The 144179-nt window shown below is 42.2% G+C and overlaps 2 protein-coding genes across 9 annotated transcripts; both read left to right on the top strand.

Moving 5' to 3' along the window:
• Positions 1–8178: 8178 nt before the first annotated feature.
• LEMD3 (LEM domain containing 3) lies at positions 8179–30394 on the top strand. 2 transcript variants are annotated; one of them, XM_077338708.1, is made up of 13 exons: positions 8183–9813; positions 14549–14577; positions 15998–16052; positions 18073–18140; positions 18635–18714; positions 19448–19596; positions 20462–20563; positions 21754–21856; positions 22028–22206; positions 25961–26042; positions 27868–27973; positions 28057–28135; positions 28310–30394. In XM_077338708.1, the coding sequence occupies exons 1-13, from the start codon at positions 8295–8297 to the stop codon at positions 28471–28473; spliced, it is 2715 nt and encodes a 904-aa protein (XP_077194823.1). In that variant the 5' UTR covers positions 8183–8294; the 3' UTR covers positions 28474–30394. The 2 variants fall into 2 exon arrangements, with proteins under 2 accessions (XP_077194824.1, XP_077194823.1); XM_077338709.1 differs by lacking the exons at positions 25961–26042; positions 27868–27973; positions 28057–28135; positions 28310–30394 and adding an exon at positions 22446–25950 and having other exon boundaries at positions 8179–9813.
• A 1270-nt stretch (positions 30395–31664) lies between these two features.
• Positions 31665–112173, top strand: MSRB3 (methionine sulfoxide reductase B3). Of its 7 annotated transcripts, none has more exons than XM_077338710.1 (7): positions 31695–31835; positions 43769–43912; positions 59822–59930; positions 61596–61673; positions 68578–68606; positions 102037–102134; positions 109037–112173. In XM_077338710.1, the coding sequence occupies exons 2-7, from the start codon at positions 43801–43803 to the stop codon at positions 109199–109201; spliced, it is 591 nt and encodes a 196-aa protein (XP_077194825.1). In that variant the 5' UTR covers positions 31695–31835; positions 43769–43800; the 3' UTR covers positions 109202–112173. The 7 variants fall into 7 exon arrangements, with proteins under 7 accessions (XP_077194832.1, XP_077194828.1, XP_077194825.1 ...); XM_077338712.1 differs by lacking the exon at positions 43769–43912 and adding an exon at positions 46151–46271 and having other exon boundaries at positions 31702–31835; XM_077338711.1 differs by lacking the exon at positions 31695–31835 and adding an exon at positions 46151–46271 and having other exon boundaries at positions 43773–43912.
• The last annotated feature ends 32006 nt before the right edge of the window (positions 112174–144179 follow it).

Below are 144179 nucleotides of genomic sequence, written 5' to 3' on the forward strand. Positions count from 1 at the left end.
TTATAGGTTCTAATCAGGCTGAATGTCTGAAGGATGGGAAGCTGGGGCAATGGGCACAAGTCCTGTTTGCCAGGTCCCATGCTCGGTGAGCATCTGAATAACCTAGAGGTGCTATTTTCTGTTGTATGCTTTGATCATATGGTGGAGAACTAAGTCAGTGCCTTAGATGGTGAGGCATGTCACATGTTAGATTAGTCTTGCAGAACTTCTATAGTGCAGTTTCCTGCAGCTTCATGAAAAAGTGGTCAGTGCGTCTTGAGGTGGAAAATATCTGCAAAAAAAGCCAAACTTTTGTTCTAAAGCGAGAGTAAAATTTTTAGGAAATAAACCTCCCAATCCTATAGAGGGAGAAAAAAATGAAAACAAGACAGCCACCAAGTGTTCAGACTATCTGCCCTATCAAGAGCAAGACAAGCCCATTTCTCTCAAGTGGCAGAATGGTCTCACACAGAGGCTGCATTTGCAGCCCATGACTGGGGATGAGCAGAGGAAGGTTTTTGAGAGTCCGTAGGGGCAAGTCCCTAGCCATCCTCCTTGGGCTGGACTGGCAGCTTGGAAATGGAGTATTTAGCCCAGCTACCATGAACATATTGCTCCCAGTTGGAGAGGAGGAGGTGGTGTGGAGGATGTTGGCTGGCTGTCACCATCAGGTGGCAAGGGAACCACACCATGGCTGGTACCTACCTGGATCCTGAAGTTTGACACTCCATGGTTTCACCCACCCCAAGCAGGCGGGCTGGGGAGACGGGATATTGGGTGGCAAGTGGGTTGCCAGATGTATAATCTGTCCCCGTGTTGTGCCAGTGCTTCTGTGGCTGCATACAATAAAAGTTAGGGCTAGAATTTCCCCAAAAGTCCCATGGTACTTCCTTTTGCGCCCTTGTTCCTTTCCTTGTGCCTAGACTAAGGTGACCAGATTGCCCCACTTTTGGAGGGACATCTGGGGGTAACTGGCAAATTGTACTTATGTTGAAATATATATATATATATATATATATATATATATATATATATATATATATATATATATATATATATATGTGTGTGTGTGTGTGTGTGTGTGTGTGTGTGTGTGTGTGTATTACAATACTATTTTTGCATTATATGCATTCTATGAAACTTTTTTTTGCTCCATATAGACCACATTTTTAATCAAGAACCCCCCCCCCCCCGGTCAATGGTGTCCCGTTTTATCAATGTTAAAATCTGGTCACCTTATCCTAGACCCACAAGCAGTGGCCAAGACTTACCCCGAGGCCATGTTAGCAGCCCAGGGCTAGGAACATGTAGAGGAAGGCCTTTCAATGGCTCTCCTTTGGGAGTGTGGTCCCAGTGGCAACTGTAGGCATACCAATCACATTTTCCTTGGGCCAGCCTGGGAGGGTCCACCCCACCCATGTTTAGGTGGGCTGTCATTGGGACTTCACCCCCAGTTAATTCCTGCTTTCCCTCCCACCTTCCCTGTGTTTTTTTATTGTTATGGGATGTGTTTGCAGTTTATAGTGTTACTTTGCTTCCACAAAGTTTAGATGGATGGTTTGGGCATTGGGATACATCATCACTACCTCAGTTTTGGGGACTTTAAGGAAGAGCCTTGGAGGGTGGAGCCATACAGACTTAGAATCATAGAATAATATAGTTGGAAGGGACCACCTGGGTCATCTAATCCAACCCCCTGCACTTTGCAGGACACACAACCCTATTGCTCATCCACTGTAACCTGCCACCCCATTGAATCAGCCTCTCCGTCAGATGGCTATCCAGCCTCTGTTTAAAAATGTCCAAAGATGGAGAACCCACCACCTCCCACTGAGAAACTGCTCTAATGGTCAGGAACTTCTTCCGGATGTGTAGATGGAATTCCTTTTGAATTAATTTCATCCTATTGGTTCTGGTTCATTTCTCTGGTGCAAGAGAGAACAACTCTGCTCCACAACCTTCTTACCCTCATTCCCTTCCTTGCCTCTGTGCCTGCTCTTTGTAAAAACTGTTTTCATTTTAATAGGATGTTTGCTATGATGTTGTTGATGATACAACCTGTTTTGGGTTTTAGGTGAGGACTCACAGCAATGCATCTCCATTCCACCCACTTCCTCACCCTAGGGTGCCTGCTGGAGATACTGTTTCATCAAAAGCTAATCAAAATTGCAAATTTATTTCACTGGTAAATAAATCCAAGACTGAAGCAAGTTTAAAAAGAAGTGATCTTGGAATGCATACTGCTGTCAATTAGCCTTATGAAACATAGTGCTTGCATTAAATTACACCATATTCTAACCAGTCATAGAACTAGTGTGAAGGGAGAATGAACTGGTGCCAAGGATGAATGTGCATGAATGCTTTCATTCTTTTACTGATTTAAGCCCTTTTAAAACGATACAAAAGTCTAGACATGCCCTAATAGCTTTGCGGATGTATAAGCATTCAGACTCTCTTTAAGGACACTGTAAAGCATTTCCCTTCATCTAGCAGATCTGTTTGTTTCATTGAATTGCAAATCGTCTGCACAGCAGAATGTCAAAACACCATCTAGGTGTTCATTTTGAAAAAAGATGGTGTTTTCCAGGTTGTGGTGGTTGTTTTTAAATAAACCACAGGGGCCGGTGGCTGGAATCAGCAGGGACAGTATTGTTAGAGTGTAAGACAATTTATACTTAAAATATGGCTTCAACTAAAAAGTCAGCACTAAGGATTGCTCCTTAGGAATTCTGAAATGAACAAGGATAGTTAATGATGGCTATATGTTCTCTGAAGACATTCAACTAGAAGTGTGCATGCACACAAAGTGTTATACACAGAATTAAGCTTTATTGGTCTTGAAGGTGCCAGGGGATTCAAACTAGATTGCATGTTGTTTGACTTTCTGTGCATTCAGAACAGAGCTTTCCCTCTCTGTCTTACTACAAATGGGCAGCGGGAGCCTTCCAGGTCACTACTCCTCTTTTAGACAGTGCCCTAAAAGACAGTCAGTTTCACAGGGAAAAGAATGCATCATGATGATTGAGTTGATTTGCGGAGGTAAGGCAGACTTCTATAAAACAGGAAGGAGGGAGACCCCTGATTATCACATGGGCCTATATGATCTCTGAATGCATGGGAGAATATCTTGCATCAGAAGACTTTCTCAGTTTTTCCAATGGCAAAAATTGGGAAATTTGGAGGAAACAAAGAAAAGCAACGTTTTTAATACTGTAGGTATCTCCAACATTTTAAAGATTTTTTTGTTTAAATGTAAATAAGTTTGGACAATTAATATGCTATACCATGTTTAATGATAAAACATTATTAGAGGTAGGTGTTTTTATGGTTATAAAATTTAGCCTAATATCTAAACATGCTCATAGTCCTATGTGTTGTGATTTAGTTTCTGCCCAAATAATACACTTTAATTTTATTTACTACAGAATCTTTCCTTTATCTTCAACTTTTATTTTCCTACTTTTCAGATAGCAAAAATTAATGACATGTCAGTAGATGTTTGCAAATGCATCTTAAAAACTGAGTAATTTGCAAATGCTACATTCTACGTTGTTACATGGGTATAAGAAATTTAAGTTTGATAGGAAAATCAGTATGTCACAAATTTGAGTTTGGGGTTTTCCCACAGAAAGAACTGGGGAAAAACATTTTTTTACCAGTTGCTATAAAATTTCACTTAATTATTCTTCTCAGTGCAAGCCCATTTTTGAATGTTAGCTTATTACATGCAGGGGACTTTCAGACAAACAATTCCAGATGTGCACTCTGAAATGGTACTGGGCTACAAGAGGTGTATGTAGGCATTTCTGACAGGATTTCTGTTTGACAGTCCTGTTCCTGGAGTCAAGATATGCAAGGATTCTTTGCTGATTAGAAAGGTAAAAGAAGAAGAAAGCATACATTTTCACAGTCTTACTTAACCAATACTGTATTTTCAATTGGAAAATATTTGGAGATTTCCCAGAAGAAAATAAGTACATTTTATTCTCAAGTACAAAATTCTTCAAATTATTCCTGCATTTTTGTTACTTACCTTAAGATCTTACCTGTAAGGCATAGTGTATATAGAGATACAAGTTTCTGTTGATGTTGATAGTACCCCAAAATCTTTAGCATTCCAATTGTATACAGTCAGTCAAACTTTATTGCAGTTGTTCGGACCAAGTTACACATAAATAGAATCATAAGCGACTGTAGGCTCACCTACAGTCACCCCAAAATGGAGATTAAATAACCAGATGTGACATGGTATCTTAGAAGACAATTCTGAACTGCTATTTTTAAAGACATTATTTAGGAATCCTGAGGACACCTTTAAAGAGTCATATGAAGCACATACATTTCTGCTAAAAGTTGCCTCCCTTTTCAGATAATATAACTCATTCTCACCAACATTTTCAAACAATAAATGGCAAAACCCATTTAGGCCTAAAACAAATCCTAATTCAAGCCACAGTCCACAATGTGAAGAACAATATATAGATTCGTCTACAGACACAATGGCCCATAAGAATAGTTGAAACTGCTCAGTTTATTTACTAAGTGCCCTGACAAAAATAATCCAAATAGCCCTAAAATTGATTTATACACAGAGTAAGTTCTGAGCATCTTTTAAGAGGTATCTTCCCTGAGGCTTAATTATTGAAATTTAGTAGATCTTATGCCCACTTGCCTACTTGAAAATGCCTCTGTCATAAAGGAAATTCTTGGGGCCGTTCCGCATTCGTCCAAAATAGCACAACGGTTACTAATTGAAATCGCTACAGTTTTGCCATTATGCACAACGTCGTTGACAATCTGCAGCACTCCTGAAACCGATCCGCAAAAAGTGCTTCGTTGTAGCGCTTTCAGGGAAATCCCAAGAAGTGGATTCACCCTCCGGAAAGCGCTACACTCCTGCAACCAATCTGCAACACTAGCGGGAAAGTTCTGTGCATTACCATTGTTGCGGTTTCTGCAAAGTCCCTCCCCCTGGCTCTCTCCTCTGATCTTCCGGCGAAGCGATCGCCATTTTTTTTTCTCCGAGCGAGTGGAGAGCAACGCACCAGCGAGCCTTCGTTTACCCAGCGAGGCTGCAGTCCCTCTGTTTAAAGTCACCAAGCACAAGCAACACAGAGGCCCGTTTGCTGGTTTATTTTCCCTTTATTTTTCACACTGTTTTCGGCAGAAAATCGCGCCCGTGAGGGGGGGATTTTTTTTTTTCACTCGGGGGGGAGCGTGGCAACGATGAAATGGCAGCTCAAACACCACCTGCTAGCTGGATGGGTCTCTCCGTTGCAACAAATCAACGCATATTCGTTGCAACGGGTGTGTTTTTTTTAAAACCTTTCCTTAAAGGGAAAGGGGCTTTTCGGGAGCATGATAACGGCCGCCCATTGGCTGCTTGACGGCCAGGGGCGGGACACAGCTCAGCAATAGCGCTTCCTGGCTAGCGATTTTTGCCGAGACCGGAACCCTGTGGGAAACGATAGAAACGCAACTGGATTCCACTACAAAGGCAGGTATGCATAATGACGAATTCCACTATTTAAAATGGCGATTTTTCGTTCCGCAAACATTTTGCAACATGGATCCCGGTGTGGAATGGCCCTAGGTGTTTCTATGCTGTGATTATTTAGAAATGAGGAGACACTCTGCACATGTTGAGATGCAGTATATTTTTATTGAGAGTCTTAACTATGAATAGTTTTCATAACAGGTTCCTGATGAGCTCACTCTCAGACAGGGCTGTGAACCTTCATGTAGGGCTAGAAGATCTCCCAAAATTATAACATGTTGAGATGCAGTATATTTTTATTGAGAGTCTTAACTATGAATAGTTTTCATAACAGGTTCCTGATGAGCTCACTCTCAGACAGGGCTGTGAACCTTCATGTAGGGCTAGAAGATCTCCCAAAATTATAACTAGACTTACCACATGCCTGCTTCCTTTACACTAACTTTACCATATGCTTAGGACTTTCCTAAATGTATGCTGAAACAAGTAACTGCTAAGTCTGAGGGTGAATAAGAGATTATGTTAAATCATTTGATATTGACTTTGTAGGGTGAATAGAAGTCACAGTAAGTCACAATCTTCCTAGTGGTAACTTACTGTAATGTGCCTTAACCAACCATGTGTGTTACCCTATCAAGTTTGTAGGGCTGCCAACTCCAGCTTGGCAAATTCCTAGAGATTTGGGGATGGAACCTGGGGCGTGAGCTCAGCAGGAATGCCATTAGCCCTCTGAATCTGCCATTTCTTTCTGAGATTAGTTGTAGATCAGTTTTCATTCTGGGAGGTAATTTCATGAGAACTTCAAGCCCCACCTGGAAAAGATCTGGAGATCAACAGTGACTTGGGGAAAATTCCAAGCCCCACCTAGGGGATGCCAACCCCACAAGTTGTTAAATTTAGCAGTGTCCTGCTTCCTTGGATTTAAACATAGAAGTGTAGTAAATTTCTCTTGACTGGATGATTTGGAAAGCACACACAGCGGTCCAAACTATTCCAGGCGAATGACATCAATCTGGCTAGCTTGGTTGTATGAAAGTGTTAAGGAGAAATTTACTACCCCTTCAGTGGCACAATGTGGTGAAAAAGTTATCTACGAGGCTCAAACAATCCATTCTCCAAGTACTTACACTGATTACTATTTCTGTGGTGCTGAAAGTTATAAAGTCATCCATACAACAAAATTACATGAAATTTAAGTAAACAACATTCCTGTTCTGGATAACTGGCCACAAATATTTGGCATCTTTATTCAGGATCCTTCAAAGAAACATTTGAGATGTTTCTGGCTGCATACAGAGTCGCATGATATAACAGTCTGTGTTCAATCTAGTCTGTTCAATCTAGTCTGTGTTCAATCTAGAACAAAAATGTTACGTTGCTAGATATCTTTCATGGTTGTTCCTGGGTAGAACACGAAGGGTGAACAGTAACATATCACCAACTAAATGCGCGTGCGCATGTGCGGAGCGGGACCCTCTAGTTTCACAGTATCTTTGATTTCTGAACTTCACAGAACTTCCTCCCTTTCTCTTCTCGTTGCAGAGCAGAGCGATGGCTTCGAGATGATCATGCAAAGTGAATGATCATTTTTTAAAGAAACGCACTACGTTCTGCTTTTGGCTAGCTCTAAGAGTTCACGCCCCTTTGCAACCCAAAGCCTCCGTCCGTGCGTCTCTCGATCTTAATGAAGCTTCCCCTCCCTCTAGCAGGCGTCGCGACGCCTCCAGGGTGACGGGCGGGTCTAGGCCACAGCCTAGTGCGCACGCGTCAGTTCAGGCCGGCGGGGTCCAAAGAGAGAAAACGCACCCAGGAGCCATCACATCACATTCCGGTTAAAAGCCTCCGCATGAGTGGCAAGATTACACAGGGGTTTTTAAAATATATATATATATATATATATATATATATATATATATATATATATATATATATATATATATATATATATATATATATATATATATATATATATATATATATATATATATATATGGACCCTGCAACGGATCATGGTAGCCCCTCTGGAGCTGAAACTTCTGCCCCTCTCTCCCATTCATCTGGTCAACGCTGGGAGCCTGTTTAGTCTTTTAAAAAGCCAAGAGGATAGCCAGATTTGGGGCGAGAATGGGAGAGGCGTACTGCAGAGCCGTTATTGAGCATATAAAACCGGTTCTCTTTACATATGAACACCGAAGGACAGTGGGAAAGCTTTAAAGCAAGAGAGTGATGCCTTTCAGGAGTGTCTAGAAAAAACAGATCCAGGTTGGGAAACTCCTTGAAATGTGGGGGTGGAGCCTGGGAAAGACAGGGACTTCAATGGGGCACAATGCCAAAGCATCCATTTCATCCAGGGGAATTGATTTTGGTAATCTGGAAATAAATTCCAGGGGATCTCCTGGTCCCACCGAGAGGGTGACACCTCTAGCGCAGGAGCCTCTCCAAACAGCTTTTCAAAAGCGTGTCCCTTTGGGGGAGCAATGCTCCTCATCTCAGAGCATTGCAGCATAAAGGAAGACCCAGTAAACTACACTTCTGGGAAGCCCAATAAGACAAAAGTCTTCCCTGGAGAAGGGAGAAATATGAACCCTGTCAATATATACACATCTGTTTGAATCCCCGTCTTGTTTCAAGCATATTTATTTGGGGATCTGACGAATGTCTATAAAACAGCTCTCTCCCTGCACATGGAAGCCGACGCCAAGTGCAATCCGGAACCGGAACTGTCGTTGGAGAGCCATTAAGCCTGCAGCCCGCGGGGCGGGGACCGGAGAGCGGCGCGTGGGTAGGAAGCGGCCGCGGCGGCTGTGGAGGCAGGAAAATGGCGGCGGCCGCCGCGCAGCTCAGCGACGAGGAGCTCTTCTCCGAGCTGAGGCGACTCGGCTTCTCCCCGGGGCCTGTCACCGAGAGCACCCGGCCCGTCTACCTGAAAAAGCTCAAGAAGCTGCGCGAGGAGGAGCGGGCAGGCGGGGCCGCCGCCACTAAGACCCGGAACAGTAACAACAATAACCCGGCGGCGGCGGCGGCAGCGGCGGGAGGAGAAAGCGGCGATTTGGGGACGAGGCTGCCCGGCACTGACCTTCCCTCTCCGGCCCGGCCGGCTGCAGGGGGGAGCGGCCGGGCCCGCGCAGCTCCCCTCGGCGGCGGCAAAGTGCTGCTGGGCTTCAGCTCGGATGAGTCGGATGTGGAGGCCAGCCCCAGGGGCCAGGCTGGCGCCGCGGCGAGCCGACGGGAGCGGGCTCCAGCCTCGCGCCGAGACTCGAGGCCTGCGGCTGCCCTCAACAACAGCGGCTTGCAGCCTGAGGCGTCGGCCCGGAGGAAGCCCCATGCCTGGTGGGGGGCGGTGGCTAGACGGCCGGCGGTGCCGCCGGGGACCTGGGAGCCAGCAGAAGGCGCCAGGGACGGCGAGGAGGAGGAGGAGGCCGCCGCCGAGCAAGAGCCGCAGCGGTGCAAGAACCGGGCCGTGAACGGGAACAGGTATTTGACCTACGGAGGCTCTGGGAAGAGGGACAAGTATTCGGACTCCGAGGAAGACGACGAGGAGGAAGACGATGAGGAAGAGGCAGCAGAGGCGAAGCAGCAGGTGTGGAAAGAGGAGTCGCTGGCCCGCCACTACCTGGCCCGGAGAAGCCTGAGCAAATCTGCTTCCCCATCTGGCGCCCGTAAAGGGGCTGCAGTCAGCGATGGTTTAGAGACCTGCCAGGAGCCAGGTACTGCCGGTGGCCTTTCACTGAGCGACAGGGCAGCGGTTGATGCTTCTGTTGCTGTGGATAGGAGGAGAAATCAGGAGGAGGAGGCGGAAGAGGAAGAGGATGGAGCAGAGGCAAGCAGAAGAGGTGACTATTCGGACTCAAGTCCGCACCTCCCCAGATACCGCTGCGGCTCTTCTAAGAAACCCCATCCACTTTTGCTGTCTCCGCTACTTGCTGACTTGGACAGTAGCAAGATGATGGATTCTTTGGGCACTAACAGGAAACCAGCCAACAATCATGTCCTCACAGGTGCAGTTGGTGGCTATGGTGTTGAACACGGGATATATTCTGCTGCCAACAGCCTATCTCAAGGTGCTACCACTTCTTCATCCTTTAGAATAAATCACTCCAACCACACAGGTTCTAATCATATGTACCTGAAAAACACTTACAAACAGAAGCTCTCAGAGCCTGAGGAGGATCTGTTTCAGCAGTTCAAGAGAGAAGAAATATCCACCACAGGAGGCTTCAGTGCTCATTATCTGTCTATGTTCCTTCTAACTGCTGCATGCTTGTTCTTTCTGATACTGGGACTCACTTACCTAAGAATGAGAGGTTCGGGAGTTACTGGCGATGTGGGAGTTGACAGTAAGTATTAGGATATGGGGCCGAGGTCTCTTACTACATACTTGGCATGACAAGTAAATGGGTGAAAACTAGGAAGTCTGACTTGCTGGTTGACTATAGTTTTCTATTTCAGCAATAAGACTAGGCATTGCAACCATTTATTTCTGTTACTTAATTATTGCCTCTGCCATGAAAACGCTAGAGGGCGTCACCCCAAAGGTCAGACATGACTCGGTACTTGCACAGGGGATACCTTTACCTTTATATGTAGACTTGCTGTGTTTACTGATATTGTTAGTTATTCCAGGAAGGCCCATGACCAGGTGGCTACTATTGTCCTGGTGCTAAAGGGCTGTGTGCTTGATTCACTTGTTACAACAATATAATTTTACCTTTTTGCTTCCCATGGAGATGCTTCCCATCTTGAGGTTAGTGACAGCTCTGGTGGGATTAAATGAGTTTCAAATAAATCTAGAGTGTTAGCTAATTCACTTTCTTGTAGGAGCTTGCTTCACGTGTTTTCAAATGATTGACACTCGAGTTGTGTGGATTATAGCATATAAAATAGTGGCTTGGATCCCATCTAAATTTTCATGTGTGCAAAATTTTTTGCTATTTCCCTGTTCCAGTAGGAGAACTTTGATCCTGCCTCTAGCTATTGGGGATGTCCTCCACCCCCCCCCCCCCAAAGAGTATTTGAGAGGCTCCTATGGGAGAGAGGGAAACCAGCAAAATTTGTCTCTGTCCTATACTTAAGGAAATTCTAGGTGGAATCCATTGTGATCTGCATGCAATAAATTTATTCCTGCCTGAGAAAGTTATGTGTAAATTTGTGATGTTATCAGGTGTGTCCTTGATTAAGGATTTGCTGGAATAGCGTCTGGCTGTAATTGCATGTTATTTTTTGTTATTGGTGACCTAAAATTAACTTTGTTATAAGGCATCCAAGTGGCTGAAAGAGCAGAATAATGGTAACAAGAAAAAGTCTCAGTTCAGAGGAGAGGGAACAGGGCATTGAACATTAAGAAACATGGTTTCCATTAGTTAAAAGTAGTTGGGGCAGGATGCTGTTTTTGGTTCAGTACCTAGTGTGCTCTACATAAATAATTCAGGAAAATAAAGCAAATACTTCAGGGTTTTTTTTAATGCTTATTTCCTGCTTGAAAAAGAAACACTGTTTACAGGGTTTCTTTTTAGTTCAGTGAGCCTTCTGAACTGTGGATTTGAATTTTTTATCTTGATGTTTTCTTCTATGTTGATACTTTTCTGCTGAAAAAAAGATGTAACACGGTGAGATTTTTCCCCTGAGGAATAAATAGTAGTCCAATAGCTTCTGAAAATATTCTTGTTAATAGGAAAGCATGGCTAAAAGATTGTCAACCCTGTGTGTTACAGTTTTACTTGGTGACTAAATATTGACAAGCTAATACCTGAAACCTGGATCAGAATATAAAACCATCCTTCAGCCTGTGTGTCTTAATAATTTTGTTGCTATGGATAATCTTATTATCCAGGACAAACAGAAGTACCAAACTACTGGTGAACAAGATCTTGGAATTGTGCTTCTGTATGCTGGTGATTTGGCAAATGGCTATTAAACTATTTTATTTAGTTCATTTTGACTCTGCCTTCTTCCCCAATGAGGACTCAAAGCAGTTTGTCTTTGTCTTTTCTGTCATTTTTCCTCACAATATTCTTGTGAAGTAGGTTAGGCTGAGAGTGTGTGACTAACTCCCAGCAAGTTTCCATTGCAGACTGGGGATTTGAAGCAGGGTCTCCCAGCAGGTCCTAGTCTGACACTCTAATCACCACATGGCACTTAGAGAACATTGAAAGTATCTTGTTTCTTTCCTTTCTGTGCATCTAATTTTTAACTTCTACTTGTGCATAAATTTGTAAAGACTGTAATTTTATAAAGGATATGTTCTTGATTTAGAACATGCTAATATGTGTAGCTCATTAAGTGAGGTTTTACAGCACTATTTCTCAAAACGGCATCTGTGGACTCCGGGTGTTTTCCAGTCCTTTGTAAGCACAGAGAACAAACTGCCCATATGGCTAATGGGGAAAATGACAGTTTTGTAGAAATGGGGGCAGAGTCTCCTTGCCTCAGAGGAAGGAGATGGAAGCTGCTCTCCCCCCCCCCCGTGCCAAAGATGGGTGCTTGTGGAGCTGCCGTCACCTTCAGTCAGCAAGGTGCCTCCTCAGAGCAATGGCTGGGAAAAATGCTGATGGACTGATTGGTGTCACTTTTGATACCAAATGATCAGATCCAAAGTGGGATTGTCAGAGTCGGTAATCTTAGGTACTTTAGGTACAATGCTGAATTGTTCCATTCTGGTTCATAGGATTCAGGGAGGAAAGCTCTATTGCCATATGGTACTCTATTGCCATATGGTAGTTTTCAGTGGAATGCTGGACGTTCTTTTTGTGTGTGTGTAATATTGGTCATTCAAAACACTTTGAATGTTTTCCATTCCCCTTCCCCATCATCTTTCAGCAAGTTTCTGGCTGAAAGTTATTAACTCGTAACAGCTTCTTGCTATCTCTGGTGCACAGTCTCTTCTAGTCAAGGGATGTAAAAGATTAGAACTTGGGTTGTGGATTTCCAAATTGTGACCCTACAGTATCAGCCACCCTCTGAGATTTAGTCTTGTAGGATATATACAGGCAGCAAATCTTCCTGAGAAGAAAGTTTGTGATTTTTCATGGCATGCTTTTGAAGGGGCTAGAATGAAGAGGCAGGCTATGCTAAACCGCCTCTGGACTTCTTCTGGCATGAAAATCCTATGAGGAGGTTCCGTATTATGTCTGTGTCTTGATAGCACTTTACACCACAGAGAATGGAGGCCCCCACAAGGCATACATTGCTTGGCATGCACTTTAAAAAGTCGATGTCAAATAAATGGCAAGCATCAAAGAGAATGAAGGGAAAGTCTTCAAGGCAGCTTGTGAAAAATTGTAAACCAAAATGATGAACTTCATGATGCTGAATTTCAAGAACTAATTTTAGTTCATAGTCTAAATTTTTAGGGTTGTGCTTTCATAGAAGCTATATTTCCACAATTCTATTTGTGCAGTCATTTTTCATATTTTTATCAGGATTATGAGAACTGTGATAAGGAATTTAAATTCTATAAAGACACTGAGTTTGTAGAGTATATTGCAGCTAATTTCTAAACATCTGGAGTGCAATTGTAATTTCAGAGATTTTTGCTTTGTCAGATTAAACAACATAATCCTTTTGGGTGTGGTTAATTTATACTTTTCAGGGTTATCATGTAGGAGCTTAAAAGTACTGAAATTTGTATGAATCTGCTGTCTCTGCAGTTAGCATAAACATATACTAAAAATTATAGAATGCAGTTTACAAAGCTTTGGCCACGGAACTGCAGACAGTTGCTCTATGATTGCATGTTATAAAAAGTTTTAAAATTGTCACTGAAAACCATGACTTATCCACGTAATTTGTATTACTACTTACCTAGTATCCTGAGGACATTATGCACCTCTTTTCTTTTACTCTGCATTACTGAATTGTAAGAGTGGGAAAATCCTCAGCGTATGTTGGGCATGTCATTTCATAAATTATATTGTGTGCAGGGGAAGAATCTATTTTCTATAATGTATAATTTTGCCCTAAATCTTCGATGGGATTTAGTGCTTTAAATGTGAAGGGCAACTTAACACATTGCTAAATGCAGTTCCTTGACAAATTTACCTGTAAACCTGTACGATTTTAATGTGTGCATCATTTTTGTGTATGTGCATAAAACATCTCCCATGCTTTAATATCTTGAAGATATAATACCTATACAGGTTCTAAAGGGTTTTAAAAATAGATGTATGGACTAGAATCCCCAGGAGTATCATTGAGAGGGGGACTGCAGTGAGATGGGGAAACAAGGAAGATGCTGTGTGAGTAGAACTCATAAAAATGACCCATTGGATCCTGGCCCTATATTTCTGTTGAGCAGCACCTGTAATTTCCTGCAGTGTTTCACGTTCTTGTGTTTGGCAATAGTTGAGTGTACTTTACTACTCTATTTGGAGTTATGTAGTTACGTAATTTATAGTCCTTCATTCTCACTGGGACTCAAGGTGGATTACACAAAAGAAGTCAGTACAATCGATAGGGTGGGGACAATAAACAATACAATAGAATTTGTATTGTAGATATCTAGAACTAACCAGAAATCTGAAAACAAAACTGAAGCAAAGCATAAATGTCAACATGTGAATGGATTACATAGGAATGTGTTTTATAAAAGATAACATCTTGATCTTATGATTTAGCCATTTGGGGGCAAGTACATGAGCATGCTGCGCGAGGCCAGCAGTGGGCTGTTCTGTTCAACTTGCTTCTAAATGTAGAGAGAAATATACTGCAGTTCCTTGCTGGCCCAAGACTGTGCTGGTGCCAACTGCAATATGTAGTACTGAAGTCTACTGTGTTGCTGAATTTCTGAATAATATATAGTAAAGTACTTGGGGTAATTTCACATAGGAATTAATAGTAACATGCCAGCATTGTCAAAATGTATACAACTGTACTTGCCTTCCAGGGGAAAAATTAATTGCTCTTAAATGTTATGGTTGTACTGTCACATTTAGTATTAATACTACAGATTTTGCTCTTCATCATTTTTGAACGTAAACAATGGATGTTTTCGTCTTGACATGGTATTGATTGCTTTGATAAACATTTTGTTTTAAATATTGGTATTGAAATGATTTTGTTTATTTCTATTAATAGATAAAAGTATGTTCACAGAAGAATTACAAGTAAGTATATCTTTAATGTCTGCATTAAGAGGCAAAGTCTCTTGAAAAGTGTGGAGACATCGGTTTACATATTTCTTACGTAATTTTACTATTAGAAATTTGTAGCTTGATAACAATTATATAAATATTAGTATTCAAGCCTGCTGCAGTCTAAAATGCAGCAGGCACTAGCAGCATAAAGGGGGGGGCGGGAAGCAGGCCGCCAGAGGTGCGGAGAAGCCTCCTGCTCTCTTGGCCACCTCCCAGCCCTGAAGGCAGCGGTGTGGGGTCGCCTCGGCCTCGGGGCCGGCATGCATTCTGCAGGCTGCAGGTGACTGCTGTCATACCTGTTGGGCGGCGGCAGACATTCACATTGTAGCCGTTGGCGGGTGCAGGCCCTCTCAGTGCCCTCCGTGGGCGCCTCTTCCTCCTCACTGCCTGCCGCGGCCAGCTCATCGACAGTGGTGCACTGCTGCAGCTGGCTTCTCGCTGCTGTGGCCAGCATCTGTGTTCCACCACTGCCACTCAGGTGGAGTGGTGGTGCGTCACAGATGCGATGGCTCGAGCAGCCAGGCACGTCTGCAGACAGGGTGACGGAACAGTGAGCGGCCGGCCACAGAGGGTGGCAGCTGATTGGGCCAGATTTGAGTCCGGACACTCACCAGAGGCCAGACGCATTCCATCCCTCGGCCATTGTAAATATTAAGAGGGACCCATGGGTAATATTAGTTTTGTTGCAGAGTCTTGTTTGGTGTGACTCTGGAGTAATGACTTGGCTATATTTTAACATTGGGTTTGAATCCCTTATTTACCCGTTCTAAAATTGTATTGTAGAGAAGGAAATAAGTGAATTGGGAAATCCTGTTTACTTTAGACTAATTGTATTTTGAATATTTACTCAAGACACCTCTGAACATGTAACGTGAGGTTCATTCTGCTTTGCTTCTAATATAGGTCATTTTTAGTCTGGCACTTCAATCAAATCTACTCTGTTGAATCCTCACTGTCTTTGGCAGAATGGATTGCTGTAGTCCTTAGATGGAAGAGGCTTGTAAACATTACTCCTATATCCAAATATAACCTAAAGTTTCACATACTCTGATTGTGTTCTTCTTTGTACCATTCTGAATAGTGGTAGGTGATAGGTCATAAGACATACAAGGAAAACTATGGAGCTGAAAGTAATCTAGCACTGTAATCCTTAGATTTACACCCTTCTAAGTTTAATAACGTAATTAAGCTTAGAAGTAGTTATCTGCTTAGTGACATCTAACCATAGGGTATTCTTTGGTGTTCTTGCTGTTGAAATGTAATTTAACAATTGAGTGGTCTCACATGTGAGAGTGGGTTTCTCAATGTTTGTGATGCAATATTAGTTTCTATTAATAAACAGTACTTTAAATGGTTTTAGTATTTGCTAATTAGCTGCTTACATTTCTAGGCAAATCTCATGAACAGCTTATACAAACTTCATGATAAGTTGGCACAAATAGCAGGTAAGATTGGGTTTCCAAAGCATGCACCTGCATCCATAGAACAGCAAGAAGTATTTGTGGTGATAGGCAAATGTTTGTTCTTATTGCAAGTACACTATGATAATAGCTGCTTAACTTAGGTTGATTAAATTGTTGAAGTAGTTAGCAGAATGTGCTGGGGAACAAGAGTCTGATAGGAACAGGGGGAATTTATAACAGTTGCACTCATAGTTCATAGGATCCAATCCCCTCTAATTCCACAGTGGCGATACACTAGATTGAAAATATTCCTGATACTAGTTAAAAAATAACCAACTACTTCTGTAAAATTTCTGTATTATATTCAGAATTCACTACTATAAAATATAAGGGGTAGTAACAAGTACAGTATTAGACAAACTGTGGAATGGTTCTTGCAATATTATTGTTGAGTCTATAGCAGTTCTCTTGTGTTTGATTGTGCAGGAAGTTGTCCAAGTTTTTGTTTTAAACAACCACTTGTCCAAGCAGAACAAAAGGCACCTTAGGACTTTGTTTTTCCTCCCATGTGCTTTACTTTTGCATGAGGTGTGTATGGGCTTTCCCTAAACAGATAATACTGTCTGTTTGCCAGAGATCATCTTTGGATCCAGGTTTCTTCAGTTCATTTGAAACTTTAATAGCAATTTTTTTTTACAGGTGTTTGGGACATTGTGATAGCCCCACAGACTAATGGTGAGCGCTTCAGCGCGGTTTGGCCACCCTGATGGTCACTGAAGTCCCAGGCGGCCAGTGCCATGGTACAGAGAGGAGGGGCAGCAGTGGCGTGCCAGCTGGTGGCTGCACGTGGGTGGCTGAACTACGCAGAAGCGCTCACCCCTACCACAGACCTATTTTATTCAAGTATAAGTTAAATTTTTGTATAGTGACCTATCTCATCAAACTGGTAGTATTATTGAAAATGTACTTGTGTCTGGAAGCAACATTATTAGCATGGTGCTGCCTTAGTGGTACTTAGTAATGACTTCATAAGCTTCTGCCTGGTTCCTTGGCCACAATTTAAGGTTCCCCTTTGTTATAGATTGATGGGAGGTGGAATCAGGTTTGATTTTTTACATTTTTGTGTTCACATACATGTAAAATACTGCAGTGATAAATATGATAGCAGTTATTGTGTATAGCCAAAGGCTATTACAACCAATTACTATGTCATTTTGAAAGTGAAGAACTCCAAACTAGGAAAGGCAAGAACAGCCTTTTTCAACCTTCTGAAAGTAGAGGTATACTGAATTATTTTTTTAGGCTTCAAGGTACCACATAAGTGATGTCAAATATGCAAATAAACATAAAACCAGCCCCCCATCTCCTCACGCTATCACACTTTGCCTGCAATGTCCCTCATATGCAAAATAAATAAATAAAAATTGAAATATGCCTCGCCCAATCAAGATAGCCCCAATATGCAACAAAAGACTCACAGGGCCTCTTTGCCCCCAGCCACAGGGGAAGAAGCAGCACTGCTGCAGAGGTAGCTGCTGGCTTCATGTGGCCACTATCTTGGAATCCCCTATGCTGCAGTACATCTGAGGGGCTCTTGATGGACTCTGGTATGCTGGTTGGAAAACCCTGGGCTAGAATGAAATTTGTTTGCATTTTTCTTTCTATTGTGAAAAATTATATCTTCATTTAACTCTTTTTGCATTCAGTTTCGATTTCAGAATTGTTACAAATGAAATTAAATGAGCATTTGCAGAGCCCATACCCTGTGGAACAATACCAAGATCTAATTTCTTGTGTGTTAAAAGTTTTAAGTAGTACATCAGATACAAAAATTCTAAAATGTTGATTCAGATTTATTCATATTAATGACCTGAAGCTCATACTTATGATGTGCACCTGATAGTAGAGATGAACTTATATATAAACACAAACTTTATTTATGTAGTGCTACATCCTAAAATTATCTCCTTCAGTTAGTTACTTAAGAGAGTAATTTCATTTTGGCTATGTGTTCTTTAATATAAAGAAATAATAAAGAGACAAAAATATTTAATTCAACCAGGAGATCATGAGTGTGGCAACTCCGGCAACAAAGGTCTTTCCATCCAGGAGGCAGCTGACTATTTAAAAGTAAGCAAGTGTTTACCATTAAGTGGTAGCTACTTTTATGTAAACATGTTTATTGAATTTGAATGGCTTCTAGATGTACTATACTTGTAAAACTGAGTTTCAGTAGTATATATTCATATATACATAACTATGTAAAAACACGATGCTAACCAAAAGCAAAAAATGTTGTAAGTGGAAGAAAGAAACAGTTATTTTGTTTGAATGCACTGTTTTTGTTTGTGACTAAATTAGGGAACATAATCTGTAGCTTTAAAACAGTGTGTTATGACATCTAAATTCTGGTAATATTCAACAGCAGTTTCCAAGCATGCATTACTGGAGACCAGAGAGCTTTTTTATTTTTATCTTTGTACAAATGTGTGTATGCTGACTGCTATATAAACAATTATCTTGTTTTCCATTGTATATGTTACTAGATTCTCATTTTTAGATTTAAATGATTCAAAAACTAGAAGGATGGGAGTCCAAAACTATGTTTTCTTCTTTGTTTTTAGAGTTTAGGTCCAGAATATGAAAATGAGATAAATCAATCACTGCAGTGGATTCTAAAAAGTGGAGAAGATGTTGGCATAAAGTAAGTTATTTGTTTCAGTTTTGCTTATTCTAAAAAACACCATTCCATTCAGACATTATCCTTAAGTGAACAAGCTGCAGGTGTGCACATGCCCTTCTTTCCACTCTGTTTCGTGTTCAGTGATGGTCATAATTTGCAGTAATACTGAATTGATGCACTATGGTTAGTGAGTTAAATTCCAGTTGGAAATGATAGTTTTGAAGTGAGTTTCTGGTTGTGGTCTCAAGGATGTGTGTTAGTCACAGTTTACTGGCTTGGATTCGACAGTAAACTATAGGGAACTAGTACCATTTTAAAAATGGACTTTAAAAGGGGCAGGCAGGAGGGTGCCTGTGGACAGTGCACAGCACCATAGAGCATTGCCAGCAGGCCTTCCCTGCTCCAGTGGCCTGGAGGCTTCAGAACACAAGGGCTGAGCCACCAGGGCCAGCATGGCCAGCCTCCCCCGTCTTCTGCTGGCTTTTCCCTCTCCAGAGTGGCAGAGGTTGGTGGACGAGATCCATGATTGGCTTTCAGTGGGGGACTGCCCTCTCCCTATTGGGGGCATTCCCCACTGAGGGCCAATAGGGCCAATCTGGTAGTGTGTTATCCATACACAACCCAAATATTTTTGCAGCCTCAGATGCTGATGAAAAAATGCACGTTCATGATTTTCCTGAGCCTTGACTTAGGTGATCACTGGAATTGAGCCACAATTATCATGAAAATAAGGGTTTGGAATTTTTTTCCATAGGTGTGTTGGCTACAACTCTGATGAGGAATCCATAACTAATACAACTGATGTAAAGTATCTGGTATCAACCAGGCCACAGATGTCATTTACGTGTCGTTTTCGTCGTGCATTCATTACTGTAACATGTAGATCATTAATTCTGTTTTTAGGTGAGTGCCCCACATATCAAAGTTTATACTGGATATAAAGTCTTAATGGGCAAGAACAATGTTTGCAGCAAAGTGCTTAAGACAATGGGAATCTACTGTGAAGTATGATACAGTATCTGAAAGGAGGAGGAATATGCAAACCATGTTCTAAAGCAGGCTTTCTCAACCAGGGTTTCATGAAACCCTGGGGTCTCTAGACAGCTCTGGAAGGGTATTCTGGATGGGTGGGAGTGAATTAATTGTTTTTATAGCTTTTTAAAACATTTGTCAGGTGATATGACCATATTCGGTCATGTCAGCCTGCCCCACCCAGTGGCCAAAGATGGGCTTGGAAGGGATGGGAAGGGGAGGGGCCTCAGTTTGGCATGTATGCAGCTATGCTTCCAAACCATATTCTGCATGATCGTGCCACTTCTGGGGTTTCTCAAAGCCTGAAGAATATTTTAGGGGTTTCTCAATAGTAAAAAGGTTGAGAAAAGCTATCCTAAGTATTTTGTTTAGGATAGGCAGGGATGTCAGAATCCTATTATGCACTGTATACTTCCTTCATTACAAAAAGATAGCATAAACTTCATTTGGTAGCTTCAAGGGCATTATTCATTCATACCAAACAATGATTACTGTGTAGCCACTCTAATCTAATCTAAACTATGTATAAAGCAGAAGTTTGTGCATACCTTTCAAAGCAGTGAGAGAAAAGATGCGATTATCATTTCTACTATTCCCTATTTAGTCTCAGTCCACCTGAAAATATTAAACCAGTTCTAGGCTGTTGGTGAATATAAATTATTGCATTATTTGGTCAATCTATGAATCTTAATAAATGTTAGGTGATTTAACTGTCTTTTGAAATGATTTATCACAGGTATAGGAATTATTTGGGCAGTCTTGAGGTATATGAAATATCGGTGGTCTAAGGAGGAAGAGGAGACTAGACAAATGTATGATATGGTTGTAAAAATTATAGGTAAGTTTTCAAAATGTACTGCTTATTCCAGAAAATAGCTATATGTACAATGTTTTAATTTAAATCATCTTGCATAATTTTAAGCCAACATGTTGAAAAATTCAGAATTATTCACAACCAGTAAAAAAGCCCGCTGCAGTCTTGAATACAGCAGGCACTAGCAGGGTAATGGTTGGGGGGGGGGGAGGCAGTGGGCGCATGGAGCGCTAGGGCTGGGAAGGGGCGGAACGGCTTCCCCTCCCTCTCACCTTCCTCCGGTGAAGGTGGTGGGGCTGCAGCCTGGGGGCTGGCGGTCCTGGTCTGGGCTGGTGGTGGAGCAGCTCCACTCCTATGCTGCAGGCTCACTTCCGGCTTTGCTACTTCTCTGCCGCCACCTTGGCAATGCCTCTGTTGCTTCTCTGGCAGGGGTTCTGTTGTTTCTCTGGCGGCAGCTCAGCAACACCCCTGCCACTTTACCAGTGCCAGCTCACCGCCACTTCTGTGGCACTGTCTCACTGCCACCTCAGTTGGTTCTCTGGTGCTGCCTCGCCACCATCTCTGCCACAGCATTGCCGGTGATTCTCGGTGACGCCATTGCTGCCGGAGGCCTGGTGGAGCAGCGTGCTGGTCAGGGGTCGGCAGCTGATGGGGAGCGTGTGGGCGTGAGGCTGGGTGTGTGCCTCTCGGCAGGCTGTTGGGGGTGGACGTGCCACAGGCTGGCCCAATCCAGCTGTGGCCAGCTTTGCTAGTTGCACCCAGATTGGCCCCTGGAGCAGAAGTGGTGTCCGGACACCGCTCCACCCATAGTGGCTGTTTGTAATTACATAGAGCCACTATGGTAAAAATTTGAATTTTGAAATTACTTTGGCAGATCTTGATGGATTTCCATTTATCTTAAACACAAGTGGAAGAGTGTCCAAGTATGTGTATGTGTTGGTATTGTAGAGGCAGAACATTGGTGGAAGAGGCTTCTCAAAATTTTGTCCTACTAGTTAAGCCACCTCTTATTACATTGGCATTCTCCCAGTGCAGGAAGTTGCATCTGTGCAGCTGGTTGGCTCTGATCCTAGATTGTCAGCTGCCTAGAGCATTTCTTACCACACCTTTCAGGCTCATTCAAGAGGACTGTATTGGTTGCACTGTCCTTAAATACTTGTAATCACATTTACAAATATAATTGTTTTCTGCTTAATTTATTTTAACTCTTTTAGATGTCTTAAGAAGTCACAATGAAGCATGCCAGGAAAACAAAGACTTGCAGCCATATATGCCTATTCCACATGTACGAGATTCTTTGATTCCACCTCAAGACAGGTATGGGACGATTAAAGTGTACCCAGGGTAGGCCAATTTATACAAATGACTTAAACATCCATGTTTTAACTTCAGTCTGCATTATAAGAGGTATAGTGCTTCTAATAGTTACTAGAACAGAGTAGTATTGTTCTTAAAGGTACTTGATTTTCTTTTTGCTCTGTATTTAAGGAAAAAACTGAAGAGAGTGTGGAATAGAGCTGTTGATTTTCTCGCTGCAAATGAATCTAGAGTTCGTACAGAAACACGAAGAATAGGTGGTGCTGATTTCCTGGTTTGGAGATGGATACAGCCATCTACACCATGTGACAAAATGTTGGTTATACCATCTAAAGTATGGCAGGGGCAAGGTATGTAACAATGTACTTGTATTCTGTAAAATATACCAGTTATAAGTTGTCGAACTTGGCCTGTGTCAGAGAAATTTAATCCATTACACATTTCACGTTTTATTTAATAATGCTTCTTAAAGTACCTAAAAATTTTAAATACATCAACAGATCTAGTAAGTTCTGAAGACTGGGTTATTTTCAGCTTTTTACATACTGTGTGCATATCCTTTGACTTTGTGTTGTTTTTTGTGTTGTAGATGCATGTTGAGTGCCTAACTTGCACAGTGCTCTGGTGTAATTCCACAATTGTGCTGCTGCTACTACTACTATTACTACTACTACTACCACCTTGAACAGTGAATGTGCACATTTTGGGAATAACTGAGGAGAAGCTACCTCAAACATAAACTTCTGTTCAACACTGAACAGCTAGTTCCGTTCAAATGTGTCCTCTGTTAGCATATGGTTCACCTGTATCAAAGAATGGAACTAGCAAACATGTCCAGCTATTTTAGTTGCAAGTATTCAGCAAAGTTGGCAGCCACACATGGAAATCCTACAGCTACCTAGCAGTGTTTGTATTGAGATGCTGTTCATTAACTCAAAACAATTGTTCTCAAAACAATAAACTTGATCTGTGTGACCTTGAAGATAACTGCAGTGTTGCCTGAATTAAAGTTAAGTGTGACTTACCGAAATAAACAATTTCAGAATCCCAGATTGTTCAGTGAATTAAAACATCTCGGGTTCCCGTTGTGGCAAATGTATTAGCTTAAACATGAGTCTGCCTCAGTTATGTACATTCCAATTTTTAGAGCAAAAGGACACACAGAGGAAGATGACTGAACCTTCCCCCCCCCCCGCCCCAGGTATACCTCTGTTAGAGTGCAGCCAGGAATAAAGTGATGGGGTGAGGTTAACAGCCATTTGCTGTTTGCTGCATAAGATGATCTCTGCATCTTATATGTATTGCAGGCCTCATCTAGCTTGAGCCTCAGGTTTGATTCACGCATGTAGGTGAATAAAATAGTTAAACAGGACAGCACCACTTCAGACTTCTTGAGGAATGGGATTTTGCTTTCCCCATGCTTCTTTACGTAATGCCCTACAAATAGAAATCCTGCATAGCAGGCTAAGGGTGTAGAACCTGTCTCCTTGCTGTACTATGTAGTGTCTTATATGAAGGAAAATTCAGAATTGGAATATTCCATTTACAGTTGGATGTGAGGGCGATCTGGCTGCGACATCTGTCACCCCATTGATCGCCAGGATTGATTCGGCTGATCTGGATGGCTAGGCGGGTGTCCCCTACCTCCCTCACCGCTCTATGTGCGTCTCTCTTGAAGCTGCACACTCGGTGGAAGGAGTGTACTGTTCTTAGGTCAAGATAGCTGCGCGTTCCCCTGCTAGAAACATTTACAGTTTGTAGTGGTAGAGTCCATTTTCCATGGGATCCAAGCCTAGAATTTGGCCACCAAATTTAATTACATCTATGAATCAGACCAAGAACCAGAACCAAGCATGTATACCCTTTCTTGGTTGTAAATGCTAATAGGACTTCCAAGTTAACATTGGTGTTGACTGTTCCCTTTTATAGCTGCATAGCAGGCATAATCCCTTTTTTCCTAGCTTTTAAATTAAATAAATATTTATCGCCTTTGGTTTTCCACATTATACTGTAATTCAGTTTAAACTTTTGCTTCACTAAAGTAGCTATTGAGGAATGAGACTTTGCTTCTCTTTATGTCCACACAAATTTTGTTCTAAGGGGTCTTAGTGGGAGGAGGGAGTTCCCAGTTCTGTCATCAAAATGGGTCTATAAACTACAAGCCCTTGTATGTGTTTGTATTCTGAATTTGTTTTCAATCTGATTGTACTTGAATTTGAGTGAAGTGTCACTGGTACCTGATTCTTTAAACACTGCAGTATCATGTGCTAAGAAAGGATGTGTTTGGAATGGAACCTGAGGCAAATTACCATAGTAATACCTAGTATTTATATGGTGCTTTCAGTGTTCAAAGCATTTCACACCAGACTTTGTAAATGTAAACTGTAAAGTCATTTGTGTTATGGTAAATGGCAGTCATTGATAACTTTGGTTATATAATGGGGCTGCCTTGCAAACTCCTTGATTTATTTGCCAACCAAAGGATGCTAGCTATAGCTCCCCCCACCCCCCATTAGGACAGGCTTTCTCAATCAGGGTTTCATGAAACCCTGGGGTTTTTTGATGGCCCTGAAAAGGTTTTCCAAATGGGTGGAGTTAATTAACTTTAAATATATTTTTACTATTTTTAAAGCATTTATTGGGTGATATGATCATATATGGTCATTTTGACCTGTTCCCACCCATGGCCAGTGATGGGCCTGGAGGGGGTGGAAAGGGAAGGGGCCTTAGGTGAGTATGTACACAGCTATGCTTCCCAACCATATTCTGCATGATTGCACCACTTCTGGGGTTTCTCAAAGCCTGAAAAATGTGTTAGGAATTTTTCAATGGTAAAAAAGTTGAGAAAGGTTGTATTAGAATGTTGGTGTAATACAGTGGCCCTTGTCCTTAAAAGTGTAGTGGTGTTACAATAAAAGCATAAGTAAAAACTTAGCAAGGAATGTGTGCATTGTTCATATGAATTTTTAAATGTGCCAAACTTAGCTCTGAGAATACAAGTTCATATACAGTTTTCATCTTAGTTACGGGTTAAGGAAAATAGCGTACATTTAGGTTTCACAGTTGCTTGGTTTAATTAGTTCTTTTGTGCCTGGCATTAATGAGTGAAATAAATTGTTATTAGTCTGTTGTGAAGGATGTTTCCTCTATAATATTTGTGAAACTCCCTGGGGGGGTTGAGCATGTCCACCCCCCCAGAGAGCGTCTGGACTCAAAAGCTGGCTGGCCCCTCAACGCACCGTCCTCCCTCCAGCTGACGGCTGTGCACAGTGCCAGCTGGAAGCAGCGGCAAGAAGGAGGTAGCAGTGCCGGCATTGCTGCCGAGCACCCGCGCATGAGACCGCGGAGAGGAGGCCACACCACTGCTGCACAGAATGTGCCAGAGATGCCCAACTGCCGCCAGCAGCCCACCTGGCCCCCAGGCGAAGGAACGCCAGCTGGAACGCTGCTGCCTGCTCGCTGCGCCACTTGGCCTCACACACCAGTCCCATATGCTAGTGGCAGCGGCAGCGGATGTGTGCCACCCATGCTGAAGCACCAGTGTCGGTGGCACGTGGGCGGTGGTGGCAGCGTGACTCCACAGCCCAGCCCAAGGCTGCCCTTCCCCCAACCCACCTTATTATTATTATTATTATTTAGATTTATTTCCCGCCATTCCCCATAGGCTCGTGGCGGGTCACAATAGTCCTATCCCCATTAAAATACCCATCAAAAGACTTTAAAAACAATCCCAACATGGCGGAAGCTCTCATTATTCCTATCCCCTGCTATCAGAGAGGCAGGGAGGGTGGGGAGGAGATCTAACTTATTAGGTCCGGGGGGGGGGAATGCTGGCACTCATTCGCTGACCCCGGCTGGCCCCTCAACGCACCGTCCTCCCTCCAGCCGGCGGCTGTGCACAGTGCCTTCCAGGAAACAGGTGAGCGCTGCCAACAGGAGACCCATCCAGGACTCCTGGAGCAACCTCCCCCCCTGCCCGCCACCACACACCCCTGCTAGCGCCTGCTGCATTTGCACATGCAGCGAGCTTCTCAGCTAGTATTTAAATTATATTTGAACTGGTGTCCTCTTTGCTACATAAATACTACTATGTTTTCTTCATAGCATTTCATCTGGATAGAAGAAATTCACCTCCAAATAGTTTGACACCATGCCTCAAAATTCGCAATATGTTTGATCCAGTTATGTAAGTGTCTTTTTTTCCTTCACATTAAACAACCAAACAGATTTTCTGGCTAGAAGTTATAGAAGCACAAAGGAAAGCAAATATATTCACTTTTTTGGCATAGGATAATGGCACTTGGGGGGCAAGGCAAGGGGAGGAGATAATAAAATTGCCCCTTGGAATTTGCAATTGCTGCTTGTCTCTATATGCTTTCTGTTGAGAATCTTCTTCACAGATTTAAATGATTACTTCGTCTAAATGCTTCGTTTGTCAGATTAACCTTTGTCTAAAGGGTTTTTTTTGCCTACCAAAACTTTAGGATACAAGAGAAACAAATCTAGAGCCAGGCTTGTTGCCTTAAAATGGGAACATGTAGAAAGCTGACTTCTTGAGAGTCTTGTTGGCATTGCCCCAACCAAGGGCCAAAACTACTCTGCTAAAGAAAAATTTGTTACAAAATGAAAGAAGAATAATGCTTTATAAGGAAGTAGTAGAGCCAGTTTTATGATGTCCAAGAAGTCCTTCTTCATAAAAAAATAATGAAATATTTCACCATTGGAAGTGGTGTACTTCCCATGTTTCCTGTCATATCATAGCTAGTACAGAACAAACATATTTTGTTTGTCTGATCAAACTACCTATTTATTTGGAGTTAAAATATATTAGGTTAAATTTTTTGAAGTTAAAAGTCATGATTATGAAATAATTACTATTCAGAATTTTTATTTAGAAGTTTTATGTCTTGCTCCAAAGTCTGCTTGAGGTGTAGGACATCAAAATAGGATATATCTATCACCTTTCTTTATTCTTATTTTCCTCCAGAGAGCTCAGACATATGGTTTTCCCTCCTCACAACCATGAATTTGCATATAAGAAAAGCAAATTACCCCCCTCCCCCCCCCCAAAAAATTAGGTAATTTAGAAAGGAATAATAGAGTTTTGCTCAGAAATATAGTTAGATTTGAGTCTTGTAGCACGTTAGTGACCCGCAAGAATTTCAGGGTATAATTTCAGGGTATAAGTCAGAGCTTCCTTCATCATGCAGTTGAAGACAGTTTTCATTGTCAAAAGCTTATACCCCGAAATTGTTGGTTTGTGAGGTGATATTGGACTCAAATCTAATGGTTCTGCTGCAGATCATCTTGGTTATCCTCTGAAACTACACAGAAATAAGTCTTATTTAATGAGGTTTGCTCCCAGGAAAATTGTCTTTTGTATTACTTTACCCTGTGACCTGTTCACCAACTGCTGTGTAAACCATTTGTAAATGGATTAGCTATTCTTTGGAACATTAGTTATCAAGAATACTCACTATTTTTCACTATAAATGAACAAATATGGCTTTTATTTGAACCAATGAAAAGACAATTGAGTCTTAGCTTTGCTACTTGTAGGCTACTTGAGATCCATCTGGTGTCAAGCATGTGAGTCATTGTGGACTCATAAGTCCATTTTGGCAGTATGCTTGTGAGCCATTCTTCTTCTTCCTCACCACCACTTCCTCTTCTGTGGCTAGCCATAGTTTGCTTTTCATAGTAGATGTATTTCTAGCTTGGGGCAAAGTGCAAGCACATAATATTTGAGTGCAAATGTAACAAAGGTTGGCAGAGCAGACATGGTTCATTTGCATAACAGCAGATTATGGTTTGGTGTTTTGTCTGAATTGGATCCATATCTCTTAGCTGCTGGCTTGCACCCTCTGTCATCACAGCGACTCCTGTCTCACTGACAGACTATTGAAAGTGTACCCAGGGCTACTATTTTACTGCTTTCTAGTTAAGACTATTCTAACCTTTAAGAACAAAAATTGACATACTGGTTTGTGGCTTTTGTATGTGTACCTTAGGGAAATAGGTGATCATTGGCATTTGGCTATTCAAGAGGCAATCTTGGAAAAATGCAGTGATAATGAGGGAATCGTTCATATAGCCGTGGACAAAAATTCACGTGAGGTAAAGCTCATTCTTAATAGTTAATTCACAAACTAAACTTTGTTATTAGACCTTCTTAATCCAAGACCTTTGTTTCCTTTCAGGGTTGTGTATATGTCAAATGTTTGTCTCCAGAATATGCTGGAAAGGCTTTTAAGGCATTACATGGATCTTGGTTTGATGGTAAGAAGTTTAAATTTGTGAAATTCAGGAAGTTATCTTGAGTAGCAAGAGTAGTTGGCATGTAGTATAAAGATTGCAGGCCTCTTTTTTAAAATGTATAAGCTTGTGCAGTGTTGTCTTTTAAAAATCTTTTTAGAAATGTAAAGTCTTACATATTATTGTACCTTACTGCAGGGAAATTGGTAACAGTAAAATATCTACGGCTAGATCGATACCATCATCGTTTCCCCCAGGCTATTACTTGCAATGGTCCTTTGAAGCCATCAAACACACACATGAACTCGATGTCGCATCTTCGTCTCCGGACAGGCACAACTAATTCTCAGGGAAATTCCTGAGACGTTGCTACTAGAAACTGCTAACTTGCCACAGGAATACTTCCTGTCTGGCCCCGTCTTCCACTTTTAGTACTTTTTTTTGTATGTAACGTTTTCATTAATCCACGTTCCTGAAATCTCATTTTTCAGAATGTCTGCATAATGAGGCAGTAATACTGAACTAAAAGAACAATAGCTCTTTGAAGTTTATTAGAGCTAAAGCAAACAAACTCATTCTTTTGCATGACAAGTGTTGAATTTATTAAACATTCTCAGATGTGGCTGTATTTTTGCACCAACAAGTGTTTGATAACAATCTAAAAGCATGGAGATGTACGGTATTTCCATAATTTCCTGTGAAATAATCTTGTGGGTCTTTTGTAACAAAACCACCTACAGTTAATGATGACAAATGAATAGAGGTGTTTCTGTCTGGTCTTTGGTTGCTATTGCCATAAAAGCTTTTATCTGTGTCAGTCTAGGGATGGAAACAAATTCTGGTTTGATGGTTACAGAGGAAAAATCAACTTAATGCAGATGTACTGATTTTGTATATAAATGTAAATGCTGGTGGTGGCAGCAAAAGTAATTTTGTTTTGTGAGGATGTCTCCATTAAAGCAGTGAATAAGCTTCCTGTTTTATTCATAACCTAATGTTTTATATATATTTGGCTGTACCATTACATAAAGGTCAAACAGCCAAAACACCTTGAAGTATTAGATACAAGTTAAATATCTTTTATAGGTTTTATATTAAAATATCTGGTTATGATTTTATGTGAATGGTCTGATATTGTAATTGTGATGATGATGGACTCAGAATTATGTGAGCAATAAAGAAGCAATTGGCAGGTACTCAAACACTTTGTGAAAAGCTGTTATTTATTATAATAAAAGGAAGGCAGTGGCAACATACCACTGGGGGAATAGACTTTCCTATATGGTTTTGCTACCTAGACATGTAAAACTAAAAAGATGCACATATTTTGGAAAAACTTTTGGTTGTAAGAGCTTAGAAATGCAGTACATTTACATGAAGAGTTGTATATGTTTCTGTAGAAAACTTGTGCATTGTTTACACCTAAAACTAAAAACCAGTTAAACATTGGCTATAATTCCTGTTGATGCAGCATAATTTGTCAATCCAGTTGGATATTGTATAGGTAAAGAGATGAGAAACCAACCAGTTTAAGATACATTTATTAAAGCCCAGATTTATTGTAGATATGGATCTGCAGCATGAACTTGCACAAATAATGCACGTTTTCTTAGTTAAGTGAACATGATGCACACTATTCTGCAACGGAAAATCCTATTGTGCCTTACCTTTGTGCTTTTTGTGGGCAACATGTTTAATAATGGAGGGTTTCTTATCTGGAAAAAAACACCTTAGTTGGTTTTATGTCTTGGATGCTAATTATGTGTAATATAATCAGCCATGCAAAATTCTACTCGCCAAGAGCAAGTGCATATTTTTGACAAAGGGAGTAGATTTTTGTTAAGTCTGGTAGATTTTTCATTACTATATACATATACAAATGTGTATAATATACATTTATATGTATTATATGTATATAATCAGAGTTCGCTGTATTTGTGCATCATAGTGATCTATTGACTTGATCTTAGTAATCATCTTGTGATCTGTTGCAAACGTGAATGTAAAATTAGTTGTGGCAGTTTAAAAGGTTGCCTTTTGATGCAGATGCATCTTCCTTGCTTCTAAACTATTTGTAAACACTGTACATTTATTATAGTAATCTGTACTATTATGCAGCTTATTTTGCCTAAAAATGTTGACCAATATTCCTTCCTGCAAGACAGATGGGAATGTGTATAATACCTTGGACACTGAGAAAGTCAGATGTTTGTAATTTGTCATTTGTCCTGTAAAAACACAAAAACAAACCAAGACTAATTAAAGATTTACTAGGGCTTTTTATATATGTGTCAATTTTTAAATGCTTAAATCTGGTATTCATGGCAAGTCCTGTATTTGTGTGTGTATGGGGGGGGGGGTGACACACATGGAAGAAAGGGTTGTTGTGTTCAAAGCTACACTGCTGGTCTTCCGCAAAGCAGAGGTGGCTTTCTTCTTAAAGAGTCTCTGTTGCTTTCTGCTAGATGCTTTTAAAAAGAACTGCAGAATGAGGGACAGCCTTGTTCTGACAGACTCAATGCAGTTATCAAACCAGTAATAGTGCTTGGGGAGCAAAATTGTTAGGTGTTTGCAGGAAGCAGATGTCAAAACAACACTGCAAAGAGCTCCAACCTCCCTCTGAAGGACAGCAGCTTCATTTCTTTTACACAGGTCTTTGCTTTCCCTTTGTTGACTACAGGTAAGGGAAGGATGAGCATATGTACCCTAACCACCATTCTTTTAAACTGCCTTCAGCTCCCTAAGAAAGTTAGCGTGTGAAGAATGTACCTGCTACTTCCAGTCATTCAAAAGGAATAAAGTATTCCAGTGGCCACTTCATGTCATTTAACATGTCATGTCACTAACAAATGGAAGTATTGAATTTTAAGGACTTGCTGTTATAAATTACAATTAATTGCAATTAAGTAAGAGTAGTGTGAAAATTCAAAATGAGTTGCCTTAGTGAAGCAATGTAGAGATACTTTATTTCTAAAAGGTTTCACAAGAGTAATAGAGTTACTAGTTAATGCAATTTAAAAGTTGTGCTTTGAGTACACAACGCTGTTAAAATTTGTTTCTGAGGAAGTTGATAATATATATATTTTTAAAGAAAATTAGTTCTGAAAGTACCACAAAACCAAACCTTTAAAGATTATCCTTCTAACTATAGTTGAATTGTTTTACTTTTTGTTGCTAGCCTTTCATGTAGAGCATTATGTGCCACTTGCACCTTTTAAAGTGAATTCAAGGAATGCAGGAACAGAACTGTCTCCACCCTTAAAATGCTTGCCTCTTGGTGATTTTGACAAGAAAGCTGATGTACCACAGGTGCTTCCCGGGTGGTTTTGGTAGCTTCCTGGAAGCATTTGGGTCCCGGGCCTTGGTCTGGAGGACCTAAGCATGCTGAATTTGTCTGGGCAAAGGCAGAGCCAATGCAGCGCTGTCTCCTCCCCCCTCCCAACTTGGAAGCTGACCAAGCGGTCGGCTGTCAAGGGGCAGGCGTGGAGTTGGCTGGCTTGTCCGTTGCTCTCTCCATGCTCATATTTGGAGCTGCTTGGGCAGCCGGTGCCCAGGAATTTCCCGTCATGCCTCCCTGGGCGGCTGCGGGCCTGTCACTTCACTTGACCGCCGGGCGGAGGGGCTTGTGCCTCCGGAGCCTTACGCGGCTGGCTCTTTCGCCTGTCTATGCGCCGCCAGGCCTGCCTGCTGCAGCTGCTGCTCACCTGGTGCTTTCTGGCGGCAGGTAAGGGAGCGCTTGGCCCGCCGTCTGTCTCCCGCGGCGGCTGGAGTCTTCCCTCCGGCCGCGCCGCGAAGAGTTAGTTGGGAAAGGCAGGGGCGGCTGCTGAGGGCGATGGAGCCACCCCCGGGCCTCGCTCGCAGGGCTGAGGGCGGCTCCGGGACCGGGGTCGAGGGGGATGCGTGCCGTGGGGCCCGGGAACGTGTGGGGCGCCTGCTTGGGCTCGCCTCCTGACTCCCGCGCTGGCAGGCGCAGTTCGGGCGGGGGGGCGGGCGGGGAAGCTTTGCATCCCGGATTGCCTTGGGACTCTAAGGAAGCGGGGCTGGGCGAAGGAGGCCGCCTTCTTTCTTATCTGCTTCAAGGGGGGAGGGGTTGAGGGGGCGAGGGGAAACTCCGGCCAACCAAATAGGGCGCTAGTGCGCGTGTCATCCGGAGCGGGGAGAAATAAGGCCGGCGGGAGTCCGTTTGCCCGGAATATCTGGAATGTTCAGGATTCTTTCCGACGGCGCTTGGAGCCTGCGCTCTCACTCACTCGTGCTTTCTCGGATAAACGGCTAGGTATTTTTATTAGTCACTATTGAAGGTTATGAGATTTCAGTCCCACTATCTGTTAAGGTCTGGCCTATTCATCCCCCTTGGTTGTAATTCTTATTTGTGCTAATGTTGATTCCTGACACCAGAAGAGAGTGGCTCTGCATAAGATGAACAGAAAAAACTGGGGCACAACCCCCCCCCCAAAAAAAAAAAAATCTTTTTCATGGTATAGAAGCCATGGTATAGAAGCCAAGTGTAGAATGACAAGAAAATAATATGTAGATTAACATTTTCATATAAAGTTCATATTGCAAGTAGAAAAACTCCCAGTCAGCAGAGCACTTTGAAACCACTATCTTCAACTACAAGGCAGCTGATGAATCCTGCCTCTTAAATCCCTCTTTTCTCAAGCAGACATGTTTGACAGACTACAGTGGTGTTATGGAATTATTTTAAATGCCTGCTGCGTCAGGGAATTCTAGTATTCCTTTATTCCTTCCCTAGTGGTAATGTCACTGCCTAAATGCTTCCCAGTTGCACGGAGCACAGGAGGATAGATGCTTATTTTTTGAAATCATATTTGAAGGTTCTTTTCCCAGTTACTACAGCTTGAGGACTGAGATTGGTGAGCAAATCATGTTGTCCATGTTGAAATGTTTACTTGATTATCAGGCTTGGACACTGTCAGAGAACTATCTTGAATATTCCTAAAAGTAAGCTGTTTACTGAAAGGCAGGTTAGATACAGCAGCTACAGCAGCAAATGCATAAAAATATAACAGTTACAAGTGGCCATTGAAAAACTGTTTTACTGTAAAACATTTGCAGGTTAATTAAGTTATGTTCAGATGATGTAAAATATGAAATGATAGGCATTTATCTAACTAACCTGGAAGTCCCACATATTTGAGCCTATTCTCAGGTAAGTGTACAATCACCATGGGTCACAGTGAAGAGCCAGACTAAAATTCCGTCTTGGACATAAATGACATTCATAAAAGATGATAGACCCCCCCCCCCTTCTCTCACACACACAACACTGACTTTATCCTACTGCCCTAGCAGATTTGTTGAGAGGCTTAAAAAGTACTGAGAGCTCCTTGGAGAATGAGCAGAATGAAAATGCAACCAGTAAAATGGTTCAGGGTAGCTAAATCTTACCAGATCTTGGAAGCTAAGCAGTATCGGCCATGGTTAATACTTGACTGGGAGACCTCCAAAGAAGTCCAGGGTTGGCAGTGGCAAACCACTCTTGGCATGAAAACCCTGAAGAATCAGCATAAGTTGGCTGTGACTTGATGGCACTTTCTGCCACCAAAACTGATAGAAACTGTCACCCTCCTTAAAATTTTGAGATGTGCCAGTAACTTCTGTGCATGTATGAAAGCATGCACAGAAGCTACTGGCACAAACCAGAATTTTTAATGGACATTTAGTATGAGTTCCATTTTCATTGAGCCTGCTATTCATAGAAAATAAATTGATTTTTAAACATTTTTACTGGCTCCATTTTCTGCTTATCACTTGTGTGTTCAGGATTAGCCCTGGGGTCAAAACCCATTATGGGTATTGTTGTAGGTTTAGCATTGTATGGTGCACATTTTGTAATTTCAGTGATTAGCCTATGGGCTCTATCTATGTTTTTAACTTTTTGACTTTATAAGTTGTGCATTATAAATGCTCATTTAATTTATATATTCATATCTTGTGGACACCTAATCTTTAGGTCCTGATTCCCTCCAGGGAAGTAGAGCTGCAAAGTTACAGAGCATTTTGAAAGTATGCAGCAATTAGTTATCTTTATGGGTGAGGCACAGATCCAGACTCACAGCGCTTTGAGGTTTAAAGGAAAGTAATCTTTACTGGGAAAGATTATTTAGAAATACATATTATATTTATCTGCTTCAGTCACCTTATTGAAGCAGAGTACAAAAGCTTAAAGAATAGTTACAAACCAGCAGATTGCAAGCCTTTATAGCTGGGCTGCAAGCAGACTACATCCTACACATCAGCAGATAGAGAGAGCTGAGAGCCTTAATGGAAGATTCCCTCCATCCTTGCTAACAAAAAAGCTTCTATACATGAAGAGACAGGAAGTGGGCGGGAACCCAGCTTAAACAAAGAGATCTCCCAGGCACATGGAGTGGAATTTTCCAAGCACGTGGCTTCAGATTCTTGCAATTTCACCATTAAGCACTTGATGGCACTAGTGAGCACTTAGGTACTAGGGTTGGGCGCTTTGGCACCCAAAGTGGCCAGTTGCTCCCGATGCAGCCAGTGCTGTGGGTGGGAGGGGAGGTCCGGGTGTTGGAGTGCCAGCGGGTGCACACACGCAGACGTGGAACTCCCCCATGGCACAGCACTGGCTGTGTCAGGAACCAAAGCGGCTAACCCTAAATTAGGTACAGCCCACCTGCTAAACAGCTTAACAACAGGCCTTCAAGGATGACTTTCCAAATTACCTGCTGATTGCAATTTCAAAAATTTGTGTAGCTAACAGAGCCCGTTGAAGTTTGACTCTACGTTGTCATAAAATAGGAAAGAATCTGAAATTTCTGGGATGCAGTGCAACAAGTATAAGAGAACATCTGGGTTAGTTTCTCACTAATTTGCCAGTAGTTTTCATACATGATCATCAATCTTTTCCTATATGGGTTGTCACTTTGAGATGTGCTGTACTTTAGTATTTGGTGTGGTATGTTTATATCTAACTAACAAAATTCAAGTTGTTATGATAGCGACCCTTTAGGTGAAGAAGGTACAAAACATCTCTGGGTGCTGTGTGTACAGATTTACATTGTGCACACTCCCTTCTGGGATTCCTGTCAATGAGGACAAGTTACCGAGTAGCACAAAAGTAGGTCAGGTTTTTGCTCTCATCCTCAAGTACAGTGCTTTGTTCTTGCCTGCAAGAGTGAATTGAATCACTTGTTTGGGTGAAATTGAAACAGGTTCATTCAGGGACACTGCTGAAATGGGGCTAGCTCCTCTCTCTGACCTCAGCCCATGAAACTCAAGCCTACTACTGTTTTATTCGCACTGTCCCATTTTGTATTCTCTTGCAAACTTCCCTCTACTGTGTTGGAAAGGCTATCATTCCCAAAATATCTTTACTTTTCTACTTTGGTATGGTTCTCTTTCAACACAGATCGCAAATCATTGCATGATTACTTACATTGCATTAATTGTACTGGTTAAACTTAAAGAGTAGAATTAGTTTTGTGTGTGACTGCTTAAATCAGTTTTACTATAATCTTGCCTAAAATGGTAAGCAATTAATTAACTGAACCAATTAAGGTAGCGTCAAAGGAAATAATTGCTATTAACTTAAAAAAATAAAACAAAATCTTATTTAATCCCAGAAAGGTCTGGTTTAATCTAGGCTATAATCATTGCTTTAGACAATGAGTTAATCCATGACTTCAGTTATAGACACAGACTCCCAAAAAAGCAGAAGCAGATCTTGCATGGCCTTGTAGCAACTCCTGTTATTACTAGGCATGGAACAAATAGGGAGTTACCCAAATCACTGGTTTGTTGCATACAAATCAGTGCAACAATAAACTAATATCCCCAACGCATAGACTAATATCCCCAACACATTTTTGTAACTTTTTCTTCAACCCCTCCACCCCATATTTCTGCAATGAAACATATTTGCCAGATGCTGCCATACATCCTTTCAAAAGCAAGACTTCTGTATGTGATTACTTTTCTCCTAGTTGTCGATCTCCATTTGTGTTACAACACCAGCAAGTGTACTCAGTGTGGCCCTTTTATATCTTCTGGTCTTCCTAGACCCAGGGTCCTCTGTCATAAAAGAAAATGAATCTTCTAGTGCAGTCCAAAGCAGATTTATTCCAGTATAATTCTGTTGTGATTGTCTCATTGGTAGCCTGGCTTGCAACATTCTCCTCTTCTCCCTTTTATCTTCATCACAACCTGGTGAGAATGGCAGAGTATGGATTCAAACAGAGAGAAACAGACCTATCCACTGGCAATATACTAATATATTCATAAAAGAAAGAAAAGTGTCCTATTTTTGTAGTTTTTCTTGTTTCTTTATTCTGTAGGACTTCTGTCAAAACGGAATCCAGGTAATATCCATTTTCACTGAGATTCTTTCATCAGTGACAAGTCCTTATACATATTAATAGTATAATACTGGCCACAGGCTCACATAGGTATGGGGATACCGGTCTGTATTGACACAAGGAAAACTACAAAAATAGGACACTTTTCTTTCTTTTATGAATATATTTATTGCCAGTGGATAGGTCTGTTTCTCTCTGTTTGGTTTAATTATTAGACCGTCCTTCTTATACTCTTGTAGTAGTATGGATTCTAGCCTTAGTCTTCCAGATCATAGACACTGCACTACTCTGGCACCATTGAATTCAGTGAGGTTAGAATGAAGTAGCTCTGTGTAGGATTGCACAGTGTGACTCTTTGTGTCAAGTAGAAATCTGAACATTGGTGACCCATGGCCTCCACCACCATTTTAATGTCATCACCAGGACGCTACTGATGCTCAGTTATTTCTGTTAATTCATGGCCATCCGTCAACACTCCCAGATCATCTGGACAAATGCTTGGAGGCTTTGATGGACTGGCTCAAGCAGAGTTGGCTGGTGATGAATTTGGCCAAGACAGAGGTTCTCTGGCATGCATTGAGAAAGGTGATACCTCTCCCAGGACTTGATGGACCCCAACTAACCCCAGTGTCAAGAGCTTAGGTATGATACTGACTACTTCCTTTCAATGGAGGCCCAAGGAAGACAGCTGGCCTCCTATCTCTCAGCCTCAGGCCTAGCCAGGGCCACCCATGCAATGATTACCTCTAGATTAAATTTCTGCAACTTGCTTTATGCAAGGCTTCTCTTGAGACTGCTCCAGAAACTCCAACTGGTCCAAGATGCAGCAGGATGGGTCCTCACAGGAACCCAGGGGAGAGCACACGTGACACCGATGCTTACCCAGCTGCATTGGTTCCAGATTGCAGACCAGAACAGGCTTAATTTGTTGGTGCCAACCTTTAAAGCCCTAAGTGGTCTGGGACCCAAGAGTGTTGATATTAACAGAGCAAGATCTGCTTAGGATCCATGGCCCAAAATAAGCGAAATTGGCCTTGAACAAGGTATTTGTGGCCTTGGCCCCAGCCTGGTGAAATGCTCTGTTGAAAGACATCAGGGCCCTGCCGGACTGTTTGGGGATGGAGATGACTGTTCTAGATTTTTATGTTTTTACTGTTATATCATTGTATTGTTTCCCACCCTGAACTCCACTGGAGGTGAACTATGGCCATTTAAAAATGCTGCAAGGGCATGACCCTGATTGGTCCTGCAGCTCAGTGGAACCAGTAACCTTCTGGGTGCCATAGCAGCTGTTTTAGCACACGGAAAGGCACAGAGGAAGATGATTGCCTTGTCTGGTTGGGCTGTGAGTCTGATCAGGATTGGGCCATCATGGCATTTTTATAGGTTCCAAGTTCACATCTCAAATGACAGCAGTGTCCATGAGCCAGACCCCTGGATGCCGTAATCTCTCCTTTGATCCACTGATGAAAGAAAGGAAAACTCAGAAAAGACCCAGACCATCATCTGCCTCCTTTCATTTAGTAATTTTGATTTAATTATACAGTTAGAATACTGCTTCCTGACCTTTACAATGTATTTGTAGTTTCTTGGGAAACTTCAGATGCAGCTGAAGTTCAGTCTTCACTCATAGTAAGAGGATATGCAATCAATAATTGGGCTTTAAAAATAGCCTTCAATAACTGCAATGTCATTAAAGGACAAAAATGCGTTTCTTAGGCATAAGATGTAATTTTAAATCTCACTGTGGGGTGACTTTTGATATTTGGCAAAAATGAGACAAGAACTTGTTCTGAGCACTGCCTAACAGTGTCAACTGCATAAGGTGTTCTCAGTCCTTCTGACACAACTTGCCACACAGCCCTAGTGCCCTCTGCAAAATGAAGATAATATTAATTACCTGCCCTAAGTCTGCTTTGTTGTGGAGGCTGCTAAGATTCCAAGTGCATTGTATAAACTTTAAAACTTAAGTGCTAAATAATATTGCAGTTGTTAGGAAGGTTTTTTAATGCAGTTGCGTGCCTGCTGGGGGGGTGGGGGGAGGATTTACCAGAACACTTTCTGCATCTAAAATTCAGACACAAATGTTCTTTGTGTGGAAATATCGTGGGCTGTTGGCTGAGGTCACCCTCAGCACTTTCATTGACTTGACAGTTTGCCACAGCTTTCAACAAAGATATCTAAAAAGTTCAGAATTGAGTATAACTGATTCCATTCTTACAGTTTTCCTTGCTGACATAAGTGTATCGTCTGCAGACATCCCATCCCTGCGTATCTTCCCATATAACCACTTGATGTGGAGGTTGAACATACAAAGCATGCCTCAGAGCAAAACTGTATGGGGACAATTCACCTCCTCATGTTAATTCATTAGTCTATTTCAAATGATAAAAGATCTTCAGCTTTGACCATTTCATCAATTGAGCATAATGTGTAATTCAAAGTTGAGTAAGCAGTACTTCTGGGTTGTAGAAACAACCAATAAGGGATGTTTATTCCATAATAAATCTGATAGTTTTTATGGTGTCACTGAAGGCCATTCCACACCCAGAAAATGTAGTGAAAGGGTTACCTCTTGTAGACGCTTAAAAAAAAAAACATTTTACACGACATCATTAGCATTCAGCATTCTGGCAGCAAACTGGTAGCTACATCCTCCATTTTAAAGTGGTAGTTGGGGAATCGCATAAAATGGATTCCCCCAACTATATTGTGCGAGTGGGAGGAGAGCAACCAGCATCCACTAGCGAAATAGCTATGCGTAACCAAAGTGGCCAGAAGTGGCGTGATCTCTGTCTCCAGCGCTTTTTTTTTTTTTAGCAAGCTGCCTGGTGCAATGAATACGCGTTGCTTGATCCAGGCAGAGAAAAAAAAAATATTCACCCACCAGCTGGCACACAAAGCATGCCTCTCAACCCCCCCCCCCTCAAAAAAAATTGGGAAAATAATTACTTTTATTCATCTTCAAGTCTCATAATTCCAAAATGGGGTGGCATTAAAATATGTACTGTACATCTATGATTAGATGCATAGGCATAGGAATGGAGACTTTTTACTTTTAAAAAAAGATTGTTGCATCGCTTTCACTTTAAAACTGGGAGAAAGGTGATTGGCTGGCTGTCATGATTGACAGGTGGGAGGAGACTTGCGGGCATAGCAAGTCCCTCTCCTCCACCATTTTAACCAGCCATGCAGAGTGCCAGGAAGCGTGAGAAAGTGGGAGAAGCAAGCAAGAGCGTGAGGAGGTGAGAAATGGCGGGGTGCGTGATTTTTTAATAGCGTTAAGCAATTGCGCTGGCTTAATGGTATGTTCTTAGATGTGCAGAATGAGCCTGAGACCCCTTTTTGTCTCTTACGTTAGAAAGGGGTAGGTGGGTTTCCTGAAAGTAGAGCCTCAGTCAGACAAAGGCTCTTCCCTTGACTTGTTCTCACCATTCTTTGTAACACTGTATTCTCAATAGAAAGGAGTGGCAAAGTGCTCTCCTCCCAGGGCTAGGCAACGGATCACTTGGGAGTGACTAGTCACTTTCCAGGCAATGCAAAGCAGCTGCCCACCTCTTCTCCAGAGCTGTGGTAGTAATTTTTTATCCTTCCTTTTAAAGCTACCTCAGCAGCTATTGTCCTTTTTCTTTCATGTGAAGTAAAATGTGGCACATGCAAGCATACACCCTTGCTCTAGACAGGAGAATGACAGCACCATCACCCTTCACATATGCCTCACCCCTACCTCCTTCACCCATGCATGCGTGCGCTCCCAGTCTTTACACTTTCCCTGTGAATCAAAGCTGCTGTTTGTCTCTTTATGGTAAACATGGAGGGTGTGCATATTTTTATCCTGTGGGAAAATTGGTATAGTGGTTGTAGTTTGCTTTGGGAAAATTGTAAAGGGAAGGTTTGCCCACACAGGCACCATACACTTATACAAGCTGCCATTTTGTGCCTGACTCTACCCATTTTGCTGCCATTTTATGACTGTTAGCTCCCAAGGCTCTTGAAAAAAATAAGTAGCTCCCTGATATATAACATTTGTTCTCCCCTGCTATGGTCATTCAAAACTGCCCACCAGCTATAGGAGCCATGATGTGTGAATGTCCCCACACCCTTTCTGATGACAGCTCCAGGATAGCAGGTTAATTGACATCTTCAACTTGAGAAATTCCTAGTGGTTGGAGAGGGAGGCATTTGGTAAGGGGATAGAGTTCCAGGAGTATGTGATGCAACAGAATTTGCCCTTTGACACGACTGTTTCCTCTGGGTGGACCTGTACTGCAGTGTGGAGATCAGTTTTAATTCTGGCAGAACTCGAAATCCCAGTGGGAGCTCCGCTGAGGGGTTTCTGATATTTTTCCACCCCTAAATTAAAATCACCCCTTAAGCACTTTCCTGATTGCAGTTTTGAGGTTGCAGATTCCTGTGTCAGAACCTGGAGACCATGCATCTTAGCAACAATAGGCCTGAGCCTGATCTTTGCTGTGCCTGTAGCAGTTGACTTAGTGAAGAATGAGATTGTGAGAAACCACAGCTCGATAAGCAGTACAAATGACAAGTCTGTGGGAGATATACTGTTGAGAAACAGGATTAAAGCTCTCTATTTCTTTTACCCCCACATCAATATGAAACCTGGAGCCTGGATCATCTGCTGTTGCCCCCTTTCAGCATTGCATTGTTCTTTTCTGAAGCAGCACACAATAGCCTATTTATTACAACCTTTATGGTGGGCAATATCTAACACAAAACTGGTCTTTGACATGATTTAATATGCTGCTTGACCCAGGTTTTTAAGCTAGAAACAGCTAGGGGAGCAATGTTCGACCCACTCCAAATCAGGCACTTTGCATGTGGGAACTGAGGAGAACCCACAACTCTTGCTGACAGCTACACGAGGTGGGGACCTCAGACCCAATATGTGTATTCCAGGCTTCCTGAACCATGAAACTCTGGGTTTCTTGATGATCCTGGAATGGTTTCCCAAATGGGTGGGAGTTAATTTTTATATATTATTTAAATTTGTTAAACATTTATCAGGTGATAAGACCGTATATGGACATGTTGACCCCCCCAATGGCCAATTATGGGCCTGGAGGGAGGAAGGGAAGGGTATCTACACAGCTATGCTTCCCAACTATATTCTCTACAAAAGCACCACTGGGCAGCAGCAGTGATTCCTATTGACAGCAGAGAAAGGCCCCACAGTAATGGCTTTAAACTACGTATACAATGATACCAGCTAGAAATCAGGGGGGCAAATTTCACAGTAATGGAATAGGCTTCCTAAGGAGGGGGTGAGCTCCCCCTCACTGGCAGTCCACAAGCAGCAGCTGAACATATTTATTTATAATTAGATTTCTATAAGCGGTCCATTGCCGGCTACGGGCAATTTATAATATTTTGTTAACATAGTTCATAAATAACCTTAAAAACAATAAAAATAACAGTTTAAACAGTTAAAAATTACTTATTACCACTACAGGAGTCAACCACCATTGATCTTGTCTTCTGCTTCCTCTTGTCCCATTCTGGGGTAGGGCCCATTCCAATGATCTCAGTGATATCATTGTTGGTCATTGGCCCAACCAAATGCCTCTTAAAAGAGCTCCATCTTGCAAGCCCCAGAGCTCTTCTGGGAGTTCATTCCACCAGGTAGGGGTACTTATCATGGATGATTTAGGCCAGTGGTTCCCAACATTTTTCAGGCTGTTGCCCTTTTGGCTCCCAGGTCAAATTCCTAGTGCCTCCACCACATACAAACACATACCTCTTTTGTTGTGTTAGGTTTACTGCAAATTCAAAATATATTATATTGCCTATCCTTTTGTTTGGTTGGGTTGCAGCAGCCATATTTTAGTCTGGAAAAAATATATAAGTGCTTTGTAAAAGTGATTTGTGAAATTCACTTTGGATCCACATTGGGTACATCTTCTGAAGCTGTCATTTTTGTCAGGAAACTAAGCGGGGTTGGTCCTGGTCAGCACTGGAAACCAACAAAAAAGTCCAGAGTCACTGCTATGCAGAAACAGGCAATGGCCAGTCACCTTGAAACATCTTTTGTTAGGAAAATGCAGCCTCAGCAGGAAGTCAGACTGCTGCCCGCTGCTTCCCCGAAATTTCTCACTGTGCCCTAATGCCCCAGAATTCCTAACCGCCCCTCTGGATCCTTCCACTGTCACCAGGGAGTGCACTGCCCACTTTGTGAACCCTTACTTTAGGCTTATCCCGGGGGGTGGACAAGATGACTCTATGATTTCCTCCCATTCTTACTCATTTGCCTTCTTATGTAGATTAGGCCTGGTATGTAGCAGTGGGAGATGAGCACAGGGAAATGGGGGACAGTGATGGCATGACATCATTTCCAGGTGAAACATGGAAGTGGTGTCATACCTTTCTAGTTATTTTTGGAAACTCTTTGGTGATGACCATGTCAATGACAATGTGGTGTTCCTGCCATCCATGGTTATGTTTACCTGAAAATGGAGAGGGATAAACAATCTTAATCTGAATAAGTAAACTTCTGCCAGTTTCTGCTGCGTTTGGAAAGCAGACCAGCAGAACAAATGAGGACATTTATGCATTGTGAAAAAATGTTTTCATCTTCTGAGCTAGAACTGTGCTTTGGTGACTTCTTTCTTGAATGGGAAGTATAGTAAAATAACAATAAGGATTGACCTCAATTCCTAAAAAAACTGGACTCTGATTAGGAAACACTGTTCACTACACACTTGCACGCTGCAAAGATACTACACTACCTATATGTACATTCTTTTTTATTTTGTAACATCTGATCTGACAAAGAGTTCTGGGGAATTTGAAAGTTTGTACATTGTTATGTGACATTGAGTTGTTCCTAATAAAATGTATTACATGGATTGTGTGCTTGGCTTCTTGCATTTTTCTTTTGAGACAGCATGGCTATAAACAATTTGTACTATGTACATGTGCTGGGGCTGAAGAACTAATGCAATGATCTGGGAATAAAGCAGTCAATATAGTTTCATGAAGGCAAGCTTACCTTTCCCTTTCTTCTTACAACTTTGGAAAGTTGAATAGATTATTTCCTAGCTCTTGCTATGCAAGTTCTACTCCCCTTTTGCTCACTTCTGATTTTCCTTGTAACCTTTTTGCTGAGCTATCCACACGGTGGTGCTCTGCTACTTAGCTAATAGGAAGAATCACATTAACCATAAATTACCAAAGGAAAAGCATGCGTGAGGCCTCTACTTCTGGGGCACCTGGCTTTTTAAATGGTAGAATGCATCTTTGTTCTTTGCCTGACCTGAAGAGTGACATCACTGCCTTTCTTCCTGTTGTACTGTAGCTGCTTGACTCTCAGGCTCTGACACAAGCCAGATGGCTGCGATTGGTAGGCGCACAGGCTCCCTGGTACTACAGTTGATGAAAAAGAATAGGAAGACGTTTTATGATCAGCTGCGGGAGCACAATAAGACTGCAGCTTTGCTAGGTAATTACATTTTCACTGCACACTTTTCTTCCTGGAGGTGAAAGTTGCTAGGAGGAGGAAAATATCATTTTTTTATTTGTGGTGTTGGGTATGCACAGACCTTTGATCTTTTATTAGTCAGTAGTCTGCTGCAGAGGAATGTTCTTTCCCCTTTTCCCTTTTTCTAAAAAGGAAACAAAAATGCTGTTCTGCAGTCACTCGTGAAAATGACATGTTTATTTATGTTTAATGGTTCTCTGAGTAGAGCTTACCTTTTCCTCCTCCTGCTTTGTCTCCATTTAGTAACTTGCAAATGTTTTGTAGTTGGATGAAGTCAGTGTTCAGGCATGTTAATACAAGCAGTTTTTCTGTTAGATGTACCCTAGAGTGATTTAGTAACATATGTACTGATGCTTGTTACATCCTAGTGTTTAGTGGGACCAGAAGAGAGAACTTGTCAGGACTTCCTCTCTGCTTGAGGGGAGAAAAATACACAAAATCATTTTTGTATCCTTTTATGTGCATTTACATTGCATCTCACACATGCAAATATGTGCAGCTATGCACACATTCTCATTGTTCTTTCAGACAGGCAACAAAAATCCACTACTACCCATCAGGATCTTGTTTTTCTTTAAGTTCAGCAGAAGTACCTCTGCAAAAACAAGTCTGGAACTCAATTGTATGATTATTGTTCTCCCCTTCATTCCTTTTAATGTCGTGGGATCCTTTTTGGCCAAGACAGAAATTCAGCAATAATAATAATATGGCACATTCCAAAAGGAAGGGGGACTGCCCAGATTCTTGTACAAATCAATGAGAAAATTTGTATCTCTTTATATTGTTCCTTTCAACTCTGGTTTGGCTTTAAACAGTGCAGGAATCTGTGGAGCTTTATGAAACATTTCTGCTGCTTTCAGAGAAAGATGTGAGGTATGCATGCATGAGCAATATACTGCAAATTTGTAGACAAGTATATTAAACAAAAGTAGCACAAGATAATGTATGTGGTCTTGCACAGCTCACAGCTTCATGTTCATTAGTGGTTGGATCCTACGACTTCCATCTACTGAGCTGGATCTGTTACCAAGACTTCCTTCAACAGAAAAAGAGACTTTTATATCAGATAAAGTCATTCTGAATTAGAGGAAGGCGGCATTAGAGGGTGGGAACTGGGGGAAATTACATTACTCAGTGTCCTGATGTTATTTGTGGGTAAGTACCAGGAAATGAACGAGCCTCTTGTGGCGCAGAGTGGTAAGGCAGCGACATGCTGTCTGAAGCTGTCTGCCCATGAGGTTGGGAGTTCAATCCCAGCAGCCGGCTCAAGGTTGACTCAGCCTTCTATCCTTCCGAGGTCGGTAAAATGAGTACCCAGCTTGCTGGGGGGTAAACGATAATGACTGGGGAAGGCACTGGGAAACCACCCCGTATTGAGTCTGCCATGAAAACGCTAGAGGGCATCACCCGAAGGGTCAGACATGACCCGGTGCTTGCACAGGGGATACCTTTACCAGGAAATGATGTCACAGTGGCATGCATTTTCATATAACTCATCCACCCACCCGGAGCAGGGAACAGGAAATTTGGCAACTGGATTCTATTCTATAAGATCCAAGCCTAGAGATTTCCGATATATTTCAATGGCTGTGTTATCTGAGAAATATCTGAAGCAATGAATAGTTATCACATGGAGCAATGGCGTTTCACCTATTTTGCTATTGTAACAATTTTATCAGTGATCTCGGATAACTTTCCACATTGCATTTCTCTCTTCCCTTTCCCCATGAACTCAGGGCAATAAACATGTGAATCCACTTGTGCTTGAAGGTATATCATACCACATTGCTATTTTGTGTTAAACTGTTGATGCTCCATTAATTTGATGGAATCTTTTGTGCAATCCACATGCTATAATAAACGAACATGGCAGTTCCCTTGTTTACTTTATGGAGTCCTTTCTGGTCATTGATTAGTTGCCAGTTTGGGTTGTCCTGTTTTCATTAAGAAATTGCTTTGTTGGGTATAGTTCATGTTTGTTGACTTACAAACCATTGTACATTGTTTCTTGTATTAATATAATGAAGCTTAAAGTGAATGGCAAGGAATGTAGTCATCTTGGTTACAAATGTTTGTTTGAAACATTCATTTTGTATTTTCCTTTCAGTGAAAAAGAGTCATAACAATCAGTTTGCTATGAATTTGTCTAACATTTTTGGTGTTTTAATTTTGTTTTCATCTTTTTTTCCCTCTACTCAGCTCTTGCCCCTGTTCTTTGCCTCTGTTGGTGAAGACATTACAGTGATGTCTGCATTCAACTTACTGCATTTGGTGACCAAGAGCCAGCCAGTGGCCCTGCGAGCCTGTGGGCTTCCCTCAGGTTGAAGGGGGGCTGCTTGTTGTGGTCATGCATATGGAAATCCCATTGAGTAAAGGGGTGGTGGTGTTTCTGCTACAGTAAATGATGTTTGCTAAACTTACATTTCTAAAACTATTCTTTGAGCTGGAAGTGCTTGCTTACTAAATGTACTAACAAATACAGCTTTAAAAAAAAGAAAAGAAACTTGGGAGGCACATTTTAAAAAGTCATTGACCCTCGTACCTTTTTTTACAGGCAATGCTATCTTTCATTCTTAAAGTGGAAAACAAAGTGGTTAATAACTATTTGTATTATATCCCATAAGTCAATATTTCTATTAAGTAAAAATATACTCCCCACAAGCAAAAAAACAAAAACAAAGGGGAGCTACAGTACCAAGAAGACCACAACAGAACAAAGATTTTGGCGATGGGGGAAAAGAACTGAGGGAGATCTAGAAAGATTATCGGTTGTTTACTGCTTTTATCCTGCCTTTACTCATGGAGCTCGAGGCAGTATACTGATGGCTCCCAAATAGTCTAACATCCAAATACTGACCATACTTGGGTTGCTTCCATGTGGCAAGAGTTCTCCACAGAGCTTTCATTGCTACAAAGACAGAGGCACTTACTATAGCACCGAAGCATCCACATGATGGTTTGCTGCTTACGTTGTTTGACTTGGCACTCTGCAACTCCTAGGGGGCTTTTTCAGTTTTGCAGAAAATTGGTCATTGACATGTCACTATACTACTATGTCAATTATTCAGTTTCATCTACAGCCCCAAGTTGGTAGTCAATATATCTCTGTAGTCCAGAGCTCATCCTTAACCACATAAATAGGTGTCTGGAAAAGGCCCCCAGTGCCAGAGGGAGGTTGTAACAGAAGCCAGGGGGGAGTGCTGGGGGAAGGAAAGTAGTACCAAGTTGGGAGGAACCTGCAAAAATGTTTACATTTCCATTTCCGTAATAGGCAGATTATGATCTATCCCAAAATAGGATATCAAATGTGGGCAAAACCAAGATGCTGGATGATTAGAAGATGATGATGATGCATGGATGCTTACAAACAATACTCCAGTTTGAGTGCATAAGTGGCCCCACTTAACTATGGTATAGTTGCTGTTTCACACGTTATTAGACCATGTTCTGGGAGGAATATTGAAAGAATATATAGGAATATATGGGAATCTTTAACTGCTCCTGTGGAGTGGAATAAATAAAAGAGTAAGCCCTAAGGGGGAGGAGAAAGGGCGGGCTCTGTCCGGGATAAAAACTCAAGGGCCCAATCAGGAGCCGTGAAGCAGCTCCTGATTGGGCCTTCCGAGTTTCACTCCAGGGCCAAGCGACCAATGGGGAGCCGTGCAAAGCCCAGCTCCCCATTGGCCGCTTAGCCCAGCCTCGCCTTGCCCGGCCGGGGACTCACCACACACAAGGAGAAGCAGCCTTCCCCGACGGTGAGCCCCCCTGCTGGCTTCCCCTCGCCCAGACACACACACACACACACACAACTCCCCTGGCCGCCCCCCCCGTTGCACCACTGCTGCTTTCCCGTGCCCAGACACACAATACTCACCAGCCAAACCCCCCCTGGCAGCCCCCCAGCGATCGCCCCACCGCCGCTTCCCCGCCCCCCCAGAGACACACACACACAAACACACACAAACCCCCCATTGGCTGCCCCCCATCCCGCTGCCACTGCTTCCCCGCACCTACAGACACACGCGCACACACACACACACCAGCCAAACCTCCCGCCACCACTTCCCCGCCCTCACAGACACGCGCGCACACACAGCCACTCCCCACCGCACTCTCCCACCCCACACATCCACGAACACAGTCCTCTTTACCCCCCTTTCCTCGCCACCTACCCCTCCTGATTCTCCCTCCCGCGATTCCCCCGCGATTCCTCCCCCACCCTTCACACACCCCCTGTCCCCTCCCATTTCACCTACCTCTCTGCCTGCCTTACTTTCTTCCTTCTTGCTTCCTGACTTCCTCTATTTCTCCATCTCCTTCTTGTCTCTCCCTCTCACTTGCTTCCTGTCTTTCTCCTTTACTTCCTTTTTTCTCCCTTCTACCCATCCCTTCAACCACCCCTTGCCCTTCTTTCCCCCTCCCATACCTCCTTTCCTCTTCTTCCTTCTTTGCCTACAGTCTGCCTCCCCATTCTTTCTTCTGTCTTTCTTCTTCAGAGGGCTTAATTTCTAGTTAATAATAAAAGGAATAGGGAAAGTGCTGTGTCATTGATCTTTGTGGAGAGAAAACATGGAAGAAATGTAATCCGTTGGTCTTGGAACAACTACTGATGGTTTTTTTAGAATGCTACCTGCATGGAATGGCAAAACCTCTAAATTAAGAATGACATTGGACCCTGGCAAGGATTTCTATCCACAGAAATGTGACTTCCTTCCTCCTGCTGCAGCATTTATTTATTCATTTATTTTTACCCCCATGTTTCTCCCCAATAGGGACCCAAAACAGCTTACAACGTTCTCCTTTCCTGCATTGTATCCTCACTACAACCCTGGGGGATAGGTTAGGCTGAGAGTGTAACTGGCCCATTGACACCCAATGAGTCTGCACAGCACAAATGGAGATTAACACCGGTCTCCTAAAATACTAGTCTAACACTCTTAATCACTATGCTACACTGACTCTTCTTTGTAGTGGCTGAGCTCCAGATCTTCTGGATAACATTTTACAGCTGTTACAATATCAGGTCTTTTCATTGTTAATATAGAAGCATTCCTAGTGGAACTCTGTACTTATTTTTTCATCTTTGTATCTGTTGTAAAGACAGGGATCAGCCTTTCCCTGTTTGAAGCTCTGACTCAGTAGCATTTTGTTCCACTTGTCAGTCCAGGCCCTAGGTACTTTATGCCCACAAAGCCCTTATCTGAGGTTTGCAGACTGGGGGGCTTTCCGCACTCCTTCAAAATCGCACAATGGTTGCCAATTGAAAATGCTACAGTTTTGCCATTATGCACAACGTCGTAGACAATCTGCCACACACCTGAAACCGATCCGCAAAAAGCGCTTCGTTGTAGCGCTTTCAGGGAAATCCCCAAAAGTGGATTCACCCTCCGGAAAGCGCTACACTCCTGCAACCAATCTGCAACACTAGCTGGAAGGTTCTGTGCGTTACCATTGTTGTGGTTTCTACAAAGTCCCTCCCCCTAGCTCTCTCCTCTGATCTTCCGGCGAAGCGATCGCCATTTTTTTTTCTCCGAGCGAGCAGAGATCAATGCACCGGCGAGCCTCCGTTTAGAGGCTTCCCCGGCTTCAGTCCCTCCCCAGAGCTGTTTAGTCTCTAAGCACAAACAACAGAAAAGCCTGTTTGCTGATGTATTTTCCCTTTATTTTTCACACTGTTTTCGGCCGAAAATCGCGTCCGTGAGGGGGGGGATTTTTTTTTCACTCGGGGGGAGCGTAGCAACGATGAAACGGCAGCTCAAACACACCTGCCTGCTGGATGGGTCTCTCCGTTGCAACGAATCAACGCATATTCGTTGCAACGGGTGTGTGTGTGTTTTTTTAAACCTTTCTTAAAGGGAAAGGGGCTCTTTGGGAGCATGCTAACGGTCGCCCATTGGCTGCTTGACGGCCAGGGGCGGGACGAGCTTGGCAATAGCGCTTCCTTTCTAGCGATTTTTGCCGAGACCGGAAGAATGTGGGAAACGATAGAAACGCAACTGGATTCCACTGCAAAGGCAGGTATGCATAACGACGAATTCCACTATTTAAAATTGCGATTTTTCGTTCAGCAAACAATTTGCTACAAGGATCCCGGTGCGGAAAGCCCCTGGTTGTTGATTCTTTTGATCTACAAAATCCAGGTGGTTGTTACATGTATAATTCTTTTGTTCCCCATGTAGAAATGCTGTCAAGGGAAGGGCACTTGTGCACATTGCTCCCCTACTTCCAAACTATTAAGCTGTTAGGTTTAAATGGCTGTGAGCCATTTAACCCATCCATTTAGTTCTTCCTTTGAGCCATTTCACCAGTTAGTTTTGCTTTGCAGGGGTAAGGAAAATCAACCTGTGGAATGGCTGCCAGCCATTTAAACCTAACAGTGGGGTTTATGCACTTGTCTCCTCTTAAATTTAAATGGATTTGAGCCATTTAATCTATTGTTTAGCTCCTCCCCCTGCTTCCAAGCTATTTCTGAACTAGAATGACTAAGTGACTATATTAAATCCGTATTCCAAGCAGCATAAACACTTCTGGCTTAAAATGGGGCTTAAATGTTTACAAGACATTCTAACCCAATCCTAGTGAGCTCTTTGTTTTTCCTTACTTGCAAAATGGCAGAAGTTGCGAGCTTACTGTTAGACAAAATTAATCTGGGTGTATGAATTCACTAGCTGCAGGAAAAGCATAAGAAGTGCAAGGGCAGACTAGGTTCTGCTCTGTAGCATGCTGAACCATACTGGCAGCACTGAGGAGCTCCTTGGCTCAGACAGTACATATAGGCTTACACTGCAGTGCTTGATTGGCATGCTCTATTCCGGGTGGCAGGTAGCCTTCCAAGGCAGCAGCTTTTCCAGAATTTCCCCAGTCAGTTAAAGGTGTGTGTTAAGATCTGAGTGGGGGGTGGCAGGCTAGACTGGATAGCCTTTTGTGTTCTCTTCCACCTCTGTGTGATTCTGTGCACCCCTGAAAAAGCATCTTACTAAATTTTACACTGCCTCTACTTCTGCCTCTACTAGACCTCTACTTTCTCCTGCAGCGATGCACTCGTAACTGACTTATAAGGGTATGTTAATTGTATAATGGATGATATTGTATGCCCAGTCTATAATGTTAGTTTATTCAAAAACAATGCAGTTTGAATATATACACATTTTAATTAGGCAAGGAAGTCCATAAACACCATTCTTGTTCACTTAGCTAACATATGCTTCAGAACTACCTGCTTTATATCTTAAAAATGTATTCCCTAAATTCAGCCCTATCAGTGAAAGTGTTGGAGACCCAAGTTCAAATCCCGACCCAAAATTCTCTGATTTTATTTTAGTCAAACTTACTTTATTGAGTGGTTTGACATGGAAGGGGAGAAAGACTATGGGAGTCATCCTGAGTGCTTTAGAAAAGAGCAAAGTAAAAAAGAGTTAAAAAATTGTAATTTATGCTCCTTTTAATACTCCCAATGTCACCAGTAGTCTTCACAACATATGATTGTTTCTGTACTAAATATTGGGGGTTATTTATAAGTGCAATTTAGTCTTTATATGATTTTGGGCAATAGTTTTAATATAAATTAAATTAATTTGTTTCAAATAAAGGCTCGATCTGCAGTTTTGCAGCCCGGTAGCAATATAAAGCCATTATTCTGAATTTCCAGTAGGTGGCACTAACTATGTATTCTTCTGCATAAAATGAAGGAAACCTTCAAGCTATGAACCAGTTACCTGTAGGGAAACGGATATTTAGCTAAATTCTTATACAAATTCATTATATCACTCATATCAATCTTTAGCACTTAAAATAATTTGCAGTTATATTTGTACATTCATTGAAGTTTTGTATTTTGTGAGAATTGGAAGGAGCTTAGACTGCCGTTAAAAAAAAATACTCTATTTTTTACCCTGCCCTTCTTCCAAGGAGTTCAGTTTGGTTCCCATAATCTTTCTCATCTTCCACTGTCAAACCACTCTGTAAAGTAGGCTAAACTGCCAAAAAAAAATCAAAGTTTTTGGGTAGGTTAAACATAAAAGGGTATCCATGGACCTTTCTTGAAAATATTACATGTATGAGAGCAGGCAGTTCCCTAAACACTCTCATTTCCAGCAAACATCTAATGTAGAGCATATTTATACAGAACTGTACAGACATTTTCTGTAGCAGAGCACCACATTGTGTATTGGGGGGAGAGGACTTACTTTGCTTTGCTGTGAGTTTGCATTTTATCAGCTCACATTTCAGAGAAATGTATTTTCCCTTTAACACGCTATTTTCTGTCGTGTTGCTTGCATCACTGTTTTGCATGCAGTAGAGAGCTCTTTCTGTTCTGCTTTGTCTAGAAGAGGACAATTGTATGATTTTAATTAAATTAAGGCGGAAAGTTCTAAAATCTGGATGCTCTTAATGCTGAAGTTGTTTGTTCTCCAAATAAAGTTTTAGATAAAATATTGTGCAGCATTTTATTACTAGAGTATTTAAATACCATTCATACACGTATTTTACTAGGTTCACAATACAGTACATCTATATGAAGACAATGGGCATATCATGTTTATTCTTTGTGTTTAATTCTGTATTTTAGTAATAGTTTAATATTAACTACGCAGTTTTTGTTTGAAAGTTTGTTACCCCATAACAGATGCCATGTAAAATAATAATGGGTGACTCTAATAGGATTCAAATGTATGATATAATGATTCTTCCTGACCTTTGGGAATAGTAATAGTTTTAGTATGATAAACAGTTACACATGATCTTAAGCAGATATATGTCCGTTCACGAAGAACAGGTGCACATTTGCCATTTATATTTTAATGCTCACTTGAGCGTTCAGCTGGCCAGATGTACCTATGTGATGCAAAGCGGGATGCACATTCTTTTCTGGACTTACTATTTATGTCCAATTATTTTCTGTCATAAGTGCTGGGTAGCTTCCATTGGTTTTTGATGTACCTTACCTAAGTTATGTGTCATTTTATATAGAGAGATTGTTCTTCATTTACCTTTTTATAAATGGACTAGTAAATAAGCCCGCTGCAGGCTTAGTGCAGCGGGCGCTAGCGGGGCTGGCGAGGCGCGCTGAGGCTGGGGTGGCTCGGGCTGTGCAGCACAGTCCGGTGGCGTGGCCTACCTCGTGGGCTACTGAGCTGTTCTGTGGTCGGGTGGGTTGGCGGGTGGGTCGACGTCGAGGCGCTAGCGGTTGGTGTCGCGGGGTGGCACTGGAGGGTGAGAGGCCGGGCGGGGTGCAGGGCTGCGGGGCAGCGGCCAGCATCACAGGCGCGTCAGTGGGCGGTGCCGGGCGCAGCGGGTGGCTTTGCGGGGCGCTGGTGGCGGTGTGGGCGAGGGCCAGGCGTAGCAGAGGTGGCGTCAGGGCCGCGGCAGCTGGCGGTCGCAGGGCGCGCCACAAGGGAGCGACCGTCCGGGCCGCAAGGCAGCACGGAAATGGCAGCGGGCGGCAGCAGGTAGGCAAGCAGGGATTAGTGAGTCCGGCAGTAAGGGACCAATTGCAATCAGTGCTGCACACGGCTCGCAATTGGTCCCTTGCCACCGGACTGACACTCAGAGGGCCCAATTGGCAGGCGCCAGCTGATTGTGCCCTCCAAGTGTCAGTCCGGGGGAAGGGGCCTATGGGCACCCTTCCTCATCACGGACAATGCCCACCCTCAGGGCCCTTAACCGTTTATTTAATCCACTCTGCTAGGAGCGGGTTAAAGATAATATTGCATGGAATCTGTTAGAAATTGAAATTGTTCACCATTTAAGAATGTATTGTGTGTTTTAAAATTAAATTATTGCTTATGATATTTTAACAATCAAAGCCTTAATGTGCTCCTTGTAGATCATTTGATTGAGGTTTCCCATTCACTTCACTGTGTACAGTAAGGGCTTAGAGCTGTCTCACACCTTAAGACGTATGTGATATGTTTTAACACAGAGGCCCTAGAACAAGGCCACTGTCTACATGCAAAATTATTTAAATCAGACGAAAATTTGGTGATCTCCATAGCACTTCAGTTCACAGCATCTGTCCTGTTACTATTCTCTTTTCCTTAAATTTAAAATTGTACACTATTTCATTTAGAATAAAGGTTAACTGTCTCCGTGGCCTTGAGGTGCTGCTGTTTGCCTCCTTGGCCTGGTACCATATGTTTCCTAGTAGATTACTTCCAGTTACCCTGGACTGTTTTGGATTGAAAACCAGCACAGGCAAGAAAGCTTAACCAAGTATTTCCCTACCTGTGGATCAGGAGCCTCTGAAAGTGGCTCACAAGCCAGCCCTCCTTAATGGCCGCTCTTGTTCTTTGCACCATTATTTCTTTTCACCTCCTCCTTGTCCACACCTCACATTCTTGCCATCCACCATCCTATGTGACAACAGGGAAGAGGGGAAATCTATCCAGCAACTAGTAATTTTGTGGTGGAAGCTGGAAAGAAGGGAAAGTGGGATACCACTTGCTTGGGCAGCTACACCCACTGTTTGTGGGTTTCTCAACTTGTTAGCGACTGTTGCATATAGAATAGGGCAAGTTATTAAACTGATAAAAGATTGTCACATACAGTGACCTGCAACCAAGAAGGATAGGAGAGCTGAAACTCCAGTAGCCTTTGTACAGTTCTTTCTGCACAGGAACCCTCTATCTTACTGAATATAGCTTCCTCAGATCTCTCAGACAGTTGGGATTAATCCCACAGGTTGTGGGATGAATCATTAATTTAGGTAGCTTTAAGAGGGTATTCGTAAAGGCCAGGTCTAACCATAGTGACTAACTGGCATCTCCATGTTCAAAGACAGGAGACTTTGTCCTGCATACTTGTAGGCCTTCAGGAAGCATGTGTGTGTGTGTACGTGTGGTTGAAGAGCAAATTTTAATTTTTCTTATGAAACCCTGTATCACACTTTAAATCCCAGTGTGGTATTGTAAAGCCAGCATGGTGTAGTGTTGGGTCCATGGAGACTACTGTGCCATGGAAGGTTGCTTAGGCCAGCTTGGTGTGGTGGTTAAGAGCGGCAGCCTCTAATATGAAGAACTGGGTTTGATTCCCCACTCTTTCATGTGCAGAAGCTGGGTGACCTTGGACCAGTCACAGTTCTCTCAGAACTCTCTCAACCCTATCTACCTCAGAGGGTGGCTGTTATGGGGAGAGGAAAGGTAAGTAGTTGTAAGCCACTCTAAGACCCCTTCAGGTAGTAAGAAGTGGGGTAAAAAAAAACAGCTCTCAGCTTAAACTACCTCACAAGGTGAGGATAAAATAGAGTATGGCAGATTGAGGTATACCACTTTAGGTCCCTATTATGAATTTAAATAAATACACATTTGCTGGTGCACCACAACAATAATGTTGCAAAAGACGCACTGCTTAATTTCCAAGACTGTTGCCTCAGCTCATTTTTTTTTTGTATTTCCCCCATTTTTGTTAATCATTCTGATGGTGGAGATAGGTTGTCCCCCCCCTCCCCTTCAAACATCTTCCTACATAAAAGCTCACTCTGATAATTAGAAGAAGAGTTAGTTGGCGCTTTCCTCTACCCGAAGGAGTCTCAAAGCGGCTTACATTCACCTTCCGTTTCCTCACAACAGACACTCTGAAGTAAGTGAGCCTGAGAGAGCCCTGATATCATTGCTCGGTCAGAACAGCTTTATCAGTGCTGTGGCGGGCCCAAGGTCACCCAGCTGGTTGCATGTTGGGGAAAGCTGAAAGCTGGCTACCAGAGAGGAGATAATTTGACTAGTGGCCCTTTTCAGTCTGTCCATCTCTGAAATCTGCCAGATCAAAATGTTTAAAGGTAGCACCCACAAGGTCAGAACTAAGTTTTGCCCTTATTCCAGATATGCTGGATGTCAACTGCGTGTCCAACTGTCATCCTTTTCCCTTTTTATTTTCCTGTGGAAAGCTGAACAAGGTGCCTCTTTGCAACCCATGATACTTTTGAGTAATATCCACTTTCCATACGATTCTGGTTTATGATCAGAAAATGAGACTACTTCTCTTTTTAATATTCTATTAACTGCAGACTTGGGGTTTCTCCATCATACCTCGAAGCATGTCCCTCCACCTTTTTAGTTGAGAACACCCAGCCTGAGGAAAAGTTCTGTGGGAAATAAAAAAATTTGGTACTTTCAATGAACCTAATATAGTGGCGACATTAGTAGCCTGTGTGGTGAAAATATAGTTCCTTTCCCCAGCTATAAATACCCACCAAACATTATTCATGGTTTCATAACCTTGAGTCTGGTCTACTCTAAGACACTTTATGTGGCTCTGTCCTTAGTTGAACAGCTTATGCTGACTTGTCATGTTCTCCTAAATTCACCATGTGTGTGCCAGTTCAGGGCTTGCAAGGATGTGGTCTTGATTATAGAATTCCTTTCCCCTGTAGATTTGGCAAATGTAAATGGTTTTTGGTTTCCAGAGATGAGGGATAAGATAGAGAAGCAGGATTTGTTCACTGGGATTCAATATGCGTGTGTGTGTTATATTAAACACAGAGCAACCTGTCCTGACCATCAGATGAGCAGTGAATAGCACTAAAAATAATAAATTCTCCTTTTTGTGCTAGTGGGTTTACAATGCAAGTGGGAAGACACTTTAGGGAGCAAGCGCCACTGAATAAAACAAAGTAGGATTCTGAATAAACCTGCTTAGGAAGGCACTGTTCAGATGAGGAGGGGGAAATATATGGGGGGTTATCAGCAATTTTAAAATTTAAAACTATAGCGGTATACTAAAATATTTTGTGGCTTTAAAAGAAAATCCCTGAGATGAATATTGCCTTGCTATAGCTATGCATGTACAAATTAATACAAGGTCTTCTTTTGATTTTGACATAAAGGGAAAGACTTATTAGTGCAAGAACACAGCATAGCTTGAGAATATAGACCTTTGCCACTGGACTTCTTAAAATAAGCAACAAAATGTTATAAAGCACAAACGTCACTTACAGTTTGGAAACAATATTTATATTTAAGGTTGAAAAGCCAGGATGTAGGAAAATCATGCTAATTTGGAAGGTGACCTTTAAGTGCACCAAAGCCAAATAATTTGTCGGTTATGACATGGGGCACATTCCTGCAAAATTTGTGAGAGTACTCCTTTAGTTACTCTTGAAAGACAAACAAAGAAACCTGAAATGAAATCTTTATCCCCTCTAAAATAAGCCCCCCCCCCATAACTTAGATTCGACAACTTTTAATGTCTGCAGTATTTATTTCAATCACGTGTTTTTGATTTTGCTGTTTTCTGCCTGCAAATACTTAACAGGGTTAGTGGGTAGTGATCAGCAGTATGTTTTTTTTTAAAGAAAAAAACTGAGTTGGAATGAAGTGGGGGACATCTTGGGTTAAATTATTTTCAAGCATCTGTTCTTTAAGCTACTTTTTATGAACACTCTCTAGTAATGACTGAAAGTAAAAAAGGAGAAAAGCATCCAATGTTAGGAAATTGCAATCCAATACCATGTAATTTAAACCTGCCGTTTCTCCTCTTGTACTGAATGACATACAGATGGATAGCTGTGGTCACTGGACCTTGATATATGTCTATTTCTACCAACTTTTGACTTAAAACTGTTTATTTCTAATCAAGGATGATTCCATCATCAGTATTTATAAAACAAACAAACTTTATTTTTGAGAAATGCTAAATTTCTGACAAACATAGTAATCTGGAGGCAATCCTAAACAGAATTAAATCCTTCTAAATTCATTGACTTCAATTGATTTAGAGGGAAGTAACCATGGTGTTGTTGGGGATCTGACTTTCCTCTGTGCATTTCCACCCTTCCCCAAATTTGTAATGTGTTTTACATAGTGCAAAATTAATTTAAAAATATACATTTTGCTTTGATCCTGTTTCTTTATACTTGCCTGTTTGTATCAGTAAGAATTTTAAAATACCTTTATCAGATTTCTTTAAAAAATACATGTGGCCAGTACTTACAGTGTGAGGCATGATGAGTATCTGAAAGAGCGAAATGCTTGGAGTAAGATGTAAAATATGATGTAGGTGGTACTAAGATCCAAGACATAATGTGAATGATTAGTAAATGATGTTCCATTCACATTTGAACCTGAGCACAACTTGCAAAGGTGGTGTGATAGTCACCTTAAGACAAAAAAAGATAGATATGAAGGCCAGTATTTAAGTGGATTAGGCAGCTAAAGAAGTAAATTATTTTTTATAGGCAAAGCTAACAATTCTGTGGGTTCAAGTATAGTTTACAATGAGCTAAGAACAGTTACTGGAAAATCTGTGCAAGCCTAAAACCACAGATCAAGAGAACTGTTTTTGTTTAATGTTTGGATGCTTCCGATGAGCAGGCCACTACTTGCATATAATCTTTTGTGTTAAAGAGTATTACAGGTGCCACCACTCTAGAATGGCGCTGCAGGGAAACCTTCATACTATCAAATAAATCACATTTTAGGTTGCTAAGCCTTGTTCAGTCGTTATGATTTTGGCACTCCAGTTGTGCATAATAACACATTGCACAGTTCTCCCAGCATGGGCAATAAAAAGATCAATGAACACATGGGCAGTAAATAGAGCAATGAGCATATTTTCCAGCTTCAATACACACAAGCATGTACCTTCACAATTTTGGGAATCTGATTGTTCCTTAGGTGGTTGTATCACCAGAATTACTAACAAAGGAGTAGGTGGAGTTGTGAGACATGTTCCAGAGAGATGCAGTATTTTATAGTCCTTCATGGAGCATTTTATTATTTGACTTGAATGTAACTTAAAGTGATGCAAATTGGATTTAAGAGATTCTGCCATCCAGGTGCTGACCCTAAACAGGGTGGGGGATGTATTGTGTCATGCACCAGTTGCTCAACTATATTCTGTACAGTAGCTGAAAGAGAAATGGGTGCACCTGCCCATATTATGAAATTACCTGCCTGGGGGTATTAGGAAGGCCCCCCACCTTTGAATTGTTTTTCAAAATGTGAAAAACAGAATATGCAAAAATATTAAAAATGGCATATAACAAAGGATAAATCACACACATGTTCCAAGCCACATCTGAGTGATTATGCAATCCGTTTTCATTATGGCCAATGATATTCTTACACAAGTAATTACAAATGTGTATGCAATTTATGCATTTTTATAGGATGTTTTACATATTTTTGCATAAGAATTTTTATACACATGAAATCGAAAAGATGGACCAATAATAATTATTTGAAAGAGTATGTTTATTCTGTCCTGTTCTAACAAAATTCACAAAATCTGTCAAATAGTGTGTTTATTCGGACTGTCATTGTAAAATACTTTGTTTCTCAGGATGCTTTTTTGACACTGTCTTCTAAATGTAGGAAATTCCAACTTTTAATTACTTTATTTTTGTGTAAATTCTGATTCTCAGAACTATACTATCTGAAGAAGGATGATGTGCGAAGGACAGTTTGCTTTTAAATGAGCAATAACCAATTTACACCATTTTCTGTTCAGTGCTTGTTTTTCAAAGTTTATTCTCTTGCTTTGGTAAACATCATATGCCCATTATCTTATGTCTGCAATATAGATGTCTTGCTGCTGTTAAATCCTAAACATATTTACAGAGAAAGTATGATTAAACATGTTTAGGATCACAACCACAGCTTATGGTGATCATGTGAATTCTGAAACAGTTTTGATTTTTTCTGCACAGAGAAGGCTTTGGCTGTGTCACATTATCACTATGCCCGTGGAGTCACATGCTTTGTGGAGAGCAGACTTGTTGGATCTGAAGAAGCAATCAGCTGAGCCACTCTAATCTAATGCATTAGAATCGGATCTTATCTTTGGAAATGTGAAAGCAGAAGCTGCCCGCGAAAGTGATGATTCAAGTTTTGAACTTTAAACAAGTTCCTTTTTCCATATCTTCTTGTTTTGCAGGGTCACGCAGGGATAAAAAGACCTGTAAGGTGGTCTTTTCCCAACAGGATTTGAAAAAGCGGCTGACACCCTTGCAATACCATGTTACTCAGGAAAAAGGGACTGAAAGGTAAGGCAAGATGAGAGAAATGTGTAAAAAAATCTTCCTAAATGCTGCTGTTTCAACTTCTCTCCAGAAACACTTTTAAGGAGTTCTGCACTTGCTTACTAACTCATACAAATTAACACTGTTGAACACACAGAAAAATTTGCTGCACAGAAGGTTGTGGACTTTATACATGAATGCTCTTCTGTTTTAAAACCTCCCCATTTATGCTTAGGGTCTGTTTTCAGTTTACCACAAAATGTGTGGAAGTAATGGCAGGAAATTCTGGGTGGGTTTTTTGTTTGTTTGTTTTGTTTTTGGAAAACACCACAGTAATCAGACACACTAGGGAGACAGGCTGCAATTTTAAACGTCACTATTGTATTTATAGACATTTTGTTTTGCATGAAGAAGTGGTTTAATTTAGTTCCTCTCAATTCAGTTTCTTTCCTCCTTTTTTAAAGCACATGTGGAGAAAGTATTTATTGGCTCACTTGTGTCTGGAATGTCAAATATTTTCAATAACTGCTCTCACATGGGTTTAGCCTTTGGATGCAAGCTCTGAATCCTGAAGGAGGGTGCAGAGAAGACAGGACAGCTCACCAGGGTTGTTCTGGTGAATATCACTTTTCACAAGTGCATCTTTGGCAAAGTCTATTTGTCCTTTGTTTTTTAGCCAGTCCATGGAGGTTGGCTTTAGACTTGGGCTTCCACTTCTGAGTCATAGTATAATAACATAACTGCTTGGTTCCCATCCAGATTGGAAAAGGTACTTTACTGCATGTGGACCCTGAATTAAGCAGTAACACTTTGTCAATGGGGATGACTTGCACTAAGCGTATACCCTGACAAGGAACTCATGGTGAACTGTTCCTCCCAACTCAGGAGGCCTTCCAGACAAACAGTTATTTAACTGTTGTGTACAAGACTAGCAAAAATGATTTAATGCACACAAACAACCATAGATTAGGTCATTTTTTAAAATCCTGTTTATAAAAAAAATGGACCCCATAAAAAGGGTGAAAGGATAATAAAAACAAGCTGCAGAACACACGGACTTTTTGTTGGAGTAGCACAGCTGATTTGTATTAGATATATGACCTCCTAGCCTTTAAGATTGTTAACTGAGAAAAATATTCCCTTAAAGCAGTAATATTCCTCTTCAAATACAAATGCAGAGCTCACACAGCTTGAAATCAGAGGCCAGTTATTTCAATTTTAGTTGGATTCTTTTGGTATTCAAATATATTTTGGTGCCCTGTCTGGGACCAGCAAGTGAATACTTACGCCATGATCTTGCACTTGTACTTTATCTAGGTTATATCCGTTAAATTAGAACTACCAAATAGGATCTGAAAAAGTAAAGTTAGAAAGATGTTTAGTGTATGAACGCATTCTAAAGTACAGCCTTAGCAGTAACTGCTAATTGAACGGTTGAGCTGAGGAACAAAATTTATTACAACCATAAGAGATTTTTGTCTTTTGACACTTTGTATTTCCCCAGTAGTGGCCTGTCTTATATTCAAAATGTTAATGTGGAATGTTTGGATTTTAATACTAATGTTCTACTTTATAAAGCTTAATGATGCCTAAATTACGAGATGTAGAAAAATGCTGAACTCTAGTCAAACCAGACTATTAGCAGACTCATAATTCAGTAGTACTCATGGCTTTATTATTTTCCCCCAGTGCCTTTGAGGGAGAATTCACATATCACAACGCTCATGGAGTATACAAATGTGTGGTTTGTGGAACTCCATTGTTCAAGTGAGTAGATTGAATCATCTGCAACATAATGACTTCTCTTCTTGGTTTTTGATCATTGCTTATAGGCTAGACAGGCATACAAAGTTTGAAGAAGCTCTTAACATTTATTCATATCTGTAAATGAAAATACAGTGAAGTAAAATAGAAAATATAGAATACCATAAACAGAGAGTTTGGACTATGTTACAAGAGGTAAGTTTAGAATTCCTTACTGATAGTTCATAAACTTTCAGATTTGGATATGTGCTAACTAATACAGTCTTTGAACCCACAAAGTCTTTTCCACCTAGGCAGTTATGTCACAGAGAGAAGCAGGGAGAAGGGGGAAATTAGTGTCTGCCTGCTCTCACCCATTATCTCTTTTAGCCCTCCAGAAGGGATAAAAATACCAAATTTACTGCCTAATTTAGCTCTTAGTCAGAAAGGAGGTTACATTAATTCTGAAATATGTGTTACACGCATACATATTTTGAGACCTTTTCAAATTAGGTAATTCTCATCATTTGCTCTTCCTTCTTTCTGTGCATTTCACTGCCTCTGCTGAGATAGATGCATAAAGCTGTCTCACATCAAGTCAGTCCATTACTCTGTCTGGCTCTGACCTGTTTACTTTGCATGGCGGGTACTGTCCATGATACATGACAGAGAAAGGTCTTTGCCTGCACATACTACTTGAGATCTTTTAAACTAGATATATTAAATATTGAACTGCGTGCATACAAAGTATACTTACTCCTACTGAAGGCCTAATTATGCAATAGACTTTTTTTCAGTGGGAACCTGAGCTCAGGTCAACATATGTGGTCTAGTTCCATGGTTCCCAAGTGTATGGGGCGCATGATTTAAACTGGGACCAATGCACTCAGAGTCTCTCTTCCTGACTTGAAATAGCTACAGGAAACTGCTACTCATCTTGCTCAGGAAACTGATGGGCCAAATAGTGGCAGACTAGGGCTATTTTTGGCCTGGAAAATGAATTGGGGAAGTTAAGCCCCTTCTCTCTATGTTATTCAGCTCTGATTTGAATTGGACCCTCACATGTCTGAGAAATGCAGAACATTCCCAGGAAAAACATATCCTGTAGTTTGATCCTGATTCAGAGTCATTGTTCTCTCCTTCTCTCCCCCTCCCCCCTCTTCTTCAACCATCAATCAATAGTTTCAAATTCTTTGCTTCCTGTATGTCAAGCTGAACTCCCATTTACAGTCCTTTAGGATGAGAAATGTCTAATAGGACTGAAAGGTAATTGAGATGTTTAGTTTGTGGTGATATGTCTGTTTTAAAAACTCAAATACTGGCTACATAAATTCAAATCATGGCTGTAGCATGGGTTGGAGGAAGAAGGGGATTGATTCTTCCACCCTAACCTGCTTTCATCAGTTATAAACCACCACCCCTCCAATCTATCTATTTCCCTCCCTCTAGAGGAAATAACAGTCTGGGGGAAAGAAGAATTTGTTTGCTGAAACTATGCAGAATGGGAATGGTTTAACCTCTTCCCTAAACTGCAGACCTGGTCTGTACTGGGAGCCTACATAGCTGTTTGTTGAGTTTGAAAAGAAATGCTCTAAAGATCCACTCATGGATCTCCCTGCATCTCATTCTTTTTAGGCTCCCAGATATTTGGAATGCACGTGGTCTTCCATCATTAAGATCTATACTGCGTGTTCTTCTGTGGATATGGCATTTAGGTGTTTACTGGAATTGTAGACATTTAACACCTGTCTTAAACTGACTTTCACACCTTGTAAACAGGAGTTCATATAGCAGTTGGTGAAATAGTATCTCTCAATTTCAAGAACATTCTTCTTTGCCTCAAATGCTGGGGAGCTATAGCTACAGCTTGTGCCTCTGTCCATTTGTTCTGCTAATGATGGTACTTTCCTCCAGTGCAAGGCACTTCCCCTTGTGAAAGAGGCTCTTCTTGCACTAAACTTGCACTAGAATATTGGGCCAACATGAGCAGAATGTATCTGAGACTGCATCTGTGACTCAAGGTGTCTGTCATTCTTCCAGCACTGTTGAGGACAGGGACGTTTTGATGGCTTTGTGAGTATCCAAGGATAGAGAATTGGTGGATATACAGACAGAATTCTTACATAGAGAATTTTATCATTTATAAAAGAGTAGCATATGTATATTCTTTGTTGTTAAACTTAGATGAATCTGTTAATTGATTAGTGAAAATGTTGAGAAGCAATATGGAACAGGAGAAGTCACAGCTAAATGGGACTGGATTTGGGAAAAGATCTGGCCAAGATTGATAGAAGGAAAGTTTTAGAAGAAGAAGAAGAGTCGGAACATATATGCCACTTTTCTCTACCCGAAGGTGTCTCAAAGTGGCTTACAATCTCCTTCCCTTTCCTTTCTCCAAAACAGAAACCCTGTGAGGTAGGTGAGGCTGAGAGAGCCCTGATATTATCGCTCAGTCAGAACAACTTTATCAGTGCTGTGGTGAGCCCAAGACCACCCAGCTGGCTGCAGTGGGGGAGCATGGAATCAAACCCAGTTCGCCAGAATAGAGGTCCACACTCCTAAGTATTACACCAAGCTGCTCTCTCATCATGCCACATACAAATATGGTTCAGCCATTTTGATTTCTTGCATTTCTTTTTCTTTGGGATGGTTTTAGTTGCTACCTGTTGTACAATGTTGCGAACCTCCATCCATAGTTCTTCAGGCATTCTGTCTATCAGATCTAATTCCTTAAATCTATTTGTCACCTCTGCTGTATATTCGTCGGGGATATGATTTAGTTCATACCTGCGTGGCCTAGTGCTTTTCCCTACTTTCTTCAATTTAAGCCTAAAGTTTGCAACAAGAAGCTGATGATCTGAACCACAATCAGCTCCTGGTCTTGTTTTTACAGTATAGAACTTTTCTATCTTTTACAGTATAGAACTTCTCCATCTTTGGCTGCAGAGCACATAGTCAATCTGATTTCTGTGTTGACCGTCTGGTGATGTCCATGTGTAGAGTCGTCTCTTGGGTTGTTGGAAAAGAGTGTTTGCTATGACCATTGTATTCTCTTGACAAAATTCTACCAGCCTGTGCCCTGCTTCATTTTGTACTCCAAGGCCAAACTTGCCTGTTATCCCGGTTATCTTTTGGCTTTCTACTTTAGCATTCCAATCCCCCATGATGATAAGCACATCATTTTTTGGCGTTGCTTCTAGAAGGTGTTGTAGGGCTTCATAGAACTGGTCAACTTCATCCTCTTCAGCAGCAGTGGTAGGGGCATAGACCTGGATTACTGTGATGTTGAATGGTTTGCCTTGGATTTGAACTGAGATCATTCTGTCATTTTGGGGATTATATCCCAAGACGGCTTTTCCTACTCTCTTATTGATTATTAAGGATACTCCATTTCTTCTGCAAGATTCTTGTCTACAGTAGTATACTTGATGGTCATCTGAATTAAATTCACCCATTCCTGTCCATTTTTAGTTCACTGATTCCTAAAATGTCGATGTTCAGTCTTGTCATCTCTTGTTTAACCACGTCCAGCTTGCCTTGATTCATTGATCTGATGCTCCAGGTTCCTATGGAATAAAAATCTTTACAGCATCGGACTGTCTTTTCACCACCAGTTACTTCCACAACTGAGCTTCCTTTCGGCTTTTGTCCAGTCACTTCATTCATTCTGGCGCTACTCGTAGTAGCCGTCTGCTCATCCCCAGTAGCATATTGGACACCTTCCGACCTGAGGGGCTCATCTTCCGGCGTCATATCATTTTGCCTTTTGAACTTGTCCATTGGGTTTTCAAGGCAAAGATACTGGAGTGGTTTGCCATTTCTTTCTCCAGTGGATCACCTTTTGTCAGAACTCTCAGCTATGACCTTTCCGTCTTGGGTGGCCCTGCACGGCATAGCTCATAGCTTCACTGAGCTACGCAAGCCCCCTTGCCACAGCAAGGCAGCATTTAGTATACCAGCAATTTATTAGTAGAACTTGCTTGAAATCAGGCCAATGTCATCACAAACATGGCAATTCAGAGGAGAGCATACATCAGTATAAGCAATATGTATGCCATCTCCTGGGAACTTAGTTGCTGACAATTTTTCTATCTTGCCTCTGCATATAAGGCTTCTGTGCTGTCAGCCCCTACGCCCCTTCATAAGTTGTGAGTAGTACAGTATGCTCATGGGAGAGCTGTGTGTGCCTAAGGGCACAAGTACAAGCTTGACAGGATCTGACCATACGTATGCATCAAGTATATCCTCCTGGGTACAATAAATGCTCTATTTAGTTGTCAATCAGCCTGGTTTAATCATTGTAGCAATCAAGTTAGTATGCATTTTCATTTAGGAAATATCCAAGGTACAAATAAGAAACTTGATTTAAATTGCATCCATTTAAATCAATCTACCATGCTCATTAGAAAGAGGCTAGAAAATGGTCTTTCAGAGAGGCTTGCTTGTGCCAAGAGAACTTACTGAAGGATTGTTCCTAAAATAGTCAAGGGTGGCAACAAAATGGATAAGATCTTAAGGGCTCTTGCGCTGCTTGTATTCAGACTCCCTCTGCTGCTCTTGAGGCCCCATCTACATGTCACAAAATCTTAATGTTTGCTGTTCAACAATGAGGACTTTGTATCACTTGTGCAATAGGAGGTTTGTGGTTCTCAGATGGACACCAGCTCTTTTCGGTTTGTAACCATATGCCGAGAGAAGCAGCTTCAGCGTCCTTTTCTGTGTTGTGCTTGTGGCCACAAACAACTCCAAGAATTTGCTGTTGGCTTTGTTGTGAAACTTATGCATAGCCACATAAGTGACATGGTTTTTACAGTGAAGCAATAGCAGATCCATGGGGTGATTTGCTGAAGTGGAAACAGCAGGCAAGCTAAAGTCGCTTTAGTGGGAGTGGCGGCAGGTGTGCTGGTTGGTGGGCAGCCTCCTGGCAGCCCTACCATCCTGTGCTGCCCTGGGTAGCAGGAATTGTAGTGAAGCTCTGCACTGTGTTTCATTTGAGCTGCAGGATCGTTGTGCTAACATGTTGGTGACTGAGGAATAGTTTATTTTTTTCCAGCCTCAACATTTTGGAGAGGTTCAGGATTTCACTTTAAAAATGTTTCAAAACAAGGACACAACAAAGAGGAGAGAAGACTTTTCACATATGAATTCGCTTCTTTTTTTTTTGTACTTAGTGTAATCCACTTGCACAAAGATTAAGGCTCTTCCTGCTGTTCCCCTCCCAGGACATCAGGAAAGTTGATTCAACAACTTGTGGGACCTGTGGGGAGTAATAGGCATGTAAGTTGGTGGGTTCCACAAAGCTGCTAGCATGTAATATCATGTGATGTCACATGACAGGAAGGAATGGAACCTGAGAGACAAGACCTGGACTGTTGACAAATCCAGGCTGAACAATAGCGGGTGTAACGTACTGAGTTGCAAACCTGCACAGGCAGGTTCAGAGACACCCACACACATACTAAAGCAGTCCCTTTGTCTTTTGTTCCCACCAGAACAGCAACCTCCTACCTCCCCTAATTGTCTAAATCCCCTCATCCCTGCTTGCAGCACAGAGTCTTCCTTGCCTGCAAAACATCAGCTTTATCTAGAAGAGGTGGGTCCAGGCCTCAGGCATGTGTACAGAGTTTTGGAGAACTAAGTGGCAGGCATGGAGAGAGCAGTGGGGGTTGAGTCATGATGTGCCAGAAGGGGGAGAGAGAAGGCATCAGAGAGCATAGCAGGGAAGACGTCTCCAAACCTGCCTGTACTAAACAAAGAATCCTCTCCAGTGTGGAATGGCCTGCTGAGCCTCTCAGCATGGGAGTAAAAAGAGGCTGCAGGCGAAATGTCCTTTGCTTGCGTGCCAGCAGCAGTTCCTTCCGAAAAGCAGCACCCCCCACCAAACTCTTTAGAGGCTTACTCAGCAAGGGGGATTCCGTGGCTGAAAACCACTGTCCTAGAAATTACAACTAGCTAATGTAACATCCTTTATGGAGATTCCTGTGGATTATTTATTGTATCTTGCTGGGCAGTTGTGAAATATATGATATATAATAAACACACACATACACTCTGGTTGTTAATTTGTGATTATAAATCTGTCTGTAGCATGACTACTAATTGGTTTGAGAGCTAGGTCGAGACAATGCAGTCTTATAGCTATTTGTCTGAGTAGCCCTAGTTGTAGGGTTAATTCTGCTTGACAGAACTTCAGCAGCATCTTGAAAGTAATTACCCAACTCAACGTTTTCCCACAGCTGAACTGAGAGCTTCAAAGGCTTTTGAGTTTAGAGCCATTATTAACCTATATCTGAAACATAATGTTCCCACAAAGGCTAATTTTCCCTTCCCCTTTCTTCCCTGTCTGCCTCATTATTAAATGTACAGCCCACTTGGGTTCATGGGTGATATGCTAAACTAAACACTTAAAATACCACTTATTAAACAGACAAAAAATGAATGTGATAATTGTATGTTTTGTATGTACTATGCTTTTGTTCAGTAAGAATTCACAGGGAGGCTGGATTTCCCTCTTCGGTTCTTAAAGGGAAACCATTTATATATGGAAAAAAATGATATGAACACTCAAGCACCCATCCTATGACAATGTTTGAGCATCATATAATTAAAATTTAATTAAAAGGGAGAAATAACCCATGCTGCTGATTTGTTTGATTGAAATATAAATATTCCTAACTAAAAGTGTGTGTTGTTTCAAATTGTATAGTTATTGTGTTTCTATTTCTAATTTTTACAGGCTTCTGCATTTGTCTGTATTGTAAACTTAAAGTTATTGATAAAGTTGTTAATGTAAAAATATATTGAAGATTACAATGCGTAGACTAGCATATTTATGGATGCAGGTTGTAAATAGATTACTGATTTCTCATGGCAGTTAAAAAAAACAACTACATTACTTTTCTTTCTCCTTTTCTTTCTTTGTTTTTAGATCTGAGACAAAGTTTGACTCCAGTTCAGGTATGTTTAGGTTTACAATATCTTGAATATTCCATTTTCATGTTACTCTTAAAAGAGTAATTTATCAGCTCATGTATAATCTTAACTTTAAACAGTCTGGAACCAGCCATCTCAGGTTTCAGAATGCCTTAAACAGTGCTATTATTGTTAATGGCATTGCTTTTATTTCTTCCATTGGCTCAAGGCGTTTTAACTTTACTCTTTCATGTTATGATGATCGCAGGGAGACCATGTCAGTTCTGTATTAGGTTTTGAATGATCTGAGGAGAAGGGAAGGGGACTTTGGGAATATTGGTCACTTTAAAAGGATATTTTTCTTCCTGGAAGACAAAGCTATTCCATGGCCTTGAAGCTTGAGCAGCCAATAGATCAGGAAGCAGGTTATTTGTCATCAGATTTGCATGACATAGGCATGTAGACTTGCATGCCAGACAAGGCAGTAGATTTCTCTTTATGTAGTTAACTTTGAATGTCAATTTCTTTGAGATTTATTAAAAATATATTGATGCCATAGACTCCCAAAAGCAGAAACATGCAAAACTTAGGGGCTTTCCGCACTCCTTCAAAATTGCACAATGGTTGCCAATTGAAATCGCTACTGATTTGCCGTTATGCACAACGTCGGTGACAATCTGCAACACTCCTGAAACTGATCTGCAAAAAGCGCTTCGTTGTAGTGCTTTCAGGGGAATCCCAAACAGTGGATTCACCCTCTGGAAAGCGCAGCTGGCAGGCGATGTTTGAGCTGCCGTTTCATTGTTGCCACGCTCCCCCCGAGTGAAACCCCCCCCCCCACGGGCGCGATTTTCGACTGAAAACAGTGTGAAAAATAAAGTGAAAACAAACCAGCAAACGGGCTTCTGTGATGCATGTGCTTGGTGACTTTAAACAGAGGGACTGCAGCCGGGGAAGCCTCACTGGGTAAACGAAGGCTTGCCAGTGCGTTGATCTCCGCTCGCTCGGAGAAAAAAAAATGGCGATCGCTTCGCCGGAAGATCAGAGGAGAGAGCCAGGGGGAGGGACTTTGCAGAAACCACAACAATGGTAATGCACAGAACTTTCCGCTAGTGTTGCAGATTGGCTGCAGGAGTGTACCACTTTCCGGAGGGTGAATCCACTTTTTGGGATTTCCCTGAAAGCGCTACAACGAAGCACTTTTTGCGGATCGGTTTCAGGAGTGTTGCAGATTGTCAACGACGTTGTGCATAACGGCAAAACTGTAGCGATTTCAATTAGTAACCATTGTGCTATTTTGGACGAATGCGGAACGGCCCACAGAGAGAGCCGTCCCTGCTGCCACAGAAAGAGAGACAGAGACAGAGAGCTGCCCCAAACTGCACACCAGCCCTCCTTCCCTCTTAAGAATGAGCCCTAATTATCTGCTATGCCTCCTGCTGAGAGGCACAGACATAGGCAGGGAGAGGGAGAGAGCGAGAGAGATCTGCACTTCCCGGTGTCCCCTGGGTCCTAGTGCCCATTGCATTCCTGCTTGCAGTGGGCTTCCTTGCTAGTGTTTTTTTTAATATTACTGAAATATGCTTTCATGATGAGAAATGAAGTTACTCCCCTAGAACGAGGGTTGTTTGGCAGAAATTGTCTAGGTAAGACCTTTTTGGACTTTATATCTATGCTTACCAGCAACCTCCCACGTGTGTATAGATTTTCCCAGCACATGAAATTACCATGTTGCCTGAACCGGGGCAACATGCATATAACTTCACTATGTACAAACTAACAACTGGAGGCTTTTCCCTTTTTATGGGTTTCCTGCAATGAAAGCATGTAGCAAGCTTTGAAAAGCTCGATTTATAATTTTTCACTATAAAATCTGGAAACATCATATAGAAATGAAATACTGAGGAAGACATTGTTTAGGCAACATGACTTTGAATCTGAGCATTTAAGTTCAAAGTGAAACAAAAATGTAAATTACTGCCCAATATTCATCATGCAGATGGCCCTAACATCTGTACAGAAAACACATTCTTCACCCAAATGATCAGAAATGTACTTGTTTTAGGATAGTAATAGCTACTTCTTTGCTGAAAGAAATTCTCCTCTTATTGCAGGTACTCTGATTTGAAGAAACAATTATGCTTTTTAAATTTTAAATTTTATTGCAACAAAATAAAACGTTCAAGTAATGGAATGGCATTTCTAACTAAAACGACTATTGTAAGAAATTGGATAAATTGGTATTCCACAAACAGCTGGTTCTAGAAAAAGAAATTCTTCCATGGAAATCCAGGGTCTTGTGGGGAAAATGGTGAATTACTGTGGGTGAACAAAGAATGTTTGTTGCCTAACAGGAATTGTACAAATGGACTCTTGTTAAAAGGTCTGCAATTCATATAGGTGTATCCATGCATTTTGTGATATTATATTACTAAGATTTTACTGTTTATTACAATTTTCATAGCAGTATAACTAAAAGGAACCTCTTGTGTCAAATCGTTTCCAGCCACATAGCCTGGCTCAGATGCTGTTACAGTCTTATTTTGTCCCTGTATTAAAGTGAGTGAACTATGAATGCACGAAGCTAGAGTATACTGGGTTAGACCATTGGTCTATCAAAGTCCGTATTGTTTGCTGTGATTGGCAGCGGCTCCCCAAGGTCTCAAGCAGAGTTCTTTCATATAACCTACTACCTGGCCCTTTTAGCCAGTGATGCCAGGGATTGAATGTGGGACCCTCTGCATGCAAAAGAGATGCTTTACAACTGAGCCAAGGCTATCATTACTAATGCACCTTCATGCAAAGCAGATAAGCAAATGGTACATTGAGGTTTTATAAACAATATATATGGTGAGCTCCTACAGATTCTTTCTAATAATAAATGAGTACCTTACAGTCACAAACGAGTTATGGTCATCTCTCATGGGGTTTTCAAGACAAGATGAGCAGAGGTGGTTTATTATTGCCTGCTCCTGTGTAGCTGCCCAGGTATTCCTTGGAGATTCTTTTCAGCTATACAGTTATGAGATAAAGAAAGAGACCACCCTCAATAGCCATGTAAATGGTAGCATTTTAGATCTATCCACATCTTATGAAGTTAAATAATGGTATACACCCACAGACTTATACACCCACACACCTAAATGTACTTCTGTGCATCCCATTCATGAAAGCTCATGCTGGAAATTTTTCACTAGCCTTTAGGGTACTGCTGGACTTCTTCATACTTGAAGAGAGCTGAAGCAATTTCTTACCATAGATCAGCCTTTCTCAACTTTTTTAACATTGGGAACCTATGAAACATCCTTTTGAGAAACCCCAGAAGTGGTGCCGTTATATAAAATATGTCTGAAAAGCATCAGCTGTGTACACACTCACCTGGGGCCCCTCCCCTTCCCACCCTCCAAGCCCATCATTATCCATTTTGGGAAGGGGGAGCAGGTTGACATGACCAGATCACCCAATAAATGTTTAACAAATTAAAATATATTTTTAAAAAACTCAATTCCCACCCATTTAGGAAACCCTTCCAGGACCATCAAGAAACCCCAGGGTTCCACAAAACTCTGGTTGAGAAAGCCTGCCATAGATTCTTGCAAGATGAACAGGTTTAAAACATATAGAGAAACAAAATGTAGACAGGCAAGACTGTGGGTCAGGGCAGTCCTATACAATTGTGTATGGTTCACTAGATGGCTTACAAATTAAAGCAAACTAATCATTTTCATAATTCTGGTAATCTTCTGGGGCTGATTGTTCCATAGTAGGTATCATCACCGTGAAAGTCCTGCTGGGTGCCCATGGATTTCAAGTTGTGTTAATGTCATATATGGTATTATCCCCAAATCCAGGAAATCAAGAACATGAATGGAGGAGAGAGTTACAAGCCTATGCCTTTGGGTTACTACTAATTTTGTTCTGGGATGCAGATGATAATCCATTGAAATAATATATAGAGTTTTTGAGGTCCTTAGTCCTTTCATGTATTTTTAGAGCACAGAGATGCATTGCACAAGATGGGAAAATTTTGAATCTTCAAGGCCTGTTTGATACTTGCAAGGTCACAAGGTGTTTTAAGCATTTTCTATGATTACTTTTCCTTGATGGTATATAAGGTTTTCTCTGGGAAACAGCTTGCCTTGATAGCTCCTTTTGTTCCCTGCAGGGATATATGGACTTTATATTATCTCTTCAATAGTTTTATAGAAAGAATCATACTGAGTACACCTGGAGCTATAGATAATTACAGCAGGAGCATGTGCAAAGCTTTTGGCAGGGGACGAAATGTTGTTTTAAGTAGACACAGAAGTTTGTGCTTAAGAAGTGCAGCCCATTCCCAGAGTGGACGCATGAACAGCAGAAGCAAAGTTTGTGAGGGAATAAGGAAGGCTTAAAAGATTATTGGTAAATATCAGCCTACTAACAAAGAACTGAACCCAGATGCAGTGGAGTACAATTTGGTTAGAGGCAGCTAGTAGTGTGTTTAAGACATCTTACCGAATTTTTGTACAATATGTCTTATGATTGCTTTGCTTCTTCAGTGAAAGGAATCAATAGTCACCTTCCAGCACAGGGGATATGAATCCATTTTATGATAATTTCAGAACAATGGTACAAACATATTAAGTATAATTTTGGTAGGTCATATGTAGGCTTCACTTCTGGAATAATAAACTAAAAACAATGCATGACTGTCTTGCAATTCAGAAAATTATTTTACACTTCATTAAACCTATTTTTCTTGCCTGGGTACAAGTGATGATTGTAAAAGTTAAAAAAACAACAACAGATGAGGTGAAACACATTGAACATGCCACATATCTTACCTATTTTTAAAAGGTGACATTTAAAATAATGTATATGGCAGAAGTTGGTGCTTCCAGAGGGAATTCTAATTTATGACTTCTGAGGAATCATTTCGGTAATGAAACCTGAACCTGTGGAACAACCTTGCAGGCCCTAGTGTTAGTCCCCATGAGCTGCCTGTTGTGATTTGCTCTTTCTTGTGTCTGTGAGGGTAACAGCAGTATGATGTTTGTGCACATGGTCCTTTAAACTCAGTGCTCATGACTGAAATTCATGTGTGTGCTCTAATTTCTGTTTAGACAAAGACAGTATGATGAAACTCCATCTTGTTATCTGGGATGTGTTCCTTAGCAGGGTCTTATATATACTTTATGCTGTGTGCGATTGTTTGCAGAGATAGTTGGAATCCTGTCCTTCGCTGAGGAGCTGAGTGTATTCTGAGTGCATGTGAAAGGCCTCTTCTTAGATAACACAGAGGTCAAGCAGGTTCAGCTCATAGGCTTTCCAAATTCAGATGGCAAAGCAAATGTCTTGCATTTATAGACATGTGTTTATAGACCTGTGTGGGTGTTACGTTCACACAAACTGGCAGCCCACTAAATTTGTTTATAGGGGGTGTGCAGTCCCTGCAATGAACACAATACATGTAGTTGTTTTGTTGTGTAAATTGGGTAATGTGTAAATTAATGGATAATAAATAAGCAACATACATTAAGGGAATGATGAGAAAAATGTCCGACAGCAAAACTCCATGTGACGGTCCACACAGCTGAGTTCTTTTTGCCTTCCCACCTATGCGGCACCTATCATTTTAAAGGAATTTGCCCCAAGAAATGACTCTTCACACAAGCTTACTGTTGTCTTCAAAGCGCTGCTGTTTTTATGTTGGCAAGTCCCTTTTAATGCATGGTAAAAGTGAAGAGGTAGCTGTTGATGTGAGCAGTCTTAAGGATAACTGATTTAAACAGCCTTCTCCCAGCTGCTGTTCTTCACAACATTTCTGGCAGTTACTATACATCACACATTCTCATGTCTATATAATCTAAACATTACTGTTTTAAGAGGATTGCAGAACTGGATCAAAATGCAACAGTGCAGACAGAGAGGAAGTCAAGTTACAGATTAACACCTACAATATTTGTTTACAAGCAAGTAACTTGGAACCTGTTTCCAAGCAAATGGTATCTAGATTTTGATGTAATGTGATATATCATGTGTACTCTGTGGTCTAGTTCTTACAGACATGGGAAACCTATGTTTGGACTGTATCACTCTATAGGTGGTGTTCACATTAATGAATGTTCTTCCTTTAAAAAGGAAAAGATAAATCTTCTATGTATAAAGGATCCCGGAGCGATCGGCCACAGCGAGCGAGCATGCGCCGCGGGGGGGGGGGGGGAGGTAGGTGCACCTGCTGGTGCGCCGGCGCCTCTTTTCCCCCCACTGCGGCCCGGTACTGAGGCCTCCATGGCCTGGAACTGGGCTGTGGCCCAGTGGTTTGGGAAACCCGGTCTATAGGACATGGCCAAGCCTGTAAAGGATGAATATGGCCTTCTGAGCAATTTCAACCTATTCCTCCTCAATATCATTATAAGTAACAACAGCAGCAACTTTTTTATAATCTATATATAGATATATAGAAGAAGAAGAAGAGCTGGTTCTTATATGCCACTTTTCACTGCTTGAAGAAGTCTCAAAGTGGCTTACAGTCGCCTCCCCTTTCCTCTCCCCACAACAGACACCCTGTGAGGTGGGTGAGGCTGAGAGAGCCCTGATATCACTGCTCGGTCAGAACGGCTTTATCAGCGCCATGGCAAGCCCAAGGTCACCCAGCTGGTTGCATGTGGGGGAGCGCAGATTCGAACCCAGTGTGCCAGATTAGAAGTCTACACTCCTAACCACTACACTGGGGTGAGTGACAATAAAAAGCAAAAATATACTAAATCATAAGCTTCACATATTTAAACTGGTTAATGTATAATTTAGGTTAAAATTACTTTCTTAGAAATCACCTCCTAAAAGCTTTCGAGGGGGGAGCTGTCCCAACAGGGGGGAGCTCCCAGCGGGGAGCTTCCCAACAGCTGATTGTAAGATATGTAGCTGTCAAAATTCCAGCTGCCAGTGGCTGCCTGACTCTTAAAGGCCCAGCCACCCTTGATAGCTTGGTGTGCATGTCTTTACAGGGGCCATCTGTGACCCCACTTGGTGTGGTGGATGTTGGGCTTGCCAGTGTGGCGGGCCAGGAAGGCTGGTGATGTCTAAAATCTTCCAGATAATGTTGTTTTGACAGTTTTCTATGTCCAGGGATTTTGTAAATAAAGAAACATCCAGTTAGTATACTTTCACCTGCAGATTGGAGTGTAACAGATATCTTGAAGTTGCAGAGATCACTTGCTGTCAAGTTAGGTTGACAGATAGTGCTGGGGAGGAGTCAGCTGTCATAGTGCATGTTGGTACATTGAGGAAAGTAGTTGTGTGGTCATGGAGGGAAAACATTAGGTCACCAGGCAGAAAGTTAAAGGCCAGGACCTCAAAGGTAGCATTCCCATAAGTGTTACTGATTCCAGAGGCAGTACCAGCTAGACAGGCACAGATTAGGAGCCTCAATGTGAATACGAGAAAGTAGTGCCAGGAGGGAGGGTTTAGATTTGGTTAGGCACTGGGGAACTTTCTGGGGCAAGCTGAATCTGTACAAAAGAGACAGGCTTCAATGGAAGCAAAAGGACACCAGGCTGATGGTAGAAAGGGTGGTCTCAGACTAAATATCAGCATTCCTGGAAGAAGCTTCAGTCCTAGACTCATCCCAGTCAGGCTTCCAACCTGGCCAAGGGGTAGAAACAGCACTAGTTGCTCTGATGCATGACCTCTGCTGCCAGCTAGACTGAGGTGCTATTAGACCTCTCAGCAGTGCCTTCAGGTAGTGAAAAGCAAAGTGCAAAAACCCAGCTCTTCTTCATTTAAAATTTACTAAGCTTAGCACGTATATTCATAAATACATACTGGCAGTCCTCAGAGTCAAATACACACCTTAAAGTATAGCACTGATGATTTCAGAAGCAAATATCATGATGCACTCAGTTTCCCAGAAGGTATTATCATGCTGTTTTATGTTGCGCTGGGAAAATGTTATCTCAGAGCAACCTTCCAAACGGTTATGATTTTATTACTGGGGTCTGTTACCTGTAACAAAATATTGCAGATTACTCATCATATTGCCTGTCACTTATAGAACCACTTTGTATTTGCACAGACAAGCAGAAGTATTCAGTGAGATGATCATGAAAGGTAGCTATACCAGCTTTAGTTGAGCAGCGAACACCAACTGTGCATTCCTGTCAAAGGACAGTTTTCCTACTGGCAGTGTGAGTCTAGTTTTGAAATGGTGACCAGGACGCCTAACAACCTGGCAGTTTTCCATTCATTTGCTTTTGTATCTAGAGTAAGTGTTTTGAAGCACAGCTGAGCTGGCATAGCTATATAGCATAAATGTTTTGCTTTTGGTGGAAACCCAGTTATGCATCTCTCTTTACGCACACAAGGAGATTACTGAAACATCAACTTCAGGTGGAATATTTTCTCTGAAAGGAGAGAAGGCAACTTAAAATTTGTTCAAGTTGGTCTGATTTCCTGTTGCGTTTTAAATTCTTTCTCCCCTACACTAAATGCATCAGCCTTCTTTCCTGGCAACAATAGCTCATTAGATTAGTTCAGTATTCATGGGGATTTTCATCTTCTGAGTCATACAACTCCTTTATTCCCTAAAGAATTTCCTGTGTCTAACTGGAATTTCATGTCTTTGTAGTTTTAGCTGGGATCATTCGTTGAAGCAGTTACTTTCTAAAATGACTCTGTTCCTAAGGTTTTCTTGTAATACCTGGGGACACAGGTCATGGATTGATTCCTGCTTCTCAAGAAAATTGATCCTTTTTGGTTCCTTTCCCATTGTAATTTTATTCAGATTTCTCTCTTTATCTTTTTTCAAGATCTACCTTTCAATAGTGTCTTGTGGGTGCCTAGGAAATTTCTGAATACCAAAATGCTTATATTTTAGTCTGATTCCATGAATGAGCCCCAATCATTACAGGATTTTTTCATTTGCTTTCAACAAAGGGGGAAAAAAGATACACATATATCAGACCGTTTAGCAGTCAATAAAGAATAAAGAATGTCTTTATGCTTTTCTAAAAATCTTTTTTGAACAGGGTAAATTCAGATTACATTTGAATAGCAAAATTTAATGTGTTTGCAAGGCTAGGAGACTTGAAGATGATATTTCTCATCATGTGAGTTACTGAAATGTATAAGTTGATTGTAGTATGAGAAAGTCCTACATATGCAAATGAAATTTCCACACCGAGGTCATTTGCTGGAGGCCCCTGGTCAAGAGGCTTCTTAGGAAGCGGTGGGCAGGAAATGGAGAGGGGAGGGAGAGTGTGAAAGTGGGACAATGCTAAGGATACTATTGCATGATTTCCCCTCTATACAGTCTTATCCCTGGTTTCTGACTTGTTGATCGGGCATGGGATGCGCAATAGAGGGTGGTAAATCCACATTCCTAGATTTACTGCATTGTGTTTAAAAAATGGCTGGATCTCAACCCGACTAATGGACAGCCTCGTGATGTTGGTGATGTCATGAGGAGGTGGCTCTAAAAGTCACCAACATTCGGAGGCTGTCCAGGAAAATATTCCTTGTTCAGAAATGCCCAAAGAATTTTTTGGATGGGCTTCCCTGGGTGCATCAGAGGAAAATTCATAGCTGCTGTTATCAATGTGTGACATATGTGAACATCCTTGAATTTAATCTGATTTTTGAAACAGACATCCTAGGTTAATTTGACAAAAGAAAACTTGTAAATGAACCATAACATTCTGCTTTAAATTATCACTGCTGTAATAGGCAAAGCACAGTCAATTAGTTGACTCAAGTACCAACAGTTGGCTATGTATTCATCAAAGAAGGTGAACTTGCATTGAAAATTACTGAATGCCACACAATCCCAATACTATACAGGTTTGGAAAATTCATAAACACTATACCCTCTTGGAATTATTTTGGATTTTAAGAGATGGTTCCCCTGGGAAGAAATAGAGTAGAAATGGCAAATCATCTGGGAGGGAGGGACAGGCTGGAAATCATACCCCTTACGTTTGTATTTTTGTACAAATATTTATTTGATAACAAAGGGATAAACAATATTAAAAAGAGAATACAAAATAGTCCAAAGATGAAAGGAAGACAGAGCTACACACTGGTGAAACTAATTGACTGGAAACAGCAAAAGTGGGGAAAACCCAACCTGAGAAACAAGTAAGGAATCTAGAAGGTTGAGCAGTTAAACAAAAGAATGTATTTATTACAAAGTGAACGGTGAAAATAGATTAAAACCGCAGCAGAGTGGGTATCACATTACAGCTTTTATTAAGTTACTAGTTAATAAGCCCGCAGGCTTAATACAGCGGGCGCTAGCGGGGCTGGCGAGGTACGCTGGGGCTGGGGTGGCTCGGGCTGGGCGGCGCAGTCCGGCGGCACGGTCCGGCAGAGCAGCCTACTGTGTCGTGGGTGAGCTGGTCTGCGGCCGGGTGGGTTGGCGGTGAGGTGCTTGGCGGCGGCGCTGGAGGGTGGGAGGGTGGGCGGACTACACGGCTGTGTGGCAGGGGCCGGCGCTGCAGGCGCGGTAGCGGGCGGCAGCCGCTGCAGCGGGTGGCATCGCGGGGCACTGCTGGCGGTGTGGGCGAGGGCCAGGCGTGGCGTGGCATGGCGGCAAGGGACCAAATTGTGAGCCACGCGCAGCCGCCCGCCCTCCCAACGTCCAGCGCTGCCGCCGAGCGCCTCGCCACCGACCCACCCGGCCACAGACCACCTCGCCCATGGCACGGTAGGCCGTGCCGCCGTGCTGCGCCACCCAGCCCGAGCCACCCCAGCCCCAGCGTACCTCGCCAGCCCCGCTAGCGCCCGCTGCATTAAGCCTGCAGCGGGCTTATTTACCAGTAACTTAATAAAAGCTGTAATGTGATACCCACTCTGTTGCGGTTTTAATCTATTTTCACTGTGCACTTTGTAATAAATACATTTTATTCTTTTATTTAGCTTTGCACCTGCCGATTGAGCCCTCCAAGTGTCAGTCCGGGGGAAGGGGCCTATGGGCACCCTTCCTCATCACGGACAGGGCCCACTCTCGGGGCCCTTACCGAATTATTTAATCCGCTCCGCTAGGAGCGGGTTAAAGATAATATTTAAATGATATTGAGTAAGCCTGTACTAAAAACTGAATAAACCCTAAATTTTTTTTTAAAATCACATACAAACCTGTAGTTAGATGTTGCTCTTTTCAGAGTGTGTGTCCGTGGGTCAACCAAAAGTAAGGGAATCTAAGAGTAGCCACAAGAGGCCTGATAAATATGTTGATGGAAAGGAACAATGTTGCAATTGCACCAATTAATGTGCAAAAAATTCTAGAAAGGAGAGGGGTAAAGGAAAAGGAGGCGAGAGAAAATAGAAAAAGGAATGAGTTAGGTGGGGGGAGATGGTATATACCTGGTATATAACTGGCTGAATTATAAGAGATGGAGAAATAGGGGACGGAAGGAAAAACTTGAATACAAAATATTGTGAACAGTGAAACAAACAGAGCACTTCATATATTAGTACATGCACAACCAGCTAATTTCTTAATTCAGTCCATGCGATGATAATGTTCCCAAAGTTAAAATCCAGAAGATTTGTTTTTTTCCTCAGCTGTTTTCAGAGTTGGTATGGAGTAACCAAGACTTGTTCTGTACCCAGAAAAAGCCCTGTCATTAGAAGAGTTAGTAAATAAATAAATAAATAAATAAATAAATAAATAAAATATGTCTTTTAAAAGAAAAAACACTGAATGTTACTTAGTAATATAAGGTCATTTCTGCACATCTGTAAAAATAGAGTTACGCCAGCCAAATGGCGTAACGGTAAATATAATTGCACCTCTCGGCCACTCCTCACCTTTTTCCTGTCTTGCTCTTCTCTGCTGCCTTTTCACATTTCTCACCCTCCATAAGCACTCCTTGAAATGGCGGAAGAGTGCAATGCGCCTTACACGTAACTGTCTTCCACCTGTCAGTCAAGTCAGGCAACCAATCCCGTTTCTCAACGTTTTAAAGGGCCCATGATGCCTGCTAATTTTTTTAATTCAATTATTCTCCATTCTATGCATCTAATCATAGGTGCACAGTGCTCTTTTTAATGCCACCCATTATGGAATCACGAAACTTAAGATAAAAAATTTCATTCCTGATTTGGGGGAGTGGACTTTAGAGAGGTATGCTTTCTGTTACAACTTTGGGAGAAATTTATTTTTGGCTTTGATTTATACAGCTATTTGTTGCTCCAGGCAGTTCATTTAAAAATAAACAAAAAACTCCCGTCCCCGGGAGAAGGGAGAGGGAGGTGGTTGCAAGGGCGGGACATTGGAGGTAGAGATAGTACTTCTTTACCTCCATGCCTTTCTTTGGCTGGTGGGCTGCTGGATGCTCTCCATTAGATTGCGTTATATAGGTTGGTGAATCCACTTTTTGGGATTCAACAACTAGCGCTTTAAAATGGATAATATAGCTGGTTGTTTACTGCCCAGACACTACATGTTGGCAATGTCATATCGAGAGGCCAGAATATAACTACAACAAAAGGTAAGCATTTCACTATTTTTAACAGGTGCGGAAATGCCCTAACAATTACATATTAATGCTATGCCACCTATATTTTTCACAGTATGGTTGCATGAAGCTTTAATGAGTGTAGGTTCCTCTATGTGGACAGGCCTGATTGACATCAATACTTTATTATTATTATTTAGAGGTACAGTATTTAGTTGTGAATAGCAACCATTCTTTATTTCCTTTAGTCTATTAGTATGTGGTAATTTGATAATATCCATGCATGTTTTTTGTATTCTTTTATATTTAGGATTCACACATAATCTGCCTGGTCTGGAACAGATATTATATATTTGCATTTCTAGTGTGTATTGCCATTATTTAGGTCACCAAAGAAGGCCATCTGGGTTGAAACACATTTGTATAACCCATCTTTTGGTCTTAGTTATTGTATGTGCAATTTACACGTGTTGTTGCATGCTATGTGGATATAATGTGATACCCACTATAATTATAATGTGATACCCATTATCATTAATGTGATACCCACTATCATTAAAAATTTATATTTTTTATCTAGATTTACTGTGCACTTAAATAGATGTATCGTATTCTTTTGTTTAGAGCCTTTTGTGGCGCAGAGTGGTAAGGCAGCAGACATGCAGTCTGAAGCTCTGCCCATGAGGCTGGGAATTCAAACCCAGCAGCCAGCTCAAGGTTGACTCAGCCTTCCATCCTTCCGAGGTCGGTAAAATGAGTACCAGCTTGCTGGGGGGTAAATGGTAATGACTGGGGAAGGCACTGGGAAACCACCCCGTATTGAGTCTGCCATGAAAACGCTAGAGGGCGTCACCCCAAGGTGCTTGCACAGGGGATACCTTTACCTTTTTATTCTTTTGTTTAGATGCTCTACCCTCTTGGAAGCTAATTGCCCACCAGCAAAATATAGATACATTCAAATTAGACTAATTGTAGTAGAGAGTTATGTAGAGGTCATGTAGGGGTCATCAACCCCCGGTCTGCAGCCCGCTGCCGGGCCACAAAGGCCCACGGTACCGGGCCGCCGGCAGCCGCGCCTGCCTCCCCCCGCCCGCAGCGAGAAGGAAGGGAATAGGCAGGCGCAGCCGCCGGCATGCTGGTTATGCAAACGTGCATGTGCGCAGTTGCCGCGCATGCACGTTAGCGCCCCTGGTGGTAAAAACGCGCATGTGCGTTAGCGCCACCTGCGTGTGCGCATTTTTGCAGCACCCGGGCCGTCGGCTCTTCCCTCACCCCGGAGGCGGTCCCTGACCTGAAAAAGGTTGGGGACCGCTAATGTAGAGAATGGAACTTGCAGCAAAACAGAATGCATAATTCCAGTATTATTTGAGTAGCCCTTGTACCCTTTACATTTTATAGTATTAAAATAGTTTTCTAAAACAATGGATTGTATCCTGTCTGGGTTTTTTTCTCCCCCAATTTATTATCCCCCTTAATCTAGCCCCTGGTGTACCGATCTTTTGTTCATGCTGGTCTCAAGATTCCCAGCTCAGTTTCTTCTTGGTGATCAAAGAAGACCGTCTTCTCTTTTCACCAGTAGACAAACTGGTTGGATCTAACTCTTACCACTGTATTATCAATATATCTAATTCTTAATGGGGCCAAATCTGTGGATACTTAAATCCAGAGACTGGAGCTATGAACAGACAAGACAGATATTTCTACAAGCCTGAAAAATGTTCCCAAAATAATAGACGTAGCGCTTGTAGCCTTAAGAAACAAATGCCTTAATAGCCTTTGCTAGGCAACCACAACAGTATTGCCAGCCTTCAGCCTTTCTTTTAATATGGGAGTGCTTTTTAAAAGTCTCTTTTGACCTTTGAGGAAGGACTTCGCAGCTGGCCCACAGTCACCAGCTGACCATACCTCACAACTTGCATAAGTTAAGTAGGGATGAGGAACAAGCCATTTTCTGTGTTGGAATTCACACCCAGCAAGAGTCCTGCACAGATCTCTTTTTGCAAGTTTTAAGGAAGACACCGAGGATTCTTTTCGGCTCAAGTGACAACTGTTTTAGCTAGCACTATGCTATTTTGTATTTGAGGCTTCCAGTTTTCCTGCTGTTTTTCCTTCAACAATTTCAAGATATTGCTTGTAATGTAGTAACTGAGCATTGATAATTGGAGCCGAAACACATAAAAGAGTGTATAAAGGGTAGATTGGGATCATATTTTGGTTTAAACATTTATAATCTGTGTTTTCCTTATGATAATAAATGTTTAAATTTTTTTCAGGCTGGGTATTATTAAAATCTAGGTAAAGGTCTAAATGTTATTTTCTTGTTATTTTCTATGCTTAGATTTATGAAGTGAACTGAAGTGAGCTAAGCTACAATAACTGAGCCAAGCTACAATAATCATGTCTGTCTCTCAAAATTGTGGATGTTAAGGGTAAATTACCAGAAAACTCATGCACAGGGCTGGATGAATGGATTTTCTTTCTCTATCAGCAGGTGGAGACAGGAACACAGACATTGAACATCAGTTGCCTTTTGTAGCATGCTTTCATTCAGAACTGTAGTCTGTTGCCACCAGATGGAAGCAGCTCTATACTAGCTGTTCATGAAATTATGATGTCTTTTAGCTTTCAGATTATGCTACACAGCATTGTCCCACTTGCTAACAAAGTTCTACTAAAACCTCAGTGGGATGCCTGCTGCTGGATGAAGTTATTACAATGGGACCAAGAAGCTGGCAGTGTAGGCAATGTAACTTTGAGTCTTGGTTTCCAAGTACTAATCTTATTGAAGTTACTAATATAGTTAGGTTACAATGGAAAACAAACAACCAAACACTTTTTTGGGAGTAAGCTCTATTTAATATAATGGGGCTTTCTTTTGAGTAGGATTGCCTAGGATTTATTCTAATAGAAAATGAGCTGTAAATTTTGTTTTCTGTGGTACTTGAGAAAATGTGCTTCGTCTTGGTTTGACCTTTAGAAGTAATTCTTGTTTAGAGAAAGTTATGAGATTATCCTAAACATATTACATAGATTAATTCTACAGTATTTGTAATTTTGGGGGCTGTGAGATAGTTGTTCCTAGCCCCATCATTCACAGCCTAAATAGCTTGCAACTAACTATCCATGTTAATTTACAACTACCATATATATTCGCATATAAGCCAACCCGCATATAAGCCAAGGGACCTAATTTCATCACAAAATCTGAGCAAACTTATTGACTCGCATATAAGATGAGGGTGGGAAATGCTCCATCATCACAGGCTCTCCCATCCAGCCTCTCCCCCGAAACAAATACAGAAAAATCAAGAGGATGAATAGCTGTTGGTTTTTGTAGTCTGCTTTTTACTAACCAAAGGAGTCTCAAAGCAGCTTATAGTTGCCTTCCCTTCTTCTCTTTTTTTAACATAATTTTTATTTTCATTTTACACAAGATAGAAAAATACAAGTATGTTATTAAGGCCCGTCATGTTACATAGAATAAAAATATAAAGTACAGTAAGCCCTGATTATGAATGCTGATAATTATACAACTATAATATCACTTATAATATCCCCCACCTTATAATGTTCCTTTATGATTCATTCCCTTCCTCTCTTGATGCCAGACACCCTGAGAGAGCTCTGACAGAACTGCTCTGTGAGAACAGCTCTGGCAGGAGAAGCAAACAGGCCAGCAAACAAGAGCAGAACACAGTACCCGAAGTTAGCAACCTACTACAACAAATACAACAGCTACCAAACTGGGAGAATGGACAACTCTAATTACAACTGTAGTGCCCCCCTAGAACAAAACACTGAAAGAAAGAACTGTAAAACTGAACACTGAAAGAAAGAACTGTAAATATCAACTTTTAAAAGAAACATAACACCAAGAAGTAAAGGCAAACAATCCTGCCCCTCAAGGAAGAAAATCTAGGAGAAAGAAACAGTAAATCCCAAAGTACCCCCCACCCTACCCCACCCACAGAAACCAAAAGAATAGCTTGGAAGAAGTGATTAAGAAGAGAAAGAACTGAAAGCAAAAGGGGGAAAAAAAGATCAGAGTCCCTCACTCAAACTATTGAAGTCCTACAAGCTGCCAGAACAAGCTCAGCTTGCAGTACACATTTGCAAAAGGCAATGCAATGATTGGCTGGCTGGAGCATGCTTTTATTTCAATTATTGTATATACCCGCGTATAAGCTGAGGAGGGCTTTTTCAGTGTGAAAAAGGGTGCTGAAAAATTAGGCTTATATGCGAGTATAATCGGTGATTAATTTTGGCATTAATGTCACCATACATCATGCTTTTTGGAAATCACCATAAAAAATTTTAGCAAGAAGGACAAAGATCTTGATGTATCTAATTGAATCTTGAAATTGGACATAGTCAGTAGGTGTTAAGATATATAAATGTGGTGTATGATCAGAGGTACTATTGCTTCTCTGGTTTGCATACTCATTGCTTTTGTCTCCACTTGTCATCTCTAACCAAACAAGTCAAGTTGTGTTGGCTTTTGAAGCATTAGAAACAAGGGTTTCAAAATGTATTTTATTAAAACTGTTGCTGATTTAAGATATACCCAGAAAGCTATAAACATTTTAACATCTGTGCTTATACTCCATTGTGTCTATTTAAATTGGTCTATACCGCAAAAGTAAATCCACCTTGAATATGGTTGATTTTTAAAGGCAACTTATACATTAAATAAAAATTCTGAAAATACATAATTTTCCTATCAAATGATTTAAATGTGTGATATGAAATCTATAGTATAGTAAGTATCAACATGCCAGCAGAGAAAAATGAAGCCACATGTAGCCAGAATGCAGTAGGTTTTTTTCCTTCCTGTGTTTGAAGTCTTAGATTGGGTAAAAGTGAAATACAGTAACGGCCAGGAGTTCATTTTTGAAAACAGGAAAAGCCTATATGCAATATAGTACATTCTTCCAATGCAGAGGCATGTGACTTGATGATGGAGCTTCTACACATTAGAGTTTTCTGAATTTTACTGATTATTTTCCAAGTTTTCCTTTTCACGTGTGCTTCTCAGGGACTCTATATTAGTTTGTTGTGATTCCTACAGTGACTCACTGGCATTTTTCTTTTTCCCCTTCATGCTTGTACTGTAGTGCTCAAAATGTATATTAAATTGAGAACTAAATAAGTGGCAACAGACTTTTATAGTGCTATCAAAATAGTGATTTTTTTTCGAAAGTCCTCCAGGGACATAGGGAAAAAAACATTTGGAAAGCAGGGCCCATGAGTGTCTGACAGTGAGAAAATAGTTCCAATGTGAACATGACATTTGCAGGGCAGCAAAATTTCCACCACCACCCCCCTTCAAGGATCGCTGCCTTGTTATGGCAAGGGGGCTTGCGTAGTTCAGTGAAGCTATGAGCTATACCGTGCAGGGCCACCCAAGACGGACAGGTCATAGCTGAGAGCTCTGACAAAAGGTGATCCACTGGAGAAGGAAATGGCAAACCACTCCAGTATCTTTGCCATGAAAACTCTATGGACAGTTCCAATAGGCATAACAATATGACGCCGGAAGATGAGCCCCTCAGGTCGGAAGGTGTCCAATATGCTACTGGGGATGAGCAGACGGCTAGTACGAGTAGCGCCAGAATGCATGAAGCGACTGGACAAAAGCCGAAAGGACGCTCAGTTGTGGAAGTAACTGGTGGCGAAAAGACAGTCCGATGCTGTAAAGATTTTTATTCCATAGGAACCTGGAACGTCAGATCCATGAATCAAGGTAAGCTGGACGTGGTCAAACAAGAAATGACAAGACTGAACATCGACATTTTAGGAATCAGTGAACTAAAATGGACAGGAATGGGTGAATTTAATTCAGATGACCATCAGGTATACTACTGTGGACAAGAATCTCGCAGAAGAAATGGAGTAGCCTTCATAATCAATAAGAGAGTAGGAAAAGCAGTCTTGAGATACAATCCCCAAAATGACAGAATGATCTCAGTTCGAATCCAAGGCAAACCATTCAACATCACAGTGATCCAGGTCTATGCCCCAACCACTGCTGCTGAAGAGGATGAAGTTGATCAGTTCTATGAAGCCCTACAACACCTTCTAGAAGCAACGCCAAAAAATGATGTGGGGGGTTGGAATGCTAAAATAGGAAGCCAAAAGATAACCGGGATAACAGGCAAGTTTGGCCTTGGAGTACAAAATGAAGCAGGGCACAGGCTGGTAGAATTTTGTCAAGAGAATACAATGGTCATAGCAAACACTCTTTTCCAACAACCCAAGAGACGACTCTACACATGGACATCACCAGACGGTCAACACAGAAATCAGATTGACTATGTGCTCTGCAGCCAAAGATGGAAAAGTTCTATCCAGTCAATAAAAACAAGACCAGGAGCTGATTGTGGTTCAGATCATCAGCTTCTTGTTGCAAAATTTAGGCTTAAATTGAAGAAAGTAGGGAAAAGCACTAGGCCACTCAAGTATGAACTAAATCATATCCCCGACGAATACACAGTAGAGGTGACAAATAGATTTAAGGAGTTAGATCTGATAGACAGAGTGCCTGAAGAACTATGGACGGAGGTTCGCAACATTGTACAAGAGGTAGCAACTAAAACCATCCCAAAGAAAAAGAAATGCAAGAAATCAAAATGGCTGTCTGAGGAAGCTTTACAAATAGCTAAGGAGAGAAGGGAAGTGAAAGGCAAGGGAGAAAGAGAAAGATACACCCAATTGAATGCAGAATTCCAGAGAAAAGCTAGAAGAGATAAGAATGCCTTCTTAAATGAACAGTGCAAACAAATAGAAGAAAACAATAGAATGGGGAGGACCAGAGATCTTTTCAAGAAAATTGGAGATATGAAGAGAACGTTTAATGCAAAGTTGGGTATGATAAGGGACCAAAATGGTAGGGACCTCACAGAAGCAGAAGAGATTAAACAAAGGTGGCAAAATTATACAGAACAACTATACAAGAGCGAGCTTAACATCCCTGATGACCACAGTGGGGTAGTTACTGACCTGGAGCCAGACATCCTGGAATGTGAAGTCAAATGGGCCTTAGGAAGTCTGAGCAACAATAAAGCTGGTGGTGGTGACAGCATTCCAGTTGAACTATTCAAAATCTTAAAGGACGATGCAGTAAAAGTGCTACACTCAATATGCCAGCAAATTTGGAAAACTCAACAATGGCCACAGGATTGGAAAAGGTCAGTTTACATTCCAATCCCAAAGAAGGGCAATGCCAAAGAATGTTCAAACTACCGCACCATTTCACTCATTTCTCATGCTAGCAAAGTTATGCTCAAAATCCTACAAGCTAGGCTCCAGCAATATGTGGACCAAGAACTTCCAGAAGTACAGGCAGGATTTCAAAGAGGCAGAGGAACTAGAGATCAAATTGCCAACATACGCTGGATCATGGAGAAAGCTAGGGAGTACCAGAAGAACATCTACTTCTGCTTCATTGACTATGCTAAAGCCTTTGATTGTGTGGAGCACAACAAACTGTGGCAAGTTCTTAAAGAGATGGGAATATCAGAGCATCTTATTTGTCTCTTGAGAAATTTATATGCAGGTCAAGAAGCAACAGTGAGAACTGAACATGGAATCACTGACTGGTTCAAAATTGAGAAAGGAGTTCGGCAAGGCTGTATACTGTCGCCTTGCCTATTTAACTTGTATGCAGAGCACATCATGAAAAATGCGGGATTAGAGGAGTCACAAATTGGGATCAAGATTGCAGGGAGAAATATCAACAACCTCAGATATGCAGATGATACCACTCTAATGGCAGAAAGTGAAGAGGAACTAAAGAGCCTGTTGATGCGGGTGAAGGAGGAGAGTGCAAAAGTTGGCTTGAAACTCAACATCAAGAAAACAAAGATCATGGCATCCGGCCCTCTCAATTCCTGGCAAATAGATGGGGAAGAAATGGAGATAGTGACAGATTTTATTTTCCTGGGCTCCAAGATCACTGCAGATGGGGACTGCAGCAAAGAAATTAAAAGACGCTTGCTCCTGGGGAGGAAAGCTATGGCAAATCTAGACAGCATCCTAAAAAGCAGAGACATCACCCTGCCAACAAAAGTGCGTTTAGTCAAGGCTATGGTCTTCCCAGTTGCAATGTATGGCTGCGAAAGTTGGACCATAAGGAAGGCCGAGCGTCAAAGAATTGAGGCTTTTGAACTCTGGTGCTGGAGAAGACTCTTGCGAGTCCCTTGGACTGCAAGGCGAACAAACCGGTCAGTCCTAGAGGAGATCAACCCTGACTGCTCTTTAGAAGGCCAGATCCTGAAGATGAAACTCAAATACTTTGGCCACCTCATGAGAAGGAAGGACTCCCTGGAGAAGAGCCTAATGCTGGGTGCGATCGAGGGCAAAAGAAGAAGGGGACGACAGAGAATGAGGTGGCTGGATGGAGTCACTGAAGCATTAGTTGCAAACTTAAATGGACTCTGGGGAATGGTAGAGGACAGGAAGGCCTGGAGGATCATTGTCCATGGGGTCGCGATGGGTCGGACACAACTTCGCACATAACAACAACAACAACAAAAATTTCCACCATTCCTTCCAGTTGCCATGCGAATGTTCTTGGACTGCATTATTACCAGATAGAATAAGGCAGGTTTGTTTGTTTATTAAAAAAAAACCATAAGAAATAATAAGGGAAAAACTTTAAAAAGAAAAAAGCTATGGAAGGTCCATACTCAGCTCTTTGACTGGAGAAAGACCCCTCCCAAGCTTTGATCTAGCCTGGAGGTATTCTGCATGGAGCCAAATAAAACAGTTTAAAAAACAACCAGTTTAGACCACTTTATTATATTACAATCGTTGTTCTGCATTGAATATCGTCTGTTGAAAAACTACGTTGCAATACTCTCTGCATGAAACAATTCACAGCCCTGGCCCCTGTAGTTTTGCCAACTCCGCTTTGTTCTCTAATGCAGCCACTAATCTGCATAACTAAAAAACTTATCTGCATGGCTAATAGATCATCTCAGGCAAGCAGGGGAGAAATGAATCGTTGAAAAGCATCTTTCAGAAACAACGCTTAAAAGACACTTAAAGCACCAAAGAAGCAGTTCACCATGCAGAGCAAAATCAGTTTTGCGGAGTAAATTAACTCTTCTGTGCAGAGATCAGAAAAACAACAATGTATTTAGTGAGTTTTCATCAGCTTATCCACCATGCAGAAGAGGCCCCGGAGTACCTCATCCCATAAGGACCACTCAATGCCAGGCAGGCTCCCATACCTTGGATGCAGACTTCAGTGACCATAGCCCTAGGGTGTGGTGGAGCTGGGACAAAGGAGGAAATGGCATCAGAGCCAGTTTCAAGCAGAGGAAGGAAGGAAAAGGGACTGGCAGATGTGCGGAAGCATCCCAGAGCACAGTGATTCTGAGAAGATTGCAGATGGTGGCTGGAAAATGGAAGCCGCCAGTAGCACATGAAGCCCCTCAAAGAAGATCACTAACAGGAGGAGAATGGAAGGGCCAATTAGAAGCTGTAGTGAACATGCCACAGAGATAGAGAGCTCCTCCCAGGATATTTCTGATACCCTGGTGAACATGTCCCATGCCCACGGTAGGGTTAGACAGGAGGAAGAGTTGTTCAACCCTGAATGGGAAGCCAAAAGGCCAGAAAGACAGGAGCTAGGAGCCATAGGATAATCTGCGGGAGACAGGGAAAAAGGAGAAGAAGTAAGTATAAATGGGAGCTCCAATAATGGGTCAGCAAGATTACAACCATCAACTCAGGCTGAGTACAGTGATGGCAGGGAAGAAGAGAATAGGGGTGTAAGGACCCCCTCTCCTTCCTATTTGGCGCCTAAGAAGAGAGCCCCAGTGGTGATATGAGACGATGGAAAGTATCGCAATACCCAGTGAGCAGCATGGGCTTGACAGCTCCAAAGACCATTCTTAGTGGTCAATAGTATATAACATAGTTATTAGAAACACGTATCTGGATCCCAAATGCATATGGTCATTTATATTTGGTCATTTAGATTTATAAACATTGTATAGGATATGGCACTATAGGATAGATGTATTTATTTTGATACAAATTTTATTTGCTGTAGCTTGTCCCTTGAACCATTCTAATGCATTTTAGTTGAATTTGTTTCTCCCTACTCCTTTGTTTTTTCAATATATCATAAATAAACATAACTTTTTGCTGAATAAGTCACAAGATCTATAGAGAGAGCACGTATAAACTTTAAGGCCATATCTAATTGTTTTAGCAATCACTTTATACTATTCATTCCTGAGACTCTACATGTTGTATTTATCAATTGACATCAAATGTTTATAAACAAATATTGTAGGTTTTGTTTTCTACATTGATTCAATTAGATTTTCCAGGAAAAAAGGGGACTTGGGAAACTTAATGGTACAAGGCCATATTTAGATGCCAACAGATGTTGCATTTGTAACTATTGTCATTCAACAGATGTTGACAAGTCGTATCTAGATCTCAGTGGAGAGAATAACAAAAGCTCATCATTATAGTCTATCAATAGGTCCAATGTGAAAAATTCCTTCCATACAGATTTATTTCAAACGTTTTAGATCTGGATTGGCCCATAATGCTAATTTAGCATGTGAAAATGAATTAAATTGATATTGTCATGACATTATTTGCCATTGTACTCTAGCTGCAGAAACTGCAATAGGAACAGGATCCATTCTAACATAAGTAATTTCTAATACACACCACTTAGAGAAGGGCAACAGACAAGAAGTTTTCAAAAGAGCGCAAGATGGATAGTCCAGCTGTGATGAGCAGTGTCAGTAATTAGTATAACACATATGTCCCTTCCCTCATCTGCATCCTCCCTTCCCCCTCCCTTCTCCTCTAATTGGAAAGGTGTCCTAGTGCTCAGCTCTTCTATATGCCCTGCATCCTTTAATCCCCCACCTTCATTCCATGTTCCCACGATCGGCAGCCAGTTGGAGGCCGCATGCAGGTGCAGAGCTCTATGCCTGCGTGTGGGCACTGGCCGGCATGCCAGCGCTGCCCCTCCTCTCTGCACTGCTGCGCTGTTCGCCTCAGTCTTCGGTAATCGCCAAGGCAGCTGAACCGCGCCAGAGTGCTCACCCCTTGTTTAAACTGTTCCAGGCAAATTAATTAGGTGTTTTATTTTGGTTGGATTATGTCCCAAATGAATCATTACCAACATTCAAGGGGGGGGACTGCATTCTTGTTATTGAGAGTCTTGCAGAATAAGGTTTATCATTAATTTGAAAATAATAGAAACTTTGGTTTGTCTGCTGTATTGTGTTGCGTCTGAGTTAATTTCAGGGAGTCCTGTAGTCTGTGTTTAATACAGACACTTTAAACTATGCAGATTGCAGTTTTATAGCATCCTGAAGCTAGTGAGTAATAAAAAAATAAACACAGGCAATGTGTGAACATTTTATTGAACTACTTTTTGGGATAGCAACAACAATATTATTCAACATTGAATGCTTTTGGATTGAGGTTACTAGGTCACCAGTAAATTTTTAAAACTATTTGAAACATTTTTAAATGGCATTTCAAAATTATAGCTTAAGGTTATACTTCTGCGCAATGCCATTCAGATCCTTTGATGCTGAAGATCTACAACTGACTTATGTGTTAGAAGATCTATTTCGAAAAACATTCTCTGTGATTTAAAGGAACACAGATCAAACAGAGGTGGACAAGGGAAAAATAAAATGTTTTAGCTGAAATGAAGTATGTTCAATAGCTTTATGCAGCCTGAACTGTTAAGGGATATTATTAATGGCAGAATCTTAACTGGCAAGCTATATTTTCCTTCCCCAAACTGATCACTACCTTTTAATAAAAGTCTATGTTGGAGTAAATCTTGGCTATTTGTGATGCAAGTTTTAATATACTTGAAAACATATGAAAAGCCAAGTTTGAGTCCTCTGTGAATAAAATAAAATTTTCAGAATGTGTATTAACGGCTCTAGAATAGCACTGGTTCTTTTCAGGCATGCTATGTTTTCATGCTCCAAGGGTCAAGTTTCTCTATTCAGTGTTGTTTTTCCGAGCAAATTGCATTGTAAGTTACTTTTAAAGCAAGCTGATCATCCTGAGAGGTGAGCAACAAAGCAATCCTGACAAGCTGGTATTGTAAGGTCTTTTTGTGCATTCATTAGAAAAAAAAAGAAATGACAGAAACATAATCTGAGCAATTGTTGCTTCCTTGTTGCTCAAATGGGAGATCCTAAAATGAAACTTCCTTGTAAAATTCAAGATTCAAAAGTACAGATAAAAATTAAGGTTGTTTCTCTACCAGCACAAGTCTCAAGAGAAACGCAGCCTACTCAGTTCTCACTGCTTCCCTTCAATTCAAACCTTCAACTCCCTCCACATTCTTTTTCTGAGTGATTTTATCTGTTGGAGGATTAATGACTTTGGAGTGAGATTCAGAATGTTTGCCATGTAACTATCTAGCTCTTAAACATCTGCCAGTCCCATTAAGGGCATAGGCCTAGTGGAAAGTGCTTCATGATTTAATGGCGCTATGCTCAAGCCTTGGCTACATTTCTGGGTCCTGGGCCATTCTGGCCTTTGTGGGCTGTCACATGCTTCTCAGTTACACAGCAGGTATTATGCTACCGAGGCACCCAATGGTCAAATCTCTTTCTATGTGACAGAACTGAATGTATGCCATGGTCTCAAAGGACAAGGTAGTGCTACAGTGCTACACTGCTCTTTGCCCTATTGAAAGCTGCAATATAGGTCCTGTGTGCCCCAGCATATTCAACGACCAGAAAGGTAGAAAGGATGAAGTACATAAGATGATTCTGCACTTACTTTGTTTATTTTGTTGTGGATCCTGCTGAATTCAGATCAATTTGAACTCGGGTCTTCCTCTATCCCCACCCCTCCCCATTGAAACAGAAAAGTGTTCTGCACATGATTGGGGAAGCTCAGAAGGGGGGAGGATCCTCGTTCTTTCTTTTCTTGAATGGGAGGGGGAGGATTAGAGATAGCAGAGGATGGGGAATAAATCCAAGAGGCAAATCTCTGCCAAATAAGTTAGGGCTTCTGGAGCTTCTGCCAAGAGAAGTTAGGGCTTCCCCTTTAAGTGAAACCTTGTAACCTTAGAACAAGGAAGCCTTTGAGCTGATGCCCTGGCCAATCAGGGCATTTTTACAATGTTGGAGGCTCGGCATCAAGTTATTTCGGGGGAAGCAGACAGCTGCATGCTTACTGATGACGATTTTTCAAATATCAAGGGTTATATCCACTCCAGGATATCGCGAAGGTAAGATAGGGTCACTCTGGATCAATCATGCTTGTTGCAGAGGGAAAATTTAAATTGCCCAAAATCAAAATGGAAATTGTATTCAGTGTAGATGGCAGGGATTGAATTGACTTGGGTTTGGAATAAAAGCTCCATGCAGATTCAGCCCAGGAAACTGGTGGGGAGAAAAACCCTTGATGAAACCCTGAAGTTGGTAAGCTTCAGCACATGGAAGCAAAAGAACTGGGGCAACAACCGCCTTGATCTTAACCACTACACCAAGCTGGCTCTCTTGGACAACTCTAATTACAACTGTAGTGCCCCCCTAGAACAAAACACTGAAAGAAAGAACTGTAAAACTGAATACTGAAAGAAAGAACTGTAAATATCAACTTTTAAAAGAAACATAACCCCAAGAAGTAAAGGCAAACAACCCTGCCCCTCAAAGAAGAAAATCTAGGAGAAAGAAACAGTAAATCCCAAAGTACCCCCCACCCTACCCCACCCACAGTAATATCAATACTAGAAAAGAACATCCCTCCAGACCCTTTTTCACAATATGACTTTTTTCATAGGACAAAGATTGCTTTAGTCTTTTCATATCAGTCTTTGAACCTTGCCGCTTATTGTTGTATAGTGGGAAAGGGAAGATCTCTTTGAGGATTTATTCAGCATTGAACAGACTCTTGCTAATGATAACCTTCTTCTTCTGAAGGACTGCTGTTTATAGTGATAAAGTGTAGGCCCTGTCCAAAACTTCTTAGTAGACATACTTCGTCCTTTTAGAAAATATGAATCTTTTTGAAAGATTCACTGGCTTCTATTAGCTGGGCAGAAAAAGAAGAATGTCTGTTTTGTCTAATCATTTGATCTGCATCTTTTTCTGCTACCCAAGAGACCCCTGCTGCTCAGTTTAATATGTTTACAGGAGGTACCCTATACAAAATGTGCCCAGTGGTACACAGAATGGGTTATTCTAAATGAGGTTTGTGCTGTTCTGACAGGAGATGTGTGTAGATGAGAATCAGTCATTGAAGAAAGAAGCAGCAAACAAATACCTTTAATGAACAAACATGTATCACCCTTCCTTCCTTCCTTCCTTCCTTCCTTCCTTCCTTCCTTCCTTCCTTCCTTCCTTCCTTCCTTTCCTTTCCTTTCCTTCCCTTCCCTTCCCTTCCCTTCCCTTCCCTTCCCTTCCCTTCCCTTCCCTTCCCTTCCCTTCCTTCCTTCCTGTTGGTAATCATCTCCATCATCAGCAACTTGGAGTTCCTCCTGGCCATGCCCTCAGAGAATGGCTCTGGTAATCCAGCATGATAAGGGAAATGCCCTACTATGTATATATGTTCAGAAAAATTCTCCAAAAATGTGTCTGGTAACTGAAGGATGTGAAGCTTTTTGAATAGCAAAGCACGTTCTTTGCAAAATAGCCTGCCTGAGAAGGTCAGGAAGGCTGCCATATTTCTGTCATTCCATAAGCTGTGTACAACATACTTGGAAAACATGGCGGCCGTGCCGGATGCAGGAGTTTAGAGCTCCACCCGGCACCACTTGTTATGAGTGCCTGAAAAACTACCAGGCACTCTCCCCCTGGCAATTTTTGGGGGACTGGGGCTAGTTTTCCCCCCCCTTCCCTTTTGCAGAGTTGGTCTGGCAGCAACCTCAAGGAAGCAGCGGCGCAAAGAAGGAGATAACAGCGGCCTAGCAAAAACGCCAATTACATCACCGAGCTCGCGTCGGAGGCCACCCCAGCGTGAGTCAGCTGTGCTGGGGGAAGGGGACCTACGCGAGCTTTGGGGGGCGATTCGAGCTAGTGCCAGACTGCAGCACAGGGTCCCAGGATGGCACGGGGCCCTGCGAAAGATCTTCTCTCCGTCTGTTGGGCTGCGCGCCCCTTTCCCTAAGCTTGGAGCCCCCAGAGTATCCCTCCCCCATCCAGCTGCAGCGGGGAGAAGAGGAAAATCGGCGCTTGCTGGGAGAGGAGGGTAACACGACGAAAGAACTACTCGCGGCAGGTCTCTCTGGGCACCGGCTTGGTTCCTGGCTGGCGCAGAATGCGGTGGCGGCAGCGGCTGAGCATTTTGGAGTCTGGGGAGCCTGCTGTAAGAGTCGCAGGTCGTGCCTCAGTCCTTGGACCAGCGCGGGAACGGGAGGAGGCTCCCTGGCGGAGTTCGGCTTGCCAGGGCCCTGCGCGGTCGTTAAGGATATCCCTCACCGGTGGAAGTGCGACCTGGAGGACGGGAAAGCCTTTGGTGCTTTCACTTTAAGAGCGAAGCCAAGACTGGAGGAGAGGAGAATTTGGTCCCCAGACTGCCACCCAGAGGCAACCGGAATATCTCCCAGAGCTTGGTCTCTGGGTTTAGCTTTGCCCTTTTGGTTCCACCCAGTAGCTCTGGCCAGAACATCATTTGGACCTGCTCCTTCTTATTGCTGTCAATACTGACTTACTGTGGATGGAAGGGTGATTTTTGAGATCTTCACCAAGAGAGGCTTGAGATTAGGTTAGGTCAGTTAAGTAGAGAGGATCAGCCGGAGGACAGAGAGAGCCCCTGAGATAGGCGGGATCTCGCCCTGCGATCGGATCCCTCTTGCTAGCTACTAGAATTGGTGGGTGGGGGGAGGTGGGGTTGGGTGGGATAGTGTAAGCGGGCTGGGCGGGCTAGGGTGGGATGTAGTTGTAGGGAGAAGGACCTAGCTTAGGTGTATTAGTGCCCTCTCTTGGGGGGGTAGGTGGGAGGAATTATGGAGGGGGAGTTCTGGTCAGGGGGGGGAGCATATAGAGGGGCCGGGATCCCGACAATCACAGGCCAGGGGCGCTATGGCTGGGGGAGGAGGTTGGACAAGAGAAGGGTTGAGAGCACTGGTGTCCCGTATAGGGCCCGGCCGTGGAAACACGACCGGCGCTCTGGGTGTGCTCGATCCCCTTCTAACCTCCGTCCCATCCCCAGGGATGTGAGGGTGGAGGCTAAGGGGAAAGTGGGTCCGACATTGGTCTTGTGCAATGCAAGGTCGACCAAGAACAAGGCTGCGACTCTGCAACACTTCTTTGCGGAGTCAAAGGCTGACCTTGTGTGCATAACGGAGACCTGGCTGAGAGATGGAGAGGAGGTGGCCTTGAGAGAACTGGCCCCAGCAGGATACTCCGTTCTTCACCAATCCCGGACCCACAAGAGAGGAGGGGGGGTGGCAATCTTGGTCCGGGAGGCTCTCTCCTACAGGGCTCTCCCGGGGCCGGAAATCGGTGGGGTGGAGTGTGTCGGTATTGAGTTGGGCTCGGTCGAGAGCTTGGCTATCTGGCTAGTATATCGTCCGCCCAAAGCCCAGCCAGATGCCCTGCCCCGCCTGCTGGAGGCGGCGGCCGCCTGGGCGTTGCAGTTCCCCAGGCTTCTAATCCTGGGTGACTTCAACGTCCACGCGGACGCGCCCTCTTCAGGACTTGGCGGAGACCTGGTGTCATCCATGGCGACACTAGGGCTCTCGCAATTTGTTGCTGGGCCCACCCATTACGCCGGCCACACGCTCGACTTGATTTTTGGCTCCGGGATAGAGGTGGATCTGGATACAGCTTTGGCTGTGCCGTGGTCAGACCACTATGCCCTGCGGGCCCGGCTCGAGATGCCACCCCCTCCCCAGTTGGGCGGCGGGCGTATTTTTGCCCGCCCGCGGAGACTCATGGATCCGCTCGGTTTCCAGAATGCTCTGCGGGACCCGATGCCTCCTGGCGACTCACTTGCGGCCATGGTGGGGGACTGGCAGTCCCGCCTGACGGCCGCCATAGATGAGATCACCCCTAAACGTCCTCTCTGCCCTCGACTCAAACGGGCCCCCTGGTACACGGGGGTGCTCCGGGAGAAGAAGAGGGAAGTGAGACGACTGGAGCGAGTGTGGCGGAAGACTCGTGACGAGGCTACAAGAACATCTTATCGCACGCTTATGAGGGCGTATGAGATGGCGGTGAAAGTGGCTAAACGTGAGTTTTTTGCCACAGAAATCGCGTCCGCAAGCTCTCGCCCGGCCCAATTATTCAGGATAGTTAGATCACTTACCGCCCTTGAGGGGCGCCAAAACACTAGAGAATTGGAAATCGGCTGCGAGGCATTTGTGAGCTATTTTGCGGATAAAGTCTTGTCACTCCGCCGCGACCTTCCCTCCACAATTAATACAGTGAATGAACTGGAGACCTGTTGGCCGCCATTGGTAGTGAGGTTTGATGGCTTCAGGCGGCTCTCTTCTTCTGAAGTGGACAAGTTGCTAGGTTCAGTCAGGGCGACCACCTGCCCCCTCGACCCCTGTCCTTCTTGGCTCCTCAAGGGAGGTGGCCAGAAGATAGGAGGCCAGCTCAGAGACATCATCAACTCCTCCCTGAGTACGGGAGAGTTTCCTGAGCGGCTCAAGGAGGCGGTGGTCCACCCTCTCCTGAAGAAACCATCGCTGGACCCGCTGGACCCTGTTAACTACCGCCCAGTGTTGCATTTAGCGTTCCTGGGCAAAGTGGTGGAGAGGGCGGCAGCGGACCAGCTCCTGGCTTTCTTGGAGGAAACTTCAGCACTCGATCCATATCAGTCTGGCTTCCGCCCTGGCCACGGGGTGGAGACGGTTTTGGTCGCTCTGCTGGATGACCTCCGTCGCCAGCTGGATAGAGGCGGGTCAGCCGTGTTGGTCCTTTTAGACCTATCGGAGGCCTTTGACATCGTGGACCACGAACTGTTGGTCCATCGCCTGGCCGGTACGGGGATACAAGTCACAGCCTTGTGCTGAATACGCTCCTTCCTCCAGAACCGGTCCCAGAGGGTTGCTGTGGGGGAAGAGCTCTCGCGGCCCTATAGACTCCCTTGCGGGGTCCCTCAGGGTGCGGTCCTCTCCCCCACATTGTTTAACATCTTTATGCGCCCTCTGGCCCAGCTGGTACGGAGCTTTGGTCTGGGTTGCCATCAGTACGCTGATGACACCCAGCTCTATCTCCTAATGGACGGTCACCCGAACTCCCCCCCGGAACCATTTGCCAGATGTTTGGAAGCAGTGACAGAATGGTTCGAGCAGAGTCGCCTGAAACTCAACCCCTCCAAGACGGAGGTCCTGTGGCTGGGGGGAAGGGGGCAGGAACAGATAGCGCGTTTACCCACCCTAGCAGGGGTGCAACTTACCATCGTGCCCCAAGCTAGGAATTTGGGTGTGACCATTGATGCCTCCCTGACTATGGAGGCTCAGGTCAAGAGAGTAGCGGGCCAGGCATTTTTCTACCTTCGCCAGGCCCGGCTACTAGCGCCCTACCTGTCCCCTGACCACTTGGCCACAGTGATCCATGCGACAGTCACCTCCAGAATAGATTTCTGTAACTCGCTCTACGCAGGCCTACCCTTGTCCCTGATCCGGAAACTACAGCTGGTACAAAATGCAGCTGCCAGGGTCCTCACTGGAACATCTTGGAGGGCCCACATCCAGCCGGTGCTGAGGCAGCTGCATTGGCTGCCAATTGCTGCCCGGATCCGGTTCAAGGTTTTGGTTTTAACCTTCAAGGCCATACGCGGGTTGGGACCCACATACCTGAGGGACCGCCTACCGCTCTATGCCCCCCGCAGGGCCTTACGCTCTGCGGGTGAGAACCTGTTGGTCGTCCCCGGCCCGAAGGAAGCACGCCTAGCCTCAACCAGGGCCAGGGCTTTTTCAGTCCTGGCCCCTACCTGGTGGAATGAGCTCCCGGGTGATCTGCGGGCCCTGCGGGATTTGTCAGCTTTCCGCAGGGCTTGTAAAACGGAGCTCTTCCACCAGGTCTATGGTTGAGGCTGGGGTCAGCAAATCAGGGACATCGCTCCCCCCCTAGGAGTTGGAGTGTACGCTACTCCCCTATCCTTTCCTCTTCACCTCTTAATAATTGGGGGAGGGATGGGATTTTTAGCCGCCATGTTAGTAGAGTGATGTTTTAATGGGAATTTTAATGGGATTAGTTGTTGTGACCCGCCTCGAGCCTATCGGGAGAGGCGGGAAATAAATCTAATAATAATAATATTGTTAAGGAGGGTATCATGATGAAGCGAGTAGGGCTGTATTATAACAAAGTGCCTTTAGAAGTGCCTTTTAGAAGGTAAGGTGCCTTTAGAACAGGAGCAGGATTGTTGTGTAATCCCCTATTTATTATATGTATCATCTGGCTCTTATTGCAATGTTTTCTACTTTGTATTTTCATTTTTCCTCATTGTGTGACATATCACTGCTACTTTTTTTGTAACCCTAGTCTTATTACTATATTTATTGTATACCTCCTGCTATTTGGTTTCATTATTTTACATTCTGCAAGTCCTGGTGAGGAAGCTGGGCTATAAATAGAATAAACACATACGTGAGATTATGTATTTTATGTAAAAAGTTCTTTTAAGATAATCTCTTCAGTTCTATATTTCTGGCTATATAATTGACAAAACACATGCACATGTGTCCAGTGTATATGCATTCATGGGAACATGGGAACAGGGTTATGCTAAGATTCACTCAGTGGCTCAGGAGCCATCTGTGGTTCTTTGACTTGTCATCTGTGGCTTTTGGAAATTTTATTACCAATGGCACCCATCCCATACTTCATGGAAGTTGGCAGTTTCTTTAGAAAGTGGGATAATTTCATGTTTACTTTAAGCCCAAGATTGGTAGTTTTATATTTAAAACATCGCATGACATGTAAAGGTTCTGATGGCAAAATCAATATATGCAGATGAATGAGGTGGTAGAATTGGGCCAATCACTAGCCCAATGCTAGCCCATAAACAAAACTTCTTGCAAGTTTGAGAATTTAGCATGGAGAGAGAGTTTAACCACTCCTCCTTCTGTAGAACTAGAGCGATTTTCAAAATTAACACATGTATGTGGAAAGTTGCAGCCAATCCATGGCAGCCCCAGCAAGTGGCTTCCATTACTAGTAAGAAGCAGAGGTGGTTTTCTAGTGCCTTCCTCTATAAAGTCTTCTTTTGGGGGGGTCTCCCTGCAAGTGACATTGCTTAGCTTCCAAGATCTGATGAGATTGGGTTATGCCATCCCGTCCTTCCCTCCCTTATAGGTTTTCCCACTGAAGACTGGGAAATACCTGGAGATTTGGGAGATGGATCTTAAGGAAGGTGGGGTTTGGGAAAGGGTGGGACTTCAGTGGGACATTATAGAGTCTACCTTCAATAGTAGCCATTTTCTCAAAGTAAACTGATCTCTGTTGCCTGGAGACCAGTTGTAATCTCAGGAGATCAGCAGTTACCACCTGGAGGTTGGCACCTCTAACATATGGAAGCATTTGTTAAAACATTCACCCTAATAATGAACGTTTGCATACACATCACTGATGTGCATGCTCCTGAAACTGCACCCAGACTTCACCACCAACCTGGAGTTGGTAACCCTAGCACATGTAGATGGAAGTTGTTGGCAGAATAATGGTGGCTGGCTAGAATTTGCTTAATGTTGACAGTTCTTCATTTTTGTTCATAATAAGGCCAGAACATTCTGGGATGGTGGTGGTCCTGTTAACTTCCTATTTTCTGCCTTTTTTAAATGATGGAATCAAGAATGATTAATTTGTTGGATAAACTGTACTTGCAAGTTGGTGGAAGTTTGTAAAAGTTCAGATTACACGTAAATCTTTTTCCTAGGTGTATTAAAGGATATTTTTACAACTTGGAACATGCTGCTTCACTTTTCCATCGTTAGGTCCATTTGAGGATCATTGGGTTAAAATGAATTATTTGTGGTTAAAATTTTCAAAATGGTATCGGACACAAAAATTCTCCCACCCAGGCTTGCTCTCTCTTGTTTATTTCCTCCATCTTTTATTTTTCAGGCTGGCCTTCATTCTATGATGTGATTGCTTCTGACACAATTACACTGACCGATGACTACTCCTTTGGGATGCACAGAGTTGAGACAAGCTGCAGTCAGGTCAGTTTAGAGACAAACATGGCCATTCTTATGTTAAAGGTGGCTGAAATTGTACTCACTATACTCTCTCCCCATCTAAAGACCTTCAAACCCATTAGTTGCTCAAGTACTAATTAGGGTTGCGTGATGGGTCACAGGCATGACAGCTGGTGGATATAAGCTGAAGTCAAAGTGCTAATGAGAATATGTGTTGCTATCTGGGTTAAGTATTATTTAACAAAGCATACATAAATAGCTTGAATTAGAGGACTGTTCTGCAGAAATTGTATTCTAGGAGGGCATCCTTTCAAGGCTCACCGCTGAACTCTGCTCTCTTAAGTCTAAATGCAAATAACTTGGGTGCTGAGAGCACTGAACTGACTATATGTGTACTGATTCCATCAGAGTGCATTGCTGCCAAGTACCCTACTAGAATTCTAGTAGAAGATCCCATGGTCTCAAAGCGGCTTACAGTCGCCTTCCCTTTCCTCTCCACACAACAGACAGGTGAAGTGAGGCTGAGAGAGCCCTGATATTACTGCTTGGTCAGAACAGCTTTATCAGTGCTGTGGTGAGCCCAAGGTCACCCAGCTGGCTGCACATGAGGGAGCAGGGAATCAAACCCGGCTCAGTAGATTAGAAGTCAGCACTCCTAACCACTACACCGTGCTGGCTCTACTCATTTTCTCTCATTCTTTTTTGTATGTGTCATAACCAGCCCTCTGTGGTGTTAAAGAATCAGGTCTAACATATCAGGGAGAACATATTGCTGACTTGCCATTTAGTGGAAATGTCCCATCTTGCTCACAACTGTTGGACCAGTTTTAATCAATAGTTTAAATGCGTCTGAAACGCGACAGGCTAAGGTTAGCTATTGTATGACCTTATACTCAGTCAAGAGATTTCTTAATAAGTTGAAGTTGGTCCTTAAATATAAAAACCGTCCCTTGAAAAAGCTCTAGGCGAAATGGGTCAGGACTTGTATGAAATAAGAATAAAAGATTTACTGAAACTGAAGAGAGATGACTCTATATAAGTCCAATTTGGATATTTTTTATTGCCATATTGCTTTCCCAGTGCATCTGTACTATTCTATACTCACAGATAGAGCAAGAACTGATTGTTCAGGACAGATTGAGGAATTCTGTATCTACGGTGTGTGAACAAACAACTGACTGCCAATTTGACAAGGGCCATTTCAGGGAGATGGAAAACCTGCGTTTAATAGGGCTTACAACTAACTAAATACATAGTAGAATCTTTCCCATGGAGATGGCCATTGCCATATTTTTATAAGGAATTTATAATTATAATATATGTCATGTAGAACTGCAATTTTAATTCTGAGCCCTTTAATCACTGTTTTTACCTTTATGAATATGTTGGGTTGAGGTTAAAAACTAGTGGTTTGGCTTCCTGGCTTACAACTCATGTTCTATCTTATATGTTCAATCACTGCCTTCCCCCTTAATGTTGCTTATAGCAGTGGTCCCCAACCTTTTTATCACCGGGGACCACTCAACGCCCTAATGCTCTCTGACTCTGGTCGCTATGGTAATGTTTAAACATCCCTTCAAAATAAGATACAGACATGCCACAGCAATGAACATAAGGAACATTTTATTTTCATGGAAATTTTAACTCATGACAATGACAAATCAATGGGAACCCTGAGCTTGTTTCTCTGCAAAGAGGTAGTCCCATCTGGGAGTGATGGGAGACAATGACACCCAAATTGTGTTGTAAAGGGCCGGGGGGACGAAGTAAAGGGCCGGGGGGGGGGAGAAGGCGTCCTTCGCGGCCCACCTCCAGCTAGTCGATGGACCACATGTGGTCCACGGCCCACAGGTTGGGGATCACTAGCTTATAGGATTCAACCTCCTTAACTTCAATAATGCAGTTGCATTGCCTGTAGGCTGTTCTCTGAATTCAATCTCTCCCCCAAAGAAGTGTAGACCCCCTTTTAAAGGAGAGGTACAAGCCAGTGGACTGATTTATTTCAGTGATGCAGTGCCATTTATTTTGTTGGAACTATTCTGATCTACAGAGTTATGTGCTCCTCTTCTAAGGCACTAACACCACCACAAAGGTGCTAACAATATCATTAGAAGGAGAATAAAAGTTTGTTTTATATCCCGCTTGTCACTACCCAAAGGAATCTCAAAGCAGCTTACAATCTCCTTCCCTTCCTCTCCCCACAACAGACACCCTGTGAGGTAGGTGGGGCTGAGAGAGCTCTGACAGGACTACTCCATGAGAACAGCACTATCAGGACTGTGATTAGCCCAAGGTAATCAAGCTGGCGTCACAGAGAATAAAACCCAGTGCATCAGATTAGAAGCCTCCACTCTTCACCACCACACTACTACAAGCAATCATTTCCCCCTTCTCCATGGGCCTAATAATGTGAATTGTTTCTCCAGCTGCCAAATACCATAGTTTTATTATGGGCAAGAAGTGCATTGGAACTGGAACAACAAAAATTGAGTCCAATGGCACCAACAAAGATTCATTCAAGGTGTGAGCTTTCGAGTGCAGGCACACTTGGAACAAAATGGAACTGGAAGTTTACTTCAACTGAGAACAAACTGAGCCTTCAGGGAGGACAATATATAAATATAAATAAATAAACAAACAATATCCAACTATTGAAAAATTAAGTAGTCTTACCAGCACTTGTTTTTCTCCAGTGTTAAAATCCCTCTTTAAAATGCCATTGATTTAGGAAAGGAAACTGCCTCAATATATAGCAAAAGCACCTCAGGTATTATCTGTGAAACAGCTTTCACTGTTTTGTTAGAAATCAATCAATGTGGAAATATGTAAAATGTCAGATATTTGTGGTAAGTGAATGTTAATTGAAGAGGTGTTTAGGGAATAATATGAAATTGGTTGTGGATTCTCTTATTTTTTCCCCTTTCCCATTTGGTGACTAAGTCCACCGGGAATCTCTGCAGCTATTAAGTTGTATCTGTAGAGGTGAATTGTGCTGCTTAATCACAAAAAGATGGGTTGTACATTGTTGTGCTGTGTCTAAATCACTGGCAACTGTCTCTGCAGTATTTTCTTCAGCTTGTAGCAATTGGCTTTTTTTCTCTGTCACCAGGAGCTCAAAAAGGTGAAATACAGTCATAAATTGGCTGTAGGCCAAGTTTGGAACATGGTAGAGCAATCACAAGATTGTTTTACTGCACTGAATGTTTAACCCACCTCTGGCTGCTAGCCAGTGTGTGTGACCCAGGTGGCAAGCTGGGAAGATGGTAAAACAGTCACATTGTCTGTAGTTTCATATCTGTGCAGCTTCATGTTCTCAATCAACTATGGGGTAAATAAGACATGATTGAGATCATAGATCACTGTTAGTCTTGTATAGACAATTTGTATAGACTAGTCCTTTAAAAGGAGGGGAGGAGATAAGACACATCATTTGTCTTTCATCTTCCATCTTTGGTGCAGCCTCACTGAGACTCGGCCTGCACAGGACTGCCACAGAACATTTTACCTAGTATGGAACTCCTAAAAGGGTCACCTCATCCAGAGCTGGCAAATGCAGGCTTTCCCACCCATAAAGAGACCAGGATGTCATCCTAGTGCCCCTTCATATTCCATCACCACATTCTGACTCTTCTGTTGGTTTCTCTCCAGACTTGAATGAGGACCATTTGAGCATCCTGTTGGGTCGGTTCCTACAGTCAGAAACAATACTATCTTGGCCACAGGCTTGCCTGCCACATGGTTATTCCTACTATATGTCACCTATGTATCTTAAAAGATAGTGGTTTGGTTTCCTGGCTCATAACCAATCCCAGCTATTTGAAACTGGTCATGAACTGAGTGACCATACATATATCAAAGCTCTTTCTAGCTTCACTCCATTCTATCATGAACTTGATGAAAGTCTAAAAGCATGCCCATATTTTTGAATATTGCAAAATCTCCCTTGAAATAAATGGCACTGACATCAAGGAGAGTAATTTGAAGATAACATGCTAAAAAAGAAAGTAAGACAAAACTGATCAGCAGTACAAAAAAATTCAGTTTTTAATTCAGTAGGTCAGAGAAAATTCTTGGAAACTCCTATAATGTAGGATTTTAGAACTCTGTGTATAGGTATAAATCCAAAAATTGTGTTGTTTACCTGGATTCTAGAACAAATGAGTTGTTGCCTTTAGTATTTTAAAGTTACTTCAATTTGGTATTTTAAGGTTACCTTGGAGGCAAAAAGGTTGAAATGGGAATTTTTTTCTGTGTCTCCTTATAAATTGCATCAACAACATTAACCTGCCTCCTATTTGGCTTAGCAGGACCACTCATTCTTTCAATGCCAAGTCTTATTTACCTGTGTAAGTGTGGCTATTACAAAGAAGAAGAAGAAGAGTTGATTCTTATATGCTGCTTTTCCCTACCCGAAGGAGGCTCAAAGCGGCTTACAGTCGCCTTCCCATTCCTCTCCCCACAACAGACACCCTGTGGGGTGGGTGAGGCTGAGAGAGCGCTGATATCACTGCCCGGTCAGAGCAGTTTTATCCGTGCCGTGGCAAGCCCAAGGTCACCCAGCTGGTTGCATGTGGGGGAGCGCAGAATCGAACCTGGCATGCCAGATTAGAAGTCGGCACTTCTAACCACTACACCAAACTGGCTCTCTAGCACAAAGCACAAAGACTACAAATCATTGCATGCTTATATAATTCAATAGTGAATGTATATTGTTTAACATCTTTATGCGCCCTCTATCTCAACCAGTTGGGGAAACGGGCTTGGGTGATGAGCACCAGCGAGTACACTCCCTGAGTCATTGAATAGGTGTCTAAAGCCTGTGACAGAATAGCTCAGGTGAAGCTGCCTGAAGGTGAACCCTTAGAAGAAGTCGGTGGTCCTTTGGCTGGAAAGGGAAGGAAACACACCTCTTAAGTCTTGAAGGGGATGCAGCTCACCACTGCACAGACCGTCAGGAATCTGGGAGTGACCTTGGATTCCTCCTTAACAATGGAGGACCAGGTCATGATAGCTTGGATGCTATTTTTCCATCTTCACCAAGCCAAAGTACTAACACCCTATTTAACCCTGGACCAACTTGCCACAGTGATCCAAACAAGGGTCACCTCCAGGGTGGACTTCAGTAACTTGATCTTCCTTTATCCCTGATCCAACTGCAATTAGTGCAAAATGCAGCAACCTAGGTCCTGACAAGGACCCCTTGGAGGGTTCATATCCACCCTGTCCTCCGAAAGCCACACCAGCTTCTGATTGCATTCTAGGGCCTTTTCTGCACAGAACAGAGAATGTACTTTAGAAGTAGATTTTCCTGTTCTGCACAGAAAAATCCAGCTGCCAAAGCACATTGAAAGTACATTACCCTATGTGTGTGGAATAGGCCTAGGTCAGGTTTAAGGTGCTGGTTTTAATCTTCAAGGCCATACGTGATACGGGCATAGCGTACCTACAAGATCGCCTCTCCGAATACATCCCAAGAAGAGCCTTGTGCTCAGTCAATACTAACAGGCAAGTGGTCCCTGGCCCCAAAGAAATCTGGCTAACCTCAGCCAGAGCCAAGCCCTTCTCAGCCTTGGCCCCTGCCTGGTGCAATGAGCTCCCTGTCAGGGCCCTGTCAGAGCTCACTGAACTCCACAGGGCCTGCAAAATGGAGCTCTTCCACCAGGCCTGTGGCTGAGACCAATAAAACAACTACTGACAACATCATACCTCCCTCCTGTACTCGCACCCCCACCTTGGGTTTGGGTATTATATCCATGGACAGAGTTTTTAGAAGTGTTTTAGGAATGTTTTAAATATGCAGATTTGTGATTTTTAACTGCACTGTTTTTATACATGTTGTTTGCTGCCCGGAGTCCACTTCAGCAGAGAGGGTGGTCTAGAAATTCAAATAATAAATAAATATTACTGAATTTATTACAGTTTTAATTAAATGAAAAATAAAACATGTAATCCAATATGAGCAGCAACCCTTTGAAATCCTTCCACATTGCACACTTCTAATTAATGCATCTTGTACACTTAATATCATGTCATATGTATTTGTGTGCCTTTACAAAATATGCCTTTGAGGCCCTCTGTGTCCCTGTGTGTGTGTGTGTGTGTGTGTGTGTGTGTGTGTGTTAGGGAAGAGCATCATGGTTCTGGCCTAAATCCCCACACACACACGCACATTCCAAAGAAGAGAATTTCCAACACAGAATTCTGATCCTCATGGGACCACCACATAGACTTGCAGCATCTGATCCTGTATTTGTTTAGTAACAAGACCTCTATTATTTTTCGATCATCACATTCATATAGATGAAAAAGTTCAGTAGTAGAAAAAATTGAGATCTTTGGCAATACTGGGTGATTGTAGAGTATGCCTGCTATGCATTTGTTCCCCTTTCCCACTTTTTGAAATCTTGTATATAGAGGACTGAGAAATGGAAGCTGCACTCATATAGACTTTTCAGTTTGTCTCTCAGATGCACATACACTAATAAAAAGTGTCTCTGATGCTAGATGCAAACTGCATGTATAATTTCTCAGGCATAATGATAGTAGACCCCTCTTGGTTGAACTGTGCAGTCTGAAAGGCCTTTTTATAAGAGACCATGCACTTAATCAAATCCACTGGTGTAAAACCATTCTTTTTTCTAATAAGGCTCTGTACTATCATCTTCCTAGGAAACAAAGAGGGCAATGACCAAAACATGAAGGCAACGCTTATTGATCAAACGTAAAACATTTTAAAAATCCTTCAAAATAAAGTCTCCCTTGTGTGTGGTCCATGCTCTTTTCATTACACAAAAGCTTGTACTCCGAATTAAATTTTGTTGGTCATAAAAGGTGCCACTGGAGTCAAACTTGGTTAGGTAACATATTGTTGTTTTTTTTCATAAAGATTCCAAAGAATGCAAATCAATTGTGTTCTTCTGTTTCAGTGTGGTGCTCATCTTGGTCATATATTTGATGATGGGCCTCGTCCAACTGGTAAACGGTATTGCATAAACTCAGCTTCATTGTCTTTTGAGTCTGCAGACATGAACCAGCCCAGAGAGGGAAGCATAAGCTCTACTTCTGTCCAAGCAGATAAGACTGAGCTGTAGAAGGAAGTCATTCCTCAGAAGGCTCAGGTTACTAGATGAAGAATGTTATTCTAAATCACCTTCTATCCTATGTATTTGTGGGGTTTTTTAAGACCTGTAAAGGTATTCTGCACTATCAGTACATTTTTCTGTATGAAAATGGGGGCCTTGTGTGCCAATGTACTATATTATTGCATTTAAATAATTGTGAACTAATGATCTTTGGAAGAAGACTTGAGCATTGTGGGTTGCTGCCAGCATATTCGTTTGTTATAAAAGGTTCAAATAAAAACCTTCTTTTTTGTGACAGAGGAAATAGTTTCCCACAGTCAATGCAGGTTGCAGTACAAAACAGCATTCTGATATAATTTTGTGATTTCTGATTTACATGTCTTTGGTCAGGTATAATCAATTACTAAGGAGCCTCTTGTGGCGCAGAATGGTAAGGCAGCAGAAATGCTGTCTGAAGCTGTCTGCCCATGAGGCTGGGAGTTCAATCCCAGCAGCCGGCTCAAGGTTGACTCAGCCTTCCATCCTTCCGAGGTTGGTAAAATGAGTACCCAGCTTGCTGGGGGGTAAACGGTAATGACTGGGGAAGGCACTGGCAAACCACCCCGTATTGAGTCTGCCATGAAAATGCTGGAGGGCGTCATCCCAAGGGTCAGGCATGACCCGATGCTTGCACAGGGGATACCTTTACCTTTACCTAATCAATTACTGATTTGAAAACAACCACATCCTTGAGTGATGAATTATATCCAGTCCTTTCCTTTGACTGAGATGTCTTCCAATAGCTGGTAGTTGATCATCTAAGTGTGATTTAACATGTTATGGGCAGCATGAAATCCTATCCAGAATGTTGAGCTTGTTTGCGTGAGGGCCCATTGTAGCAAGCAGCTACTTTTCTTTTGTGAGTCTGTGCCTTTCCAATTGTATAGACTAAATTATGGTCAGAAATTAAATAAATGTGAATAGAGACAAAGCCAACAGCAGGTAGATCTTTATAGAGCCCAGTCTTCCAGAACAAGCAAGATGGCCGCTAGTGAGACATTTATGTAACTGTGCCCCTAATAAGAATCGTGCAAAAAAGAAATAATATTCAAAGCAGCCAAAACTGTCTTGCAGGATAATGTATTAGAGCTGGTGTTTTTGTACTCCATTTTTTACTATCTGAAGGAGTCTTCAGGCAGCTTTCAATTGCCTATCCTCCCTCTCTCCACATCAGACACCCAGTAAGGTAGGGGACTGCCCAAAGTCACCCAGCTAGCTGGATGTGGGGAAGAGGGGAATAAAACCTGGTTCTCTAGCTCAGGGGCCACTGCTCTCAACTACTATGCCACACTGACTCTAGATTTTGTGTGTGGGTGGATGTGTGGGTGAAGTAAAAAACAAACGTCATCCATATTATATCTCAGATTCTGAAAACCCCACTTTCCAGTTTATTCTGGGAAAGTTAGTATTACTAAACTTCCACAATTAGAAAAGATACTGTTTTCCTTTGTTTCAAGCCATAGGCAGTGTGCCATTTGAAACATCCAACAGCTATACCTGCTCATGTACAGGTATATGACAGAGACAGCAATGAGATTCTAGAAAAACATTTATCCTCTCCCATGTTTCTATATTTGAGCTTCTCTGTGTGCACGGTTCTCTTTTTGTACACACCATTTATTCCAGAAAGTAATTTCTGTAGGGGATGCACAGTCAGGACTCAGTGTGTTTCAATATAAGATGTACCCAGATTGTAACTGAATACAAAATGAGATAAGTTCTGCAAGAAAATGAACTTTTTTGTGCTGAAATATGCTTTTTTACACTGCAATAGGATTTTGTGAATATAACACTACAGTAGCATTTAAGATCATTTTGCTATGAAGTATTCTGTATCAAAGATACTACCTTAAATGGAAGCTTTATAAAAATAATCAAAAATTACCATCCTTGTTAGCCTTATTACACAAAGGAGAAAAACAGTTTGGCAATAAATAAAAATATACTTGAATAACAAAGAGATTCAGAACTTCTGAATGAATCTAGCCATATGCATTAGAAAACAATTACTGCTGTTAGTATGGGCGTTCATGTATGCAGTTACTTTCTAGTTAGTGAAATCCTTGATTTATAATGGTAGAGCAATTTCTACTGACACTCTTGGCTTTATTTTTCTCTGAAGGGCCATTCTTGTTTCTTGCCTTTGTTAGAAGAAAACTGAGTTTTCTCCTATCACATTTTCTTGACATACATCTCTGAAGATGCAACATCAGTTAACAGTGTAGCAGCACAGTTTGTCGTTAACTTTTCAGATGGACAGTGTGGTTGAGAGTTTCAGCATATTTTGATTTTCATATTTCTGCCTTGCATCAGTTATTAAAGAAATATATTATGACAACTTCAATAGGAGGGTATGTCAGTTGTCCATTGGTAGATTTATATTTGCAGAACTGGAATCCAGTGAAGTTAGTCAATATGGCTGTGTATAGGAATCTGTAGGAGTTGCCCCATTAATATAGGAAAGCTATTGTTCTTTCTCTGCAGTGCAACTCTGGGCTGTGTTTTCTCCTTTGCTATTGCTGATAAGGGATGCAAGCAAGAAGAGTACTGAAAAACCAAACACAAGTCACTTTGTTTATGGCCTTGACAGAGGATCTTGAAAGTTGAGCACAATATATAGAGCTGGGGAGATACTGCTGTATTTTTAAACTGTGTACTGTATGGATATGAACTGAACAAAAATGTTGTTAGAACCAGATAATTGTACTTAGTCATATAAAAGTCTGCAGAGAACATCGTTTATATATTGAAAGACAGATTAACTAAATGATTATTGTTCAATACCATTTTAAATATATGAACATTTTCTCAGAGCTGTTCTTTGCTTTTAAGATATCAGTGATGGATTTTTCAATGGAGATATCTTTTAATATGTTTCTAATATATTGAGCTGCAATAAATGTAATTATCAATAAATTCGCTTCTGTTTTTACTGTTCCAAATCTTGGTGTTTCTGGCAATTATACTGTATCCCCCCCCCCCCCCCTCCTGACATGACATGCACAGTAGTTTGTGGTTGGAATATCAGTTCCAGCATCTTTCATTGCATGGAAAGGAGAAAAGTGATACTTAGATTTCCTGCACATAACATGTCCCTGAAATCTAGATTATACCTGAAAGGGAAAACCTTTACCAAAGTGTCCTGCCTTCCTGTTGGCAAAACACCACATCCCCAACCCCACCCCTTTGGCTTCCTGGGAATATTCTTGTGTTTTGTGGAAAGATCTGGGCTGTTCTGCAGAGATAGTACATTGCATATTCTGCACATTCCATCAGAGAAGTCGTAAACTGCAGATGAATAACTGATCTGGAAACATTTGGGGGGGGATTGGTGTCTAAGGAAACAGGTTTGGAATTCCTTATTGTGTTTGCACATAAGCTCAGTTAGATGAATCAGCTAAAGAAAAATGGGGTGAAAAGGGAGCTTTTCTGTTGTACTCAGTCCAGTTTTCTTGTTGACATTCCCTGAGAATTCCTGGTGCTGCCATTCAGCTGGTAGTTGTCAAATATTAAAAGGAATATTAAGGGGCATCTAAGAGCAAAGCATGCAGCCAGTGATTCTAATGCCAGCTGACGATCTGGCTCACATGTCAGCTCAAGGATCTACTAAGGCAACAAAAGCAAGTATTTAAGCTGTAACATATTAGAACAGTGTTAAAATTTCTTCATATCACCTCTTGTGCAGAGATACTGGTTGAAGATACCTTCTTTATGCTGCATCCTTGGTGAGTAAATGAAGGAAGGAAGAACTATGATTCCTGCATATTGTTGCAAATACACAATGCATAGCTCATGTGCCTGTCATTTTCCTTTGTGGCAGATCTACTTATCCATTCAAGGCTTCAATCATGCTAATCCAATAATAAATACTACATGGGCCTGCCCTTATCCCTTATCCAGAAACTACAACTAGTCCAGAATGCAGCAGCCAGGGTTCTCACGGGAACACCTTGGAGGGAACTCATTCGGCCTACATTCCAACAACTGCGCTGGCTACTGGTTGAATTCCAGATCAGACAAGGTTCTGCTCATTACCTTTATGGCCATAAATAGTTTGGGCCCTGAGTACCTGAGGGACCACCTCGCTGCCTACATCCCTCAGAGAGCACTATGTTCACCAACAAACTGGTGATCCCCAGGGAGGTAACTCCCCAGGGAGATTTATCTAGCCTCAGCTAGGGCCAGGGCTTTCTCTGTCTTGGCCCCTGCATGGTGGAATGAGCTCCCAGAGTAGATCAGGGCCGTGCCAAAGGTTAAACTGTTCCACTGGGCCTGCAAAATGGAGCTCTTCCACTAGGCTTTTGGTCTAGGCTAATGAACAACAACAACACTAACTGGACCCCTAGGGGCCCCTCCTGCCACCACTGGTCTGTACCCAGAAAACAGCACAGGGCGACTCCTGACCCAGGAGCACTCTCTCAGAAAAATCATGCCACAGTGATGCAGTTAATGGTTGTACAGTTGAAGTTGTGGGGCTGAAATGTTGGAAATGTTGCAAGTTCATGTTTGCGGTACATTCTCTGTGTTCTATGAATTTCACAGTAAACCGCCCTGAGCCACAAGGAGGACTGTATAAAAATGTAATGAAATAAAATAATGATCAATCTGCCTGGATGCATATTGAAGAACAATATTTATGACCTTCTTCTCCCTCCTGAACAAGATATGATAATTAACCATGGGCTCATCGATGAGAGAATAGGGAGTAATTAATGAGGTTGATAACAAAGCAATGAGAGGAACAAATCCAGAATGAAGTTGAACTTTTGCTGCCATATAGAAATTATTTCTGAGCAGAGTAGTAATAGTAATATCTCACAATTAGGGGATATATATTTTATGGGAAATATTGTAGTATATTAAAAGTCATTTGGAACCCCAGTTTCATTTCCACTTCCAGCTGATTGTCACCTTTAGCAGCACAAGACCAAACATATATGTTCAGATCCAATGAAGCATATGTGATCCTGACACATCATGCAATCAGAATCGTTAGAAAAATCATTAATGCTCCACATGGTCAGCGGCAAAAGGAAATGTGGTCGCCAAAGGATCCACTGGCCCTACACGGTCAAAGCTGATATAGGGATAACCATGAACCAACTGAAAGAAGCAGTCATTGACAAAGACAAATGGAGAAAACTTTCCTATAGAATTGCTGAGTATCGGACACAACTGAACGGATAATATCATTACCATCATCATACCATAAAGTTATTCTGACTCAAACTCCAACTAGTGCTTCCTAAGTTGTCCTTGTTTTCCTTGGCCATCTTTACAACACTGTTTAAGAACTTTCTTGGTGGTTCCTTTGTTACATAGATCTAGGCAGTGCTTTGGTTGCATTTTCTCAACACCCAAACATATAGTTGCTGGGAACAACCTTCACCTTCCATGGCCTTTGAAAAGTTATTTGAAAAGTAATTGAGTGTGGATCATTGACTTTTCCATCACCAGGTTACTCTGTCACTGCTGTGTTGTTCCAGTCTTTTCCAGGGGAAAAAAGATATAAATGTAGTCCGCCATCCATATTCTTCCTATATACAGCATCAATATGCCTATTGTGATACATTTGCTGACCACTTATCAAATAAAATAATTAGTACCTGCTCTGACTTGATAGAAGACAGTATACCTAACACTGGGATAGTGAACAGGTTTTTCCCAGTTGCAATACAGAACTTTTCCCAGTAGGAATACATTTAACTACATTATACCGAGCCATGTCATTCGTCTATCATGGTCAGTATTGTCTGTTCTGGCTGATAATGGTACTCCAGTATCTCAGATATCTGGGACTAAACCTGGAATTTTCTTCATGTAAAACAGATGCTCTATTACTGAACCATGGCCCCTTCCTAAATAGGATCCAGTCACCAGAAGAACGCAAGGGAGAGATTCAAGTAGATTCCATTGGCTTGGTAGATCTACCTGTTCTCATCTTTCTCAGGTAGCAACACATTGCATCTTCCCACGTTAAGCACCATTTTTGGTGTGATGCTTGAATATGATGGATGGAACCCCAGCAACTGAGGTGTGTGTATGTGCATGTATATCACTATCAGAGGAAATAAATGTATAGTTATTTCTTGAACACACATTTTTTTCTCTTCATGTTTTATTTATTTATATATTTAATTTGTACACTCCCCTTCCCTTGCGGTATACCATTAGCTCAATATATTTTCTTCTGTGGAATGTCTTTGTGTTGTATTTTTTAAAACTATTTCTTTTTTTCTTCATGTTATATGTTCTAGAAACATTGTAGAAATCTGTCAATATGATTTTTTTTACAGAAAGACAAGTGTTTATTATTATTTGTTTAAATAATATACCACCCTCCCTAGTGGCTCAGGGTGGTGAATGTGCTGAATGAAAGGTGAAATTGCTTTATTTCAAAGCTCATCCTTGTTTTACTCTTAGGACCAAGGAAATACTTTTTGATGAGTCATATGCTGACACTGAAAATCTTTTGTTGACATTCCTATCAATTAATCAGTGTTTTGTTGTTATTGCTTCCCCATGGTCACCCAGACTGGATCTGGCTACAGATATCAGCTGGATATCGGCTATGGGGTTGGACCGTATGTTAATTGATAGTTGGTGAGTTATGATCAGACCTAGACAGCACTAGTAAGGACCTAGAGAACAAGAAAAACAATTTCATCCTATGTGTGGCCTAGTGCAGTGGTCCGTGGATCAGTCGGCACCTGGCCGCGGCTCCTCCTCATCCTCCTCCACAGCTGCTGCCTCAGGGGCTGCCCTGCCACTCTGCCGCCAGCTCACCTTTGGTGCTCTCCGGTGGCCGCCATGGCTGGAGCTCCCCCTTGGCATGGCACTGTGCAGCTGCTGCTAGCAGCGCCCTCCAGCGGGCGGCAGGAAGTCAGTGGCGGGAAAGCAAGCAGAGCGGGGGCTCAGGCGGCAGCAGCAACGTCCCTCGGCAAAAGACTACCTCCCCAGGCCTCAGTAAAATTATCAAGCATTGACTGGTCCCCGGTGATTAAAAGGTTGGGGACTACTGGCCTAGTGTATATATGTATGTATGTATGTGTGTGTATATATATATACATACAGAGATGCAATTTTACTGTAATTTCAGGAATCAAATGGCTTATTCTTATCAGGTCTGTATACAGTATAGAATCCCTGATCTGGTCTTTTACAAGATGCTACTTGCTATCTATTGGAACTATATGAGGGTAACAACGCTTTACACAACTAGACATTATCTAAGAATATACTTTTTGCCTGTGAGTAACAGGATATCTTCGCACTGTATATTCAACTTGTGAAATGTTTTGGAATCAACTGTATATTCTTACTTCTGAGAGAAATCACTAGCTTGGCTGGAAGACAGGCATGAAGAATTGTACTATGAAGTATTTCTTTTGGATTTTTAAAAAAGTTAATTGAAAACAACTAATGATATGCAACATTTTTCTAGAAGCCTTGTTCACCCTGGACAAATGTTTTCATAAAAAATAGTCTGTCCTTCATAACCACTCGTATTGAAAAGACCTCCCAAAGTTTGCTGCATGGAAATACTTTAAATATTTTCTGAAATTCAATCTGATATAATTTCAGCATTAGAGCTCATTCATACTAATGTATTAAAAGCCTATTCAATTTTAATGAAATATATCTGGCTGTGTAATCATGAATGCTGAATATTGTCATGGTTTCCTAGGAAGTTTGAACCTCAGGGTTTTGTTTTTTTATTTTTTTAAAACCCAACTGGCTTTTAAAACCACCAAGAAGAAATAACAACTCAAAATTTTAAATAAACATTTCTGGAAAAATACTGTCCTTAAAAACAGGCTGTAATCTTAAATTAGTGCTACTTTGAACATGTCACAGAGGCCTTGGTTGTGTAGCTAATTATAACCGTTTGCGTGGCCTCAGAAACACACAGATTCAATACGATCTGTTAAACTGGATCTACCATTAAAATGCAGACACAAAGTTATCTGAGCAGGCATATGAATTTAAAGGTGTGATAATTGAAATTTATTATCCTTTACCGAAATTAATTTGACTTTGAGAAGCACTTTTACACTTTTACTTTTACACTTTTACTTTACAGATTTTATTTTACTTTAAGGTTGGGCACGGTACTCGCTGCGTCAGGAGAGACCAGCCACTTTGGGTGCCGAAGCACCCAACCCTAGTTCACAGCCATTTAAACCTAACATTTAAATCTGATTTTTAAAAGGCCGTGAACAATTTCGCATTTTGTTTTTGCTCCTGCCCTCAACCTTCAAAGCAACAGGGAGTAAAACCAAGTGGTTAAATGACTACCAGCCACTTAAATCTAACAGCTGAGTATTATTATTTATTCGATTTATATACTGCCACTCCCAGTAGACCATCTCACGGCAAGTTACAAGATAAAACCCTCACATAAAAACTTGTAATGCATTAACCCCATTAAAATTACCTCCAGTGGCAACAATCTCCAACCCCCACAGCCACTGGGCTGCCTTCCAGTGGCCAGAGGGGGGCTCCAAGTGCCAGCTATACACCAATAACAATGGGCAGCTTGGTGGAGATCTCTTCTGTAGTTCAGGTCTACTGGGGCTTATCTGCGCTGGGCTTTTAAATCTGGTTGGGTTCTGTTAAACAAAAGCTATCTGCACGATACTGATTTGCACTCTGATCCTGGTCAGATTTTTCACCCAATTTACACAGCTGATCATTGACTCTGGAGAAAAACTGCTTGTTCCCCGGCATATCCAAGTGTGGATTTTCTCCATTTCATCAAATAAATGCAAGCCCATGGTACTCTATTCTGGGTGCACATGGGCTGCCTCTCATTTGGGCTTCCTCCTCCCCACACACTGCAGCCACACCTCCAGCACTGATGTTGTGCTGAGGTTTCTGTTGATTGGTTGGTGTGTGGCAAGAACAGACCCTTTGTTCCTGTTACTCCATTTCAGTTCCAGCTGGATTGTGTCTAAACTTATGTGCTGTGGAAGTATTTTTCTTCTTTTCCTGGCCCCTTAAATAATGCAATAAGCACTCCTATCAGAAGGAGTTAAAGACAAACCAGTGGTGGTCTTCAGCTGCCATCCATTCTCCCAATCTACTGCACATATTTGTATGTGTATGGGGGGAAATGCTTGCAAAAAGTCAGTGAATGTTCTTAATAGGTCCACAGGCAATCAGCTTCAATACAACCAAGATAGCTCAGTTAGTAAAGCACTTGCTTGATACCATAGCTCTGTGAGTTCAAGGCTGGCTGTGGATCTTTTCCCCCCATGCATGAGTTTTTATTTGTTTATTTTAGTTGCTTTTCAACAGCTCATGTTTTTAAAATGCACCATTTTAAACTTTTGAACATTAAAAATTGGTCAACAGCTTAAAATGGTGCACTTTAAAAATATCTGCTTTCCAAAAGTAAAAAATTAAACAAAACTTCCGCATGGGGAAAAAAAAAATCTCAAGATCTACAACCAGACTCAAACACATAAAGTTTTGGTTGCAAGGCAAACAGCTTACTAATTGAGCCACAACAGCTCTGTTGAAGTTCTGTACCTGCGGGCTGAATTCACAACATCCTCTACTTTTTTTTTTTTTAAAGAATGAAATGAAGTGCCTCCACACAGTTGTTTTTTAAACAAATCCTAGTGTAAAACATCCCCTTTGCTTAAAAAAAAAATAAACCAGAAAGACAGTGGCCCTGGGGATCATTTCTTCCTCCCCCCTTGCTTTTCTGGTTTCCAGGGAGAAGAGTTCTGTTCAGGTGCAGATTATAGAACAATGGTGAAGGCTGTTTCAAGTCGGGGAAAATGATGGTTGAAGATCTCTGGTGAGATCCAGGTCTTGGTTGAACAGAAAATGGCAGGACTGTGAGTGAAAAACACATGTGAGTGCAAACTGTACCTTGTTTCCCGCAATCCATGGCCAAGATAAAGGTGAAAGGGAAATCCCTTCCAGTGCAGTCTCCACCCCTTTCCTCCCAGTTGTGGCAAGCTGTGGTTGGGAGAAAGGGGAACTGAATTTGCTAGATCAGTTTGGGTGGCTCCCATTTATGTCAGTTCAGAGATTGGTTTGTGGACCACTCCAGATTGGCCTTTTTAGGTTCACTCAAAATGTAGACTCAGTGTGCAACTGTAATAAAAAGTTAAGGGCTAAGCTAGGGATTGTATCCATAGAACTATGAATGAAAGGAGAATAGCACTAATACTGTGCTACAAAGCGCAAGATTTGATGGACTGATATAATAATTACCTTGCTTATGCTTGTGCGTTCTGCATCTGGAAATATACACATCTGGATCCAACACTGAACTTTTTTGATTTGTAATATTTCAAAAAATTAATATAAAATGTAAAGAATATGCCTGCTCACATCTGGATTTAGAAAACTGATATTTTCAGGTGGATCTGGCTAGAAACACCATTTCCTTTTCTTCAGATCACTTTTTAAAATATGGAAGTGGTTGTTTATCCTGATCCAATTCCAGCAAGTTACTATTTGCTAATTGGTCTTGATGTAAAATTCTTCAGACAAACCAGATCTTAGAAACTGGAAGGTGCTCTGGCCCACTTTCTCCATCACACAAACATTACTGATTCTTTAGCCTCGCTCTCCAAATAGCTTTGGAACTCTCCAAGGCTTATTGGATTGACACGAAAATAAAATATACAGTGTGTTGTTACATGTTCAGATTTTTCTTCTTCTTATAAAACAGTGTCCGGTCCTCTCAGCTAACATACAGCTGACACTCCTTAAACTGTTCTGCCCATATGACCAAATTTGGCTGATTCTGTGGTCCTATTCTTTGATTACAGGAGTGGTGCAGCTGCTGCTTTTGGGGGATTCCAGCCCACAGAATTCTCATTAACATAAACAGAACATTAACAGAAACCAGATAAGAGGGACAGGATGGTGTGAGAACTGCTATTTTGGCATCAGAAACCAAATCAGGAAAGAAATTATGTTTCCTCCCATATGCTCTTTGCACAATGTTTATATTCTTACATTTACAGAAATAACATGGGAAGGTAAGCCATTGGTGTAAATCCTATAACAAAGAGAATACCTTATATTTTCTCTGATCATTTGGACTTTCACAGGTAGTACATCAAAGTGATTATGCAAAAGTTTCCAAAACTTTAATAGACGTTTTTCAATTAAAACATATATTTTGACCTAGCCATTTTCTTTTTTACCATCTTTATAACTAAATGGTTTCATAACTTCTATTTCGATACCTCTTGACAGTTTATAGAATCATAGAATCATAGAGTTGGAAGGGGCCATACAGGTCATCTAGTCCAACCCCCTGCTCAACGCAGGATTAGCCCTAAGCATCCTAAAGCATCCAAGAAAAGTGTGTATCCAACCTTTGCTTGAAGACTGCCAGTGAGATGGAGCTCACCACCTCCTTAGGCAGCCTATTCCACTGCTGAACTACTCTGACTGTGAACATTTTTTTCCTGATATCTAGCCTATATCGTTGTACTTGAAGTTTAAACCGATTACTGCGTGTCTTCTCCTCTGCAGCCAACAGAAACAGCATCCTGCCCTCCTCCAAGTGACAACCTTTCAAATACTTAAAGAGGGCTATCATGTCCCCTCTCAACCTCCTTTTCTCCAGGCTGAACATTCCCAAGTCCCTCAACCTATCTTCATAGGGCTTGGTCCCTTGGCCCCAGATCATCCTCGTCACTCTCCTCTGTACCCTTTCAATTTTATCAACGTCCTTCTTGAAGTGAGGCCTCCAGAACTGCACACAGTACTCCAAGTGTGGTCTGACCAGTGCCGTATACAATGGGACTATGACATCTTGTGATTTTGATGTGATGCCTCTGTTGATACAGCCCAAAATGGCATTTGCCTTTTTTACCGCTGCATCACACTCCCTGCTCATGTTTAGTTTACAATCCACAAGTACCCCAAGGTCTCGTTCACACACAGTGCTACCTAGAAGCGTATCCCCCATCCAGTAGGCACGCTTTTCATTTTTCTGACCCAGATGCAGAACTTTACACTTATCTTTATTAAATTGCATCTTGTTCTCATTTGCCCATTTTTCCATTGTGTTCAGATCTCGTTGAACTCTGTCTCTATCTTCCGGAGTATTTGCCAGTCCTCCCAATTTGGTGTCATCTGCAAACTTGATGAGTAGTCCCTCCACCCCCTCATCTAGATCATTAATAAATATGTTAAAAAGTACCGGGCCAAGCACCGAGCCCTGAGGTACCCCACTACTCACCTCTGTCCAGTCTGATGAAACACCATTGACAACAACTCTTTGAGAGCGGTTCTCTAACCAATTCCCTATCCACCTGACTATCTGAAAATCCAGATTGCAGTCCTTCAATTTATCCATCAGAACATCATGGGGAACCTTGTCAAAAGCTTTACTAAAATCCAAGTAAAGGACATCAACTGAATTTCCCCGATCCAGCAAACCTGTTACTTGGTCAAAAAAGGAAACCAGGTTGGTCTGGCAGGACCTGTTGGAGACAAATCCATGCTGACTTCCTTGGATCACCAAATTGTCCTCCAGATGTTTGCAGATCGCTCCCTTTAATATCTGCTCCACTTTCTTCCCCACAACAGAGGTCAGACTCACTGGTCTGTAGTTTCCCGGGTAATCCTTCCTCCCTTTTTTGAAGATCGGAATAACGTTTGCTCTCTTCCAGTCCTCCGGGACATCACCAGTCCTTAAAGAGGTTCCAAAGATGATGGACAAGGGCTGTGCAAGTTCTCTGGAAAGTTCTTTGAGTACTCTCGGGTGCATTTCATCCGGACCAGGGGATTTGAACTCATCCAGTGCAGCTAAATGCCTCTCAACAACCTCTCTATCCATGTTAACCTGCCACCCAGACACTGTCCTTTGGCTATGGCCATCTCTAGATGTGCCTAAACACTTTGACCTGTGGGAAAAAACAGATGTAAAATAGGCACTAAGCCTTTCTGCTTTCTCTGCATCTTCCGTTAGAGTTTGTCCATCCGCACCCAACAGTGGGCCTATTGCCTCCTTTACTTTACGTTTGCTCCTCACATAACTGAAAAATCTTTTCTTGTTACAATGGGCTTCCCTGGCCAATCTTAGCTCACTCTCAGCTTTGGCCTTTCTTATGATTGATCTACAGTGCCTAGTAACCTGTCGGTACTCTTCTTTAGAGCTCTGTCCTTCCCTCCATTTCCTGAACATTTTCCTTTTCTTTCTTAGTTCCTCTTGAAGTTCTCTGTTCATCCAAATAGGCTTCTTAGAGCTCTTGCAGTGTTTTCGTCTTTCTGGGATAGTCATTGAATAACACTAGGAATTTAGCCATGCAAGTTGAGAATACTTTTGTAACTGCACTGTACATTTAGTTTACAGTATTATGGCAGATGTCATTTTAATGGAGGCCTGTCCCATAGGCCAAAACAGCCCTGGAAAGTTCCCTGTCACCTCCTCCACCTTTTGCTGACAAAAAAGAAGCCTGTTGTGGTGGCCTAGCAACAGTGAGGGCATCTCTTTTTCAAAGCTACATGTACTCCATTTATTATTTTGTTTTTTAAATTGCCCATTAAAAAAATAGTTCAGATGTTGTGTCTGCAGTCCAGCCAAGATGTTGTGTCTGCAGTCCAGCCAAGAACCGACCTTGAGGTCCAAGGCAGGATAGTAATTCTGTGAAGGCAACTGGCCAGTGTGTGGTCAAATCCCATCTGCCATATCCAGTCAGTTCAAAGCAAAACTAACCAATAGCATGTGCTGCTGGGAAGGTCTTTTGTGCTGTAAAGATAAAGGTAAAGGTATCCCCTGTGCAAGCACTGAGTCATGTCTGACACTTGGGGTGACACCCTCTAGCGTTTTGTGCTGTATGTGTATATAAATTAGGGTTCTTGTGAAGCTTATCCAGTTCAGCTTTAGTTCTCTGTACCATCTAGCTGGGATCACAATAAAGAGTTGAAATGAGCACCCAGTATCCTGGTCTCTGAACCCACACATAGATTTGGCCTGCAATAAGAACATACAAGGAATCTGCAAGGATTTCTATTTCTTCCCATCTATTTCCTCTTTCCCTTTCTTGAAAGCCTCCATAGCTTCCTCCCCTTTCTTGCCTCCTATCCTTCACATCCACCAGCCAACCTAATCTCATGTACTCCCCATCTTCAGTTTTTGCTTTATCCTACTCCTAGTACCCTCTGCCCCAGAAAGACATGATACAATTGCATGACACCAATTGCCAGGCTAAGCCCAGTTGCAAAGGCGGAACATGCAAGAACTTGCAAAAGGCACACATTTCATATCTAAGATTTTTTTTCAAACCTGGGTGGAGGATCCCTAACTGGATAAAAATTGCTCTTCCTTCCATGTGGACCCAATCCATAGGCATAATTATCCACAGTTGAGCACACACATGAGTGTTAGAATATACAAGCAAGAATTTGCAAGGAGTGGCAGGGGGCCCCTCTTACTTTCTTCTTCTCAACTATTCCCTCTTTCCTTTTCCTGAAAGCCTCCATAGCCTCCCCCACTTTCCTGTTTCCTTCTCTTCTTAATACCCAACAATCAACCCACCTTATCTGCACCTTTGTCTTCAATTTTCCCTCTCTCCCAGCAGCCTCTGCTTAGAAAAATTATGGCATAGTTGTGTGGTTCCAACCTGTAGGGCTATTAGTATAGTAGATAACTACTATTAGTATAGTAGATAACTCTCAGGGACTTATGGGGAGTTACATCATGTTCCTCTGTATCCCCTTCCCCATTCTATTTCCCCTTCCCCTCCTCTTGGCAATTCCGATATCCTCTACCCTTTCCCTTCCTAATTTTCCCCCACTCATCCATTCACCCATTCACCAATCTACTTTTATCTTTGTCTCATCTTCAGCTATATTTATTATTTATTTACTAAACTTATACCCTGCCTTTCTCCATAGTAAGGACCAAAGCAGTTTATATCATTCTTGTCTCCACCTTTTTATCCTGTCAACATCCATGGCTGTTTCTGCACTAGGCATATCATTCATATTTGTAGTTTTAACAGTTGAGTTTTTTTTCTGCAAGAAACCTCAACTGGCCCTCAGCAAAGGAATCCCCAGAAATCCGTTTTTCACTTTTTGAAGTGGGGCCTAAGGAGGTCTATTTTTGGGCAGTTCATTGTGGAAATGTGTGTATTCGGTTTTTTATTGTGCCAACCATTTTGAATGCTTGGGCATGCCCCTTTCCTTGTCACTCCCTCCCAATATGAAAGCTGCCCTGTGGAGGGATTTCTCTGTGCCCACCTCCCTCCAATCCTTCAGAAACTCACTGCCTTCTCCAATCTTCCAGGGATGAAAAAAACCCAGACTTCCTTGTTACTATGCCTCAGTGTTGTAATGCAACAACCATACTGAGGAGGGAAGCAGGAAGGCGAAGAAATGTGGAATGATGGGGCACAATTAAAAGAAAGGTGCAAGTAGATACAATTTTTTCAACCCTTTTGGAACAGGGAAGGGAGCAAAGCAGTATGGGAGGCTGTCTCCTTCTGACTCGAATGTGAAAAACATATGGTGAATTACAGCTTGGAAAAGGAGGGGAGGAAAAGCCAAGTGCCAACGTGCATAATCCAATGGAAGTCCAAACCAAGGCTAAAATGAAGTATATCTCCCAATGTGGAAATCATAGAATCATAGAGTTGGAAGGGGCCATACAGGCCATCGAGTCCAATCCCCTGCTCAACGCAGGATCAGCCCTAAGCATCCGAGAAAAGTGTGTATCCAACCTTTGCTTGAAGACTACCAGTGAGGGGGAGCTCACCACCTCCTTAGGCAGCCTATTCCACTGCTGAACTACTCTGACTGTGAAATTTTTTTTCCTGATATCTAGCCTATATCGTTGTACTTGTAGTTTAAACCCATTACTGCGTGTCCTTTCCTCTGCAGCCAATAGGAAAAGCATCCTGCACTTCTCCAAATGACAACCTTTCAAATATGTCCCCTCTCAATCTCATTTTCTCCAGGCTGAACATTCCCAAGTCCCTCAACCTTGGTCCCTGGGCCCCAGGTCATCCTCGTTGCTCTCCTCTGTATCCTTTCAATTTTATCAATGTCCTTCTTGAAGTGAGGCCTCCAGAACTGCACACAGTACTCCAGGTGTGGTCTGACAAGTGCCGTATACAATGGGACTATGACATCTTGTGATTTTGATGTGATGCCCTTGTTGATACAGCCCAAAATGGCATTTGCCTTTTTACCGCTGTATCACACTGCCTGCTCGTGTTTAGTTTACAATCCACAAGTACCCCAAGGTCTCGTTCACACACAGTGTTACCTAGAAGCGTATCCCCCATCCAGTAGGCATGCTTTTCTGACCCAGATGCACAACTTTACACTTATCTTTATTAAATTGTATCTTGTTCTCATTGCTCCCTCCAAGCATGTGACAGGCACATCGTCACCTAGTGAGATTCCACAGCAGACCAGTAATTTGAAACCGGGTCTTCCAGACCTACTCTGAAGCTCTAACCACTATAGCACATTGTGTAGCATGGAGTGGCTGATACTAAACTGGGAGTTGTGGCAGCCTAGTTCTACCAAACCATATGAAGCTCAACCCCTTGAAGACGGAGGACCAGATGAGGAAGTGTTCTTCCCTATTCTTGACGGGGTGCAGCTTCAGGCTGTCAGGAATCTGGGAGTAATCTTCAACATCTTTTTATCCATGGAGTCACAGGTCACCAAAGTATCTCACAAGGCATTTCCCCATCATGTCAGGCTAAGCTATTAGCGCCCTACCTGGTCACCTCCAGACTGGATTATTGTAACTCACTCTATGCAGGTCTTCCCTTATCCCTGACCTGTAACCTAGAGCTGGTTCAGAATACAGTTGCTCATGTCCTTATGAGGGCCCCATGGAGAGGTCACGTGTGACCTGATCTTCATCAGCTGCACTGGCTGCCAATTGAATTCTGGATCAGGTTTAAGTTGTTGGTTTTAACCTTTAAGGCCTGACACAAGCTGGGACTTGCATACCTTAGGGACCATCTCTCCCTGTATGCTCCCCTGAAGAGCTCATCACTATGCAAATACTAACATGCTGGTTGTCTCTGGCCCCAAAGAAGTGCACTTGTCCTCAACCAGAGCCAGGGCATGGTAGAATGAGCTGCTGACAGAGATCCAGGCACGTATGGAGCTCCCTGCATTCATTTCAGGCCAAAGTTGCACTCTTACCATCTGAAATGGCTCTCCTGCCTAACCACCCACCCAGGCTTCTGCACAAGCCCTTCCCCTGCCATCTGGGCCAATTATTCTATATCTTGAACACCTTTAACAGCAGGCCTAGGGAGATGTTTTAACTGATGGGTGACAGTAGTAGTATTTTAGTTTAATTTTAAGATTTAAAATGTTTTATTTTATAAGATTATTTCTCTTGTTGTACACCACCCAAGACCTTGTAGGAGAGAGACAGCCTAGAAAACCAGAGAGAGAGAATGAGTGAGTGAGTGAGAGAGAGAGAGAGCAAACAGTAGCAAGCAGCTAAACCTAGGGTGTGTGTGTGGAGGGGGGGAACCTCCATGTAGATGTAACCATAATCAATAGTGAATAGAAATGAACATATGAAGAGGCCAAGGGTTGAATACTGCATGCAAAACATTTAAAATAACTCAGCATTGACATATTAGAGAACAATGTAATAAAGAGATGACTGTAAGAAAAATATAGGAAAGAATGTGTAAAGCAAGGGAAAAGGAGGTAGAGTAGAACAGATGCAAATATACATGGTGCTTGCACAAAAATATAGTAAATAGCAATAGTAATATATAAATACTATGAGTTTGGGATTACTTCACTCTGCAGGCTTTGGTCAGAAGTAGCATGGCTGAAGTTCACATACATAAGAGATGGAGACACCAAAACCCATGCCAAAGTGAATGAACGTTAATGTTACTGGCCAAGCAGCTATCAGGGGCTGACTTGCTATGGCCAACAAAAAAAAAATTACTATTGGGCCTACAACCTGAAGTCAATTCTAGACCCCAGAAGTGATGACATAGTGTCACTACTGGTGCCCCCTGTGTACCCACCCCCTGGACTCCCATTAGTCAGCAGGCCATGCATCTGGCAACCCATCTGGCCCATGAACAGGAATCTGACTCTGGGCCAGTGAGTTCAATTGTAATGTGTGAAATTTTACTTTTCACCTATAGAGGGCAACACGGTTTGCTTGCTTTCTTCTGTTCAATGAAAAACATTGCAGATTTAGCTAGAGATTCAGTTGTTAAATACTTACAAGTTTTCTTCTAAATTTGAGATTCAGTGGCTGCCTCATTTGATATTCAGCTTATGTCTGCTGGGGAAAATAGCCTTTTACTAGCATTTGTCCATCAGACAGACAGAAAGACAGACAGACAGAAGCATATTAATTTTTCCTAAGGAAACCCAGTAACACATTCTTATATGCCTTTTTAGTCATAGTAATTGATTTTTCCAGTCTAGATGATTGAATGAATACACAATATGGAAGTCATTTTGCCCTCACCACCATGTGATATGGCAAAATTATGAGATCTGATACATGGTTTATTGGTACAAAGGATTTGTTTAAAATACAGAACAACCCTTGTCATCAAGTGTTCTGAAGCTCCTTGAAGAAAAATCACAGTAAGTTCAATGTAAACACTGCAGAATTTGGAAAGTCTGTCAAAAAACTTCTCAGCGGTATTTCAGATATTCAACCTTTTGCATATTCACTTTCATTTCTGATACTCCCAAAGTTCATCAAGAGTTGCTTGAAGTTTTTCCATACAAAATTTTGGTAATGTTTTCAAAATTTATCTCATAATATTTTAGGCCAGATTAAGCATTCAGATTCCCCAGGATTACTTTGAGGCAAGTCCACATATTTCACACATTCAAATTTTAATCTCAACACACTCCAAGATTTGTGAACGGTTACTTTAGAGGCTTGCAAATGAAAATGCATGTCTGGCAGTACCTCAACTGACTCGTGTGGCCCAGTTTTTTCTGTTGGAACTGACTTCCTGAAGTTTGGGTTCTCCAACCACATGTAACAGGAGTGTATCATGCTCAGTTTGGTATATTGCAAACATGGTCCTGCAAAAATCTAGGGTTCTGTCTGTAAATACTGAATATTATGGAAAATAGGCACATTACCTCATTCATGCAAATGGTGACTGCACATAGTACGAGGATCTCATTGGGAGTATGTTCCGGTTTTATATTATTGGAGTCCCCAAACTGGAGGCTGAAAAAGGCTAATGCAACTGTCATTTCCAAAGCCTATAAATACACAACATTTCTTCATGATGTTGGTTAAAGGTTTTCCTATGCAAAACACTTGCTTTATGGCTGAGAGATTTCTGCTAGGCTGCTTTACATCAACTTCTTTTTGCAGAGGCTGACTTCAAGCATACCTTGCAGCATGGAACAATGAACACTAGTACACACTTGTGTAGAGTTTTCTGAGCAAGGATATAAATCACCAAATGTCATGTGCATACCTGACCACGCCAGCATTGTATTTACTTTACACTTCTGGAATCTGGGCTTGATGTTTCCTAAGCAATGGCTGGCTTGTGCTGTAGAATCAAAGGACCAAGTCACTTGGGACAGTCTTTTAACTGTTTTATCAATGAATAGCTGTATTCCAGCTGGCAGTTATTTAAACTGATCCAAGCATGAAGTACTTTTGAGGGGGGGAAAGGAGGGGGAAAGGGGCTTCTCTCTCATCTGACAGACATAAGACAGTCTTATAGGGAGACCGATTAATGGTCCGTGTAGGCCAATCCTGTCAAATCTGAATTGCAGGTCCCCAAGGCCTCAAGCAAAGAACTTTCCAGCCCTGTTGCAGGACTTGTATTTAATTGGAGCTACCAAAAACTGGACATAGCATTGCAAATAATGAAATAAAGTCAGTCTGTAGTTGTTTCCCAAACAACCAGATCCCACACTTTAGATCTTTACCTTGAAATCAAAAGCGTTTTGCCATTTTCTAGAACAGAATTTGACTGAAAACCTACATTGACCATTGACCATACTGTATAAATGCATTGGCAAAGACCAATATAATCTTGTCCATGTGACTGCACCAGCTGTTTGGGATTACATCACAGAAAAGTCACTCCCATATGACTGTGACTCTATGTAGAAGAAGTGTTGGTTTTTATATCCCACTTTTCACTATCCGAAGACATCTCAAAGCAGCTTACAATCACCTTCCCTTTCTCTCCTCAAAGTAGACACCTGGTGAGGTTGGGGGACTGAGAGAGCTCTGACAGAACGGTTATATGAGCACAGCTCTAACAGGGCTGTGACTAGCCCAGTGTTACCCAGTTGGCTACATGTGGAGGAGTGGGGAATCAAATCCAGCTCTCCAGAGCTGCTCTTAACCACTACATCAAACTGGCTCTTGTGAGAAGCACCTAAGCCTACATGTAGAAGAAGAATTCAGTTTTATACTCAATTTTTCACTAGCTGAAGGAGTCTCAAAGAAGCTTACAATCTCCTTCCTTTCCTCTCCCCACAACAGACATCCTGTGAGGTAGGTGGGGCTGAGAGAGCTCTGAGAGAACTGTGACTGGCTTAAGATCACTGAGCTGGCTGCATGTGGAGGAGGAGTGGGGAATCAAACCTAACCCTCCAGATTAGAGGCCACCAGTCTTAGCCGCTAGGCCAAGCTGTGGTAGTATGCATGTGGAATATATAGTGTGTACTATATATAGTGAATATAGAACAGTGGTCTCCAACCCCCAGTCTGGGGACCAGTCCTGGTCCGTGGATCAATCAGTCCCGGGCTGCGGCTCCTCCACGTCCTCCTCCCCAGCTGCTGCCTCAGGGGCTGCCCTGCCACTCTGCCGCTGTATCACCTCTGGTGCACTCCAGCGGCCGCCACGGCTGGGGCTCCCCCTCAGTGTGGCACTGTGCAGCTGCTGCTGGCAGTGACCCCCAGCGGGCAGCGGGAAGTCAGGGGCACCGGCAGGAAAGCAAGTGGAGCAGGGGCTCAGGCGGTGGTGATGTCCCTCAGACTACCCCCCCCCCCGGGCCTCAGTAAAATTGTCAAGCGTTGACCGGTCCCCAGTTGGGGTTCGAGACCACTGATATAGAATATATATGTAGAGTATATAGTGTGTATAGTGCCCCTATGCAGACCTAATCCCTGACGTGTCTCTGTGTAGAAAGTGTCTCCAGGCATCATCTATTTTGATAGAAAAGGGAGGCCGTGGAAGGGGAAGTTCTTTAAAATGAGACTGTGTCCTTAAATAAAGAGCAACCGGCAACCATGACAGCACTCTTATCAGCTCCAGTGTTTCCTTTAGTAACAGGTCCAAAGAATGAGCTGGCACTGATGAAAGTCGTGGCATTCTTGACTTTTTATTTTGAACAGAAGATTATCTCCCCCCAAGTGATTTCACAAACCACTTACAACATTCTTGTTGGTTTGTAATGAGGAAGTTTGAATACTCAGCTCCAAAATCCCTTTGGTGTGTAGAACTCAGCTCATATTTCTTTGGACGCAAGTCAGATAGATCTGCAGTGATCCTCTTATTCCACCAGACATATTTTATTACAAGATGAACGGCTTTCTGTTTGACTTCTGTTTTATGAAATGTTTTCCAATGATTTTATGATGCTCTGTTATGATTTTAGGGTAGGTTGTTTTGGAACCACCTATCAGCTGATATATAATTTAAAATTCTATTCACGGCTTGACTCTATAAAAATATTTTATCTTTTAGATCAGTGGTCCCCAACCTTTTTATCACCGGGGACCACTCAATGCCGGGGACCACTCACCAGGGACCACTCAACGCCTCTTACTGAGGCCCGGTTGGGGGGGTAGTTTACTCCTCTACTCTCAACCACTGCCCTAATGCTCTCTGACTCTGGTCGCTATGGTAATGTTTAAACATCCATTCAAAATAAGATACAGACACGCCACAACAATGAAGTGTGTTGTAAAGGGCTCGGGGGGATGAAGTAAAGGGCCGGGGGGGGAGAAGGCATCCTTCGGGCCCCACCTCCAATTCGTTGAAGGACCACATGTGGTCCGCCGCCCATAGGTTGGGGATCGCTATTTTAGATAATATTCACAAGGTAACTGATTTCAAATGGTTTCCTTTTCCTATTGTTATTCTCTTGTTGGTCCAGTTCTAAACACATTCCATATCTGCCAGGTATACCTGGATCTGATTTGTATCTGATTTATTGGATTTATAAAACTGCCCTTCTCTGTACAGCTGTCTTGGGGCAGAATACAACAATTTAAATACCAGATTGCCAAGAGACTGCTGAAGTACTCTGGTGACTTGAGCCTCTATAGAAAGGGAGGCATCAGATGTTACTCCCAGATTTCTTGCTTTCTGTGCAGTGGCGAGTTGCACACCATCCAGGCTGGGTATGCATGCTTCCTTCACTGGTCCCTTCCTACCCAGCCACAGGACCTCCATCCTTAAAGGGCTGTGCTTCAGGCAATGCTGCTTTAACCATTTAGCCATCTGGCAAGTTGTTCTGGGGCAAATTTGATCAGCCACTCATCAGGAGGTAGAGTTTGGTCCCCAACATTAGCGGTCCCCAACCTTTCTCAGGTCAAAAGTCTCACATTTTATATCCAATTCCCTAATCTGTGAACACCGTTCTTTGAGTGTGGTAAGTGATCAAATAAAAAATGGTGCAGTGTGTGAGCTTGCGGTTGCAATGGGGGCAGCAAAGTACTCTCTCTTCACCATCTTCACCTCCATCTCATAGGTTTTCATAAGCATCCTATGAGACGTTCACATTACCTCATCATGAGTCTTCCTTCAAACTCACTCTAGTCCTCTTAGCTCCTGTTCCCCTCCGTCTCAAGGTTCACAACTAACAGAGGACCGAAAATCCGGGGGAGAGGTTATTTTAGAGTGACATATTTGCCTTCCTTGAACCAGGTTTTGGTCATGCAAGCCAGGTCTATGACATGACATGGTCAACCATGAATTGTTAGCCCACTGTCTCACCAGTGTGGAAGATTTGTGGGATAGCTCTTCAATGGCTGATCTCCTTTCTCCAGAATTGGGCACAGAGAGTTGCAGTGGGGGAAGAGATTTCTTGCCTCTTCTGATTCCCTTGGGGGGTCCCGCAGGGGGCAATTCTCTACTTCACACTTTTTAACATCTATGTGCACGCTCTAGCCCAGCTGGCTTAGTTTCGGGCTGGGATATCACCAATATGTGGATGAAACCCAGCTCTTTCTCCTAATGGGAGGCCGTCCAAACTTGCGCCCACAACATTTGCCAGATGTTTAGAAGCCGTAGCTGGGTGGTTGGAAAAGAGTTGCCTGAAATTCAACCCCTTCAAGACAGATGCCTTGTGGTTGGGGAGGAACGGGCCAGATCAGGAAGCTCACCTTCCCAGACTTTTGGACTGTAACTTAAGATCTCACATGAAGCCAGGAATTTGGGAGTGACCTTTGATGCCTCCCTATTGATGGAGGTGCAAGTCTACTAGTGCCCTACCTGTCCCCAGAGCACACGGCCTCTGTGATCCATGCAACGGTCACCTCCAGGTTTGATTTCTGTAACTCACTTTATGTCAGCCTTCCCTTATTCTGGACCCAGAAATTGCAGCGGGTTTAGAATTCAGCCACTAAGCCACAAGGACATCTTGGAGGGTCCACATCCAGTGGTATTTAAGGTTCTGGTTTTGACCTTTAAAGCCATTCACAGTCCAGGCCCCAAATATCCAAGGAACTGCCTGTCACCCTATGCCCCTCCCACAGGGCCCTTTGCTCTGCGGGTGCAAATTGATTGGTGATCCCTGGCCCAGAAGAGGATCCTGATCTGGCCCTCACCCAGGGACAGGGCCTTCTTGCCTGACCTGGTAGAATGAGCTCCCGGAAGAGCTGAGGGCCCTACAGGAGTTTTCTCAATTCCGCACTATCCTTTCTCATCTCTGTTTTTAAGATGTCTGTACAGACCCCTGATAATATTATTTAGTATGCTACAGCTTGCTCACTGACAAAATGGGAACTCTACACAGTGATGTGCAAGGTACATACATTTTACTTCATCCAATGTTCAGTGTATGTGTATGTTTGTTAGCTCTATCATCATTGCATTTGTATCACCAAGAGAATGTTCACAGCAAAGTTCTCCTGTTTCCTTCCCTATTCTTTCACACTCACCATTTCCCCTCCGCCATCATTGCAGGGCTTTTCATTGGCTTTCTTTTTAAAAATCAGTACTATGTCTATTACTATAGCATGAAAGTGAATACCTACCCTTAAAAATTATAGAATCCCCCCTGTAGTACAGGGATAAAATGATGGGTGCAAATGGATGAGGAGATATAACAGTGTCTCATGTGCCAGGAAAAGTTTGCAAAGCTACACTTTCCCATTCACACCTGAACTAATTTGCTTTGTCTCTGATGTTTCCAGAAAGGCTGGATCAAATCAGGGCCTATTCTGCATCTCTTGATTTTCCCGCTTTTATTCTTGCCGATCTCTGCCCGTTTCGGGCTCGGGCATTATAAGTGATCTGCAACAAACATTATTTCCGAAACGAAACAGCTTTAACATACTTGCATCATCTGCATCACATTAGTTTAAATCGATTCCTGACGTTCTGACGTACTTCCCACCAGAGTGCGCCTGGACATGTTTTTTTTTATTACCGTATATGTACACTTTTCCATTTCTGTGCTGTCTCAAACAATCTAAGCTCTCAAAACAGAGCTGAACAGCGTATTTACCTGTGAAACAATTATTCCCCCTTCCTTTCGACTCAGCGAGTCGACCAATCAGCAGGAGATAAACACGTTCAGTCAGCATTGGAAAGGGGGGGGGGGGTTGTCGACCAATCAGCAAGAGAGAACCACACAGTGTCTGCATTGGAAACCCGGGGGTTGGTTGACCAATCAGCAAAAGACAGTTCCGTAACGTCACCATTGAGGAGGAGCGGGGGGAGGAATGCCGGTTAATCTGAGTGCTGAGGACATCTACACGTGGATCCTTTGGTGCATCCGGCGCGAATTGGTGGATATTCTGGAAAATAAGCGCTCCCTGATATTCCGAGGCAAAGGCATGGTGAATGTGGGTCAAGGCATGACGGTTGCAGATGGAAAATTTCCATCGATGGAAATCAAACTGGAAATCGATTTCAGTGCAGACGGGAGGGGCTGAATCGACCTGGGAGTGGAATAAAAGCTCCGTGCAGTTTACACCCAAGTTCCAGAAATGTTGGAGTAAAGGAGAGGAAATAGCAGAAAGTGGCAGAAGAGTAATGGGAGGAGTCAGGAAGAGAATGTTTTTGGATACTACAAAACCCCAGCTGCAGTTTGAGAACTGGGGTAGACCAGATCATCACTGTGAATGCAGCCCAGATCTTAACATCCTTATGTGTCGCTATTCTCTGTGAGTGCTTTGAATGGCTGCTTTGCTTCCTGTTTTGTGCCATTTCAAAGGTTTCACCCATGAAGTTATAGTCCTATGGAAAGCTAGCCTGGGTGGAAAGTTTCCAAAAGAATAGTGTCAAAACCAGATAGGTTTTGCAATTAACAAAAAGAATGTTGTGATGAGTACTGAAGGGCTTTCTTGTTCTTTCTGTAAATGCATTCACCCTGGGTGGTTTAAATTAACAAGAGGATTTGGGTGTGGCTGGGAAGCTATCAAGTGTCCTTGCTACCAATATAACAGAGCCTAGAGTTAACAGCATTATATTCCTGCTTTGTATACTGTAGCTCCCAAACAATTACCCCTGGAATGAAAGTGCCCTGTTTTCAATCAAAGTGTATTTAAAGCTCAGTCATAAACCAAGAACTGGGAGCGATGCCTTTACACCTTGTGCACACAGTCTGTCTTTACATTCCTCTCCTGGCTGCCTCCATTTACTATTGTTTTTTGTGAAGACCTTTGCAATTTCATGCTCATATCATGAAATCTTTTTGAGAACTGCGTAAGATAAAGAGCACAAGAAGACTGCAGGCCAATCCTGTTTGTTTTCCCCGCTTGATAACTGAATATGGTGGATTGTGTTCAGCAGGACAAACAAGGCAGATTAGTAGAAGGGCTGAGGTTAAGTTACAACAAGAAGAAGCTTGTTGTGGGGTAGCCAGGTAGATCAACTCCCAATGAAAGCCCTTCCCAGTATGCTTTAAAAATGTGTGTAAGTTGAAAATGGGTGGCAGATAAAAGGCAGGGCAACCGATCATCAGTCCTGAGTCAGAATGATCCTTGTAGATCTGCCTGTGAGCTACTCAGTGGCATAGAGAGATGCTCATCATTTATTACCTGAGTCTGCTATTGCAGCCTAGCCAAACCATCTCTCCTGGGTTGAAAATTAATGATGCTTGCCCTCAAACAGCTTGATGGCTGTAGGTTCCCCTTTATTTTTTGCTAAGCAGGCAAGTTATTGCATCACTTTAAACTTGCCGAAGCACGGTTCAGGCAATCTGTTTTAAGAATTTCAGGAGTGCTCCAATAATTAAAAATTGTATTCTTGTTCAGAAATATGTATCCACCATTTCTGCCCCCCATGGAGGATTAAGGGTGCATTTCCATCCACTCCTTCCAGGTAATAAGTAGGATTAAATTCAGCTGTTGGTATTTCTTTATAAATATTTAGGGTCATATGTAAATTCTGCAAAACTTCTGGTTATCTAAGAAATCTTTTATACCATAGAAGGGATAGTTTTCATATAGCAGACTAATGCACCTTGGAGAGAGCAGGAAAGCCCATAAATTCTATTGCTATTCTATAGTATTCTTAGTTCAAGAACAGACACACATACACAAGCAGTGCCTCTGCAAGGACTTGCCAAGGACATCTCTCTATTTCCCCTTTCCTTTTCCCTCACCTTTTCATGCTTCCTTCTCTCCTTCCCATCCACCAACCTACCTTTTATCTGCCACCCATTTTCAACTATATTCATTATTAATTTATTACAGTAATATCCCACTTTTCTCTGCAATATGTACTAAAACAGCTTACAACAGTCTCTTCCATTTTATCTTCATAACAACGTGGTGAGGTAAATTAGATTAAGAATGTGTGACTGGCCCAAGATTACCCAGTAAGTTTCAGCTGCAGCGTGGGATTTGAACCTGGGTCTCTCATATCCTTGTCTGAAATGAAATCTAATCGCTATACAAGATTGGCTTTCATGCGGTGGCTACTTTTGAATAGTAGTGAGCAGCTGAATCTGGAAGTGCCATGAAACTAGTGTACTATCAAGTCACACAGTGGTTGCTGAAAGGTCTGGACCCAATGAGTCTTCTCTCAGACCAAGACAGCCCTGGATTGAGCCCACCTTTTTTTTACTGACAATAATCAAGTCTTGAACTGGCAGTACTGTTGTGGTTGCTAAGCAAGAGGCACAGAGGGCATTTTTGTTTTAAAGCTGTCAGTGCTACTTCTATTATTTGGGTTTTTAACCCCCCAGTGCATTTTTTTCAGAGGGTGGTTTTTTTTTTTTTTTTTTTTTTTTGCAAACCTGGAACACTTCCTATAAAGGCCTGTACAATTAGGCCTACTTTATCAAGGAACTAGGAGATACAATTCATGAAATACGGTGGTGGTGAAAAGTGCAGCTGACTTAGGTTGACCCTGTAGAGATGACCCTGTAGAGATTCAAGGCAAGAGATGTTCAGAGGTGGCTTGCCATTTCCTGTATTGCAACCCTAGACTTCCTTGGTAGTCTCCCATCCAAATACCAACCTGGGCCAGTCCTGCTTGGTTTTTGAGATACAAAAAATCAACCAACAAGGATTCTCATCCTGTATATGGAACATCTACATAAGGGATGAGAATCCTTGTCCCCTGCCCATTCCCTCTTCCCCTCCCTTTCCCTACTTGTGTGCATGGCACGGAGGCTGGTGCAGCCTCAGCAGCTCGGGCCCACATTGAGGTGCTCTTGCCTCCGTGGCCCCTGCCAGTCTCCTGAGGCTTCTCCCACTCTCCAGAGCACAGGATCAGCCTCAAAAGCCTAGGGGAGGTGGTGGCAGCCCAGCGAGTCACAGTGCTGAGGCGCACTTGCCATTGCTGGCCCCGCAAATCTCCCAAGGCTGCTCCTCGGATGACTCCTTGGAAGACTGGCAGCAGCTGCATGGCCAGAGCAATGAGTGCACCTCAATGCTAGGCCTCACTGCTCGGGCACCACCGGCGCTGTCGACCACCCACCTGCTCCCTAAGGCAGGATAATGGATTTCACATCTGTCTACATTTTCGCTTGAGGGAGCGCACCAGTAGATGCTTCACATCAATAAAATGGGCTAGTCTGAGCTAGCTAGGTAAGGATAGTAGTACAATAAAGATAATATTTAAAATGATCTTTTGGAAATATTCCTAAATTAGAAGGATTCATGAAATACATTGGGTACACATAAGCACTACCAGTGATTCTTATGCATGTGCCCGTTTAGGGTACTACAATTGGAAATGAGGCAGTAAAAGCCCCACAAGGGGCTTACATGTACAGCCTAGTTCACACATTATTTTTCCTCCGTGTGGGTGGGAACAGGCATACGACAGCCAAAACAGTTTGCAAAAGGAGCCAATATGGACAAATTCACTTGATATGTGCACTTCATATTGATCACAGCATCCAGCTTGCAAAAATTATACTTATTCCCATTTTCTGGCACAGGGCAACAGTCCTGAGCTTTAACTCCTCATGAGGGTTGCTTTCTAACCATCAGAGTAGTAGCCCACACAAGATAGTATGAGAGTGTTTTCCTCTTCAGCCAAAGGCTAAGTTTAAAATTGGTGCCAAGACAAACAAACAGTACACAACAGGGTGCAGTGCTGAAATACCCACAGAATGAACAGAAAGAAAAAAGCCAAAAACTCAGAATCCAAACATTTCTCCCATGATCTCACAAAAAAGATGAAGGAAGCCAAATGCCTGAAGGGGTTATGGAGAGGGAGAGAAAACATCCCACAGCACAACAGGCATGTCACTGGAGATTGTAATCTTTTAACTGCTGGAAATGAGAGAAACTGAAGGAGGTGACCAGCTCACCAAAAACATTGAGTGCTGGAATCAGCTTAATTTCTTTCTCAGCTTCTGGTTGGAGGGCGCTTCTGAGAAGGAGACAGAACTGAAAAGCAAACATGACATCAAGACAAGTGGACTTCCTTCCTTCAAACATATTCAGTGGTAAGCTGCAGGACTGGTCTCTGAGTTAGCATTAATCATGTGTGGTAGATCCCAGTGTTATAAAGCAGATCCCTGTTCCAAACTTTGAAAGGACCCTTTCATTTTTCACCAAGGAGAAATGTTCCCAGAATGATGGACAGTGAACATTTATCATTTTAAATGTTTTTGTTATATTTATATCCCACCTTTCTCGCTTCATGGAAGTCAAGGAGCCTTATGTCCCACAGAGACACAGACCCACTTTTCTTTTGGAAGGCTGCTACATCACGAGCCTACCCTGGAAAATAATACAATTAGAAAAGTGGTGGCATTTCTAGAATAAGAGGCCCTGTCCTGTCAACATTCTATCACATTTCCATTGTTGAATGTCTTCTGGCAGTTGCAACATCTCTTTACTTAATACTTTCTAAATGTTTTGCCTTAAATCTCCCCATCTACAAGACTCTGAATATAATGTCAAACCAATATCATAACAAACTAAATAAAATAGCAATAATTATAACACTGCCACAATAATGACAAGGGTACTCTAAAAATCATATATTAGAATTTAAAAAGAGATCTATTGAGCAGCAATAGTGGATGACATGAAAAAAGAATAATGTAAGAGAATAATCCTTACAAAAAAAAGGTCATTACAAGCCTGTGCTAAAATAAAATATTAGGCATATGAAACTGAATACATTCTGGACCAATGGATCTCAGTGGAATAGGAAAAGAGTTCCCAGAGCTGAGGTGTCACCACAGAGAAGGCCCTACCTTGTATGGCTACCCACCGCAGCAGGTGGCAAATCACAGAGAAGAGACGCGGAATGGCTCGGCTAGGCACACCTATTTCATGGTAAGGATTCCCAGAACATCATAGGATCACGGAACACAGTGATCATGGTAATATAGAAGTACAACAGTAGCTGAGCTGACTGCAATTCATTATGGTTTAAAAGAGCAACTCAAAGCAAAACACATGACAACGTTTTACCCATCAAAAGAAATCATAAACAATGAAGATAAGATTAACACGATTTCCTAAGAATATAGAAATATGAATCTGATAAAAATCAGAAATGTTTTTATATGAGAGCCAGCTTGGTGTAGTGATTAGGAGCACCAACTTCTAATCTGGGGAGCCAGGTCTGATTTCTCTCTTCTCCTCCGCATACAACCAGCTGGATGACCTTGGGCTTGTTATAGCACTGATAAAGCTGTTCTGACCGAGCAGTAATATCAGGGCTCTCTCAGCTTCACCTACCTCACAGGGTGACTGTTGTGGGGAGAGGAAAGGGAAGGTGATTGTAAGCTGATTTGATATTTCTTCTGGTAGAGAAAAAGCGGTATATAAAAACCAACTCTTCTTCTATACAGTAGAAAATGGAAAAATAGAATGATGTCCTATCAGGAGAATGTCCCAAAACTTTGTTAACTACACCTCTTTCCTCATCAAGTACATGCAAACAGCTCAAAGAAAGTGGTCTGATTTTCTTCAGTCAGGCTTATGCTGCTGTTAAAAATGTGACTACATTATTAATGGTTAGAGAAAGCGAAGTGTTTGCCTTCCTTGGTTCTTTTTGTCATAATATTAGCTAGAATACCTGTGGTCTCAAGTTAATTTTTTTTCTCAAGAAAGACACATTCTGTACTTTAAAAATATATACCTAGATACATCAGTCCTTTCTGTCACAACAAAAGGCAGGATTGCTGAAAATGCATCCCTGGTCAGGGTTGGTTCATAACCACCTCTACCCAGTGATTGATGGTGTGAGTTTGGCTCAATGGTCTTAGTGATGCTTCTCTTTGCTTCTCTTCAAGTGCTGAGAATCAAAACCTGTTTGTGAGCAGTGAACTATTAGCTAAATTTTCTGAAAAGTGGAAAGTGCTATCTTCATCACATTCCTGCACTTTATGGGTTAGATAAGAGCACTGCCATTCCAGTGTCTGAAAGTGGTTTGTGAAAATATCTGACAGGAGTAACTTGCTTCAAGCCAAGTACACAAGACGATACAAGCTATTTACACAGATGTTATGCCTCAATTGTCAACATCTTCTCTCACCATGCATACCTAGTTCCATCTTTGTCACCAGGTAATATCTGTTTTATTTGACTTCACTTTTAATGTTTAATATTTATTTTTGTTAACTTGATAGATATGGATATTGCTGTTTTTATGCATTGTTATTGGCTATAATGATGATTTACTTCATTCATTACCAATGAAGACTGAAATTAATACCATTATTAAGTGCTGGTGACCCTTTTGTGGATAGCAATATTGTTTTACTTTCTGATGTTGTCATAGCACAGCACCCTGCCCAGAACATCATGTTCAGATGGAAAAGTAGAGTGTGACAATAAAAAAAATTAAACATGACCCATTAGAGCACTTCCTACATGCTTAAATAAATAAATAATGTACATAAATATTTGAAGCAAGGTCCAGAGCATCATTTAAAAAGCCCAAGCCATGCAGGGGTAATTCACATTGCATCACCTGTAATGTAAATAGATGTTTCCCAAATGATCATTGTGTTTGGATGACGCAGGTGAGTACATGGAACTGCCTTTGCCCGGTCTAGCTTTGGCTTTCAGTCCTTCAGTTCTGAAATTCTTGAGCTCTGTATCAAAGTTCCCTTCTCAGCCTAAACAACTTTTTATTTTATTTATTAGTATTTATTATATACCGCCCTTTCTTGTGTCTCAGGGCGGTTTACAGAAAACATTAGATAAGTAACAGTGTACGGATGAATCTGGTAACTGTGTCAACTATCTCAATATCACAGTGCCAGTAAACAAGCCCAGTTATTTATGCAACATTTTTCTCACAGTCTAAACTGCCTCACAGAGTTGTTCTTGTGAAGGTAAAATGGAAAAGGAAAGTATGACACTGTCAGTTGATTTGGGTGCCCATTGGGTAGAAAAGTGATATATGGCCTAAATTAAAAATAAATAAAGTTTGACATGACAGCTTTCATATAGTCATATTCTTAAAATATAAATATTTCCTGTCTTTAGAAAACAGGTAATGCCCCCCACGCAATAGTGCGCCAACTCTGTCTGCCTCACCCAGCCATCCACAAAATTCCCCCACTAAAGTTTTCTTATAATGTTTCAAGTGATCCTGGGGGGGGGGGTCCACTTTTACCTTTTGTGACATTAATGGCTATGTGGAAGTTATGTTATTTAAAGAAGGGGTAAGTTAAGGCCTCTGAATGCAAAATAACTATGCTTATTTATTCTATTCTACACATTAAAATAAACACAGAGATGCAGTCCATCTTGGAGAGAGAGTCTATGGATTATGAGGAGGTTTATTCTGAGATCTACATTTTGAGATCTACATGGAAAGATTTTATGCCAATAAAGGTATTCTGATTTTGAGCCTGTCCATAGAGTTTCTCAGAAAACATTCAGGATATAAGTGCACCAAACAATATGTATCTGACTCAGAAACCTAGCCCAATTGTAGCATATTCAGAACAGCCAAGAACCTGCTTAAGAAATCCAGGTGTGGCATGACTAGCTGGCACTGCTAGCCAGGTGTGGCATCTCCATAATCTGTGCAAGGAATATAGAGAACTTTCACAAAACAAATACTGTCACCTTTACCTTTTTTTACAGCAGAACCATTTTAAAAAATCCAGTGATAACACACAGCAGTTGGGAAGTGTTCGTCTAAGTTCTTAAGGTTTTAGGACTCCCAACCAAATGAGCTATGCTTTTAACATCAAATGTTACATTTTGATTCGATTGGTGAAGGCTACATTAATTGCTCTAAAATAGGAGGATCAGATAAAAAGACTAGTGTTCCTGTATAAATGTATGAAGCTGCCTTACTCTGAGTCAGATGGCTGGATAGTTTAGCTATATCCTGTGACTCTGTGACTAGCAGAAAACTCCAGGTTATCATTGACTACTTAGAGATGTCTTGGACTGAATCTGGCACACTGCATGCAAGTCATGAGTTCTAAAATTAAGCTACATCCCTATTCCTGATCCTTAACTGCACACAAGAAGAGATTTGGCAGTTGCAATTAGTCACACAGGAACTAGAATTGCTATATTTGCTGAAATATCCTTCCTCTGGGAAGAAATGTAATTCCTGAAATGTTACTGTCTAACCACTCACTCTAGTTCGCTGACCTCTTGACATGGGTAGGTTCAATACGAGGAAGGTGGGCTCTGTCTGCTACAAGGTCTTAAGGGAAACAGCTTCTGTCACTGCCAAAACTTCTTAAGAAGAAGAAGAATTGGTTCTTACATGCCACTTTTCTCTACCTGAAGGAGTCTCAGAGCGGTTTACAGTCGCCTTCCCTTTCCTCTCCTCACAACAGACACCCTGTGAGGGAGGTGAGGCTGAGAAAGCCCTGATATTACTGAAGAAGAGTTGGCTCTTATATGCCGCTTTTCTCTATCCAAAGGAGTCTCAAAACAGCTTACAGTTGCCTTCCCTTTCCTCTCCCCACAACAGACACCCTGTGAGGTGGGTGAGGCTGAGAGAGCGCTGATATTACTGTTTGGTCAGAACAGCTTTATCAGTGCTGTGGCAAGTCCAAGGTCACCCAGATGGTTGTATGTGGGGGAGCACGGAATCAAACCTGGCTCACCAGATTAGAAGTCCACATTCCTAACCACTACACCAAACTGTCTCCTTAAGGTTGTTAAGGTCCCATTTGGGGAGATGCACAATTCCTCCTTTTAATGTATTGCTTCCCATTCCCGAAGAGACTGTGCTCAAAAGTCTTTGAATGTGTCTGGCCCATGTCATTCTAAGAGTGAACTTTCATCAGAAGAATAAAAGCTACTTGCTCTTCTTGCCAAATAAAGAACTGTGTAGTAGTAGTGGTAGTGGTAGTGGTAGTGGTAGTAGTAGAACCTGACCATTTTCTAAGTAGAAGGATTGTTGTAAAATCTGCTTTTAGCCTGAATAAACATGAAGAACCAGTCTGACTAATCAAAAGGTCCTCACTCAAGTTTTTCATAATTCCAAGATTATTAACCTTGAGGTTATGCATTACATAAGAGTTAGAAGTTAACTTTATATTATTTACGAAAAAAGTTACCATAACAACATGCTTGTGAAATATTTACAATGGTAGCTTGGGACTCTGTTCCAATTCTCTTGTTTCCTGATCACTGTAGATCAGGTTGCAAGTAGGAACACATACTAGATTTAATGTCAAGCAAAACCCAGAATGTTTCCTTTAAGCAACTGATCCCCTTTGATTTTACATTTCTAAAAAAGACCAAATATGGAAGAACGAATATAATTTCAATGTGTTCAGCTAACAAATAGCTATGATCACATCAATTACCAAAGCCACCTGAAGTCTGGTCAGAAAATGTGCAATTGGAGCTAAATGGAAATTTCTGCAGTCTGTTTACTTTTTGGTTACATGATAGGACATTTTAAAAGTCTTTCTTTGCTTTCCTCATCTGTTTGCCCAAATCCTCTCCCTATTTAATCATGAAGGAATGCTTCTCAGAAGATGTCAGGTCATAAGTGCTTAATAAATCAATCCAGATTCACCCCTAATGAGTGGCAAATTAAACAGCATTTGTTTTAAGTTCAGAGGTCCCCCTGGGAGATTCCTTTTTAGTTTCCAGCAATGTTTCAGTTGCAGGTATATGGGGAGGATGGGAATTCAGGAATGCTGAGCTTGGGTCTCGGCTCTGCAAGGTATGCCACTCTTGTCCAGCCAGCTGGGACTACTAAAAGAAGATTCACTTCTTCCACTTTACTACCTCATTTGCAGTGGAATGTTTAGCAGATTCACCTTATCTTCATCACACAGTGTTTTATTTATTTTGAATAAGCTTCTCAACCACAACGGGTGTACCATCGGTCGGTCTACCTCCTGCACGATGGTTTGTACATTTCAAATC

Source organism: Paroedura picta, chromosome 5 (assembly GCF_049243985.1).
Source record: "Paroedura picta isolate Pp20150507F chromosome 5, Ppicta_v3.0, whole genome shotgun sequence".
Lineage (NCBI taxonomy): Eukaryota > Metazoa > Chordata > Lepidosauria > Squamata > Gekkonidae > Paroedura > Paroedura picta.

What these genes read in the sequence shown, in the direction of transcription:
- LEMD3 (XM_077338708.1), top strand. Translation starts at nt 8,295, where the DNA reads ATGGCGGCGGCCGCCGCGCAGCTCAGCGACGAGGAGCTCTTCTCCGAG. An exon ending in TGTTCACAGAAGAATTACAA is followed by an intron (nt 14,578 to 15,997) that starts GTAAGTATATCT and finishes TTACATTTCTAG; the next exon opens with GCAAATCTCATGAACAGCTT. An exon ending in TAAAGTATGGCAGGGGCAAG is followed by an intron (nt 22,207 to 25,960) that starts GTATGTAACAAT and finishes TTTTCTTCATAG; the next exon opens with CATTTCATCTGGATAGAAGA.
- MSRB3 (XM_077338710.1), top strand. Translation starts at nt 43,801, where the DNA reads ATGGCTGCGATTGGTAGGCGCACAGGCTCCCTGGTACTACAGTTGATG. An exon ending in TAAGACTGCAGCTTTGCTAG is followed by an intron (nt 43,913 to 59,821) that starts GTAATTACATTT and finishes CTTGTTTTGCAG; the next exon opens with GGTCACGCAGGGATAAAAAG. An exon ending in TTGAGACAAGCTGCAGTCAG is followed by an intron (nt 102,135 to 109,036) that starts GTCAGTTTAGAG and finishes CTTCTGTTTCAG; the next exon opens with TGTGGTGCTCATCTTGGTCA.